Source organism: Platichthys flesus, chromosome 21 (assembly GCF_949316205.1).
Source record: "Platichthys flesus chromosome 21, fPlaFle2.1, whole genome shotgun sequence".
In the NCBI taxonomy this organism is placed as follows: Eukaryota; Metazoa; Chordata; class Actinopteri; order Pleuronectiformes; family Pleuronectidae; genus Platichthys; species Platichthys flesus.
In genome coordinates, this window is record NC_084965.1 from 11,731,254 (window position 1) to 11,875,432 (window position 144,179).

At 42.5% G+C, this 144,179-nt stretch overlaps 6 protein-coding genes across 8 annotated transcripts in view; 2 read left to right on the top strand and 4 right to left on the bottom strand.

Annotated features, from left to right (window-relative positions):
• Positions 1-8,033: 8,033 nt before the first annotated feature.
• On the bottom strand, positions 8,034-15,225 carry LOC133932824 (suppressor of cytokine signaling 6). The gene is made up of 3 exons (XM_062379685.1): positions 15,058-15,225; positions 14,372-14,441; positions 8,034-13,089 (listed from the first exon to the last, which is right to left on the bottom strand). The coding sequence occupies exon 3, from the start codon at positions 12,961-12,963 to the stop codon at positions 11,353-11,355; it is 1,611 nt and encodes a 536-aa protein (XP_062235669.1). The 5' UTR covers positions 12,964-13,089; positions 14,372-14,441; positions 15,058-15,225; the 3' UTR covers positions 8,034-11,352.
• Positions 15,226-21,419: 6,194 nt separating this feature from the next.
• On the top strand, positions 21,420-53,308 carry rttn (rotatin). Its single transcript, XM_062379779.1, has 49 exons — positions 21,420-21,536; positions 21,829-22,016; positions 22,848-23,037; positions 23,214-23,309; positions 23,439-23,529; positions 23,612-23,726; positions 26,339-26,489; positions 26,869-27,037; positions 27,621-27,811; positions 28,034-28,149; positions 29,078-29,245; positions 29,330-29,542; positions 29,630-29,742; positions 29,828-29,954; positions 30,269-30,394; positions 30,647-30,763; positions 31,313-31,452; positions 31,973-32,144; positions 32,225-32,324; positions 32,730-32,815; positions 33,449-33,566; positions 34,480-34,576; positions 34,685-34,750; positions 34,864-35,055; positions 36,161-36,403; positions 37,213-37,369; positions 39,464-39,630; positions 40,137-40,356; positions 41,227-41,355; positions 41,496-41,606; positions 41,827-41,985; positions 42,306-42,383; positions 42,733-42,919; positions 43,133-43,230; positions 43,328-43,415; positions 43,666-43,867; positions 44,197-44,287; positions 44,980-45,130; positions 45,399-45,536; positions 46,782-46,984; positions 47,108-47,213; positions 47,505-47,602; positions 47,832-47,909; positions 48,380-48,506; positions 50,833-51,017; positions 51,149-51,395; positions 52,450-52,553; positions 52,951-53,020; positions 53,138-53,308. The coding sequence occupies exons 1-49, from the start codon at positions 21,506-21,508 to the stop codon at positions 53,215-53,217; spliced, it is 6,690 nt and encodes a 2,229-aa protein (XP_062235763.1). The 5' UTR covers positions 21,420-21,505; the 3' UTR covers positions 53,218-53,308.
• Positions 53,309-54,242: 934 nt separating this feature from the next.
• On the top strand, positions 54,243-60,144 carry cd226 (CD226 molecule). 2 transcript variants are annotated; one of them, XM_062379782.1, is made up of 6 exons: positions 54,243-54,508; positions 55,136-55,459; positions 55,824-56,240; positions 56,605-56,707; positions 58,132-58,186; positions 58,873-60,144. In XM_062379782.1, the coding sequence occupies exons 1-6, from the start codon at positions 54,445-54,447 to the stop codon at positions 59,011-59,013; spliced, it is 1,104 nt and encodes a 367-aa protein (XP_062235766.1). In that variant the 5' UTR covers positions 54,243-54,444; the 3' UTR covers positions 59,014-60,144. The 2 variants fall into 2 exon arrangements, with proteins under 2 accessions (XP_062235766.1, XP_062235767.1); XM_062379783.1 differs by having other exon boundaries at positions 54,248-54,508; positions 59,878-60,144.
• A 986-nt stretch (positions 60,145-61,130) lies between these two features.
• dok6 (docking protein 6) lies at positions 61,131-105,168 on the bottom strand. 2 transcript variants are annotated; one of them, XM_062379784.1, is made up of 9 exons: positions 104,910-105,168; positions 85,221-85,328; positions 81,435-81,549; positions 77,400-77,519; positions 75,478-75,667; positions 75,180-75,206; positions 74,936-75,074; positions 72,635-72,740; positions 61,131-64,121 (listed from the first exon to the last, which is right to left on the bottom strand). In XM_062379784.1, the coding sequence occupies exons 1-9, from the start codon at positions 104,973-104,975 to the stop codon at positions 63,967-63,969; spliced, it is 1,026 nt and encodes a 341-aa protein (XP_062235768.1). In that variant the 5' UTR covers positions 104,976-105,168; the 3' UTR covers positions 61,131-63,966. The 2 variants fall into 2 exon arrangements, with proteins under 2 accessions (XP_062235768.1, XP_062235769.1); XM_062379785.1 differs by lacking the exon at positions 75,180-75,206.
• Positions 105,169-116,469: 11,301 nt separating this feature from the next.
• On the bottom strand, positions 116,470-131,572 carry crispld1a (cysteine-rich secretory protein LCCL domain containing 1a). Its single transcript, XM_062379021.1, has 15 exons — positions 131,330-131,572; positions 130,538-130,867; positions 124,387-124,505; positions 122,559-122,691; positions 122,369-122,484; positions 122,089-122,189; positions 121,808-121,999; positions 121,077-121,137; positions 120,913-120,979; positions 120,599-120,729; positions 120,431-120,474; positions 120,238-120,310; positions 120,065-120,140; positions 119,840-119,973; positions 116,470-117,460 (listed from the first exon to the last, which is right to left on the bottom strand). Exons 2-15 carry the CDS (start codon positions 130,796-130,798, stop codon positions 117,409-117,411), a joined length of 1,560 nt encoding a protein of 519 aa, XP_062235005.1. The 5' UTR covers positions 130,799-130,867; positions 131,330-131,572; the 3' UTR covers positions 116,470-117,408.
• An 8,973-nt stretch (positions 131,573-140,545) lies between these two features.
• The window catches only part of pi15a (peptidase inhibitor 15a), a 5,461-nt gene continuing 1,827 nt past the window's right edge, over positions 140,546-144,179 (bottom strand). The window contains exons 4-6 of the mRNA XM_062379645.1: positions 143,296-143,428; positions 143,091-143,206; positions 140,546-142,071 (exon numbers count right to left, since the gene is read on the bottom strand). Coding sequence (XP_062235629.1) covers positions 141,936-142,071; positions 143,091-143,206; positions 143,296-143,428 — 385 coding nt within the window. The 3' untranslated portion in view covers positions 140,546-141,935. The remainder of the gene's footprint in view (positions 142,072-143,090; positions 143,207-143,295; positions 143,429-144,179) is intronic.

Below are 144,179 nucleotides of genomic sequence, written 5' to 3' on the forward strand. Positions count from 1 at the left end.
GTTTTACATCACGCGGCACAAAGACCACTTCACGTCTCTCGAGGCTCTCACTCAAACAGGAAAAGCTGAGTCGCCCTTTTCAACACTCATTTTCCTCATCATGCTCAATCAGTAAAAAAAAACCTTTTGTGGGATCGGAGTTAGATTCGAGAGGCTGCCTTGACCTTTGAGACCCGTGCAAGAGCGAGACGAAGGGTTTCTAAAGATAACAAAGTTAAATCTTGTGTAAAAGACAATCTGCTGGTGGTTAAAATGTCATTATTTCTAAGTGCTGAGTCATAGCTGTCAAAAATAAAATAAAAAAGGCACTTTTTTTTCATTCCATTTTTGCACAGTTATTTACTTACACACAACTAAAGAGCTCTGCCAGGAGCAAACTGTGTTTCCTATCAGACCCTCACTCAAAAGCATTTTCTCCTCATTTGTGCGCTGACGTTAAACAAACTCCGAAGTCTTTAGAGCACTTGACAGTTTGTGAGATGAATAAATAAAGCAACACGTTCTATTATCCGAGCACATCGCCGTAGATCTGTCTAATGACAGCTGCGGATATTTAACCGTCCTCCTCAAACAGAATTATTTCGGTTCTGCTTGAGCCCGCTCCCAGTCTTCATTACTATTGCATGGCCCGTAGCCACTTTTATTCATCAAGACTGCATTACATTATTTACAAACTGGAAACAATTGAGGGAGCAGTGTATTACAGGACTGGGAGTCAACCATTAAAAAACCTAAAGCTGAATTATGAATGAGTATTTCATTTATTATGTCATGTTCCATTAGGCACCTCTTTGCGGCGGAGGTATATTTAAGGGACTTGGCCTTCTCTCGGGCGACTGTTCGCTTTTTTTCTGAGAAAGAGAAGAGGACAGATTCAGGACAATAATTCTATATTTGACTTGTTCTGGGCAGACATTGAGCAACGAAATACTTACAAAGCCTAATGGGATTGAAGGATTTCAAGCAGAGCCCTGCACGGCTGCGGGGGAGTTTCCAGGAGAGGGGACAAGCTAACAGACAGACAGGCTCAATAAATGGCAGAGTGAAGACAATGTGAGTATAGCTGATATAACCAGTGAGGACATTGATTTAACCCAACTCAAATTACCTGAGCCGTGGTCAACAACTCGTCCAAACCGGGCCGCGACCACATGGCAGGAGGTCTTTTCGTCCCTATGCCTCCTATACGACCAATCAAAACCAGAGAGAGATCACACTGACTAATAAGCTGACGTGAGGTGGATTTAACAAGAAGTCAGCTACATTTCATCTACAACTTGTTGCCAGTCTTCCTCACAACTCCTTCAGTTTGCTTCTAAATTTAAAAGACTTCCCTCCAGGCCCACTTTCAAGCCAGCGACGCATCGGTGCTGGTGCAGATTTACATCAACACTGGAGTCCACTCCTCTGATCTCCCCCATCACAGGGGAGGAGCTGTGTGTACAGATGATAAACACGCTACAGTATTTTAAATAAGCGCACCTCCATTATTCAAAATAGCATATTTTCTCCGACCCTTCGTGATGTCATTGGCGAGTACAATAAAAATCCATGAAAAATACATAGGCTCCAGATTCACCGTTGTAGAGCCTTCCTGTTGAATTAAGTTTTGAGGATTATGTGTTCCTCAGTTATATTCCATAGCAGCAGTGACGCTCTAACTGAAAACACATGGTTCCCTTTATTAACAGGCTGTGGCAACAGGATGTAGGGTATATGGTAAATGGCCTGTATTTATATAGAGCTTTTCTAGTCCTAGTGACCACTCAAAGTGCTAAACAATACCCTTTTCACCACACACATTCATACAGTACATGTATTCATTTATTATTCGCAGCACTTTATCTATTGCCAATCACTCACACACGGTCGGCACAGCCATCAAGGGCAATTTGGGGTTCAAGGACACTTCAGCATGCAGAAGGGGGGATCTAACCACTAGTCTTCTGGATAGAGAAGGGCCCGCTTTTCCACCTGAACCACAGGGTGCTAGCTTAAGAAGGAAGGCAGTGACGAGACTCACAGTTACAGAGTGAGTAAGTACAAGCAAGATAAGGAATGTAATGATTCAGGTTTCTTGTTTCGCTCATTTGTTCTTTAAAGCTTGCATTGAGGCACTTTTTCCAATGAATGCATGTATTAAAGGAGTCTCTATTCTTGTGATCTAAGCCCATCGCCCATATGGTGCAAACCCCACGTGCATTTAGGTTTTGTCCAAATCAACTTTTGCTTGTTTAATGGTTGGGGGCGGTGAAAGGTTTTCCGTGCCAGACATGCTTCAAAAGAGTCTTGAAATAAAATAATAATTTGTTGAATAATCATTGTTTTTGGCATAACATGCAATATACGGACAAAACGTTTGAAATTATATTCGTTTGCGGGTCGGGTTCGTTCAAGATGGCTGGGCTACACTGCACCTCACATTCCCCCTTTTTTTAAAGTCAGCTGCACATGGACCCTGGCAGATTAAATTACATTCGCGGCTTTTCCCGGTAGTGACAAGGAACCATCCTCTGCAGAGGAAATAGATTCACTTATACCACGACACTGACTCCACAATAAGTGTTTTTTTGTCAAAATCCTTTTCAACCACCTCGAAAAGGCAAAGCACATAGCGATGAACCAGACCAGACATTTGAAACCAACACGTAATTTTTCCCTCCTTTTCCCCCCTTCCTCCCCCTGTGTGTCATCCTGCCTCCCCCCCCGTCTGTGAGGGCGTAGCTGGCTGGTCCTGCTCCATCCCGTCTCCTCACCTGATCCCACCTGTTGCCCATCATCATGCGATCTCGCCCCACCTGCTGCCACCATATTTAATCTCTGCACCTGGTGGTTCGAATCCTCCCTCTTCTTCAGCCGCTCCCTGTTTGTTCGGTTTTTATCGTGTCCATCGCCTTCCGGTCCGTTCTTAGCTCCAATCTACAAACTGTTTGATAATTTGGACTCTTCTTTTGCACGTTTTTATATTCATTAAGTCTCTGGTAAATGTTCACTCTGCCTCAGTGTATGACTTTAGCGTTTGCATTTGCTATCTAGACAAAGCCACCACTGGACAGAGAAATAACAACCAACAAAAACACTTTCTGTTCAAGTTATGGCCATTAAACTTTTCCTTTAAGAGTTTTACTTAAATGTCCACTGCCATCATCAACAGCATTTGGAAAATTGTTGAAATCTTTTTCTGTTTATTTTAATAGATGATAAAAGTCAGAAGGGAGACCAGGCGGCCACACCAAATCCACCCCTCTGATATTTCAGTGATTTACTATTTCCCAAGGAGAGGCTTTTAATGGAGCCTAATGTTGCTATGCAAGTCAACAGAGATAATGTAATCGAGGTTTAAAGTGAGGGAACGTCAATATCGTCAGGAGAGGTCTGTGTAAATGATAATAAATAAGGATATTAGGATAAAGCCATACTTTAACATGCTGGATATACAATGGATATAGATGTTTACGTACATTATCAACAGTGTAGGTCATCACAAAATCAACGGAGAGGGTTTTAATGAATAGGTAATAACAGTGTTTTAGGCTCACCGGAAAGTTGCAAAGGTTTTTAAGAATATATTTTTCTTTTGATGAATATCAGCCGATGCTGTAAAGCAGCACAATTAGCATAGTGATTAGCTGGAATGCAGCTGCCTCGGAGCTGTGACGAGGGAGCTGAAATCCATGCGCCTCACTGTCTCGTTCCATAATAATGATGGATTCCCATTTTAATGGAGAAAATATCATATTTGGGAAGAGAAATTACGACTCGTGTGTGGTTGTCCGGTACGTGTGATCAAATAAAGAACGGATGGCAGCATGTCGGAGAATCAGGACGCCTCTGTTCCCGCTGCAATCAGTTCTAAAGTCACGAGGCACGTCATCGTGATAAGCTGTGCGGCAGGCAGGTGCCATGTTCCAGAGGTGTGGCTGACTGCGAGAGCGAGGCTCGTCGTTACACCAGGGGTTCAAAGAGCCTTGGGCTTGTGTAGCCAGCACATCAGGGCTGTGAGAGGAGAGGTGTGGGGGGAATATTAGCAGGATGTGGCTGTGCAGGGGGGGAGGGCGGGGCCGTGCCGAGTAACGCTCGCTCGGATTTGGGGGAGCTGTTAATTGTCATGCAACAGCTCGTTTGAGGGAGCACTTGTGGGACAGTGGCGGTTCAGAGAGTGGGAAGTGCGACTGCAGTTCAATCATGGTACAAAACGACGGCAGCCTGGCCCTTGACCAAAAACAGATTGGAGTCGGGTATGTCATTAAATGCACATTGTTTATTTTTTTCTGGCCCTTTTCTTTGTCTGAGGTAAATCAATAACTCGAACCAGAATTGTAGTGGATGACGTGTTGAGCTTTTCGGATTCATGCACGACCCCCCGTGGTGACCGGTAGGTCGGGGATCCTGCCGCGACGGCATTCTCCGTACTGCTTCGCCAGATCTGCGGGGGGAACTCCATTCCTCGCTAAACGACAAACCACCACCTGTTCTCATTTCATCTCTCCCGTCCTCGCTGTGCCTCTTGGACCACTCGTGAAGGGCAGACACCCAGGAAGGGAGGCAAGTCTCCCGTTCAAAACATTCCCCATCCATTTCCTGATGGCCGCCACCTGTTCCCCCCCTCCTCCCACCGCCGGCCCGCCACACCCTTACGCTCCTCGCTCCCGTGTGAGCGATGGGCAGATTGTTGGGGGATGAGGGGTGGATTGTCACTGTCGCAGGGAGCAAAGGAGGGAAGGAGGTGGGTACTCCGTGTTACTCGATGGCCCCCAAGTTCCAGATGTCACTCTTTTTAATGACATAATTATGACTCCCCTTGGCCTTGAGTCCCGACTGGAAGCTATGCCCACGGTCGAGCACATGCATACATACATAAATAAACACATGCTTCCTGTATATTATTATCATCCAGAACTTATGTTTGCCTCTGTCATGTGCAATTATATTAGCAAGCTCAGGTGGCTAATTGAAACGTCCTCCTGCTGTCAAATTAAAAACACAAAGAACAGTGTTACAGTCAAAATAAAATCATATATTAATCACTGCACAAGGAAAAATTATCTTGACACATCGTTAATCAAATATCAAACTGGCCAGATTCTTCTTTGCTGACGTCCTGGAGCTGGGGCCATCTGGATCTGCCATTTTCTGGTCATTAGCGCCGCTCACCTCCGAAGAATCTTCTCCTCAGGAAGAGGAACTGAAGTTGGTGCGTCTGCGTTCACAGTCAGAAGCACTTTGTTCGCTGGATTCCATTGTTGCTTGGTGTGGGGGAGATGTTGCTTTTTCGAAGAGGACCGTGCTGAACGGCGTTTTTGATGAGGAGGCGTTCTCCATGAGAGTGTGAGGCACACAATGTTGAATCCACCAGGCTGAATAATCGTGTTCTCCAAGAAAACATCGGGAAACTGTGAAGAATGCTCACAATGAATAGTGCGATGAGCTGTTGTTTCGGTGGAGACCTGGTAACGATGAAGGCAGTCCCTTCTCTAACAGGCCTAATTGGGGTTTAGAGGCATCTAATGTGTGATGGATGGAGAAGAAGAGGGTCTCAGTGGTGTTTGGCACTGCTGGCATGAGATCACAAGCATTAATAGAGCTGAACCTTTCACTCTGGGCTGCAAGACATCTGTTGCCAGCAGGTGACCCCGGCTTTATCATTACCAGCAAGACCCACCGGTGTTTCCCAGGCATGACGATTTAAAGCGACATATACGTTTGCTGGCTAATTCAAGCTGTCAACATCGTCCCTGTTTGTAGGTGAAAAATGGGAGCACCACGCGGCGCACCAGATGGCGGGAATGGATCGTCAATCTGAGACAGCGGACACGTGAAGGATGGATTCTCCAGAGTAAACAGTTTCAAACTACGAGCCACGCTGAGGAGAAATTTGCTCACAAACGAGCCCTTTTGTTTCGACACTCGGCGTTATGAGACTCAAGCATGTTCGCTGTCTTCTTCTTGTTGACTGGAAATTCACAGGCACATGCTCATGTCGCAAACTGGCATCAAGTGTTATATCACCACCCAAAATTCAAAAATGGAACCTGCTATCATTCCCCCAAAGAATGACAAAAGGCAACAAGCAGGCCAGATGCTGCCTGTAAAGGAGGCTTTACAGGATCTGTACAGAGCGTTTTCAGCTTAGCTTTTGTTTTCAGTTCTGATTCAACACTCTTAATGCTCCAGCTTTAAAAACCTACTGGTTTTCCTGAATGTTTTTAAAAAAAGGGAGAAAACCCGGACATCTAGAAACTCCTGTTAAAGGATTTATTTGCCGTGGTGACCTTTTAAATCATTAATAGTTAGAATATTAACTATTAATGAGATTATGTGATGTATTGATAACCTAGGTTGGTGGTTTATGTGAACATTTTCGTATATATTTATTGTGTTGTATGTACATATTTTGTCATGCTAATAATTTGCAATAATGATGTGAGTTGCTCAAAATGGATTGTGGCTTCTCGATCAGAGCAGAAGCTGCAGTTGGTTTCTACTGAGCTTCAGGATCTGTGTTCGCCTCCAGTCTGACCTGCTCTTGCTTTTTGTTTTAATATTTTGCCAACTAAAATATATATTTTTAAGCTACTAGGCTGCAGCTATATGTTTTTATTATTTAAAAATAGGGTACTTCTTATTTCATACATTTTCCACAAATATGGGGAGGACTCAAATAGCCATACACAGTTCTGTGTTTAATTTGTTTCAAAGTAGGCCGACACTTGCCTGTGTATTTTGTTTGTTTGTTTTGTTGTTGCTTGTCTGTTTGAGAGGCCTGACTGCTATGTTCACAGCAAACTTGAAGAAAAGAAAATAAAGTATTTTTTACTTTTTTCAAATGCTTGCCCAAAGGAAACAAAATCCAGATACCCGCCCCTCTATAGCTCGCCAAGTAACACAACCTCAGTATTTTAAGGAGGAGGAGGAGACTCACTGTGATTTCATCCATTGGTTTGTTAACTATAAAAAATGGCAAATCTCAATCTACTGCTATGGAAACAAACTTCTATTTCCAACCACAGTGGAGTTGCCCTCTGCTGGTCATTTGAGAAACATATAGGTTTCAGGCACCTCTGCATTGGCTTCACTTTGCGGAGCAGGAGTCTACGGCCATTTTTATATTTTCTGCGGTTCTGGAGCGTTTCTCAGACAGTACTAAACTGATAACCTGGAACCTTGAGCTCCAGCGTCACTTTAAAACCAAAAACACACTCACATAAAGCACCCTGAGTGAGTATCGGCAACACCCTGGCCACGAGCTGGAAAGCGAGCACAGCGAATATCTCCTCTGCAGAGAAATCCTCAACAGCCACAACGGCGTGTCACGTCACAAGTCGCTCTCCTCCAAGCAAAGTAACACCTCTCCCGTTAAACTCTGAATATAAATAGTTTGCAAATAAATAAAAATAACAGAGGAAGGCAAAGATGAGCGCTTTTATGATGGAGGCATCTCTATATGACATGCGACCACCAACGTGTGCTATGAATAAATCATGGTGAATCGGGCAGAGAGAGTAAACAGTTGTGTCTTCTCACCTCAGATGCCTAGAGAGGCCTGTCAGACACAGCAGTTAACAAAGCCTACCTCCTCATCATCATGCAGGCCATGTTTCAGCAGATCCAAGTCCAAACCCCGACACCATTACCCCACCCCCCGCGTCGTCTCCTCCTCCTATACAACACAAGAACTCGCTCAGTGTTTCTCCACAGTCGACTTAAAGTGAAGTTAAAGCAAGGTTGGTAGCGCCGCTGCTAATCTGTCCCCAGAGTCTCTGCCTCGCTGAGTGGTGTTAAAAGACCTCCCCCAGACTGTCTCCGTAAAATTAGGCAACCAGAGCCCTGGGATTAGCTGCCAATTTGTACTCACTGCGGAGTAAGAATTTTCTTAAGACCCCCCCATCATCTGATCTATTAACAGAGATGCAAGCATGATCAGGCTATTGTTAAGTGCATTAACCAGGCAATGGTCTGAATCGACCTCCGTGTGCAGCGATGAGCCTGACGTGAGCGATGTGAGAGTGTAAAGAGTTTGAAACAAACACAAGTAGAATATAGTTTTTTTTATTTATAATTTATAATTGGCAGATACAAAAAACTCTTGAACTGTATCCAAAATGTGCAATAAATCACTGTTGATTTTTTTTCCGAAAGAAAAATACAAAAAGACCATCTACTTTGGAAAGTTGACAGTTGACAACCAATGTAAACTGGAGTGAACTGGTGATTCTACAGAGGGTTTTTCTAATCGCTACTAATGCTCTTTTAACTGACTACAGTTGTTAACAAATTGCAAATCTGCTTTGCTCTCCCAAGATGATAACCAGAGTCATTACGTGTACATACATCTACACCGGTGACATTCTGTTTCCCCAACTGTTAAATACAAGAAAGGCAATCATATCCATCAGCAGCACAAATGTGTCTAACACATTTAAATGAAAGAAAAAGTTGTCAAAGTGTACCAAGCTGTTCATGTGAGAAAAGGTTAAAAATACAAAACAAAACTAAAAAAAGAAAAGGGGGCATTTCCAAACAACGTTGTAAACAATTACCTTCATGCACAACAGAAAACGTGGAGCTTGTTAAGTGCTAGACAGCTGTTATCAACAAGCATAGACCTCTGGAATCAAACATTGAAGGCAATAATGCTTAATAATAAACTAGTATTAAAAAGAAAATCACAGCAGCAACGCCATAAGAAACTGGTTCCTGCTTGTCAAACTCCGGTGACCAATTGCAAATTAAAACGGAAATACAATTTAAACAACATTGTATTAAAAAAAAAAAAAAAAACTAAACGATTTTACTTTCACATTTCAAATCAAACACATACACACGCATCCAAAAGAAGTTGTCAAATGAAGTTTACGTCCACATTCTTGCCGTGATCCCATTCGCTGACAGCCCATGAGAATAAGCAGAGGCTTAGATATGATGCTGGTGCCTTAACCCTTTATATCCCACAGATATGACAGAAACAAATCAATCTTGACTTCATCTAAACATTTAAATGAACACATGAGGACAAATGTGTGACTTTGTTTCTTCTCAAGATGCCATCTGAAGGACAACTCCTGGCAGGAGAGGATCCAAGGGTGTCGTGGGGGATTTTCAAGTGCAAAAAATGTGTCAATGTAGTTTTTTTTTCAGGATTTTCATGCTTTCTGAAACTGGCTTTCAGGCAGATCAAATGGATACCTCAAACAAAGCGTACATTCCTTTTGTACAGCCCCCATCCCCCAGATGGCAAATGTCAAAAAAAATAACTCACTGAAAAAGAAAACTGCATTTCTTGTACACAGAATGTCCAGCCAATGTTTGTGACAGAGAAAAACAACAAAAAACATCCTTTAACACAGCCAAACACACATCCTAGATCCTTCATTCCTATACAACTCGAAGCGTTAAAATGCTAAGTCTTTAAACATGCAACACCCTTCAAAGTTCCTATCGTAATTTCTGCTGTGCTAGAATCATGATGACCTCCTCGGACTAACTAAAACTAGAACTAAGCGCTAACAACCTACTTATGTTGTCCGAGTGACCATTTTCCAAATACTTGGAAGGACACTGATGTCAAAAAAGATGCTCATTCATATTGTGAAAAAACAATTCCCTGTCAAAGTATCCATATAAAGCACTTGCGTAGCATCCTGTGTGCTCTTCCCTTTACTCTGGCACAGTAACAGCCTAGAAGCGAGACAATCTGTGGGGTAATGCAGCTCGGTGACGACAGTGGACGACGTGAACAAGGTATGGCAAAAACTGCTTTTTATCCCAATGTCCTTGAAACCCATATGACACTAATGACGCCATGCAGCTGTGATGGAACTAACGCTACTCACAGTCTGCGAGGAGGACCGAACCCTTACTTTCCAAAATATACGTTTTGCACCGTTTTGGGAAATTTCTGTGATCTGGGTTACGCTCCTGGCTGCCATTAAGAGACCAAGACACAGTCATCCCAACAAGCAGATTCAGCTCCACTAGCTGCACATCTGTTTTCAGTTGTGGCGTAATCTAGGGCAATTTTCTTTACATATAAACCGTCTTAGGTTAATGCAATTGTGCATTGAACAGCCTGTTACGAGGTGTAGCACTAAAACAACACGGCCGATATGTTCCGCCCTCTTACTGTGACATCTCTACTCATTGAGAGTAACTCGGCTGTGCCCTTGATTGAGTCTTAAAGCCTTGACTACATGCAGATACGAGCATTACACACAGTGACCAAGTTGTTGAGCCTGAGCTGCTGTGCGGTTTTTGTAACATTCCTAATGCAGAAAGATTGAACTTTTTAACATGAACATACTTTGAAAACGTCTATACATCGAATCGATGCCGTTTCTACAAACAGCACAACATGAAAATCCAGCATCATTAGTACCTTTAGGCTTGCACATTATATAATGGCTACATGCAGCCATACAATTCAACGCTACTCTGACAAACTAACATAACTTGGACATGTTTTACATCAAAATGTTAATGTTGTGGACCCAGTGAACTAATGTGACTCTGACAGGGATTTTACACTCTCCAAATTGATGTATTTATAATATGTCTGGTGTAACTTGCCATGACAGAGACTTTTAATACTTCAAGAAGAAAATGCATCCACTGGAAAAGTGGTTGGCTTAAATTGATTAAAGTCTGACAATGTGATGATTGAAATTTTGAGCAAAATAAAGATTTTTGTTCAAGTAGGCCATTATTATTTCTTGCAATTTGAACTTTTAACTGCATATTTTTTTGAATGCAGGGTGGTGGTCAGGTCATGCTGACAAACATGGTAATGTTGTATTAGCTTATAAACAATAAGATGCAAAAGACGAACAACCTCAGTCAGCCTGCAGAGAGCCTAACATTTGATTAAAACTTTTCACTGTAGCAGTACTATTCCACCTTAAAACCATCTCTGAAATGTATCATGTAGTGGACGAAATTCAATGATTTTTTCAAATTGATGGTGGAGTCTTATTTCCCCTCACTGGCCAAACGTATATGCAGATGGAAAACTTCTGAAAATCCACTCTACCCACCCAGCTGGATGTTACACTTAACAGTACATCACAATGCATGCCTAATGTCTACATTTAATGTATGCAACTATGGTGACCTGGCTGTAAACCTCTAGTATGTTTTTGCGATAGATTATGTGCTGGCCTATGTTTCTGGAAGTAGCCTCCTACAACCAGGGAAGAAACCCCAGAACAGTGGAATGGAGGACTAAACAGTCAGCTGGACACAAATCAAGAGCCACCGCAACCAATCTTCTCCAAACTGTGGTTGTCTGTAAACCTTGTTTAAATCTCTTAACTGAACACAAAAGTGCAAATTGCTACCACTGTCCTGTGTGTGTCCTCAGTAGTGCTTCTCCTGCAGATAATCTTTCATCTTGTTGGGTAAGGGCAGTTTCTGGATTAGGTCTATTCTTGTGTATTGTCTAATGACAAAGCGACAAAGGTACTGCAGGGAGCGCACTTGCATAAACCGAGACACTGGGTTGGTTAGTCTGACTGGGTAGGTTGCAGACCCTGGTAATCGAGACCTGGAATAGCAAAAGGCTCCATTCTCTGAGTCTCTGATAGAGTGTTCGATTAGGTCGACAATGGACGTGTGTCCCTCGACGTCGGGCTGCTCGTAGAAGCTGAAGCGCCCGTTGGAGTGTTCGATGCGGGTGTGGAGGGTTTTGCCCTGTGACCTGAAACTTAGGCTGAGCAGGTACCTGTCATCTGAGCTGTCTCGGACCAGGAATGAGCCATCAGCCAAGTTGACTAGCTTTTCCTCTGCCTCCCAGCGTGTGATGGGGCCCCAGTACCAGCCCTGCCTTGCCAGCTTCTTCAGCTCCTCCGTCAGGCTGGTTACGACCATTGGCCCGCTCCTCTGGACTGACTCATACACCCGACTGACCCCAGGAGCTGAATTTGGGTCAAAGTTGAGGTGATGTCTTACTCGCTCAGCTACCTGGCTGTCTGAAGAACTGAACCCAGAAAAAGTCCTTGGGAAATGTCCATTACTTATCATGGGTGGCAGGAGTGGAGAGAGGGGAGGCGGGACCTCTACTCTGGAACTTTGGAGCATTACACCAGCGGAACCGATGAGAAGACTATTAACTGAGGTTTCCATGAAGAGATCCGCAGGCATTTCACACACCAGTTCATGTTCCTCTTGTCCCTGGTCTGTGTGGAGGGACCCATTGTCTGCTTCAGCCACCACCTCCATAGGAGATGAGCTGTCCAGGCAGAAAGAGTGGGATCCTTCCGGGTACATTCCCTCATCTAAAGGCATTGTGTACTGGATGTAGTCCTGGGGAGTCAACCCCAGCACCACAGGCACATCATTTTCATCAATGTTTAGATGCAGCTCACCGTTTTGAGGCTGCTGTAGATGTTTTAAGGATTCTGCTTGATCCTGAAAGAGCCCTTCCATCTGGAAATCATGAAATTCTTTCCGGACACCATTTAAGCTGGGACTGGGGCTGGGTGAGTGAACCATGGCTTTAACTTTTACCTCCATCTTAATACAGGAATCATCAGAGTTGACTGATCGCAGAGGCCACGGTGAGGGGCTATAATGGTGACTTCGTAAGGATGCAGATCTAAGGGGTCTCTGGGCTTTCCCCTCAGTGAAGCTGATCGGCACAGAGGAGGATGAGAAGGTGTCATCATCATCCACTGAGCCTATAGCAGAAGAGCCACCTTTCACTTTCGCCTTCTGCTTGGCAGACAGCCTCCTCTTCAGTGATCCCATCAGGCTCTCACTCTTTGAGCGGCCCTTATTCTGACCCCCCTTGTCCTCTTCTAAACCAAGGTCACAGCCAGCGGGGTCTTTGGTGTAGCAGCCCCCGAAAAGTGACTCTTCCTTCGAAAACTCTGGAGTCACCGAGGGCTGCTGGAGCATGACAAAGTCACCCTCCTCTTTGCCCTTAATGCTGAGGGACTTGCGGATGGTCTTAAGGCTTATCTTCTTCATTCTGACAGGCCCTCCAACGTGGCGGCATGGGATGGCTCTGTTGGTATCCCGATGAAAGTACTATCCACAGTGTCCTCCCATCAGGCCACACAAAACAAGTCATGCATACAATGGAACCATGGAGCCCTGCAGAATAAAGAACAACAAACACACAAGATTAGATTTTAAGTTCAGTCATAAAACGCTCACTTCAGGGATAAAGCTGGATTGTACAGACTCAAATTCAAAATCAGAGGACACAGAAAAGATTTATCAGAGCATGTTAAACAAAATTAAAGCAGTCTCTGGGTATTTCAACAGCAACTAGTTTTGTTGTTTTATCTCAGCCCTGGTGGTAACTGCTGATTACTTTCATTTTTCAATAATAATGAAAATTGTTTTGTAATAACACAATTACTCAGTTGGTCTGTAAAATGTACGACAAGCAGAAAATGAAAACATGTGTATTATTACTAGAATAATTCCCCTAAAGTCTAACATATTGTTATAAAATGTCGTCTTCTCAAATCAAATCAGTTTATTGTCACATGCACCAATGACAGCGTCATTGGAGCAGTGAAGTTCTTGTGACATGGCCCTGTCAGTTCTCTGACAAACAGTGCAAAAGCCTTCCGACACGCCATTGACCATCACCTTATCAATACACCTAAGTTTAAAAAAAATCAAATCTTCACACCTGAGAACACTAGATATGACCATTTTAGCCTGGAAAATTCACTAAAACAATTAATAGTTTAATAAAATTGCTGTATATTATTTTGGTGATCAACTTATCATTTCAGAAAAGATTTTCAATGAAAACATTCAGGTTTTAATCTAACCGTCTTTACATCAATGTAATCCAAGCGATCTGGGCCACTAGGCGGACCAAATAAAGGGCCCAACTTACATAAACAGGACTAAAGTCTTTTTTTATTATCTGGTTGCACATCCTTAGTACCCATGGACTTGTTGTGTCCTAGACATCAACAACTGCTTGGCTATTCCCTGGGGATGCTCCATGCTTCTGTCACTACTCAGCCCTTAGAGCTACTTGATCATTACAGATGGGTGTTCAGGATCACTTCCATGCCTCATTGTTTACAACTCCTCTCGAATATAAAAGGCTATAGCTCCTACACAGCTCTGTCAATGGAAATACAACCACTTATAAGAAGCCGATCAGCTGAAAGCAAGCACATGCGCATCACTGTGATTATTTCAGTAAATAAGCTATTTCCTAGGCTGCTGTCCAAAGACCCCCTGACCAAACTGAATTGAACTCATGGTTGGATTTAAATAAATGTCAGTCACTGCATTAACATCTGTCAAATAGACTCAGCTCCTGGGAGACAAGACTCAAACAGTCTGTGGAGACACTGGAATAAAGCTGCTTGATAATCAAGACAGCTGCAATGTGATTACTCACCATTATGTGCAGGAAAATGGTGACTCAGTTGGATGGGTCAAGTTCCACTTCCACCACCTCTCATCTGATGCTGTGGAGGAAACAGACAGCTCGTTTGAAAACGTCCAACGCGTATGATTAACGTGAGATTTAATACACGAGAGGAAAAACGCGTTGCAAGCATCTGTATCACCACTTCAACACAACCGGGGTCGACACAATTACACCGACGTTAGCCAGGGTTGTCCTGACCTGACGAGGCCCACTGACACAACAGCATGCCTCTAGCCTGGCTGCTGCCTGCTAGCGTGCGCCTTTAAAAACAACACAAAACAACTACAAGCTCCGACCACTTCTTCATTTAATAAAAACCAGCTGTTACAACAAGGAACCCCTAAACAAGCGTGTCTACTTTAGCTAGCCCATTTAACAGTCGTGGGCTTGCTTATATGCTAACACGAAGCGGCTAACAGCCATTGAGATTGTTAGCATATCCCCTTACATGGTGCTTTTAAAAACCTACAGACAGTGGATATGGAATGGTCGTTGTATTGAAGAGTTTGAGGAAAATAAACCCGGGGTGTTGGCATCCGTCCTGGGCAGCACGTTCACTAAAAGCGTCGCTACTTGACGAGGGTTGGCTAATGTTAGCTTACCACCTCAGTCCAGCTTTGTTAGCGTTGTGCTACCGAAAACATTGGCGTTACCTTTGCTCTACTCAGCTCCTGCGCTCGAAGGGAAGCATCCAGCTGCTCGTCTGTCCGGATCCAGAGGTTTTCCTGAACGCGTCGAGCACAAGGTCACGATGAGGTGTCATCTCGGAAGCCTGGGCTCGGCTAACACCTGGTAGCTCGGTGGCCTCTTCCTTTCTTCCTTTGTTGCCTGTTGAATTGTGGGAGCAGATTCAGAGGCAGCGAATCAGCCTCAGAGCAGCCACAGCAACTCTCACATCCACACACAGGAGAAAGCATGTATATCATAACAATACAAATCATAATGATAAGAAGAAGAAGAAGATGAAGAAGAAGAAGAATAACGATAACAATAACAATAACAATAAGAAGTTGAGCATGTTAAAGCCCTCAAAAAGCCAATTAATTTGCCTGAAAAAATAATAATCCTTACAATTTCAATAGGGCCTCACTGTCTATCAGTAGCTGTCAGTGCTCGGGCCCTAATAATAACAACAACAATTAAAAGAAATAAGAATAACTCAATATACTTCACCTAATCTGTAAATTATTTCCAAAATAAAATGTTCATATAGCAAATAGTCTATTCTACAAATAAGACAATATGAGTGCTATTGATAAGTAGAAATATTATCAATTATGACCATTATCAAGATAAATGTCACATTGTTATTGACTTTGAGTTTGTTGACCTTTGCTCCTAATTGAAGGTTTTGGTTTTAAACTCATCTTTATGAGCAGAGAAGGACAAACACTTAATGAGTCTGAGGTGTTTAAATTATATGTTATACCGGTGTGCTTGCACAATACAGAAGCAATATATCAATATATATACATAGTGTACATATTGTGATCTTTTTCTTTTTTTTTAATTTATTTTTTTATTTTTTTATCGTGCTTCGGCACTGTTACTCTAATTCTGGTTTTCTATCATTGCTGTAACATGTGAATTTCCCCATTGTGTGGATAAATAAAGAAATCTAATCTAATCTAATCTATATTAATTAGGCTTTGTTAGTATTGCTATTGATGCAATTTATATTATGATAATTACTAATATTGTTAGCCGCCGTTAGAAAAACACATTTCTCCTCTCAATCTCAGCAAAAAGGACAGCAGCACTAACACCTTCATAAATAGCCACCATTCATTTACTGTGTACATACTGTATATATATTCTGAGCTATATAACTGCTCCAACGGGTTTGCTCACTCAAATACTCAAGTAGAAGGATGTGGTCATGCTGGGCAGCTCTGAGTCCCGCCCATTGAGCAATGTGTTGCAAAAAGCAAACATGCTCTGTGAAACCTAATGAAATAAACAAGACATATGACAATGACCAGCACAAAGACTGTATCGATCTTTCTAATCTACTGATAGCTGCATACAAATACATGTCGCTGTATACATACAGACATGTCCTAAATACAGCCATATACATGCTTTATTTTGTTTTGATAAACAAAAATGTAAATATGTATCTTTGGCAACCTATATAACTATATAACATGCTCTAAATGAACTGTACGTATAGAGCTACATTACACATGGTGCCACAACTTTGAACAATATCCCATAAACATTCTTAGAAGTGTTGTGTTAGAAGTGGGAATGAATATGTAGCAGGACATTACTGGGAAAGAAAATTGACTGGATATTATCAACTGCACAACTGGGAATATGACAAAGTCTATTCAGCTCACTCACAACAGCGGATAACCCTAATGACTGAGTATTATTAAACATACTTCTGCAATCCCTCAGAGGGCATTTACAAGTTCACAATCCAAATAATCAGACCTTTTCATAAGGAGGCTGTGTGGGAAGATTTAGTGTGACACAGTTGGCATGTCTGTCTTAATTATCCTAAACCACAAATATGCCGTCCAGTCTTTGACCCAATCTGTTGTGACTCAATCTTTTCTCTTAGTGCAACGTGACCAAATGGCTTGAAACTTATAATATAGATCAAATATTATGTTTGTTTCATTCAACCTGCTACATTGTAGTTGATTTAGAGGACAAGCCTTGTATGCAATATGTAAAGCAGAAATGAAAAAAAACACCCCTGCAGGTTTATAGGTAATAACAAAAATGTAAAAACAAGTAGTTTATTTTACGCTTGTTTTCTTGCTGTAGTAAGTCATATAACCACACCTAACCTTTGAAATATCAAGTACTACACTTTATTTAGCCTTTAATGCTGGTTCCTTAGCCTTTATGCAGGAATAGGCTCTTTCTCATTTGTATTCCAGAAACATCCAGTTAGCTCTCCAAGTATTTTCAAGTATTTGATGCAGCAACTAAAACTTGAACTCTGAAATGATACATTGCTTGGCTAATTAGTGTCAGTATTGTTTTAAAGAAGAGTGTGTTTACCACAGCCGGGCTAATTTGGCCCGTACACCGAACATTACATTGTTTTTTCCACACTGTCAAGTGTATGGCAGTCCTTTCCCAACCTGCTTAGGGCGGCTGCGTGCAGACAGGCTCTATGCAAAGACTCTAATTACCAGGCCCTATTAGGGTTGATCAGGCTGCTTTCACTTGATGTGTTGGCACAGGAGGGAAGGGCTACATGGTGGAGGAAAGAAAAAGAAGCAGGAGGGGGCTGGGTGGCAGCACTTAGATACAGCGGCGAGGACATCGGAGAGCAGTGGATGTAATTTCTCTACCATCTAAATTAGACCCGACAAACAAACTTTGGTCTGACATTTGTGGCCGCACAGTGAGAACAAGTAAACATTCAGCTGAGGTCACAACCCAGTCTCTTTTATTATGACAGGATAAACAGATCAAATCGTTTTTAATAGGAGGACATAACTGAAATCTTCCTCTAATAAGTCTGACAGGAATTGAGGATCCGCGTGACCACAGAGCACAACCTCTAAACGCCTCTGGAGCATCTCTCTCTCTCAAAAAGTCAACACCGTGATATAATTTGAGTTTATGTAAACACACAACTCAAAATACTGAATCTCAAGTAAAGGGGGAGTTTGCAGCCACGGATCGGGCCCCCCTGTTTAATGAGATACCTCTACATCAGGGGAGGCTCACCGCGTTTCATCATAATTTCAAATGAATGCTGCATCAGCCATAAATTATTTGCACAATATGTCCGCGCTCGCCTCAGCTCGACTCAGTCTTCTGACTCCAATCTGTTGCCAATGTTTGTCTGTGGGGGGGGTGGAAGACGGGTACAGCCGGCGTGTCAAACATTGACGGGGCCACTGGGACCACTTGGGCCCTTGTTTCGGCAGTGACTCTGGAATGACAATTAAGGGTTCGCCTTAAAAATGCGGTCTGAGCGTTCTGCGGGCAGGGACGCCGTCCGCACCTGTGCCTCCTTCTTTTCTTCCTCTCAGTTTCAGCAGATTTCCTTTTTTGCAATTTGTTTGAAAATGAAGTGACCAATGGCTAAATCAGCCCTTGGTGTCATTTCCCCCCCCCCCCTCCTGCTTAGCTAAGAGGTCTTTAAAGATGCATTCGCTACACCAGCTGTGTACACATACAATGTAATGACTCAGCGATACAGTCTTGAACTCAGTCCAAATTGCTGTCTGGTTCAAATAATGAATAACTTGTCTGTGCTTGCTCCAGTTCTTGGAGTTTGACATAACGTCACCCTTGATTTCACGTTATTAATTCAGCTCGTATCTCCTTGCACTTTGTTGCCATATGAGGTCTTGAGTTTTGGGCAATAACACTAGTGACAAGATTAATTCGCTGATTTGACCTTGCTTTATGCATCATTAGTCATAAGGGCAACAACCGGTGTTTTTGCAGCAGCTCCTGTTAAACATTTGGTGAGACATGGATTATTTCTAGTTACATCCACTTTTGAAATCCCTTGAAAGAGCTTGAAAATATTAGAGGAAGCGGTTAGAAAAGGGGAAGGGGAAGTTCCACCAACTCAGTACATGTTTTGAAATAAACCCTATGTGTTACAAAGAAAAGGTTAATAGTCTTTGAAATGTGAAATATGAGATTTGATGGCCCTCCCCACCTAAGTGATTTTGTAACAGTCTTTGTGATTTTGCTCCATGTTTTCAACTCATGTGTAAAAACCTCTGGCTCCCTTCAAATTTCTCCAAAAATGAAATGTACATAAGTAGTATAGTGCTCCATGACCCCGGCCCACCTTATGGGACAAAGACTCAACATGTAACTGTGAGTCCAGAGACTGTGAAGCTTCAAGGTTGAATCTGGATTTACATTGTTTAAATTGGAATGATTTACATTCATGAACAGCCTCAGGTGGTTTCTGACGTATGAGTTATTCAGACTGCTAAATTACTGATTGACTCATGTGATTTACATTGTTGAACATCCTGAAGCAGTATTAACAGATGCAAGTTCAAAACCCTTCTGAGCTCAATGTGCATTTATATAAAGTAGCTCAGAGTTACAATGTAATGAATGAAGGGAGGGGTAAATTGTATATATTTATACAGCACTTTTCTAGTCTTGATGACCACTCAAAGTGTCATTCAACCATTCCCCCACATTCAAAAAGTCTATTTCGCATCATTCAAGTGGATGACCCGCTCTACCTCCTCAGCCTCAGCGACAAACACATCTGACAGTTATGGGGAAAGCATTTGCCTAATTTAGAAATGTACAGGGTTAAATGACATACACCTTACCCTTCATTTTCATTTATTTAAAATGACATTTAGTTTCTTGTCTGAATCTGATTGTAACAGATGAATGCCCCCAATAAATAATTTTAAGACTCAACAGGTATAGAGAACTCCTAGTCTGAATTACTGTTTCTGTTTGTGTTTTTGCTTCAGGTAGAAATGAACTCCTCGGTTGTTTGGACGTCTGAGCTCTCACTCTGTGCTCTTGTACATTTGTAGAATGTCAAAAAACATTCATATAAACTCGGTCCTATATACTCTATGAGAGGCCGGGGGGAGAGGGAAACATTTTGTTAACCTCCACAGGTCAATGGAGCCTCTGGCAGGTCCATCAATATGACTTGTGTTGTGCAGAAAACCTTTGTTCCAACCCACAAAACCTTATTTAAAATTCTGGTCGAGATGCAAAGGTTTTTAAACACTGCATATCACACAAAGCTGAAGGTGTGTGTGTGTGTGTGTGTAACGATTTTCTATTTAGTGTAATGGTAAAGCTGGAGAAAAACATGGGGATATGTGGCTTGCTTTGCATTAAATGAGATATATGAAGCTCTACAACAAAGTGATGTATAAGTGATGCTGCAAAGGCTGTGAGTAAAAAGTTGTATCTACATTTGAAGTCACTTAAAGAGAAACTGATGGAATATGTTGGTACAAACTGTCCCTAAAACAGTCAGGCATGAATTATTGTTTCCCTTTTACTTCTTAAAGAACCGAGGTGATAAAGAACATACCGTCCACGGCCAAATTAATTATAGGCTGAAATCCCCCCAGAATTCTCCAAACCCGTGTGATCATATAATTGTCGTATCAAATTATCATTTGCTAAGTTAGTTAATTATCACCCTGTCGGCTGATCATATCCACATCACATCTCGAGTGTGAGATCGCGTGGAGTTAGATTAATTTACACACAGAGTATGAAAATAATTTATGCCTGCACTTGTTAAGGGGCAATGCACATCAAATCCGATTTTGTTGAGAATATCAATTTTTAATAAGATTACTTTAATGACAGGATAATGTGGCTCGCAGTCAAAACTTCACTCAGCGTATCAGCATCGCAAAAGCCGTCATTGATTTTGAAACACGCTTTGAAACACGGATGATCCCGGCCAGAGAAATCGCTCTAGCGTGTTTGCACAGTGTTCAGAAGATCAGATGAAAGTTGTGTTTCGCTCTCATGTGGCACACTTTTATGAGTCGTGCTGACATTTTTGAGGATACAATTGGATCAATCGTGATTTAGGGCTATCAATCACTTTTATTATATAAAGTTTCTAAATGTACATAGATCAAAAATATATTCTATGTTCAATTATTTACATGATTTTATTGAAAAAGTGAGGCAGCATAAAAACCACCATAGCTACAAGACAATGACAAAAAAGATGCAAAAGTCACAATAAGAAACAAATGAATTAGAAAATAAAATGTTAACAAATTAAAATAGTTTAATATAGGATTGCTCTGTTTAGAAATCCAATAACAACATATGCACATACAAAGTTCTGCACTGTTTATAAATATAATGATTACAAAATTATAATCAGTGCAGATATTTATTAAAGGTTTTGCCAAGTTTATAAATATAATAATTGTAGATATCCACAAATACAATCCAGTTGAAGAGTCGCGTTCTCTGCAGCACAGACGCGGCTCTTGAACGCAGCCCGCTCGCGAACAGGAAGTGTAGTGACGTTGGCGCGGTCGTTGAAAACAACCCCGGGCACAGACGGTGTTGACATGACACCTGAGAAACCTCGAGAGTAGCTGGAGCTTTGTTTTAACCACAAGGGAAACTAAACACACACTGGACATGGAGCTGTCTCCCCTCATTAAGAAAATAGGTAGGCTAACTTTGCTGCTAAGTTCATTAGCTGTGGACCAGGGTGCTAACTTCACCCGAACTTATCAACAAAGGTGTTGCGTGTTAGCTCACAGCAGATACCGTCATATTGTTTTAATGTGAGCTGTTAGCTAGCTCTCTTTGTTTTGTGTGTAAAGACAGGCGACGCTAACGTTAGCTAACTTCCTTGCACTTTCACCTAAATGCTAACCGGCTAACTAACAACAAAAGTTTGCTGAAGCTGCCTCAGTGTGTGTCCGACCATCCTAACGGTGTGTTTCTACAACCCGCAGCTCACTCGCTGGTGGAGATCCGCGTTCGGGCGCTGAAGAGCATCTTGTCCAAGCTGGACCACTCCCTGATTTCCGTCTGTGACATCGTCCAGGAGAAGATGCTGTTCGTCTATCTGCTGGAGTGGTTTAATTTCCCTGAGGTGCCGATGCAAGAGCAGGTCCTGGAGCTGCTCACCACCCTGTCAAAGGTGTACAACTATGTGATATGACCAAAATACATAAATATTAGTTTATATAATATCCATAACTATAATAATTAATGTGGCATTATTATTTAATATAAATTTGTATCTTAATTGGAGATAATTCTGACAGGAAAGTGTCCAGCATATTCAACAGCTGATGCTATAAATTTGTAGCCCAGGAAATTATAATAATAATAATAGGCATTGTATTTGACTTTGCCTTTGTAAACACCCAAGGACACCTTGCAATATCATGAATAAACACCTTCACAATCTAGGAAAAACAACACATTAAAAATAGATTTATAAGAGATAAAAAAATGCCTTTCAATACAACGTACTGTATATAACACAAGATTAATTAAAAATAATATTTACAGTACAGAAAGACATGAACACAAGAGTGACTAAAAGTAAAGCATAAGGTTAAAATCGGATAAGTGAAGAATAGATATGTTTTATCTAGGGCAGGCTGATCGAAGCAGATGTGTTTGGAGTTGTGATTTGAACAGTCCAGTAGAGTCTGGTGCATGTGAGGTGGCAGAGTGCTCCAGGTGTAGGCTCTGGTAACCCAAAGTGCTGAGTTTACATTCGAGACAGAGAGAAGAGGAAGAGCGCAGGGCACGGGAAGGGGTGTAGGGATGGAGAAGGTCCAACTGGTATGGGTGGTCTTTGTCAGACAAATGATCAGGGCCCTGAATGCAACAAGGTCTGCCCAGTGTCATTTAGGTCCAAGTACACATCCTAATGGCTGTGAAGGTGCTTCACTTTACATTACTGTGAACAATATATTTTCCATTTCATGACTATTTACTCTTTCATTTGGCTCCCCAGCATCCGAGTGCAGCCCAGATGCTGAGAGACGTCGGGGCGGTGGACTTCCTCACTCAGCTGTCTCCTAACGTGGAGCCCAGACTGCGAGCTGTCATCAGTGGAGCCCTGGACCAGCTGTTCCAGCTGCCTGAGCTTCTCCCAAGCAAAACAATGGTCTACTCGCATGGACCACGTGATGCAGCTCTGACAGGTGTTACAAGTTGAGCCAAATATTTGTTTGTGGGTTGAGTGTGACTCCTAGATATTACTAAATGATCATAATCCTATGTTTGAGAAAGGTGGGATGCAGATGATACCTTTACTTATTCATCAAATGTTAGCAAGTTATGAAAGTCTTTTTAATCAAATCGGATGTGTCCTCTTTAGCTCCGACTGTTGTTTCACCTGAAGATTTTCCTAAAATGGGCTATTTCCACAAGAGTATGCCAGCTCTTACAGAAGTTCCACCTCACAAGATCCCAGGTGCCAGTATTTTTTTGAAAATATCTCAAGATTTTTAATGTGTTTGGTTTAATCTTCAAGTTTACTTCTCATTTTCCCCAAAGGCAAAGTATCATATTTCCCCCTTAAAATCTTTATTTTGGTTTACAGTGCACGAGTCTGTGAGATGTCTGAAGTTTTCTGTGTTTCCATGGCTGACATTGACCAACACAGACAGGCACATACTTACATCCAATGAGAGGTGAGAGACACTACATGTCAATATCAAAAAAATTCTAATATATGCCTAATTATGATTACCTGTTTTTATTTTATTCAAACAGTTCCCTAAGGAGCAACAACCCAAACTTGGTGCGAACCACATGCGATCTTCTGTGCGATGTCATTATGCAGGACTTTCCTCCAGAGATCTTCCTGCAGAGGCCAAGTATTGTAAAGGTACCGTCACGCTGCCATGTCCTCGGTGAAAAGAACATGGCCTAAAACTGTAGCAGACAGAGTTCTAGGTTTTTTGGAATGTTCAGGTAGGAGCGGTCGTTTAGTGATCAGAAGGTTCCTGGTTAAATCCCTGGCACCCCCAGAGTGTGTCCAAATGTCTCTGAAAAAGACACTGAACTCTTGATACTGTGTCATTAAGGTATGAATGTGTATGAATGTATGGGTGAATAAGACCCACGGGCTTTGAGTTCAGTAGGCAAGAAAAAGCTAAATTGGTGAAGTTGGCCCATTAACATTGTGCTATAATGGCTGCAGTTCCTTTTATGAGCTTTCACAGGTTTCATGTCACGCTATAACAGGTCATGTCAAAATGACAGCCATTTTTATCATGTTCAGGAACACTGCACTTACTAGAGACGCCTCTGCACCTGCATATTCATGTAATTATCAAATAGCAGCATTGAACAAGATCGAGCAGACACAGGTTAGGAGCTTCAGTTAATATTGGGTGATGGGCAGAGCGTGATTAACGGTACCTGACAGGCTGGTTTGAGTTTTTCTAAAACTGTTGACCCCTCCTAAATTTCCCACATTACAGTCGCAGGAGTTTATTCATAATAGGGCGATAATCAAAAAACAACCTGATCTGAAGGCGGAGACACCTTGTTGATGAGGGACATCAATAAAGAATGGTCACGCTGGTTGGTGCTGACAGAAAGGCTGTGGTAACTCAGATAACCTCTCTGTAATACTGGTCAGCAGAACAGCATCTCAGAAGGAACCCGTCAAAACTTGAGGCGGACGTTCTTCTGCAGCTGATCACGTCAGGCTCCACAACTGTCAGCCATTAACAGAGATCTGAGGTGGCAGTGGACAAAACTGGACAGATGAGGACTGGAAACTGGTTTGATGAGTCTGGATTTCTGTCGAGAGGGCAGATGGTGAAGAGTGAGCAGCAGGAATCCACGTAACCAACCTGCCTTGTGTCCAGGCTGCTGGTGGTGTAATGGTGTAGGGATTTTTCCCTGACACTCTTTGGGCTCCTTAGTACCAATCAATCATTATTTGACTGCCACAGCATGTCTAGGTGTTGTTGCTGATCATGTGTATCCCTTTATCGAAATTATTTGCCGTCTTTTAATGGATGAATTATTGGTGTGAAGCCTACGTAGTCCAATCATGTCAACATGGACCAGAGTCTCAAAGGATTTCATCTATTCTCTTGTGGAATCCATGAAACAAAGAAATATTTCTGTTTTTAAAGCAAGGAAGTCGATGCTGATTATAACCATCAGCGCCGGTCGTATATTTCTACGTCGAAATTCTGACAGTGTTCAAAACAAATCCCTTTTACTTAATGGAAAATTGGAACTGTCTTTACTTAAAAATACAGCTTGTTGCGGACCCCAAAACAACCCACCTGTTTAACGTGGGTTTCCACAGAGACAAAATAAAAGACGTCATTGAATATTTCTAGGATTTGTCTGTTGTTCCCCTGATTTTCAACAGTTTCAACTGTTATTCCCAATCCTTCACATCAATTAGATGTAGTGTATTGTTTTGAGGGGCTAGCGTGACCACCTCATAATGGATTTATGGGATGGTCACTCTGGCCATTGTCAACATAATAACCTGTCAAATAGCGCCCTTGAACAAAACACCAATTTATAATTCAGTGTCCCTGATCCTGCAGGAGGTTGAGGAGGCCTCTGGAGGTTTGGTTTGCTTGAGCAGGCACAAGATTGCTGTGAGGATAAGAGTTTGGTCCTGGTGTACCTCATGCATGGTGTGAAAGTCCTTGGTGGAAGGTTTTGCTTCTGTCCTTTTTAGTAATCAGAGATTCTATAGAAATGGAGGCGTTCTAAATGTTATTTTGACTTGGGAGAAATTTAGAGAAGCTCTGTCTTGTAGATTAGAAGGTCAGTGTGCTTGTTTGCAGTTAGTGTAACTGAACTCATCTAATACACAGGCCTATTCAACAGATCTGCTCTCTCCCCTTCTTTATAAAAAGTGGTTTCACATTTATTTACAATTTTTGTGTCAGCAACATCTAAGTCTTTATTTCATTGCAATAGACAGAGAGTCATAGGCGATATCATGTTGCCCGGATGAACCGCTGTCAACATTATTATTGTGTTAATTGAGCATTGCATTATATTACATTGGTCTCGGGCCAGTATTAGCATACTCTCACCCAGCAGTAAAAAAAACAAATCATAAGGAGAAAGTATTTTTTCTCCCATGGCTTTACTTGCCCCTACTTTGAGTTACTAGAGCCATTAAGTTAAATTAAAAGACTTGTATTTAGAGACGTGACATCATTAGCAACAGAGGGCAGGAAATCTGAACTTGAAACAAATTGCTGTTTCAATAATTCAATTCCTCCTGCCCTTTTTATTGAGTGAACTTTATTACGACTTTTCCATCACTGTCCGAGTTAAGTTCCTGTTTATACCCAGTTGTTTTACATTGATTGTCTCAGCTGAGGCTCTGATTTTCTTTTTCTAAATGAGAAAGAATATTTACCCAATTCCAACAATATCCTAAGTGGACATTACTGCTTGTATTCCTGACTCACATGGTATATCACCTCTTATATCCTGTGTTTCCAGAACCTTCTTTCCCTGTTGAGGGGGGGTGCTGGTAAAGGTGAGCCGAGCTACCTCCACTTGCAGGCTCTCTCCTGCCTACGGCAGCTTTGTGCAGGGCTAAGGAGGAGACTGCGCTTTCATCAAGATCCAAGCTTCTACTCTACAAAGCAAGGTAGCATGCAGTAGGAGTTATATGTCAGATTTGCAGGTATTTTTTTATGCTGATAGCAGAGGATTCAGTATTAATAAATACTTTTGCATGCTTATTATATCCGTGGACATACATATGAAGCCACAATCTCCCAGTTGCACTTAAGACCAATGTTGAAATAATTTTCAATCCAGTTCAGTTGTTTTTATATCTTTCAGGTATAAACATGTTCAGAGTCTAAATATTGAATTCATCAGCTACATTTTCCTAATAAAGATGTCAGAAATTAAAATTGATTTGAATTGAATTTGATCCACATGTTAACATCATCATCATTTTATTTTCCTTGCTAAATTAATCGTTCAATTGTGTCCCTTTTGCTCTGCTGTGTGGCTGTTAGATCCAGTGTCCCAGAATTCCTCCTTCTCCTACTCCCAGGAGGTGCGGGGGACCCAGCGTTCCAATGCCTCCTCCCCGGGGGGAGAGTGCTCCCCCCGACCCTCTGTGGTGGGACGCACAGGCCAAAGAGCCAGGGGAGATGGCCAAGATGGGGATGTAGCTTCCAACAGGTGTGTGTGTGTGTATGTATCTGTAAAAAATGGAATGATGAGAATAAACTGCAGCTGTCTCTGTAAGAAATTAGTAATATTGTTGAGTGAGGACTCAGTTTGGCTTCTGAGGTGTTAGTGATATTATTTTAGATCTGTATATCTCCTTCTTTTCGCAGGAAAAAGGGTTTTTCGTATGCTTCATTATTGTATTCAATGCTGTTCATAAGACCTTACATATCACAAGAGAGCCTTATACTTTTTGAAAACTTGTGTGCAGTAGGGTTTTTTGTGTGGCTTTGATATTGACAACATTGCGAGTGACACCAGCAACCCGCACATGAAGATAAAACAATGTGAGGAGGGCTGTGGAGGATTTAATTCGTCTTCATGAATATGAATAACAGCAGGAGCCCTCTAGCGGCTGATCTGCAGTGTTGAAGAATCGCTTCTGATTCCTGTGATGGCATATTCGTTTTTTTTTTTTTCAATTTTAAATCCATCCTTATACAGCTGATACGTCATTCCCTGTATTTGAGCGGTCCAATGCAGATCAGGAATTTACAGTTGTCTCCTTCTTCTCTCCTGTCTGTGATTCACCCAGTGGCAGCTCGACCAGGGCCGGAGCTGCAACCCAGGCCCCCAGGCAGACGGCCCAGTCACCTGCAGACACGGCCCATCTGGAGCTTCCTGACCTGGGGGCGGAAGATGTCCTTGAGGTGCAGTTACAGCAGCTCACTCTGGCCCAGTTTACGGTTTCCATCATGGAGCATGCTATACCACTTCTTAAGACAGGTTGGAGTCTTTGTAGTTGTTTAAATAACAGGGGAAGGGAGCAGATTTTTCTAAAATATACAAATCAATGATCACTGTCTGTAACTCCACCTTTTTTTTGTAGATATTGCAAATTCCACTCATCCGTTTCCCTTTATTGATGCTACCCTATCAGAAATTATTTGATCTTGTCAAACCCACCCACCCCCCTCTCTCACACTCCCTTTCTCTCTTCTTTCTCAGAGGGTTCGCATTTGTTCCATCGTGTTCTGGGGCTGCTCTGTGACGCCATCCTCCTGCTCGGGGACAGCGTTTGTGAGCTGGTCTGGGACGATCGCAGCCTGGTGGGGATGGAGCTGGCAAGTCAAAACACGGCTCATGACAGCCTCTTATGTAGATGAATGGATACACTTCACTGAAAAGGGGAACTGGGTTGGCCGCCAGACAATTTGCCTGATACACAGGCATACGGTACTCAACTGTCAAGGAGAACTGTAGGCAATTGATTGAGCTGAATGAATTATATAAGGTTACAAAGGCTTTCTGCTGCTTACAAAGAGCCCCTCACACGTACATGCACACCTCTTGGCTGTACCCCAGGGTTTATCTGAGCAGAATTGTTGGCTTAGTAAATGTCTCTATTTATTCTGTGTAGAAAGTCCACACAATGAATTGTATCAAGTTGTTGTGTGTTTTTTTCCCCTTTACCATGCAGAATCGTTTGTTATCCTGCCTGACTGTTTAAAGAGTATGTTCCTCTGCAAGGGGACTTATACACTTGTCAAGCCCAGGCCCCTCTTGGCCCTCTGCTGTTTAATACATGGCCAGAGACCTGCAGCCTGAGAACTGTTTTGTCATCTTTATGTGGAGAGCAGCTTTTCTGTGCCAGACCTCTAGGTTTTTTGCTTTGGGAATGGGCCGAACTGTTTACGCCATTCACAGGAAAGCACAGGACATATACTGCCCCCTGCTGGTGCTTACCTCCCATTGTTCATTCTCTGCTCACAGAATAAAGTGGCTGAGAATAGATTGTCCCAATTTATTCATACTGAGATAGGGTGGATCTGTATCTCGTCCCAAAATAACTCTGAAATCTGATTACATTCAATTCCTAACCTCTGGAACGAACAATTTTTCTCCTTGGCTCTCAGCCAGTAGCTGTGCGTCAGTGTGTGTCTGTGAATATGAACACGCACGTGATGTGAGTACATGTGCACGTGTCTGTGTGTTTGTTTGTGTGGTGCGTGTGTGTTCTTTTAACTACATTTCTGTCTCTTTGTATTTCAGAAGGAGAAGCTGCAAGCCTTTATGGAGTTATTGGGCGATATCCTGAGCTACCATCAGAGCAACCCAGCAGACATTCCTCACAGCGCTCAGATTCACCACAGAATGGCCTACACAGGCACGGCCATATTCACCATTAAACTCCTACAGACCATCCTCCCTCCTGAGAAGGTGCGTATGTGCCTCTTTGACCAAATCTGTTGTAACTTACTTGACTTCATAAAGATTAGAAATTAAAGTTCTTTCCTTGCGCAGGCTTGTGACAATCTCCCCGAAAGCACTGCGACAGCTGTATTCCATCTATGCTTGGACACATCTTTGGGTAGTTTATTCCCCAGCGTGCAAGAGACAGCAGTAGCTTACTTGGAGCAGGTTAACTCTGACCACCATGACCTTTACTCGAGGGTGACCCGTGCTGCCCTCTGGATGGAGTCCACTTGCAGCTTTCTCAAGGAAGCACAAGCTGAGGTATAGATAGAAACGTACATTTCTTGAGGAAACCCTGCATGGAATTTGACCGGTCATATTAATTAATTTATTTATTTCTTCACCAAGGGAGAAAAAAACTGGTTGGAGTTGCTGGAGCTGGCAGACCAGGCCATCGACGGCCTCTCGTTTCACCAGCACTTACCCATCGTCAAAGAATGTGTTCACATCTGCTCTTACCTGTAAGATGCTGTTTTTTTGTATTGTAAAGTCAGTCATTTCTTTTCCTGTGTATAAATATTGCATCTGGTGGTCGTCCATCACTAGGTGGAAGTTTGATCAGCCTAGTCCGCTTCTCCAGACAGAGAGCCAGAAACTTCTCCTCAAGTTGCTGTCTCATCCTTTACCTTCCGTCAAGACGGAGACGTACACATGCACACTCAACCTGCTCAAGGTCAGAGCAAGCCATTTTATTTACAGTCCGTGTTTAAATAAGTGCACAGGTTTCGTGGCTAACGTGTACCAGAGCAATAATGTGTTTAATTAGATAAGTAGAATGAAGATGGATGAATCAAGCATCTTTGACTGCTGTGCCTGCTGTGAAAAAAACCCTCTTGACATTTGAAATCAGTCTTCCTGTTCTTTCTACCGAGCACTGTCTAGAGTGCATGGTTCCATTTAAAGTGAATCGGAGCTCTCTGTGCATGCACAAGTGAGAGGATAGCGACACTTCATGGTGTGCATTTGTGTGATTACATACACCCATAGGACTGCGTTGGCATCCAGAATGTGTCACGACAACAAAAAGGAGCCTGTGATGAAATCAACTTCCTGCTCCACCACAGAGTGCTCTATGAATTAAGTGCGTTTGGACTCCAGGACTCTGCAGAAAAAGTAGGTTATTGTTGGTACTTATTAGAACCTTCATTCTGGCAAGTTCTATAATATGCTGGTATATTTAAGGCTTTTAATGTATAAATACTTTACAATGCAGAATAAAGGTACTGGGATTGTGCTTAAATGTTAGGGTTCACCGGTGTCATGTCATCCAGATGTTTGAAAGTCTATCACTTACTGTACCGGTTGGCAAATGTCTTCTCAGCAGCAGTGCCTTTGTGAATTCAGCACTTTACCTGTGATCTATAGGTGAACGTGGCTGCCAAGGATATCCTGCTATTCCTGCTTAAGGGACGATTGATGATGACAGCATCAACCTGGGACAGATTCAACGAGGCACTTTACCCAGTCATGCCCGTATTGCAGGTGTTGTGCTCTCGTGGAGGCTCTGTTTCATTTGTACCGGCAACTGCAGAGCTCATAAAGCAGCATCACATTTGGAAGTTATTACATTATATTAACGGAGCGGGGAGGGGTATGTTCTCCGCAATCAAAACAACTGTGATCAAAAGTGCAATTTAAGCGCTCTTGGGCCACAAAGACTGCATATTGAGCTGCCAGTGAGAAAAATTCAGTTATTCTCTCATTTGCATATTCTGTGTTAGATTGTTTCCTTTTTGGGTGGAAAAAAACAAGCTTTTATTAATTGTTCAGTTTCAGGCAACAGAAAGCCTGGAAATTCTTCATGAATATACATGAGATTTTGACTAGGCTGTCAAGTGTGATTTAATTCAAGGAGGCCATTCAGAGATGGGCCCGCCATGTCAACAAGAGACGAAATGAAACCACCCGTAATCAAAGCGATGCATATTTTATTTACTGTTGCGCTGCTTAGCTGGAATTCCCCTTTGTTTGCTCCATTGTCTGATCACGCAGTGTGTGAACTGTGTGTGTCTGTCTGTGTGTGTGTGGCAGGGTTATACCGGCACCGAAGAGTCCCTGGGTAACTGCGTCCTACTGATAAGTGACACGTCCGACGTGACAAGAGACAACGTGTTTCCCAGCTCAGCCAAACTAAAAGCAGCACTCCGTCTCCTTTTCACTAAACAGCCTGCGTGAGTTTAGGTCTTCTTCTTTTTTTTCCCCCCGTGTTAGTATTTGTGCGTCGCTTTGTTTGTTTGTGGGTTTTGTGCCTGCCAAGATGTGTGTGAGTGTGCTTAACAGGGATGTGTGTGTAAGCTCGAGTTTTTTTTGTTACTCAAACAAACTCTGGAGAATGAACATTTTGTCTTACAACACTTGTGATGGACATGTTACCAATGTCTTTTGCTTGTCAGGTAGGTGCACATCAAGTCATCTAAATGCTCAGTGAGGACTGTGTTGAACAGCCAGTCTGTCCCAGGCCATGAATATTGATAGAGATTGAAATTAACAGTAGACACTGGGCAGCAGACAAGCTCTCGAACATTTTGGTTACAGACAGATTTGTCTAATAATAGATGTCTGTCATTTTTATGCCGTATTTAAAAAGTCAGGATAGGCTGACATAGCTTAGACATAGATTCAAAAGCTGGTTTATCAAGTAAATGTTGTTTTTGAGTCAGTATGATTTTCAGTGAAATGTTCTCCATACAGTGTGAGAATAGCAGCAGCGCAACAAGTCATTCCTCACCTAACCAATGCTGATGAGGCTGAAACAGTCAAACAAGTCCTGGATCAACCAGTGATCTCCACGCTGCCCAATCTTTACTGTGTCAGAAATCCTTTTGACATCTCACTGGACACAAACAGCAAGTCTGTCCTCAAGGTATGAATCTACAAACATCGATAGAAGGACACTCTTCGAACAGAAATACGTGCTAACTTAACGTGTTGAACTGTGGCTAGGTGGAGTCCGTGGAGAAGCTGTTTTGTATCCTGTCCTCAGACACTGTCGACATCTCTCTGAAAAAATCGGCAGCCGAGCAGCTGTCTGTGGTGCTGCAAGGTGAGTTAATCGTAAAGATAAATTTATAAAGAAAAAAAAAAATCTTATTTAATATTAAACACAGGGATTAGACTTTCGAACAGCTGTATTGTTGGTCATACAAACGTTATTTGTGTCTCATCCCAATATCTTGATATAACATTATGTAGTTTAGTGTCTAAATTGTCAACGGCATGAAAAGAGATTAAAATGCCTGATCGTTGAATACATTTTATCTACTTGATGAGATAAAGAAAACATTAAACATTTTTGTGATATACAAGTGAAAGATCTTTGCAGCAGCGTGGCGCAGAGCTTGTGGCATCATACCACCATATGTTTTAGACAAGCACGGGAAGCAAATATTTGAAGATTATGCAAATGTCTACCATCGGTGTTGTGAATTGCTCTCTTACTTTCCCGCAGACACGAGAATGCACCCAGTGCTGAAGAATCTAGGAATAACAGACAAAGTCCTTTCTTTCATTATGGGAAGTGTCAACGGCAAAAAGGTATAAACAAGCTTCGGTGAAGTGATAAATGGATGTGTGCCGAGTGATCGCAGTTGACGCCAAATTGAAAAAAACTGGTATCTTATAAATGCTCTAACAAGTGCTTCCACTTGTGCTCATGTCCTCTCTTATATGTGCTCATCTGAGCACATGTGCAGTCAGGAGATGTAGTGGAAACCCACTGAGGCGTGCATGATTGAAGGATGAAATGGCCTGTGTTAATAGTGTCAGACAGGCCCTGGTCAGCAGTGATTTTTCCCCTCTGGTTACTCCAGTCTGCTGATCATTCCCAGGAATCGGCACGTTGCGCCGCTAACAGGGGTAATCATGTATGTGTGGCTCCATGTTGGTGGAAGAACAGGGGCCAAAGAGAATGACTCGTCTCAGCTAACAAGTGTGTAAAAGAGCGAAGCCTGCAGGTTGTATTTGTTCCAACCCTCCACTGCCGGCAACCTGCTCAGTCATTAAATTTGGATTTAGCTTATGTGAAGTGACAGTAAAGAGCTCCTGTGCATTTGTATGTGTGAGACGGAGCAGGGGGAGACGGAAAGAGAATGTGTGTGTGTCTGTGTGTGTTTATTTGTGTTTTCCCTGCAATTAAACACCAAGTGTGTATGTTGTTGTTCTCCCCAGAGCTTGGATTGTCTGCTGGAGCCTTGTATATGTATCCTGAGGAAGCTGGTGTATGCTGATCCATCTCTGAGGCACAGCCTGGCACAGCGCAACCTCCTGCTTCTCACACTGCTTAGGGGTACATTCGCAAGACAGCTCATTAAGTAACAGCTATACACGTTGTGTTGTGTAGCTCGAGGGCACATACTCAAAAAAAGATGACAAGGCATCCATTGATGCATAGCTTTTAACCATGTTGTCACACTGTAGCAAGTGGCATATTAGTATGATGCCACTGGTTGCTATGGAGCTCATCTTAGCACCAGTGTATCGCCTAGAGATTAATTTGCACTGCTGTAGCTTTGTTGTCAGCACCTCATTTACAACATCTTGATTAGGACTACCTGCACAGTTTTTAGAGCATTATCGACCAAAATTATATAGATTACAAATTGTAAGGTTTTCACAGCTCATTTTTAAACAGTCAGTTGTTACATTAAAGCAAGGGTTGGTAATCCTGGAATAAACTAGCGAGTGCAGGCTACACTTTGAAAAGTGTGACAGATACATCCCACTCCCTCCCATCGGACCTCTCGTCAAAGCTACCCCCACAAAACATATGCACTTGCACTGACTGACAACTGCTAGAAGTCGACTTTACTGTGACTCCCTCGCTAACTTGTTTCTACTTCAGACGAGTATGTCTCCCTGGCTGAAGACTCTAGTCACGCGCAGTGACAGCACGGTGCACACAGGCAGTCAGGACAGTTAGTGACAGAAGGATAAGGCAGCCAAACATGTCACAACTACAACAAACAAGATAAAAAATGTTTTAGAAACATATCACCAACTCTACATTTATTTTCAGATTCATGATAATATCATAATGGAAGCAATACTAGAAGTGGTTTGGCAGTCTCATTGAGGATTTTCAAGTGTTTCTCTCTGGTCTCTCTATGTCTAATGAAATTTCAAATATAAAACTCTTATATTTGTGTTCAAGTGGAGAGAAATGCTTTTATATATTGTGTATGTTTATGTCTCCGTTTTAGCATCCCTGATATTGAAGGAGAACAAAAGCAGTGGCAATGAGATTGCTATCTTAATGAGTTTACTGCTGTTTGATGAGATTGCTGGCATCGAAATATGGTGAGTTTTTTTTTGTCTTACCACTCTTTGTGCTAAACTATACTTCCAATAACAATGTGTACGATCATGCAGAAATCTGATTTACTGGATCCTTTCCTGTCATATCAGGTCGGACAAATGCAGCACAGATGTGACTCTCGCACCGTTCTCCCTCCCTCTGACAGTGATACGCAGGTAACATCATCCATGAAGTTTTGAAGGGCTTCTTTTCAATTCACATCAGGGCTGCTTTCCACTCATCAAGCAATATTAACCACATTTGACTCTTCTCCTAACTTTTCTCCCAGGTACAACCTCCCATTTCAGGCAGCGAGTCATCACGCCGTCAGCCCGTACTGCTGCGTCCTGCCTTCTTCCACTGGCCTCCTGACCCTGGCCCCCGCTCGCCAAGCCCTGCAGGTGGCCTGGAACACTGCATGGCATTCTGGGATAGACAACCTCCTTGAGGAGCTGCATGGCAACTCAACCAGGGACCCTGAGTAAGAACCTCAATTTGTCTTTCTTTAAGTTGTGTTGTTATGTAAACCCTATGATGGATGCCTGGAGAGCAAGGTCACTGTCGCTGTCACAAGAAATGTAATTGTCGTTAGTTGTCTCTTATTTGGTTTTCATTTACAGTTTATTCATTTATATATCGAATTTGATATTGTTTTTTTTTGCTGTGTTTTGAAATGAATGGGAAATATTTTATTGTTTGTGGCACAAAATATTGAGTTTTAGTTTCTTTATGGAGAATTGTAGGAAAAAACTAGTTTCAGAGGCACTGGATCTTAGGTTTAATCTGTCTCCATTTACTTCTTATTTGACCTAATTCAAACAGATGGAACGTCTCTCCTACAGTTTCATCAAGCTTGATTACAGCAAAGACATTTAAAACACGCAATACATGGATCAATCTGTCTGAAACTAAATGATCATCTGGAGCAGAGTATTTGTTTAAGATGAGGTTGTCGTTGAAATCGAGATGTGCCTTCCTTTGACTTATTACTTTGTCTTAAACTGAAAGGTTTTATATATCACAATTCTTCATTTAAATATCTAAAATCAAATCAAATAAATAAATCTTTGTATAAATTACCTCATCTGTCAACATGATTTGTGCCTGAGTGTTGATCGTAGATTTTATTGCCATTGTTGGAGAAGACAACAACTCCCATGATCCCACGCTACTTTGCTACTTCACAAAGACTAGTTCTTATGTTATTGTTTTAATTGAGAGACCCCTAGTGGTCAAAGTTACATATTATACGGTTAAAGTCTTAAACCTTTCATGATATTGTTGTTTCTTACTACTATCTTTTCCATATTCATAGTCATAGTTTCGACTTGAGTACAGCTTATTTACTGGAGCTGGTTTGATCCTTGCAGCCTCTGCTTGTTTCTGTCATAACTAATTGTCAGATAACATCTCTCGCAGGATGAATGATAAATGTGTCATCCCTCTAGATTGGGGATCAAATGTCTTTGTTAATGGATTCATTATTATGCTGCTGCTTATGAGACATGCTCGCCAGCACATCATTAGTCATTTAATCAGATTTTAGCTATCTATTTTTTTAACCATTAGTAATTTGTTCTTCCCAGATTTCATCCCGACTTAAAGCTGTCAGACGAACAGGTTCTGTGGCTGCGGGCGGTGCACCTCCCCGCCGCACTGCAGGACTGCATCCAGGCCATTGGCAGGGCAGCAGGACACAGGTCTGTGACCTCTGCCATCTCCAGGCTCAGCCTCTACCTGCTGATTGACAGACTGGCCCTCCCGCATGTCCCCCGCCTACGCTGCAGAGACACTCTCCACTCGCTCAGTTGGCACTCAGCAATGACCAGGTAAATCGCACAGGCATTTAATTACTGCAGTTTCATGTGGTAATAACCAAAGTCAGTAAATATGTCTTGTTAAGGTTTATGAATTAGGAAAATAATGGGAGGGTTTTTATGGCTGCCATTATCATTATTACTGCAGTTGTAGAACGAAACAGGACTTGCTGTGAACAAAAGGTTTTATTGTGCTCAGCGAGCACAGTGTGGCTTTGTCTTTTATGTCATTAAGGAATTTGATGAGTATTAACCCTAACCCATTAAATATCTTTTCTGTTTTTAAATATATTCATTAAAGTTTCTAGTTTTTCTGCTTTGCATTGTCCAGACTTCCAGATTTTCTTTTAAGCCAACAAACTAAATAATGTTTATCTTTATTCTTTATTGTAATCTTTGTTTTTACAATTAAATGTCTTTCTCAATTAGTTATAATCCTGAAGCTTTACCCCAAAACCTAAAAAGTTTTAATGGAATGTATTGCTTTAGTAATAATGAAAATACATTTAATCCATGAAAGTGCATTTAAGCCATTTAAGTACTTTTAAGTATTTTAGTGGATTCCATCAGCTTACCACCACCCACTGCCAAATTCTAGGTTTTTCCTCTCTTGAGGCATATTACCGTAAACTAATATTTCCTCTGTGCAATGATTCTTTACAACAGAGCAACACAAAGAGGAAAAATTGGGAAAACAATAGTGTATAGAACCTCATTTTCTCTCTCAATGTACTTCAGGATATGTTGTTATTGAGTATTCTTCCTTTAAGCCACTTTCTATCCCTCCTGTTGACATTTTCTTTGTCTCTCCATCCCTGCAGGTTTCTCCAGGTGCGCCCAGCCTGTGTTGAGGATGAGAGGTTGCTGGTGGGCATTGTTGCATTTTTGAATGCCTACTTCAGACAGATGCACACTGAGTCTGCGTCTGACCCAGAGGACGAGGACCTGCGTTGGATACTAGAGCTGCTTCTCAGCCAGGTACAGATAATTTACACTTTTCAGACAAGCCTGTCAGAAAAACACCACAGTAACAGAAGAATATTTGTTCTTAAGGTTTGGGATTCAAGGCATTATTTGAGAGTTGTGTGACACAAAGTGGTTTAATTATTAATTATTATATATTATATTAGGCTGTGATGCACTGGTATTGCATTAGTCTATGGATCATGTGGCTGGAAATTTCCCAGTAATTACAACAGTGATGTTATCAAAGTAAGCTTGTTCTCCATACTGAGCACAATTTGTCAGAAACTGAAAAGAAACAACGACTCTTCTTAAAATCTGTGTTCCACTTTATCTTCTTAAATGTTTCTTCAAATCTTTGCTGAAGCTTTCGTTGCATTTATATGAAACATTAAGAACCTTAGAGGCCATATAGAACTATTACTTAGACTGAAAATCCAGGAAGGCTTAGCTTTTCCAAATCTGGGCTACTGTTATCGGAAATGTCCCAACAAATATTTACTGGCTTCAAATTCCTGATGCCGACTGGTGCCACTGTGAAGTCACATCTTGCATTTTAAAATCTGTCACAGCTCAAGTTCACTTCTGTCACTGCCATGACCTAAATTTTGCAAACATATCTTCATTTTTAAGTTTAGATGATGTGGATGAGGTCACTTTTAATTGCAAAAGGGCTCATTTCAGGGATCAGGGATTGTATTATTAGTAACACCGATAAAAAATATCCTACATTTGAACATGAAAACACAATTGATTTTAACATACTGCTCAGAGGCAATAGAGTAATATTTCATCGAGAAAGAACAAATTGACCCACAGTTTCTTTGTGCTAGAGTTACCTGATACACTTTATATAGCTAGAGGAGATTAAACATTTGCTCAGAGGGTCCGAAGACAAATTTCTCCCCTTCTGGGATCCAGTATTCACAGTTTACTGATATCCCTTAGCGGTCTTTTTCAATCGAGGATATTTATTCATGCGGACCACAGTAAAATATAGTGTAATAATTTTGAATGTCTTCGACATATTTATTTATTCTTCTAATATTTGTATCTGTGTTGTCTTTTCTCAACCAGTTAATTAATTATTTCCATGATAAATAAGAATTTGTTTGATGCTTTTCTCCCACCATGTTCTTTTATAAATGGTAATAATATTTTGGTCTATATGCCTTTTATTTATATTGCTTTTACCCTGGGGATTGATGCAGGCATGTATGCAAACACAGATTTGTAAATGTATATAATTAACAAGTATGACCTTGTTCATTCCAGATGTTTGGACAGGTTTGGTGTTGGATGGGTAGAGAGTTTGTTTGTCGTAAAAATGTAATCCAAGTAGAAATATTCGTCGAATGATATGTTTCTACATGTTCTGCTTGTTAACATTTCTAAAATAAGGAAACCCTCCAAAGACTCTCCTCCCCAACACAGAGGGTTTACACACCTGTAATCAATGCTTCAGTAAATCACGAGCCGTCACACGAGCCAAACGCATTACGCTCTCATAAAAACAGAAAAGCAGTATCACCGCAAACCACCTCCGACCTGCAGCACAGATTATTTCCTTAGCTCATTTAAAACAGGGTTGGATTCATACTCTTGCCGGAGGAGAAGAATCACTGCACTGTTTTAGTTGGGAGAGCCGCTTTTAGGATTTAATCAGTCTCACCTTGGCTTTCTCATTAATGTGTGTGTAAACAATAAGCCTTCCCCTGGCAGCCAAAGCAGACTCAGATTGAATGCCTGGTAGGGGTGAGCGGCTCCGCTCTGCTCCAACTTTTTGTAATTACTGAGCTGTTTCACGAACATCTGTCGCTTCCTACACTTGCGTTAACTATCTAATCGGTGTGCACTGCTCTCGGTGAGAAATTCTGCATCTGAGTTTTTTAGGGAGAGAAGGTGCTCTGACAAATACACTTTATTGTTTGAGTTTAAACGTGGGAAGATAAATCCCTGAACTTTTGTTTTACCATTTACCTTAAGTACAAAAATCCATAAAAAGGAAACAAAACTCACAAATACATTCATAAGGTACTAAATGAAACATGCAAGTATTGTCTTACTGAAAATTATAAAAAATTGTTGGTTCATCCATTAATCATCCAGGAGTCAGTGTCCCTCCTGAATTTGCTGCTTGCTGTGGAGACTCAGACCTCAACTCAGAACACAGGGGAACCAGAGGAACTGAAGAACCACGTCGGCCAGAGACTGCAGAGAGAACTCACCGGCTTCTTCAATACCTTACTCCTCCGACTATCATGCACGACTGACAGGTGGGAAAATTTCACACCAAAACATGCAACTCTTCACTCATCACTAGTCCCTTCATTTTGTGTTTTATTTCAATAATACGATTAGTTGAAAAAGTTCTTACAATTAGATTTTATTTGCCTTTAAGGTATAAGTTACAGATATCTACATATATGCTAAAATACTTCTAGTACTGTTATATTGTCATGTGCATAATCTCCTTTATATTACATATATATCTTTGTATTACTCTTTTAGACTTTTGGAAAGATGTGTACTCTAATGCTACTAAACCTTCCTTTGGGGTGAGAAAATTGATTAATATCGAGAGCGAAAATTGTCCCTAGAGTTCTCCCACTGGAGGGAAAGCGTTTATATTTAGCTAATTTGTGATGGAAATGCTGCTCGCTCAGTCATTTAGAACATGGACGCCCAACACATAAAAAGCTTCCTCTTATATTCAGCCTCTTGTCTCATTTCCTGTCTGATTTGCATCATATTTTACTCTTTCTCCCTCCTGTATGTCCAGGCTATGTTTGGCATTAGCAGGCCCCTTCAAGAGCCAGCTGGCAGTGTGTCTGCTTCGGAGCCTGCGGGTGTCCGATGCCCCGCGATTCTATGGCCTTCCCAGCCTGGAGAGGACGCTGCAGGGCATGGTCAGCCTGACTGCCCAGCCTGGCTGGAGCTCTCACTGCCCTGACCTGGAGCCTTTCTCCCTCTGCTCAAAGTATCTCAGTGGGCTGCTGGAGGTGTGTGTCTAGTGCCCTCTCATCACAGATGAGACTGTCTACAAAAAAAACACAAAACAAAAAGCACATAACTTTCAGAGGAATTAATTAAAATTAAGCAAAATATGGTTATGGGACATGAATCGCAAATCCTAAAAAAATGCCATTGATCAGACATGCCGCTCTGTGATGCTGATGAGATTAATCAGCCTTGCCTATTCCATCTGTTCAGCTGTTCAACAGTCCGTAACATAATAGTGTAACAATGTCGACCAGCTTGAGTAGCAGTGTTCAGCATAAAAGTGTCCACAGTTTAATCTGTGTTTTGGAATGAAGCCCCCTGTGGAATAGACTATTCTGTTTCCACAATGGGCAGCTTCCATGAATTAAGATTATATGAGGACTGGAGCTTAATACATGATTAATTCAACTCCTCGGGTACTTCTTACCAACTCTCAACTCTCTCCAACAATCAGATGCCCACCCTGTGACCCACCTCTCACCCTGTGCTCGTGGCACTGAAGTGCCCTAAAACCCAGCAGCCCCTCGGTCTTCATCTGCCCTTCAGTGCAGTCCCTCATCCTGATGGCGCATCAAAGCAAAATAATTAGTCTCTGCTGTATTTATCTTTCTATCTGTTGCAGTGAGTTGCATGACAAGTATCTGGTAATCACCATCTCAGAAACGCTTTGTTCACTGACTCTATCTTTGGTGTTCAAATGGAAAAAACTGAAACTGTGATAACAACCACTTACCAAATCCAATCAACATGCTGTTTGTCAGCTATGTTTTTTTCAGGTTGAGAAACTCTGGAAGGGAAAGCAATGAAATAAACCATTGCACTGCACTGACTGCTATTATTCCCAGTATAATCTTCTGTCCTTTTCACAGGTGATCTCCTCTTTTTATGTTGAGTGGGGAGGAAACTCCATGTCGTTCATGGGCAAAGGTGTGACGAAGAATGCCGTCATCTCTCTGCTTCACCTGTCGCATGAGATGCTGACTGACAACAAGGACAAGGCAAGTGTCAGCAATGGACAAACTGACCACAGCCATAAAAGCTGTTACAGAGTGGACTATTTGGACTGACAGTCAACACAGTAAAGCAACACAATTTATTTTATTCAAACAAAACTCTTGTTTCTAATTTCTGCATGAAGGACTTCCTTTCCCAGTGGTCTTTGGGGAATGAGGCAGCTGCTGAGGAGGCGAGTAACTCTCAGCTGGGTTTGGCCTGGCTCATCCCACTATGGGTCGATCGAGACCCAGAGGTAAGGAACATTTTTTACCTTCTAATCACACTTTAACGTATGTGTATATTATGGGGGCATAAACGTATGTTTCTATAATCTTAGCTTTTTTGAAAGAAGTTAAACCACTTATGATGTATGATGTATATACATGCATGTTATTGTCCTGTATCGTTCTCTTGCCGTTTTGCTCTCTGTCCTCAAATGTCCACCGAAATTTGCGTCTCCCCTCCCGTGTCAGGTGAGGTTCGCCAGCTTGGCTCTGGGTGGAGCTCTGTCGTCGGTGCCCATCGGGTGCCACACTCTGTGTGGGAGCTGTCAGAACATCAGTGGAGGTCTGTGGGGCACTTTGCTCAACATCCTCCTGGATCAGCAGGAGAGCAGCATGATCCGCAGGGAGGTACAGTGTTGGAACTGCAATTGTTTGTTGTTTGTGTATTTGATTGGGAAAAAAAGCTAATCTGACTCTATTGCAAATTGTCAAATCGCAGCACCAACTGTTGTTGCTGTGTCCCAAAATGACTTTTTTTAACTTTGGTACAAACAACTGTTTAACATTGTTGAAAAAGGCATTCCTCAGTTTCACTCTGTCAGTGGTCATAAACTGTTTGGTCGCTCTTGTATTACCAGTCAAATACAGGCAGATGGCACTGTTGTAGATGCAGTCTAACTGGCCCCAACGTGTGCATGTGTGTCTCTTTTTTTTTTTTGTGTGTCCAGGCTGCTTTTATCCTGCAGAACTTGCTGGTGATGCCGATGCCTGCCAACGCAGAGGAGGCCACGGACTCGGACTGGCAGGTCAGCAGCTCTGCCAACCCGTTAAAATGCTTTCATAAACCATGAACTGGTTTCTCGCTGTCTCTCTTTCTCTTTTCTGACCTCTCCCTATCAGAAAAAAGGAGAAAAATTAAGCTTTTGCATTTGATGGTTTTCATAAGGGGGTTTAAAAAGAACAGACAATAAAAGCTACAACTGGACAATAATACATTTCTGTTAAGTATTTTATGTTGAAAATATAGATCTATTGATTTTACCTCCAACCTTTCTGAGTTTAATCATTTCTCTGAGCTCTGTGGAAAGTTTGTGGAGGTGATGCGCTGGTTTCCTATTTGCTCACCTTTCCGACATTGATCATCCCCTCTCCCAGCACCCATGTGTCCATGATGAGGCTTCTGGCCTCTCTTTGGTGGGTCTCCCGGCGCTCAAGGCTCTGCTCTACCACTGTCAGTTCTTCCAGCATGTTGCTCTCTCTGCCTCCATTTGTTACCGAGGCAGGTACACATTCTACCTAAAGCCTGCTGGCAGTGGCAGTTCTCAGGAGAGTGAGTCACTGGGTAAGCGTTGTGTTTTGTATTTGTGGGAAATCATCTGCCTCATGATGGAGGAGAAAAAACAAAACCAGTTTTAAGTGGTATAATATGGGTCTGAAAATATGTAACCAGCAGTTGTATTGTTAAAATGTTTCTTCAATTTTGTGTTGTTTTTCCTTTGACCCATAATTAGTGTTTTTGTTTATCAAATTGATTTTTGTTTATCTGTTTGTCTAGATTCTGAGAGTTCTCTGTGGTTCTGGAGATGTGACCCTCCAACACCAGCTCCTAACTCGCGGAGACCCTCCAGCTCCCTCTCTACGTCCAGCACCGTGGTCAGCAAAGCTCATGTTCCTTCGGATACACAAACCAACAAATAAACTGCTGAGTTAAATATAACTGATGCTCACATCTTCATGTCATCCATTTCAGATTAGAGGCTCGGAGCCACACATCCCTAAGGCTTTCTCCTCACTGAGCATCTCAGAAGATACTCCTGCCAGCAGGCTGACAGCTCAAGGTACTAGAGCGAGAGAGAGAGAGAGAGAGAGCGTGCCTCTGCCCCCTAGTGTTCAATGCATGCAATGTGTTTCTTTACAGATGGATAGACGGTTTTGTGGAATATGCACCATGAGCGATTAAAAAGTCGAACATAGCTTTTTGATATTCTTTAGATGATTTTGATTATTTTATCAGAGACGTGACTCTGGGACAGTGTGCATTCTTCTGGGGAAGCTTCTCTATTAGCTGTCTATTGATGTATCTCACAGGCCAGAGTGACACGGACACCAGCGACTCTGTTACCTTCCAAGATTCCAGACAGTGCGAGCCACTGGTAACGGAACCCGTCGTCATGGTAACTCCCGACCTCCTGACGGCCCACTGCAGCCTGCTGACTTGTCTGCTGTCCATCCTGCCTGAGTTCACCCTCACTGCCATCGGACACAACCAGCTCCTCCAGGCCCTGTCCAGGTCAGAGGCCCAGTGAACACCTTTGCCCCAGCAATGTGTTAATCATTAATAGAACTCCAAATATTTAATATATACATAGAGTATAGCTGGTTTAAGAGTTACCTGGTATATTAATTGTTACATCTAATTCATTGGTTTAGTTTTTAGTTTCATTCTCTGGGGGTTTGGCAGTGTAAAAGCTTTTTTTTTTATAATATTGAAAGATATAAAAAATATACATGTGTATTTTTTATTCTGCAGAGAATTCATGCTAATTGTAGCCTTATTCCCCTCTAGCAACTCTTTTGCAAACACACAACGTTTCCCATCATGCTTCTCTTCTCCCTCAGACTAGTGGAAATCAGGCCCATCGAGAAATGTCTGAATGAGCTGTATTCACCCAACTTGCTGCCAGGAGAGAGAGAAGACATCAAGAGTCAGGTAAGGAATCTTGTGATCGACGGTTCAGAAGACTTCTTCAACTTTTATTTTCCTTTGTATTATTTTAACTCACCGCGGAAAACTTGGGCTGGTATATTTCAGAGCCGGTGTCAGTACAGCAGTGCTCTGCGGTTTGAGGGCACCTCCATGTCTCAGTGTGGGTGGAATACTCAAGCTCATACTCGAAGCAAGACAATTAGCTTGAAGGAGGAATTACTATTTTTGCTTTACTATACACACTTCTTCTCTAACTCAAAGGGCGCTCAGAGATTACATATCTCCACCAGGGACCAAAAGTTTCCTTATGAACCCACATTTCTATTCATTAGTTTCAGATTTTTATTTGAATCTACATGTTATTGCACACACTCATCAATATTAGTCCCCTAAACATGTCTCATCAAGATCCATGATTTACTCTTTGAAAAATCTATGAAAATTTTGCAATGTTTAAGAAAATCAAAATATATTGATCCACCTCCTGATCCAGATGCATTGTTTGGATTCTCTCCTCACACATAACGCAGCTTTCAGTGGTGTCATGAGAATCTGCCAAAATAGTGCTAACTATCAAACAAACAAACAAACACAGACAAAAACATGACCTCCTTGGTGGAGGTAATAACATTGTGCATGTGTATTTGCATGTTTGGTCAATCTGTGCCAATCTCTTTGTGTTTGTGTTTTTCTAGTTTGTCACGTTACTCCAGTTCCTGTCCAGCTTCTCGAAGCTGCTGCAGTCGTGTATCACAGTGAACCAGGAACTGATTCCTGAGCTGGACTTCACGAAACAGCTGCTGACGACTCTGGTTGCAGTTCTCATGCTGGACACCAAAGGATTAGGTCAGAATATTGTGTGCAATTCAAAGTGAAAGATGATCTCTGAGAAATAAAGTTGGTAATAATAATCCAAAAGCATTTAAGAATATTTTCCTTAGCCTAAAAACTGTATGTACTACCATCACAGCTACCTTCATCAATGCTTCAAATGAACGTCCTCTGGAGACATGTGTCCCACATGGTGTGCAGAGTGCTCCACAGTGTGATCTGTGTGTGGCTTTGTGGCTGTCTCGTGTCGTTAAATTTGTGACTCACTCTTTCCCCTCTTCAGATGCAGGTACTCGGGACACAGTTTGTCTGTGCTGGGCAGACGTGTTTATGCTCCTGGCTACTCTGGTGAGGAGGGACAGCTCAGCGGCGTACCCATCTGTCTCCGCTGCGCTTGGGAAACGCTGGCGGACATTTGCAGGTACATAGATACTATGTGCTCTGTTCACGTGTGTGTGTGTATATGTGGTAATGTGAGTGAGTAAAAGTGACAACATTTATTATTCTGGTTCAGGCTACAGGATCAGTTTTATAATCATATGTTTTGTTATATTTCTTAAAATGTTGAAATAATAGTTTAATGAATGGTGGCCCCAAAAGCTCAATTCACTGCAGTCTTAAAAACAAATGCAAAAACCCAAGCAAATTAAGAAAACATATTCATCAATTGGATAACACATGCTGAAAATATACAATACCACAACCAAATACAGAAACACAGTGCACATACACACAACCAAATACAGAAACACAGTGCACATACACACAACCACAACCAGATACAGAAGCACACTGCACATACACACAACCACAACCAGATACAGAAACAAACTACACACAACAACAACCAAATACAGAAACACATACACACAACACAACAGAATAAACAAAAATTGTTTTGGAAAATGTATGTAGCCCATCCAGATTTGCAGCACGTATGTCATCAATTTGATGTAGATGTTTTCTCAATGTTTTTGTGTTTTGCCCATTTGTAGGTTTGTGTGTGTGTGTGTTAGGCGTCTCAAATAATTCCAATTAGCCACTGCTCTTTAAAAGTCAAGATTTTAGTAGATCAAAACATACGACTGGAAGATAATGTTTTCCTTCTAATCATAAATTCTAATAATCAGGATAACAGTAATTATTCTAAATGTGGCAACTCACTTAATAATCAGGATTAACATTTTAGGTTCTCCTCAGCCTGGATTCATCTTTTTATTGTCCATCTTATTGACACATGAGTTGCATCATTGCTGTGTGTATTAACTTTCCCGAACAGATGCCAGGAGAAGATAATTGCATCCTCTTCTTAAACAACCTCTACTCCTCCTACTCATCGTTCCTCATGATTAATGGCGCAGCAGGAAAATCTGATGAGTCCACCAAAAGATGAATGCTGAGCCTTTGTGTGTGTGTGTATTTATGTCTGTGTACATGTTTATGATATCTGGCTGTCTGCTCGTGCATTCAAATAATAAGTGTCTCCTCCACCAGTGCATGCCGCCTCAGTCATGGACACATATCTTGCTGTCGAGGGATTTAAACAAAGGATTTGTCATTTTGTCTTTGCTGAGATTTTCAGTTTGTGTTGCAGCGTCACTCAGAAAAAGGAAAGTATTGTTTTCTCCCACAACCTCACTTCTTTTTTCTTTGTGTGTGTTTGCAGGAACATTATCAGTTTGTGTGACTGAGAAGTTTGCAGACCCTCAGCTTCACACAGTCGCTCTGCAGTTCCTCTGTGCAATTTTCACAGAGGAGACTAAGAGTCGAGGTGACGAGGTCACAACCCCCAACTCCAAGTGTGCAACTTCTTTGACAGACATTGTGAACTCTCCCTCGGCCGGCCAGCTCTGTGAACTGTTACTCCAGGTACGTGTAGGGTAGGGCATTGTTCATGGCAAATTTACAATAACACAAAAGCTTTGATGTTTTTTTTTGCATGTGTGGATATGTATGTTGTTCATTGTGTCCCTCTCTGTCTGTTGATGCTAGAGTTTTGATAAGAAGACCCTGCAGGACCCTTTAAAGAAGCTGACAGCGAGAGCTCTGTCGACGCTGTTGGCATGCAGCCCCACAGCTCAAAGCCATGCGGCCAATGGTAATTCCAATGTAAAATTATTTAGTCACCACCTTGTTGTCTTATGTTCCCCAATCGGAGACATGCAAGCTTTTGTTAGACATGAACTCCAGAGAATGTCCATACAACTGGGTCCAGACTTTCGCCAGATTTGACCTTTCATGTCTGAAAGCGGCTGTAGTGTTCGTCATGCTATCATGGATTGGAAAAATTGTAGATTATAGTGTAAAACCTGTTGTCAGATTTGCAATAACTTGAAGTTAACTAAAATGAAATCTGTGTCATCTTACCCTTCTTTCTTGTGTGTTCCAGCTGGTTTAATCGACAGCTGTGTGGAGCAAATGAAGCAGACTCATTCCCAGCTCCACCTGGAGTCAGTCCGACCCAGCAAGGCTTCTCTCCGCAAAAAGGTGAACAGAGACTGGCTGGAAATTGCCAGTCTCAGCGTTTCTGTGCTGCCTTAGTTTTTTCTTTTTCCCTTTGGGTGGAATAACAATCTGAATTCAACCTGAATGAGTTTTTAGAAAAATATCACGCTCATCAAATTGCTGCTTTGAGCATTAAATGTTCATTAAACTGTATTTTCAACTTGGGGCAATCAAAAATATTGATCTTGGTTTTGTCTTTTCATATCATCAGGAAGAGGCCCATTTAAAGGAAGTCAGGCTGAGTGTGGAGATCCTGCAGAGCGCTCTTTACCGCAACGATGAATGCAAAGTGAGCCTCTGTGTCTGCCTTTTAATTCCCCACTGCTAATTGTTTTTTAATGGAACCTCGGCGCACAAATGCCTGTAAATAAGATTCGCCTAAACGTGCATGGCCCTGCTAACGTCTCAGCAAGTTCTTAAACACTTTATGGGCATTACCTACAATTACTTACAGAGCATATTAGCTGGTCTTCATTCTCTAAGTGCTTCTCAGGCACTGGTGGTTACCTTCGACTAAAGAGCCAGGGAGGCTTGACGGAAGCGCTCACCCTGCAATTATTCTCCTCCCTGCGTGTTTCTCCTGCACAGTTACCAAAATATTGAGTGTTTATATGTTGCTGTCTCTTTGTTTGTGCTTTTAAATTCTCTAATATGTGTTATTACTTTAAGCAGTTGTGCATCTGTAGTCATGTACATGCCTGCATTCCTTGTATGTGTGTGGGTTTAATGTTCTGTGTCCATGTATATGTGTGTCTGTAGGTGGTGGCTTCAGATGCTCGCCTCACACTGACCCTCTATGCTCTTTGGCCTTGGCTCCTATTGGACGACCCCAACATGGAGGCTGTGCTGGAGCTACTGTGTGTCTATACAGCCAACTGCACCACAGGTCTTTAAATGCGTGTGTGTGTGTCTGTGTGTGTCTGTGTGTTTATGCAGGCACTGTGCCTGGCCCGTGCCTGCCCATCGCCTCCGTCTGCATTTAGCAATCTGAGTCTGAGTCACGCACACGTCGCACTAAGAGCCCGTTGTCCTCTCCAGTGACCACTGAACAACATTGTGTCTCACTGTATAAGACCAGCGCCTGCTCGCCTGCCAGTCACAATGGGCCCAGTGTCAGGACTTGGGGACCAAGCTGCATGGCTGCTTGTATGGCGACGGGTTTTCAGACCAGTGAGAGATGATGTGGGGAATGACAGAGTGCATCTGATTGGCATGAGATAAAGATATTTTTTGTCATGCAAACGTAGGAGCTTCTGAAACCATAGAGAAAGATGTAAGGTCGAGAAGGTTAGAATCATGGATTTGATAAACAGCTTGTGGTCACTTTGATATATTTGTGTTGTGTATATATGTGTAATTAGTTTAGTTGTGCTATGAAAATAAGCTTAATCAGTGAAGGAGAGGAAGTTTCTACACTTCTGAACGCTTCTCACTCTGTCCGTGTGTGTGTGTAACTCTGTTTGATTGGCACCGGTTCCTCGGTGGGTGTGTGTGCTCTGATCTAAACCCGCTCACTTTAGACCCCCTGTAAGCTCAACCTGTGAAGCACCAGAAACCAGTGAAGTCGGCACAGCATTTCCCTAAAGGTTAACCGAACAGCAGGTTGCGTTCAGCCTGCATGCAGCCAGGCTTAGTATTACACCATCCACCCTCAGGCTACTACTTCGTCTCCGGAGACTGCTACATTTCTACCCAACGTTTCATCTCCAGTCTGCCTCCTTCAGCCGAGCCTTTGTTTGTGCTTGAAGTCAGATTGTTGTTTTCATCTGTGCAGCACATATTTTTGTGGATATTTTTGTAGCAGCCTCCAAACTTGTTCCCACAGACGCACACAGGATAAAAAAAGGAGACATCTGTGTTTATCTGCACTTCAATACAATGATCGGCTCTATATGTTACCTGCTTGGGAAAATGAATCAGATCAGAGGTGGGAGTGCGAGCGGCTTTGACTCAAACCAGTGAAGCAGATCCACTGTAAAGCAGACCTCCCTTGTCAATTTCACGATACGTCAGCCGTCTTGACAGGTATTGAGATAACCTCGGGCTAACATCAGCATACGCCTGTTGCTGCATCTTACCATTTTAGGATTAGCATAACCAACTAGCTGTCATGTTCGCCAATGTTCAACATCAATCAGCGTCAGACGTCGTATTTTCCTGGAATTTGCATGTAATCCTCTGCCGCAGCAATTAGTCATGTCAGTTATATACCAGTGTAAATATGAAGATGAGAGAGACAGACTGTTATTTCTGAGTTATTTAGTTTTATTTACATTGTAAATGGCCTTGTCGTAGAATAAATTGAAGCTGCCACCTACGGCTAAATAATTGCTGTTAGGGCTGTGTTAATGAGGTGATACAATAAGACGTGATAATGGAAATAATAGAGCATGTGTCACTTGTTTGTCAACGTGTGGAGATAATAACAATGACCATAATCGGTTTTGCACCGCTCAAAATGTTTTTCCTAAATCAGCAACAGTAAAACAGTTACTGAAGACTCCTTCAAAGATGTACAATGGGATTTCTAATAAAAAACAATAATGATACATTTAATTTCATATATAAGAGCAAGCTCAATGTGCTTTACAAAAAAGAGGAAACACTAAAAACTGCCAAGTTGTTATATAAATAAACAAGACACAATATTTTAAATAATAAAACACAAAAGGCCACGATAAAACAAACCAGAAACAATAAAATGTTACAACCCCAAAAAACAGGATAAAACCAGATCATTAATCAGATGCTGATTCTGTATTTGGTGGGAACATTTCTGGAAGGATTAACAGTAGTTTTTTCTTCTGATTTCTTCAGTTTCCATCAGGTTAAACTGTTTTGGCCACAAAGTTCGAGTCCTTGGCATTATTATATCATTTGTCATTTGTGTTAGCCAGATGTTGCAACAAAGATAAGCCGTGCATGCAGCTGTGCACAGATGTTTTGGTATCGTGAGCAGAAAGCCATGCAGGTCAGTGGCGCTGGAAGCCCAGTGAAGTAGCTTTAAGGTAAATGGAAAAAAACAACCAGCTCCAAGAATAAGAGGAAAAGTGTTTCACTGTTTATTTTGGATTAGCAGTTAGCATAGCTGCTTACATTAGACAGTGCAGTAGTTGCAGACGGGCATGTCGCTCCTTTGGATGGTTACAGCTACATACAACTATAATATTTCTAAAATGTTTCATCAGTGTTTTGCTTCTCCTTTCTCCCAGCATGCAGTTCTCTCTGTGGGAGTATACCACCAGGATCGAAAGGCTCCTCCAGTAGCTCACTGATGCACGCTGTCATGAAGCTGGCCTCAGGGGTCGCCCCGGACAACAGCCCGGTCCAGAAGCTGGCCTTCTCTCTCCTCACAAACCTCGCCATGTCCCGCGACTGCAGGGGCCTCCTGCAAAAGGTTCAAGTCGTCCCATCAAATGCGTTTGTCCATTTGGGTGGAGTCACGTGACAGAACTCAAAAGTTCTATGTTATGAATGTTTCTTTCTCTACACATGACACTGAAACTCTTTTTTTTCTGTTGCTCTCAGAATAACTTCCTCCAAGCCTTCGTTTCGGTTCCAGTGCCCAAGGCGGGTGGTGGTGGCGGCGTACTGGGCCTGTGGTTGAAGCTGCTGGTCACCCTCTCGTTCGCGGAAGACATCCAGCAGAGTCTCCTGAGGGTGACCGGTGTCCTGGAGCTGCTGGCGGACTTGGCAGCTCACCGGAGGAATGCGCTGCTCACCCTTCACAACCTCTGCTTCTGGCCCGCCAACAAGCCTCACGTCATTGCCAGTGGTATGACAGGAAATCAGGGGCTACAGATACTGATCTCAGGCAATGCACGTACAAAAGGGAAATACAGAAACACAGATGTATTTCATGAAACACATATCTCAGAGATTCATCATCTGATAAAAACAGAATTTTATATAAGCAGTGATTTGCAATTATACGCATTGAAAGCAGAAGAATGAATATAGTATATTATGATTTAACAAATAATTTTAATCTTCCTCAATCTAGTTAGATGAGAAGATTGATACCACCCTGGTGTGTGCAGTAATTAGGCAACCTGTTTTCCCCTGCTTATAGTGTTTATGCTAAGCTAACCACGTTCTGACCCCAGCTCCCTGCTCGAGGCAACAGATATCGATTTGCTCATCTCCTGAAAATCTCTGTCGGAGAAAGCAAGATTCATAAATCAACATTATGAAACTCTCAACTGCTTTTTGGCACTTTTACCTTTCGTAACACAAGAGCACATAGTGTATTGACAGTGTGCATTGTGTTATTGACAGTTTGTTTTAGCGTCTGTTCCTTCCTGCTTTACTGAACACAGATTTTAAAAATATAAGACAGCGCTAGTTTTTTTGTCTCTTGTGCATATCAATTATAAAAGATACTGGAAACAGAAGTGTTTGTATGTTAGAGAGTGTCATATTTAAATGAAGGGTTGAGAGAAGGCAGCAGGTGCACAGTGTATGAAGATGAATGATTCTAAGACACGTAGATGGAAACAAAACGAGAGGAAGAGGAAGTTACAGTGATGATAAGATCGTGTGTTTACCCTGTACATTGCAAGCAGCAGGTGGGAGTTGTGGGTCCAGGTGGTCGGAATTTGTTGCGACATGTAGCTTTGTGGTTGTTTCACCCAATTTCCTTTGTGTGCGAGACAATCATCTTATCAGAAGGGTTGACACGGTGCATTACCGACGTGTACATGGAAAAAGTAATGTGGGTTTGAGGTGCTAGATCCATATTTAATCTTTATTTTAACTCCAATGTGCCTAAGTGAAAGACTTTATTCCATGTGATGAGGGCTCTGATTAGCTGCTCATCTTTCCTCCAGACAAAGCCATGAAGACGCTCCTCTGCTGCCTGGAAGGCAAAGAGATGGAGACTCGCTGTATGGGAGCATCTGCACTTTGGGCATTGCTTCATAACAATCAGAGGGTACTTGCACACCCATATAAACACACACACACACACGTCCATGAGCACTTAAAGTTTATTTTAGTGCATTTATTGGCTAGAATTGGAGTTTACTGACGATATATGTCAAGTCAAGTCCTGGCGTGTCTTCATGCTCTCTGGTTCTTTGCCCGTTAGACATTGATCTAGTGCACTTTGTCTCATTGAACAGATTTAGCACCGTGTCCTTACTTCAAGGTCCCATTGTACCAAAGCTTTAATGTCGTTGCTTTGGATACAAGTGCAAATACATTGGTCAAAGAATAAATCTGCCTGAAATCTTGGTTTTATTCTTACATGGCGGCTCAGCCTCATTGATCTCCTAGTTGTCGTCTTATAAACACAACCGTTAATCGTCCCTCCTCATTTCCTGTCAAAGGCCAAGACGACGATGAAGTGTCCCTCAATACGACGGAGGATTGACGAGGCACACACCACCTTTAAGAAAGGTCAGCATTTATTTACTTGGCAGGAGTATCAGCCTCTGATCTCACACTTTAGTCTGACAATTTAACTTTTACGTCTCATTGTTTGAAATAATGTTTTTCTTTTTCTCTAACCTGCAGCTGCAGAGAACAATCCGGATCCGATGGGTCCCTACCTGTTGAAGTGCTTTGAAAACCTTTCTCAGCTGCTAAATAACTGATTGTATTTATACTTTTGTTTCTTTGTATCATATTTTATACTTATATAAATATTAAAGTGGCAACATTTAGGTGCCGTCTTGTACAAAACTTCACACGCGATGCTTTGATTTCCGTGAGCAGTTTCACTTTTGAACACCAGTTGTGGTCTCAAATACAGGAACTTGGGCTCAAACGTCGACAGAAGTGAACTTTGTACACAATTCTGCTTTGCCCAGTGAGCTGTGGCCTTCAGTCCTTGCATTGCACCACATCCTCAGTAATGAGAAGGCATGGGCCAGACTTTGCCTTCCTGTTCAAACGTCATAATGCCAGGCTGCATAGAAGGACAGCTGTGCTTGGACGTAATTGCTTGAATCAGCACGCTAACAAGCTTCAGCAGTTTTCGTTAATAGTATTTGATAATTAGAACTGAACACAAGCTCCGGCAGAGATTGATGTGAATGTCATGAGTTTTTTCTTTTTTTTTGGGGGGGGGGGGGGGGTGTTCAGGTAGATGAATGGGTGTGTCATGTCGGGACCATGACGTTTCGTGGTGATGCATTGTTGCATAAGAGAGATTTCAGTAGAAAACACAACCTACTGCTGCTCCTCTTGTGTTGGTGCTCCCCCTTCAACAATTTATTTATTTTCTGAATATTTTGTCTTTTTTATAAGGGGATTTTAACTCACAGATTGTTGTTTCAGTTGCTGCATTTTAACCCTGACCTAACCCCAAGCCCTCAACTGGAACTATCCCTAATGTCCATCACCCTTATGGTTTGAGAGGAAAAAGTTTACTGAAGTTATTAGACCTCTTTCTTTTAATCATTCAAATAGATATTTGCTACAAATTTGAAGTACCCAAGGCAGTAGGATTGATCTAATTCTTACACATATTTTAAAATGCCACAGAAAATACTCAAAAAATAAAGATAACTAGTTGTCCACAACTAAAAAATAATTTATACTTTGCAGGATTTCAGGCAGATGATAGCCACAGTAATAACAATATAGAAACCTTCAGTATAATCCCACCATGCAGTATTATGCCGTGAGCTTCCCTCCCATTCTTAGCTCTGGTGATAAAGTGTGTCTCTGTGTGGACGGAGCTAACAGTGGGCTAACATGAAGTGAGTCCCAGCAGCTCGAGTGTGTGTCTTCAGCCTCTGAGCTCGCAGGAAGTGCAGCTCGGGTGCCTCTCCACTCGTCTCATCAATGCAGCTTTCATTCTCCCGTGGTGGGGCAAGATGGAAGCTGTACAAAAGGACCACTGGTACTTTGTGGTACTTATCTTTCTCCCTTTTCTCAGAGGTATTTATACAATCTATTTTATATATTCTAACTTGATTATTGGATGATTCACATGATAAAACCTTTGGTAACTTTGTTGAAAGTGATGTTTACTGTTGTTTTGAAGATAATCTGGAAGCTGAGCCTCACTGTACATGAACACATGCATTTCATTTCTTAAAATGTAATATTTAATTTCATAATAGTTCCATAATCAGTAATTAAACTCTTTTTGAATTAGACTTGAGTGGAAAAGCCTCTAACTGTTACATTTTTGAATCAATCTGTGAGACATTATTATTCTAAACGTGCTTGAATTCATTCCCAGTGTCACAGGACTTGAAATCAGCTGTCGATCGTTCAGCTCAGTAAAAAGAGGCTTTGAAGACTTGAACACTTGATCAATGACAATTGTCAGTGGTGCTTGTGTGTGGCGACTCAAATGAGCCTAATAACCATAACCCACGGGATGGCCTCAAATCTGTGAGTGACTGTGGTGTCCTTCAACCGGAGGACTTCAGGGAGGACGCATGAACTTGCATAGACAATCTTAATTACTCACAAGATGAGGGTCTCCGAAGTTGCCATGTTAAAATATGATCAAATGATTGACTGTTTAATTACTTTACCAAAACTCTCTCTGCTCAGTTGCTGTCCAGCAGAAAGAGGCCGTCACAGTCCGACTGGAGGAAGGGATGATCCTCGGCTGTCTGTGCCCCTGGAGCGGCAACCTCAGCATGGTGTCCTGGACCAAAATTCCCGACAAGGTTCCCATAGCCGTGTTCCATCCAGAGTACGGCTCGTCCTTCTCTCGCCAACACATGGAGAGGATAGAGTTCCTGAGGACCGCGCCCATGGACGGAAGCATTTCCATGAAGAACGTCACCCATCAGGACATCGGGATTTACCACTGCTCAGTTCAGACCTTCCCTGGAGGACCCTGGATCACGAGCGTACAGGTGGAGGATTTAGGTAAAGCAGCTCAATAACACTGCTCATTTATTTCCCAGACATTTATTGGATAGCTGTGGTATGGATCAGGGAAGAACCCTTAAAATGTTGGTGCAGACCCGGGATTGCTTTTCTTTGGAAGGTAATTTTTTGACATTTACCCTGACTTCTCAGAGAATAATTGGATGGATATTGATGAAAGAAACAGATTTAGTGATGGTAAACATGGTTTCATAAGGAGACGGTTGGGTCTTGGCCTTTAATTTATCAATTGTTAACCAGTAAAAATCAGATTTCTTAATCCCCCTTTACGTCGTGGAGCTAACCTGCTAGTTCTTTGACAAGATGTTGCCAAAATGTGTCCCTCACCTCCCCGTGTTTGCAGATGAGCCACCTGAAGAAGGAGAAGATGAGGATGCTGATGAAGAAGGAGGAGAAGACGACATCGCAGGGCACCCCACCCCAGAGGGGATTGTGGCGGACGTACATTTGGTGGCGGAGCTGGACAGCAACCTGACCATCAGCTGCGACCACAAGCACGACGGCACCGTCTACCAGGCCCTGCTGGAGAGGATGCCGTCCGGCCAGCCCTGGGGCATCATCGGCGTGTGCAAGCAGGTGGACGGGGGCCTGGTGGGCGAGGACTACAGCGACAGGGGGCAGGTCAGCTGTGCCGACAGCCTGGATGTCAATCTGCACCTGACGGGTGTGGTGCCGGACGATAGGGGTTTCTACCGCTGCACCTTCAACACAGATGCGGGGGTGCGGATCACCACCGTGCTGCTCACGGTCGTCACTCCAGGTACAAAGACAGATGTGCTGTAGTTAACATACACACACAGACAGCTAGATGACTGGATGATGAATTGCTGCTCACACTGAGGATGATTTATGGATTCAAATGTCCCTCGAAGATTACAGTGATTGATGAAACATAATGAAAACAATAAAACAGAGCTTGTGATGCTGATCTCAGACACTCTGCACTGTTGGCTCTGCTAAAACCTCCAACTTCCTGTGACCCTGCTTAAAGTGTGTGTGTGTGTTTGTCTGTGTGCTGCATGTTGTTCCTGTTCCACTTCTGGAGGCTCACATGCAACACACAAATGAAAAATCATGGCTTTCAGGCTGTTCTGCATTATTATTTTCTCTCATTTCCTCACCAGGTGGATTCAGCCTGTCTCTGTACATGATGTATATTTACATCGGGGCGGGGTGTGCAGGGCTTCTTCTCGTCACAGTCGTCATCATACTAGCTTTAAGGCAAAGGTGAGATCTCATTGTGTTTTCATGCGTCTGTTCTTGATAAACAAGGCCCTGTCTGTTTTCTGGCATCAAGTATTCTCGGATCTTTTTAAACACGGGACTGAATGAGATCATCCCCTGCACCAAGGTGCTAATGTTTTCATCATCTTCTGTGTGTATATTTGTGAGCAGGGTTTCACAAAGACCTGAACTGACTGATTAAAGGGGTGGAGCCAGGGGTATTTCTCTTTCCTTCACATTGCAAGTTCTGATTTATTTTATTGTATTTTTTCAATTGCTCAGGAAATGGACCTTAGTTTAGTGTTAATGACCAGACTACTTGGTTTGGTCTTGGTGTACTACTCGGTACTGGGTGCCATTTTCATTACATAGAATATAACTTGATGAGTGTTTTTATACACTCTGGTATATACTTTTTACACATTTATTTATTGATATATGCTTTAGAATCTCATATCAAAGCAGAGCTGCTACAGTGGCTGTCCAAATGCTAACATGCTGGTTTTAAGCGGGTGTAATGGTTTACCGCCATGTTCTCCATTTTAGTAATGCATGTTAGCATGCTAATATTAGCTAACAGAGTAAATCACAAAGGGAAGTGAAGGCTAATGCTGGTGAAGCTGAGTTTGCAGATATTTTGAGATTTGAAAATTTGATTATTTTTACAATTCTCTGTGAAAAACGTGAATGGGCCTCATGCTGGAACCAGTCGCACGAACAGATTTGTTCTTAAGTATAACATGTGCTGCCACAGTTTTCACACAGGGAATAAGGGGATTCATCTGAGTGAATTTGTATATGAATATGATACAGAAATAGATTTGATGAAATATCTATAATGGATTTAATGCAGAATTAATATCCTCACCAAGGCATCGTTGTATCTCACTGACAGCTGTAGGGTCTCAATGCAGGTCTCTGATGTCACTAACAGATGTGCTATTAACATATTCTAATTGTTTTGGGTCGTATAAAAGCCCCCCCCCCCCCCCCCCCCCCCGCCTCTGTTCAATGTGTGTGTTTTTTTCCTTTGCAGACAGCAGGACCTAAAGCTTGTGAAAGCACCATGAAATTCTCTTTACGCGTTAATGGCATCTTTTGTTCTCACGAACACGTTCCTCCTCAAGAACAGGTCGTCTTCCTCAGTCGGAAAGAAGCGATTCATGGAGTGCACGTGCAGCCGCAAATCTGTGTTAATGCACGAAGGCCAATATCTTTATTTTATTACTATATTGCTGAAGAGAAATTTAATCCTCAGCCACATATTGATTGCTCAAGAGAGTTTTCCTTCTCCACTAGTGTTGGAAAAAAGTGTTTGGTTTATTTCAGAAATCTTTTTTACAACGTAAGGTTGGTAAAGTGTGTTGATTGGTGTGATTTTGCTCACCGGATATGAAATGAATCTGTCACTTTTATTGAATAATCAGGAAGAAGAGCAGGAGAGAGGAGTACCGGGTCAAACTGCACCCGTCTCAGAGACAGGCAAGTGTTGAGTTATTCATTATATCAACTCTTGTCTTTGCACTTGACGCCTTTCAGACTCTCCCCAACCTTCTCATCAGACACGCTCTTCATTATAAAGCCATTACACTCGACTCTTAATCTTATTACATACACCACAGCCCATCTACATGTAACCTGATGCATTGCAGACTTAACTAATTCTTAACAATAACTGACAGTGTGAATGAATTTGTTTTACTTAATGTGATGCAGTAAATGTGATAAATGCAGCAAAATGTCGAGAGAATTAGTTGAAAATGTAGTTTCATCTCGTAAATTGCTTGGAAATGTAACAGGAAGTGTAACAGTTAAGACTAAGTACTATATTATAAGGAACAATTTATACCTGGTAAAGTAATAATATGAAAACATGTAGGATTAATATTACTGATGGTTGAAATAACTTTCTATTGTGCTTATATCACATTTCTTTATTCAATTAAAAGAAAATATGAGTAATTGTGAATCTATTCCTGTATTTTAGTATTCATCATATGAAGAAAGAGATTTCAAATCAGACAGCTTTGTAACCACGTGATGCTATGAAAGTTTTTTTGGTCTGTTTATCACCTTCTTACACCACTGCGCTAACAGTCTAATCACCTGACTTGTGTGTATTTGTCTAACACCTTAAAATGCTGATCAAGTTTAACGCACATCCGCAGCCAAACATCTACGAGAACCAGAACGTGTTTGTGTGTGCGGGGAACACAAAGAGGTCCCGGCAGAAGGGAAGCTGCCCGGTGTACGCCAACCTGCCGACCCCACGATCCCACAGAACCGGACGTCCGCCTCGTGATAAATGAGCAGACGTGAATATGATGCACCGTCAAACTGTGAATGTGTAGTTTTGAATCTGGCTCAGATGCCAGTGTGCTCTCAGGTCTTCCCAAACAAATCATTGACTGTGTATCTAAACAAAACAAAAAGATAAAGGCATATTGACAAGCTCCGAGCACTTCTTCTGATGAGATGCAGGCGTCACACTGACAGTGATTAATATTCATATTGTGGCTTGACATGCTTTAACAAGCTGGTGCTCGTGTTTGTCTCAGGGAGCTGACACGTTCGGTTGGGTCCAGCCCTTAATTAAATGTAGTATGTGCCGCGTAATCACCGCCGAGAAAATATCTGTTTTGGGCAAAACAATATTTGACAGCAGCCGTCGCGCGGGAAGCGGCAGACAAAAGCCTGTGTAATCGTTCTGTTCACTTCCATAACCCCTCAGTAACACGATTGACAAAAGCCTGTGTAATTGCTCTCCATTTACTTTCATCCCTCCTGCTTTCCATTCAAAGCCTGACAATGGCGTCTAATCATCTAACAGGATAGAGAAAGGCAGTCACTCAGCACCATGTACCATCACTTGAGACCGCTGCGTTTTCCCAGAGGGCTCTCTGCCGAGGATGACTGCTTTCTAGTTACAACACGCTCTCATTATGAAAGCTAAACTCTAATTAGCTAATCCTGTGCTTCTGCCTCCTTCTACTTTTCTGATTTATGAAATGTAATTCAACTATTTTCTTATGATAAGCTGTCACAAGTTTTCAAAGCTGTATTTGTTATTATATTTTATCCTGCCTATATATGCTCTTGTGAATCAGTATTTAATGTTCATGGTAGTTCTGTGAAACTATGTGTTGTTTAATGTGATTCGTTTATGTCCATAGAAATGGAGGCAGTGGCAGTAATGGATATGCGGACTATTCCGCTAGGAAACCAAATGTGGACAAGTTAGACATGTCAACATAAAGGGACAATATGGTGTTGGAATCACATGGTTTTTTTTTCTTTTCTTGCTGTTCCTGATTTAAAAAATGTCAATTTCAGTGTTATACATGTGACACATCGTGTGCGTGACCAGCATTACTGAAGCCGATGTGTGTAACTGCTAATGACTTCCTGTGATATAAAATAAAAGGTGTCATAGCCACAGACACGCTTACTTCCTGTGATGTGGGTGTGACAAGGGGAAACTCAAGAACTAGAAACTTGAGACTCGAGATCTAAAACCAAAGTGTTAAATGGAATTTCCCACACCTGAGTTGCCACTTGAATTATTTATATAAAACGAAATGTAACAGGAGTCTATCCACATATGTAGATCTTCAGTTAACATATTATATTATGTTTGTTAAATCCAAACAAAAACTGAAGTGTAAAAATTATAATTTGAGTTTTCTGCCAGAATCTATTTCCCAAACCATCAAGGTCACTCCTATCACTGGGTTTCTGCTTATAAAGTCCAAAATAGTATCAAATGAATTGAAGGAATTCTTTTTGGCATTATGTTCTCGGCCCATCCCTATGAGTAAAAAATATTAGTTATTTTATTATCTTTATTCTTCATTAGTTATTGTTATCAGTTGTTGTGATGGATGTATATCTTATTATTGAATGCTTCTTTTTTGTTTATTACGAGGAGCTCTGTTACTTTTGACGCAATTCAGATTCCTTATGCAGGCCGTTTTTTTTCCTGCCATGTCAAATTTTCCTGAAAACCTGAAAATTTAAATACAATAAACAGAATTGATGAAAAGTTTTAAATGTTAAAATATTACAAACATTGATTTAGTGCTTCAGTCAAGAATCAACATATTTTTTCAAGAGACACGATTCGGTGGCATGCAGATTATAATGTCTGGTGTTGTAGTTTTTTCTCAATGATATAAAGATAAGTACACAGTAAGAAAACTGCAAACAAGACCAATCTAGAAGTGATAACTGATGAGTCTACAAACACATGGTCCGCAGTGCATAATGTATCGCAGTGTACGGTACTCAGCTTGACCTCAGAGAGTGGTAATTATTAAGTAATTCTATGTTAATTGATTTTGTTGAAACCTGCAGAAACCCTTCCTTAACTAAACTTACCTTGCGTTCAATATCCCTTTCGACTTGTAGAAAACCGATGATGCATGATATAACATTCAATTTATTACATTTGTGTTTTTTTTTATCATCAAAAACATAACATATGTACATTTAGTGAAAACACTCAATGTATTCAAAGTGCCTTTCATATACAATCTGACGGTAACAGAACACATAAGGTAGTGGCGGTGGACACGAACACAAGTGTCTAACAGATATTACGAAAGACACATCGTACCTACGATAAACTAACAGAATATTCAAATGGCGTAAATAAAAACTAACTTCCTCCAGTTATTTCAGTCAGTGCAGCTCTGATGTCATGGAACTATCACACACAAACACACACATTTATTTACCACACTTTAGATCCAGGAAGCCTCAAGACAACTATGTAGACACATATGTCAACTGTCTCTCTACACGCTCCTGTCACAGGCTCTGGGTTGCAGACGGACGCCTTTATTTTTCAGATGGACACTTTAGTCTGAGGCTCAATTTCAAATAAAGGTTGTCTTAAATAAAATACACAAAATAAAGTGACGGCAAAACGAAAACTTTAACACAAATGAAGTGCATTTACATCCAGTTCTTCAGGAATCTATAATCTACTCCCCTTCTGTACATATAAGCCATAGATTGTAAAGATGGACGACATGAGTGCTCCCTAGAATTGTCTAAAGCGCCCCCTGGTGGCTGGCTGCTGTACAGTTCATAAAGCCCATCTCCTCCATGTTAGTGGGTGAGACATGAACCAAATCTTATTTAAATATTATATAAAAGGGGCAAATTTTCTATCAGGCGTATTTTGGGCTCATTTCTGGGTAGTGGGAGGGAGTGGAGACATGGCGTCCATCTTTATTAACCATGGTATTAACCCAAGAGAAGACACAATGATTAAAAAAAAAAAGAAAAAAGGTGATGAGATTGTAAAGGGCTGGTTTGCTGCCTCATTGATTTTATTTCACTGCTGTTGCCACAATTTATGGATTTGAAAAGAGTGCACGTTTCTCTGAGATGCCACAAGAATCCTACAACACCTGACGCACAGATATTTGAAGAGATGACCGAGAGTCTTCTGAAGTGTTGGAGAAACGCCGTCTGCTTAGGTTCCACACCGGGGCCAACCGGACAACTCTGTTCAGAAGGTAAAGAACACATTACTCTGTTCTGGTCTGTCAGAAGGCACTTCTTACTGGAGGAGAACATGGGGACCAGCTTTTTAGTCCTTATATCAATTTCCAAAGGAATATGTTGGACCATTTAGGGGGATGGACGTTTGTTACATGAGAAGATTGACACCACTCTCCATGAAGCTATAAGCTAGCACCTAATTTAGCATAGCCTAGTTTGTCTTTAACAACATGAGAGGTTGAACACCACTCACTATAAAGCTACAGCTAGCAGCTAAGTTAGCTTGTCTTTAACAACATAAGAGGTTGAACACCACTCACTATAAAGCTACAGCTAGCAGCTAAGTTAGCTTGGCTGGTATTTAACAACATAAGAGGTTGAAAACCACTCACTATAAAGCTACAGCTAGCAGCTAAGTTAGCTCAGCATGTCTTTAACAACGTAAGAGGTTGAACACCACTCACTATAAAGCTACAGCTAGCAGCTAAGTTAGCTTAGCATGTCTTTAACAACATAAGAGGTTGAACACCACTCACTATAAAGCTACAGCTAGCAGCTAAGTTAGCTTAGCTTGTCTTTAACGAGACATATTAACACCACTCACAAAACTCGAGCTAGCATCTAATTTTTAGCGTGTCATTAACAAACTAAGCTTAGTTTAGCTTAAACAAAAAACCTCTTAACCTCTTAAATTCTCTCAGCCAATCAGATATACCTTATTTCTTTAATCTGTATAAAAATGAAATTGTAATAATGAAAAGTTGTAGTTTTATAGGTGCTTTGGACAGAGTCAAGCTAGTTGCTATCTGCTCGGCCTACTAGGTGTAGCTCCATTCAGCACAGTGACAAGAAGGTGGCGTCAATCTGTTAATCAGTGAAACATGATTTCATTTTCCAAATGAAATCACGTATGAATTCAGGTCACAGGCATCAACCTCTAATAAACCATGATGCTGTTAGAGAGGAGCAGGGAAGCTGTGAAACTCTGACTGCACTGTGTTTTTGTGAGGTTGGCAGTTTAAAGTAGAGTCGTCCGTGGGAAGGTTGCATTCTATCATCTGTGACACGTCCGTCCACTCCCGACGTCCTTGAAGCCCATTTCTGAACGACCTCTCCTTTCTGCTTCTTGTAACCGATTAAAGGCTTTAGCTGATTCATCACTGCTATCAAAGTCCAGCGTTTTTTTTTTTATTCTGTGGAAGGAATTTATCAATTCCACATAGTTGAGAAAAGCAGGGTTACATTCAGCATGGAACGGATTACGTGTCAAAAATTGTTTCTTTGTTTTTTTTCTGAAAATACTTGCTGAGGCTGCAAATGGTCGGAATGAACCTGGTGGGATTTTGTCGTTTTCAGAACAGAAGCCTTTTCCCTTTAAAAAAAAAGCTTGTTTTACAGCAGACCTTGGTGTGTTAGTACCTTCACCCTCTTGTAGGATGTAGTGCAGGGATATAAAAAGAAAAAAGGGGGTCGTACGTGCTGGTGTTAACAGCACAATGACAACGTAACACACTTTAAAGCTACACTTAAAGGATTTTTGGTGCAATATTTGAAGCTACAGTCAAACAACACACAACAACAAAAAACGCCCTTTCTAGTAAAAAGTCCTCGGGTTCCACTCGCTCTGCAGTTGACACTAAAGAATCACCAGGAATTGATATATTACACATGTCACTATACATATTTCTACATCGTCTCTACAGCAGTGGGGAAACAGCCCCGGTTTGGTCGAGCAGAGCAGCAGCTCTCTGTCATTGAAGGGGTCTCAGGCTGCAACTGGATTCACAGCCACTAGAGGGTGATGGTGCCTCTTCCTGGTGCTGGCTTTCCTCCTGCTCTGGCTGGTCAGACAGGAAGCTGGGAAACGTCTGTGCTCGGGGGATAAAAGTCATTGCCAGGCCGGTTCCTGTGGTGGGAGAAGGGGGAAAGAAGATTCAATGGGGCTCTTGCATTTGGTTTATCATGTTTGATCGAACAAGGTAGAAACAATACGTCCTGTTTTCCTTAACAGATAACTCATGGTGTAACTGTTGCTTAGCTACTGCCCATACTGATATCTTTATAAATAAGATTAGAAGATCAACCATGTAGATACAATTATCTCTTGATGTGGGCTTACATTAAAGAAAAATCGATTTTTAAAAGTTGTATAGGGGTAAAAGAGGTCATGGTAAATCAACCTTATCACCTCTAACACAAAGCTTCATTCCACGTCCCTCATCGTCTCCTCGCGTCTGGCGTCTCCTCGCTCCCTGCTCTCTCTCTCTCCACCTTAATTTAAATTAATTGGACCAATTTGTTCTGCAGTGCATATTGGTTAACTGCGCTGAGAGGGAGTAATGGATACTTGTGGGCGGAGGGGCCGATCCGTGCAACTGCGAGACTATTAATAATATATTAGAATGCTGTTTGGAGACGTGTGCGCGGAGGTGGGGTGAGGATAGAGTGGCTGGCAGGCTGCTGATCATGCACGGAACTGGGAGGAAGTGGCCGCCGATCAATATTTCAGGAGTTGAAAAAACAAAACAATCCTGAAATCAATTCTAACCTATAGCAGATCTGGTACCTTCTGATGCGGCACGCAGCGAGAAGTTGCTGCACGTCGATACACTTCATGCATTTGGAATAGCTTCATAAACAGAGGTTAATTGAAATTTGATTAACAAATTAAAATTTGACTTTGTTTTCTTCCAGGGGCCATACGGACATAATCGACAAAGAGATAATTCTCCCCTGCACTGTTGTTGCTGAAATGCTTATAAGGAAAATATGATTGTAAGTTGTGCAAATGATTCATAGTGTCACAGACACTCACACGTCTCTGCTGTGTGTGTGTAGCCTGTAGCACCAACGGAATCAGGCTCAGGCTGCCGCAAGACGCACTGCCGTGCCGACTCACCACGAAGTGGAACATAAAACGTGGCCCGGGCAGCCGAGCAATCATTGTCAAGTGGCGAAGAAGATGCAAAGAGAGTTGATGCACAAGTAGAGAAAAGATGATGAGTGAGGGAGAAACACAGAGAGGGCATTGTCCTGCATGAACAGCTTGCAGGAGGAAGCACAGAGGGGTCAGCGTGGGTGTGAGGATGAGACCAGAACAGCACCAGTCATAACAGGTGAGTCATACACACACACACATATATTCAGTTCGCACACACCTTTATCCACTCGTCTTTCCTTTCCACCTCTTCCTGAAATAAAGCAAAATGAGGCGAGACTCCAGCTTTACATTTTAAACGGAGCTCTGGAAAAAATGCTGCAGGTTAAAACCAAAAAAGCTGGGGGGGGGGGCATTTCTCTCCTTTAGCCGCTGTACTTAATAGACTGCTGAAACGACAGGTGGGAAACCAGGCATATCCTTTTCACATCTTTGCCAGGACAATCCCTCTCCCCCAACCAAGGCCAATTTGGGCTGGGAGAAAACAAAAAGAGGCAGGGAGGCGACTGTAGACAGAGAGGGCCGAGCAGATCTCATCACGTCCTCGCTCACAAGCAGCAGTGTTTGTTGTGCGATACCAGGTCCCTGACGAGAGCCACGCTTGTTGGACAGGAGACACGGATGTAGACACACTCACAGAAAAAAAATACGTAATACCAAAAAGAGAGAAGATATTGCCAGCGTCCCTCCTCTTCTTGTCTCCCTATGAGGAGGAGACAGTGATTTATCAGTGCCTTTTCATTACCAGGGGAAGGTCATGTCATCCTATCTGGCCTGGGGTGGCAGCTGCTGGTCCGGGCGCGCGCGCGCACACACACACACACACACACACACACAGACACACACACACACACACACACACACACACACACACACACACACACACACACACACACACACACACACAAACACCCTGATATAATGGTCGGCCCAGACACACAAGCAGCTATTCATGCATGCATGTTGACAGACACACACACCTGTCTGCACCTTCCTTTCTAACAGTGCGATAACCCAGATGGCATCCTAGTAACAGCTGTAACCAGAGAAAGAGACGGTGCCTGTGCCACAGACTCTGGACCATGCTAGACTGCGGACACACAGCCTAATGTGTGTTCCTTGTGTGTGTATGTAGAAAGCCAGCTGCAGGAGCGACAATGCACTGGATCGAACACAAAGATCAATCCTATAGATCCATAGATTGGATCAAATCATTTACACTAGGATTCAAATAACACAACTAAATAGGCCTGAGCAATAAACCGATACCAATAATTATCACAATAGGGGATAAATATATAATCAAAACATTGCTTCTGCATTATAAAAGCACAGTGAGGAGTCATAACACATTATTGATCTCCCTCAACTTTGTAAAATGTTTAGTTTTTTACCAAGTGTATGAAGAAGGGTTTAAAACTAAAGTATATTACGATATTTATCGATATCAAGCAATTGTATCTTGAGACCATTTTTAGCCTTTTAACTCAGATAGAAATAAAAATAAAACTTTCCATCCCTCCAGCAGAAAGAGATGCAAACAGTTGAAATCCATTTTACCTGGCTGTTATGCATTTTTCATGGGATTCAATTTTTTGCATCTACTATATTCCATGTCGCCTGTTGCAGATAAGATAGCGTTATCATCCTGTTTCCCGATCATCTTGTCCCCGTCCCTTTGATACTTACTCCCTCTCTGTAAAATCCTCTCGTATCACTCCCGGCCTATCACGCTAAGAAGAACAGCGCTCTGTGCCATTAGAATTGCTAATGCTACGGCACTAAACTGTGAAGCACAATTAAACGGAGACAGAGAGATAAAGAAAGTGTGCGTGTGTGTGTGCGTGTGTGTGTGTGTGTTTGGGTGTGCGTGTGAGAAATGTAACAAAAATACATAAAAACGGCTCCAAGAAAAAAAATACCAGCGTTCTTGTCCATTTTCCATTCCAATATTAAAGTTGGTAATTGAACCACTTTTGACAGGCCTTGCTTTTTCCACTTGAAAACTTTAAAGTGCACTTATTTCTATGCATCAGCAAACTCAATGAACACAGCAGTCTCACTGAAATGCGAAAGAGTGAATAATATTAAGAAAGTAGAGTTGGAAGGCAGCGGGGATATAGACACATTGTCCTGGTGTATAGTTTCTGGTTTTATTAAAAAGCAGAATTGTTTTTGGGCTTAATTTAGTTTCCCACAGCTTGATACAAGGATGTTTTTCTGCATCACGCTTCTCTTTTTCTTCTTTTGAACAAACCACATTTGACAATTACTGCTTTCACTTTTAGCAAGCAAGGCCACTGGGATGTCATTTAGAGACATTAATAAAAAAAGCAGATGTGAGACATATTCAAATGAAAGAGTTACAGCTCCTCATTTGCCAGGTCCTCCTTTATCCGAGCCAGAGAAATCAACAAATAGGTGAATGAACCTCAATGGGACACGAAACCATGTTCCTTAATTATTCCTCCGCACCCGCAGGGTATTTGAAAGCAACCCGAGCATGACTCAGCAAATTGACTGTGCTGATTGGATATTCATCATGCACGCAGCAATACAGCCAAGCAAACGCAGCCAGCCACCCTGGTCCAAGCTCCCGATTTCTTACCTCTATTGGCTCCACATCAGTATTTCAGGAATTAATAATATCATTATTACTGGAAAATTGTTTTTTTTAACCATAATCTATGATAAGACTGTGATTCCCAAAGGGGGTACATTTCTTCAGTTGCCAGTGGTCACTTGATATGCTATTATACTGTAGTGTACTTAAACTACAATTTTTATATTTACTACAATTAATCTAAATGAGCTCATTAGTAACTATATATGTACAAACTGAGTCACCTAAACACCTGAACACTGCACATGCACGAGAACTAGATCCTCTTCATGTGTATTATCAACATTTAATGCAGAAATGTATCACTTTAAAAAATATATGGTGCAAAATCATGAGCTACAATTAATTGATAAGGGTTCAAATGAACTGCTAGAAGTAACAATTAAAGGTAAAGGCCAAATGTAGTGAATGCATGATAGTTCAAGTAGATAATGGAACAGGAAAACATCAGTCGGCTAAATCTATCCACTGATTCCAGAAATCGCTCTCTGTCTGTATGTGGCTCACATATCTCGAGAACCGTTCACCCTAACAGCTTCTCACTTGACATGTATATCGTTAGGAATATACAGCGGATGTTGCAGTGATGCATATGACACATTACATCATAATATCTGAATAAGTAGGTGACCAGTGCTCTTCAGCAGCCGTTGGGGCTCATCGACATTAGTGATGTTGTCGATCAAGACAACAGTGCAACAGCAACATCTGATTCTCGGTTCTGAGTACTGAGTTCAACTTCAGCGAACTCTGAATAAACAGGCGAAGCTTCAGGGTTCTTTGGACTGAGTCCTGCAGCCAGTCTTCACTTGCCTTAGCTCAATTACCGCGTTACAGCAGGTCACTTTCACAGATTCAGAAAGAAAAGCTGCAACCAGCTTCACCACAGGCCCAACAAACATGGCATGTTTAGAACAGGCTCTGCGCCAGTGTAATGAATACATAAAAAGGTAAGATAAAAAAATAAATGGCAAAAAGTAACAGCAATGGAAAAATAATGTAATAGCTGAAAGTGAGGGATAAATGGTGAAAATACGGCTTCTGCTATTCCAAGTGGCACAAGTATAAATATAAACTTGACCTGACGTGTTTATCAATTGCTAAATTAAATTAAAATGAACATTTAATACATGATGGGTGCCGTCACTGAAGAGTTACTTTAGTTCATCTGTCAGGGCTGCACTGTGGGGCGGTGCTAAGAGTCTTTCTCATGTGCAGGTCATGAGTTGTAGAAGAGGTGGAGACCTTCCACCAATGAGGAATCAACGCAGCTACTGTATATGACTCTCCTCATCTAAAAATGTCTTGCATGTCTGAAAGGCCACACTAGTGTCTGAGGTCTGTGAGGTCCTCCTGACACGTCTTTCACAGTCCAAACATCCCGTGTCACAACAGGAGTTCGACTCCCGTCACTCCCTAGAATCACCTTGTCGTCCTTCTTGTCTGGCGAGACCTTTCGCTGCGTCCTCAAACACACTGATGCAGTCAATTTATTCATGGGAGAGGAGGGGAGATAATGGTAGTGCTGAATGTGTATGAGCATGAGAAGGTTGGAGGGTTGTTACGAATTGGACAGACACACGGGGGGGGGGGGAAGTGTGGGAGGACCGCTGGAGATGGCAGGGTGATGGATGAGAGAGGAGCTCCTCTGCTCACCAGAGTTTGGAGAGGAAGAGTTTTAAAAAGGAGACTTTACAGAGGATGGGCCTATAAATAATGACCCTGAGGTAGACGCTTCTCTGTTTAGTGAATAAGAGTAAAAACATGTTGAAGATTGAAACAGAAGACTCGCATTTCGCTTTAAGGCTTATCAGGCCACAATTAAATGATAATGAAGAAAAAAAATCCAGCCTCGACTTTTCAAAAGAAAATTACGATGTCGGAGCGACTTTCACCTTTGCCCCGCTCTCTGTTTTTTTCTCCATCAGTAAACGCCAAAATACCTAATAAAGACTCTGATAAGTCGACTAATCAATTAATACCATGGACACAGCCTAATCCCATCAGCTCTTTAAGCACCTTTCTGCCTCTGGTCTACACACACACACACTTTCCTACGTGTGTGTGTGTGTAGATTTAAGACATACTGTGCTCAGCCTGGATGCAATAAAGCACCTACTGTGATATTAATGGATTTGAAGTCACATTTATTTCTCCTCCAATTACACAGACCTGTACATTTATTTTAAGAACACACATCTTGTTTGTCTCTCGTGATCTAATTTAGATGAGATAATGAAATCCAAACTAATCACAATTTAGATTCAAGATTCTGTTAGTTTCTTGCTTTAACTTTGACTCAGTGGAGAAGTTCCTCATCAGTAGGTGGTTCTATCACCATAGCAACCAGATGCTGAGATTTGAAATAGAAGATTATTTTGATTGACAGGGACCCTCTCTCAAAATTAGAAAAGTCATATCTCACTCGCTCTCAGTATTTACCCAGCATGCTAACCAATACAATTCAGGCTGATAATTTAAGTTAGAAATGAAACTACTGTATATTATGAAGTTCCTGCTGTTACATGTTGATAATGTGCTGTTTTCTGTTGCTTTTATGGCCAAGTGGGAATATTGTAGCTGGCTTGTTTTGTGTTTTGTGCTGCTAATCTTAATATGTGATACGTGATATCGTGATGCTAAGTACCGTTAGGTCGCCGAGGCCAGGCAGAGCGAGGCATTGTGGAAAAAACTAACTATATTTTCACAATTCACATCTTATTCTTGGTGTTTAACTTTTATTATTTAAGACAAAGTAAAAAAAGCAACAACTGCCATCACTGCCAATCCAATTCAGATTCAAATTCAAATCAAAGCATCCGGTTGCCATGGTGAGTGATTTTTTGGTTAATGTGGAGTTTGAATGTGTTTAAGTTGACGGTAACTTTAGCTAATGCTAGGAGCACATTACATGAGGTGTGTAGCTCCTTTCAGGAAAAAAACAATCCCTCTCCATTGGGTCTAATGTTATTTCAGAGGAAACTTTTCTGGAAGGCGCATCAACTTGCATAACTTGCTCACACGGAACCATTTTTTTACTCTTTTTCACAGATAGGACTTATAGTTTCTGAATTATAGTTGTTTGAGTGGTGCAGTCAGAGTTTAGAATTATCTTCTCTCTCTCTCTCTCTCTCTCTCTCTCTCTCTCTCTCTCTCTGTTTTATATTGAATGTTTGATTGATCAAATTCACCTGAATCTATTTCATCCTGTCACCTGCAGACAAAAGCTATTTGACTTCAAGATCCAGACAAGAACGGAAACTTCTTCTGAAAATAGTGCATCAATTGTTCCAACAGCTTCATCAACAAATAGATCTACTCTCTGTTGTAAACCATGCAGAAACCAGATATTGTGATGAGCCTCATGATCGAACTTCTCCGAGCCAACAAGAAGATCATGGCTCTTAAATATGGAACCGTGTCTCTGAAGAAGAAGGTGGAGCATCTGGAAAACCAGCTTAAAGACAGAGATGATGTCATAAAGAAGGAGAAGGCGAAGGAGAAGGAGAAGGAGATCCAGGCTCTGAAGGAGAAGGTAGAGCAGCTGGAAAACCAGCTGAAAGACAAAGATGACGTCCTAACGAAGGAGGTCAAGAAATGGCGCGCTCGCCTCAGGGCCTATCTTGACTGTCTGGCTGAGCTCACTGACTATCAGGCCAAGGCAAAGATTATGGAAGCTAGTCGGCACCAGGAGCCACCTCAACCTGATACAAGAAGGAGCAGTGAGGTGGAGGTCAACGAGGAGAAGGAGAAGGTGCACGCTTCAGGGCCGAAAGGAGACAAAACTGCAGCAGGAGACAAGTCCAAATATGGGACTGAGCTGCAGAAAGGAGGAGGCCGAGAGAGAAAAGAGGTGAAGAAGCACTTACCTCACCCATTCCTTCCCTCCTTGCCCCCGCTGTCCTCAACCTTTTTCCCACTACTCAAAACAAACCCTTCCCCTGTCCCCCTTTGTACATATTTGAAATAATTTAATGATGTGAATGCTGTAAATATGTTTTTGGAATAAATATAACTAGTACAGTAACATCTACCTCTGTCTTTCTGAATATAGATTCAGGATTCATTGATCAATTAACACAGTGTTTGAGTGCTCTTATTTTAGTGAAAATAAGTTTCAAAAGCAAACTATATCTCTGTAAACACCTTAATACAACTGGAAACACATTAAAACAATCGCTAAAAACATAAACCTTTTCTTTTGAGAAGTTTCCGTAGTCACAGGAAGTTTGTGACTCTACTGGAACCATTTCAAAATAAAAGCATGTAACATTTCACAATAAATGGCAAAAAGACACTTCTGGCGATATAAACAATTACATATGTTGGGTTAGTTCCAATCCAATCAAATTATGAGTGTTTTTTATCAAATGACAATAACAAATAAATATATATAATATAAATAATAACAATAACAACTAAAATTTCTAGGACTGCAAGGCAGCACTGGGCGGGCCAGAGCACATGTATTTTGAAGCATTGCATGCGTTTTGCCTGAAAAAAATAAATATTGACACATAGAGCTGTTCAGGCTTGGACTCTGATCATGTGCTCGGGCCCTAATTAATGGAGATGTTTCATTGATCGTATGTATATAAAAATGGAAGGAGAAATAAAACTAGATAATTCCATAATTCCTGTCACTGCTTGGAAGCATACATACAGTATATGTAAAGAAGTGTGTAGTGTCAACGTACTAGTGTGAAATTCTTCAATTGAACGTATGTTAATTTCTCTCTGTGTCTTCCTGTTTCTCCACCTCGTCCTGTCGTGCTCCACAAATTACCCCTGACACACAAGCAGGTAAAGAAATAGCAACACTGTGCGTGTGTGATAATTAGCAATTTCATGTCTGTACCTTGGTAACTGTAGAGATCTCCCAGGCTGTTCTGACGCGTGATGTGCTGCCAGTAGGCGCTGCGGGGCAGGGAGATGGACTTGGTTATTGTCTCTCTGGAGTGGATCTGAAACAGACAGAGGACGGCTCTTTCTGTCAATGTCAATCATTCAGCCGCAACAGGGGCAATTCAATCGAGACAGTGTACATCAGCTGAGGCCACTTTGCACAGTGTGAGGTCAAGGCTTTACAATATTACAATATAATAGAATTACCAGCCTGTGCTCGTGTGCCTCCGCCAACCAGTGCAATTTCATTCAACAAACCTTTTTATTTCCAGACTCATTTGACGTCACTGTGACCTTTTGACCTTTGACGACTGAAAACAAATCAATTCACCTTTGAGTTCAAGTGACAAGTGGTGAAAAATTGAACAAATTAACTAAAGGCAGAACTGATATCATGCTAAGGAGACAAAAACATGTTTTGTGAGGCCACTGTGACCTTTGACCTCCCAAACATCATCAGTTCATCTCTGAATCCAACTGAAGGTTTGTACCAAATCTGAAGGAATCCCCTCAAGGTGTTTCCTGAGACGTTGCATTCACAAAACAAAAAGCTTGTTTTGTTTGGGTCTCAGTTAACTTTGACCTTCAATAATAACTTCAGCCACTGGCAGTCGGCGTTGCGGTGGCTTAAAAAACAAACTTTCCTACAATGAGCTCCTTGAAAGTGAAGAGGAGAGCTCTCTTTCTGTTTGCATGTCAGTAACCAAAAAGCCTGCGTAGCACCGTATATTTCTGGTTGAATGGCCACTCTAAATGGCTGTTTGTTGAGCCACTGGAGGATGTATTCAAGATTTTTATTCGCAATATTTTACTGAAAAGCTAATCTGCAATTACTCAGAAGCTAACATGGCATTTCAGTGGTGAGTTTTGTTTAGCTCCCTGTGTGATTTATAGAGCTGAGGGTAAATGCTGCATTTGGAAATGTTCCCAAATGGTGGGGTCCGAGAGCAAGGCCATATGGTCAAGGCTCATCAAACACTAGGCAGGCCTACATAAATAAAGAATAAAGATGATGGCGGGGAGCAGGGCAGGGAGGGAGAAAGGAAGGAGGCGGGGGACAGGGATGGACGGGTGTTGTGATGGAAGGAGGGAGCGGATGCAGGGACCGTGGGGGGGCAGAGGGCGTGCGGACTAAGGCGAAACATTGGGGGTAGAAACCAGACGCAATACCTGCAGAGGATGGTTTGTTCTTTTGTGTGTGTTACTGGTGACGCGGGGACATAAATCCGATTTTACAGTCAGGTAATGGGTTCATGTCGTCCCAAACGTAAATATTTAACATTTACGGTGAAGGCATGTTTTATTGTTGGGGAAGGTTAGGTTTTATAGTTAAGAAGTTCGTTGTTACAGTTATGTCTCCGGGAAATGAGTCATGGAGACACAACCAGCGTGCGAACGAGAAGATCTTGTGTGAAAATCTTGGTTTCAAAAAAAAATGCAAAGTCTCAATGACGTGTTCGTTTGATCCGCTTAAAACAAACAGAGAGAAGAAACCATTAAACTGCTAAAGAAGGTTGTGGTTCAAACGTTTTGTGTGTGTGAATGTGTGACTGTGTTTGTGTGCGTGTGTGTACTTGCAATTTCCTTTGTGAGGGCCATTTTGAGCATAGACCTTAAAGAGGACATGTTGGCTGGTCATCGGTGTGTAATATGGAAGACCTGCTTTTTGAGATTTTGGGTTGAGCTTGGGTTAGAATTAGGCATTAAGTTGTCTCACACAAGCGAATTCAAGCACAACACGAAAACAAAAGCCACAAGACAACTACGGAAGCCACACAACTATCTGCGACAGAAGAGCACCACAACGGATGAGTTGTCAATCCAGCCACCGCATAGATGTGTTGTGTATTTGATGTGCGTTTTTTTGGCTATTCCAAGCACCTGCACCAAAACACCTCACATGAAGGGCATCACATTTTTTATGGCGGCTGGGTTGACCAGGTTTTTGCAGACAACAGCTCACTTGACCATGTTAAGTAACTCTTGATGTCACTTCTGCATTCATGGTTTTCGTTGATACGCTTGTGTGAGAAATCTCGGCCCCCGTAGGAGATACAAAGAGCGTCCTCACTACTTCTCTGTGTTTCTTGGTGTGACAGAATGTTTCAGCGACTGTATCAAAGTGATGAATTAAATAGTTCTTCCGATGTCGTGACTCTTGCACACATAGTTAACACACATTGTCAGCTGTTAGTTCGCAGTGCAAACAATGCTGCAGGGAGTATTTGATAAACAACCAAAAATGTAATTGTACCTGGGAGCTCTTCTCTATCTCCTCCATCATCCTCTCATGCTGCTGGGCAATGGCCAGCGTGGCCGAGTGGACCCGCTGGTAGATCATCTCCCCCTCCCGCGTCTGGAACGTGAACAAACCCTCTCCCGTGTCACACATCCTGCGCCAGGAACACACACAGAGACAGAGAGAAGTACACACACTTTGATCGCGCTCACTCTAGGATTGCTCATTTACAAATATGCATGGTCGAATGTGCACTTACTGAGAGACACATTGATACGATGGCCCGCTGAAGTCAAACACACACACACACACACATACACACACGAGTGAGAAGATACAGTATATAAACAATAGACGCACACACAGAGGCACCTGTCACATCATCGCCTGAAGGGCTCAGTGGCAAATGCTGATATCCCGGGATGATCTGGATGATCCAAAGTTGCTTTGTGAAAGTTTTTATGACAATTCCAAAACTAAGTTGTATCCCCCCCCCCCCCACTGACAACATTTCAATCACTCAGACGACACAAACACAAATCTGCATGCACACCCACCTTCCAGACTCAAAGGTGAACCAGGTGGAGTCTCGGCCGTATCTGCGCAGGGAGCTGAGAGGCCACATGACGAGTTTGAGGCGAGCGTTGTGGATGTCCCACAGGTAGATGTTCTCATGGGTGATCTGCATGGTGCACTCCCCGTAGATGTCCAGGTTCGGGGTGGGCATTATGTACACATTGAAACGTTCTGCAAAGATTACACACTTGTTAAAAGACGGGGTTTATATGATGCAACGACAAAAAGAAAACACTCTGCATAGACTTCATTTTTGCTCCAGTGTCAAATGGTTGGTGTTTGAATTATGACGATAATTAGAGATAATTCATAGTTACTTCTAGAGCTTTCTAGACAGTTCTGATTTATCTGTATCTCTTCCTCTCTCCTTGTCCTTATATAATGGGGGGTGATGGATTTTTGTTTGTGGAGCTCACAGATTCAAAAATTCACCACATTTGTCGAAAACCACATATTTGAAGAGAATGAAGGAAATTTACTATGGAAAATAAAATGCTAAAATGTTTGCATGGCATAATACTAAAAGGTGCTTGATAATATTTAAAAAAAATATTCATACATATAGACCAGACATTATGGCCAAAAAAAGATGAATATCAACTGCTTTTTTTAATTATCTGCACCCACCATGAATACCTATTGTTTGATTTTTAATCAGATGTGGCAGTTATAGAGTAAAACAAACCTTAAACTATTTTAAACATTACTTTCGCTTAATCCACAGCGGGTCGTACTAGCCAGTAGCCATCCAGTGAGCTGGACTGGAATCATTCACCGTGATCTAACTCTCTGAGGCAGACAGGGAGAGAGGAAGACAGATAAAGAGGAAGAGGGTTCTCCACGATCTAAATGAGTCCTCCCTAATTACGCTTAATGATTCGAAATAAGCCATGTGTCTGCAGCGGATAGAAAATGGCAATGTCATAGTGTGGCGTATTTTTAGGTACAGTGAAAATGAACTCTGATATAATTATCTGCCCCTTGCTGTTTGGGGAGGGCGACTAATTGAAACGTGGTTGCAGGCTCGACCCTCGTTTTTCATCCGTTCAGGGAGGCAGCAGAGAGCCGCTCACTTCTCTTGAAACTTCTCCGGGAGCACTGAGCACCAGGGATCAGCCGAAAGCGGAGACAGAGGAATTGTGTTGTTGCTGTGCAACTGGTTCAACGCAGCTCAGTCAAAAACGTGAGAAAGAATGAGGCCAAGTTATTCTGAAAATCCCAATTTCACTTTACCGCTGCAGTGAAATGAAATTGGTCGAAATGACGGCAGATTATTTTCAATTACTCGCCCTTTTACAACTTTAAACCGCTCTTCTTTGCCTGTTGCCTTTTTCGATTTCCGCCGCGAGTTCGCAAATTACGGCGAATGAGCTTCGCTGTGATAGCTGCGCCCCGTTGTCTCTTCTCCTTTTCCATTTCCATTTCCTGTGTCTGGAATATGCGGGGAAGCACAGTTATTTCACATGGCTTTAAGAGCCATAATCTCTTCCATCTCTGTGACAAGCTTCATTATGAGGGAAGCCAGTGATGCACAGCACCTCTCATTAGGCCGGGAACAGAACCCCGACCACAGCCTGTGACCTGTGCTCTGACTCACACACACACAGGTTTCCTCCAACACACACACATCCAAATGTGGTTCTGAAACTGAACAAACATGCGCTAATGTTGCCGAGGACTGTTACAGGGGGGGACGTCGGATCAGATATTGACAAAAAACATTCCCTATTAACCAGGCCTAATTGGACAGTGACTGTTTCGCTTCCCTTACCCTCCGAGGGCTCAGTTGCATTAACACGTACGTGCCCGGACTGCAACCACATAACCACTTGATGGCAGGCTGAGTGAGAGAGATTGACCCCGAATGGCTGTCTGTGTTAGCAGGGACTAATTGGGCACTCACCGTTCTGCTCCCGCTGCACCCCCGCTGCTAACAGGTCCGGCTCTCCCAGGCTGATGTCGTTGAGACGGCTGCCCAGGCACTCCATGCACAGCAGCTTACACCACTCCTCTGCATCCAGCTCTGCACACAGCCACACAGCAGCACAGCGTTAAGGCATGTCTGACACACACGCACACACACTTCCTCAATATCCACTATTGCAGTAATATTAAAAACATTCTGTCTAAATGATATTGCCACAGCTGCTATGCCTGTACCATCTTTACACACGTGCAATCACATACATCACTTGTGAAATGCTACATGTACAGGACATGAGTACAGCTAACAGTAACCAGGGGGAAGAAAAATCCATCTTATCGATTGGCTGCAGATTAAAAGAGGCAGTGGGTTCAGCAGCAGCCAATGACAGATGAGTGTTAGCTTTCTCCTGCCTCCTTTAGATCCTCGGTTCCCAGGCTGCACCACACACATGTAAGTGGCTCTGCTGGAACAATATGGCCACAGTCGCAAACTGAGTGTGCTGATCATCTGTTCAGTCAATAAGCTATTTTCCAAATGGAAGGAGGGCTTTAGCCTGTCAATGGGAGAGGAAATGTTAGAGGGCTGAAACAAGCGGTTAAAGGATTAAGTACGCTCATGTGCTTACTAGTCAAACTTTAAATGGGGAATTGAGGAAAACACATAAATTCTGGCTTTTACAGTGGCAACAAATATGTTTACTATCACCAGCACAGTATAGCCGACATGTTGTTTCCTTTTTCATTTATTTAGAGTATTACACCTTAGGCACAGAACATTGGTGTTTCCAACTGCTTAAGCTTAGCTTGCGGTTGTCAGTAGCTAAACATTTAGGGAACAGACATGAGAGAGGTATCGATGTTCAAACTCTTGACAGGAAAATAGTGATGCCTGGAGGGAAAATACTCATAGGCTGCACATAAAGCTGAAAGTCATGACCCCCTAAAATGGAGGAAAACGTTTGTGGACCTCACTACCCCGGATCCATCCTCAATCTCTACTGTGCAGACTTTGGCTCCAAATCTGCGACGTTCACATCCAGGATATTTAGCCTTCCTTTCTGGATGGTCGCTAAGCAAATCCACAATGTCAGCATTAAAAAGCATTAGCAGCTTTAAAAATGTTTATTTTTAAAGCTGCTAAGATATTGTTTATGCAGATAACTGATAACCAGGGCATATGGGAGCTGCACCCTCCAGTGCATTTTATGTGTGAGAAAGAACGAGGCAGAGGGAGGTAGAGATAGAGACAGAGATAAGGAGACTCACAGTTAAGTACTGCATGGAATCATGTGTGCTGATCCTATTCCACACAATGTTGCTGCGGGTTATTGAAAACATTGTCTGTTTGCCGCTTTATCACTTTTTCTTTTTTCTGCAAACCATAATATTTTCTAAGATGTTAATCTGAGGGTGACACGAAGGTTATGGGTCAACTCACACGTCACTACAAGAAACCAAATAAGGATAATTTCCTTCAACATCTCATTCCAGTGTTCATGAGAATCTTAATGTTGTGAAATTGGGACAGAATTAAGACTAATACTCTTTTCACAGTCAGAGAAAGTTGCATCTACTGCACGTGCCAGCTGGCACTAAGAGGAGGGAGGGCATCCACTGAAAGACTGCTATCAAAATGAAATCTGGAGGTCTGCGTGGCAGTCTGTTGTTTGTGAATACCAATTTCCCTTCCTGTTAAGTCAGAAAAAATAGTGTTTACAATGGCGAAAGATTTCCAATTGTCTTATGTGAGCTTTTGGTGAGAGTCACTGAGGTATGAAATGAGGCAAATGCTGGAGTTGTTTATCTTTGTGAAGCTTCGTAACTCCGGGCCCAGTGGAATTCTGGGTTCTGTGTCTATAGCCAGCGATGTGTGCAGAGGCACGTGAGAGTGTGGGAACGCGCGGCAGCAGGAAGTGTGGGAATATTTCTGTGTCTGTTAATCAAAATCATCATATGCTTGCGTAATATGTGTGTGTGGAGTGGTGTTCGCCCTTCATTCACTTCAACCCAGCTTGTGTAATCGCTGGAATAGTGAGAAGGGCTGTTTGTCAGATCAACTCTGGTGTCCAATGGGAGAGATACACACAACTTTAGAGGGTGAAGGAAAGGTCTGCTGCCGCCTGGAGCAATTCATTCACACACAACAGAAAGGCAACAAAAACACACACACACACACACACACACACACACACACACACACACACACACACACAAACAAACACAAACACACAGGCAGCTACAGCAGCTCTGTACTTGAGCTCCCCGCTCATGCCTCCCCGGATTCAGCTCTTCTCATTCAGTGACTATGGCCTTAAAGTGCCTCTAAACTCCCACACTTTTAAGGCGACTGAGTTGAAAATAGGCTAAACAAACTCTTCATCGGCCTCACTGGTCTGTGTGCCAAGCATGGAGGAATACAGTGGGAGGATGTCTCTCTTTCTGTGTGGAGGCGTGGGTGGGTGATGGAGGAGGACAAATAAGCATTTCATGTTTGCCAAGAGTGTGTGAAAAAAAGGAAAGAACAGAGAAGGTTGGAGGATGATTAGAATATGTCAGGATCAAATGATGTGACAGTCAGGAAACAGGATACAGACTCTGGTTTGTATACATATATGTATCTATACAGTTGTATTAATAGATTTCCATGCCTGACTCATCTTGGGAATTTAAGGGGATGACATATTCTGTGCTATTCATATCTCATCTCTATCAGATCTGCAGGTCACTCTCGTATTGCTTTGACAGATGAATCCAAAGCACACAACTGTCAAAAACATGTCAGATCTGCTCCCGTCTTTTGTTCACTTCCTTGTTTCATTGACAGTGCACTTCACATAGCAGTGCTTGGGCGGAGGCACCAAAAAGATGATTTTACACATGACTATCAATAGACGTCCATGAGGCCTATTTGAGACCTTTTTTCTTTTAACAGTCAACACTTCTTCCTTTTGGGATATTTATTTAAAGGTCGCCAGACAATCTTCCAGTTTGCTTTTTAAATGCCAGCTTTAGTTTTCAGATCCAAATTCCCGTGACAATGTGCTGCACTATAAAGTCACATCTCATGTAACCTGACCCAGCTGTGTATAGCTCCACAAGCTATTTACACATGCTTTTGACTATAAGAACAACAAAAGACCTATTTTCACATTTTATATATAATACTCTCCTAATTGTTAAGCACGAATCGCTAGTGCTACACGTCACCGTTGTAATGTATTTTTCTAATAAAACACACATTCCTATCTTGGTTAGTGGAACATCATTGTTGTGAAATAATTAAATTGACAGTATGTTAAACTCTGTTTAAAAATGTGTAAATTATCGGTAAAATTTGGTTTATAAAGAAACAACTTGTAATGCTCAAAATTCAAACATATGATTTATGAAGCTTGATGATAAGCCTGTCAATGCTAAACACACGATGTTGTTGGATTTATTAATTAATGAGGTTAATGAGAGAACAGAGTAATTAACCATTCTGCAGGTTTTGCGCAGATTGTTTTGCAGATAGTTGGAGATACTGGATTGAAAAGATCTCAAAAAGCACTACTTAAGTAATGAATCATCACACACACATTCATAAGACTGGAGGGAAGATTGAGGTGTTTACCATCTGTTTAGTAGAAGCACATTAAAACAAATCCAACTTAACCTCTTCAAATCCAAACGCGTCAGCATCGATCTCTATCGTAACAGTCTATAATTAGGTTGCCAAATATCATTTTTCAGATCTGCAGTATGAAAATCAATATTCAGAACAGATCCTCCCACTTCTTGATGTGGCGTCAAATGAGCATGAGTTTGCCAAACTTCAACTCTCAGCTTGTTTCAACCTCTTTGTTTCTGTTTCTGCCTTTCACTCCTCTTGCCAGTCCTGATCCAACAAGTAATGGTAAACATACATGTCTCAGAAATTCAAAATTCAAAACAATCTTCAAAGTGAACATATTTTTGTCCTTGGCTAAAAACGACAAAATATTAATTTCTGAATGGAGGAAAAGAAACATACCTGAATCACAGGCGAACGTCTTGGACGTGTCGTCAAAGAAGATAATCGCCACAGCATGTTTTTTAGTCTCCCGCGGCATCCGGGTAATGTTCTTGATGTTATGGAGCTCAGTGATCTGAGGAGGAAGGGGAGAGCAGCAGCAGCACATTACATGAATGAACACCGTCAGCAGCAAGGGCAGCAGCAGGGCCCAGTGCCATCTTGCACCGCTTTGCTGAAAGTGCAATAGTAGTTCAGGGCGTAGCATTTAAAGGATGGCATATTAAAATAGAAATGTGGGAGATCTCATGGGATAAATAAATAACAGTAGTTATTCTACCGATTACAGAGCCCTCTTTTCAAAAAGTAAGACATCATAAATGGTGCCAGCTCGCTTCTGCTTGATTCCGTGTAGTGAGTTATATATTGATATTTATTCCAAAAGCACAGTATGCACAAATGTGCCCTGACACTGAAACTATATACACAGCTCATCCACTGTTTAAGTGCCTCTCCTTGAAGCTGCTTTTTCAGTCAATAGGGAGACGTGCAATCAAAAGCATCTAAATCACTTTACCAGGAGATTGATCGTGAGCGGGGGGGGGGAAGAGAAGATCACATTTAATTGACTATCACCCGCATTTACAGGCCATTTTGTTCAACAGTCTTCTCTGTGTTCGCTCTGCCTGGGAGATAAGGCCCATTACATTATTGTAGTCCATTGTGTGGTAACTGTGGGCTCTCTGCCAGGCTGTTGGGAATGAATTAGCTGGGCTCTCTGCCCGTATAATAAAGCTTGACTGCTAAAGGTTAAAAGACTAAACCTAATAACACACGCAACATATGTGGACAACAGATTTCTTAGCTTGATAACATCATGTGCAGTAAATTTTCCCGTCTACTGACGGATATCCTCTGCTCAGCATTTGAGTACGACACAGACATCTTCACCAACCAAGGAGGGCAAGGCAAAGTTGAGAAAGAGGAGAGGAGGGTGTAGATGGTGCAAGATTTAAGATATTTATCATTTGTTGTTCCTTATCCACCTCCAACTAAGAATTTAAATATTAATATGAGATGAGGTATGTTTTATCCCTGTGAAGATACAGTATTTATTTGTCCCTCAGGCGAGCTATTCATACATATAACTGACACAAAGTAAGCCGCAACTGTGGGAGTTTCGGAGCCTTGAATTCCACCGGCTTCTCATCTCTATTTGTGTTTAGTGTGTAACTGTGCATGTTTGAGCCTTTCCCTTTATGTGTGTGTGTGTGTGTGTGTGTGTGTGTGTCTGTGTGTGAAATTGTGCATGTGAAGCTGTGTATATAAGGGAGAGAATTGGGTGCATTTCAAGCCTACGGCGCTAGAGACTGAGCAAAGTGAATCTCCTTTCTTCTCCTCCTCTCATATTAAAAAGAGCGGCAGTCGACAGACACAGGCCGGGGACTTTGTGAGGCTGCACTTACGCTGTGTTCACGTTGTTTCATTGAAACCTTAATTACAAGCAGCTGTGGGCTAAGAGACCATTCACGTCACCCATTGACTAGTAATTCTGAATCAGAGATATTGGAAATTTCTGACAGTGATGGTGAAAAAGATCCACAGGCAAGTCAACAAACTGTGGCTGCAAATGCACCATGGCCATTATTAACTACTGCCCTGCGGTTGAAAGACTCCACCCGCCAGTGTTGTTTCGGTCTACATAAAATGATTTAACACCATTGACCTTGAACCAAATCTAAACAGTTAAAGATTCAGTCCAAGCTTGTTAAACTGTGAATAAATTCCCTCAAGGCAGACTTGTGATATCTTCAACAGACCACAAACATGTTTTGTGAGGCCGCAGTGACCTTGACCTTTGACCACCAAATTCTAATCAGTTTATCTAAGAGTCCAAGTAAAGTGTTGTACCCAAAGTTGAAATGATTCCCTGGATGTGTTCCTGACAGAGCATGTTCACAAGGTAAATTTGTGGATCTGAGGTCACAGTGACCTTGACCTATTACCACCAAGATCTTAATTTCGAACTGAACGTTTTAACAGAATTTGAAGAAATCCTCTAAAAGCATTCTTGAGATATTGTGTTCATAGAAATTTGACGGACTGAAAACCAGAAAGCATAATGCCACTGGTTGTCGTAACTGCAGAGACATATGAAGTAGAGAGATAAAGGGTGATGACAATAGAATGACAGTTGTTTTGCAGGTATTTAGTCATTAAAGTACAGATACGATTTTTTCTATTTAATATGTAAACTTTTGGAGGAAATCCATCCAATTGTCGAAATAAGCCGGTAGAAACCAGATATACCAACTTCATTATGAAAGTTGGCTTCAACACATGGTTGAATTTCTGCACAAAATCCCCAGGCAATCTATTTAGTAGTTGTTGAGAGGGAAAACAAAGTGTGAAGAAAAAGCCAATCCCCTTTGTGTTGCTTCTGTAAAATCAGCCACCAGTGCAGCCTATTTCCTCCCAAAGCACTGCAGCGTTGAATGAAGCCCTCAGACGGGACCTTTCTTGATCTCTGTGGCGATGCATTACCAGATGCACTGATGCATGGGTGCACTCATCGCTCACTCCAGCGCTGGTGTATGAGATGCCGCTGGGTCTGGGACAGGGGTTTCAGCCACACAGGATGCCCCGCGTGACAGCATGATGTAGTAGCCAGGGAGATACTTCATTCACAACACATGACTAATACCGAAGCAGCGAGAGATGCAAAGAAAGTGGATAAAAACCCCTATACACCCTAAAATCTCTCAGATGAGCATGAGTTCCCCTGCATTTGGGTAAAATGAGGGATTCAAGAAAAATGCTGCATTTATAATCTTATGGTGGAGGAAAGACTAGTACAGAATACTAAATCATCTATCAAACATTATAAACCTGGAGTCCACGTCCCATATCATCAGCCGTTATGTCCTCTCTGTCGAAGGTCCCACTCCTTTAACTTCATCTCCATTCACCAGGATAATGAGCCATAATTGGGGTATGTCAAAGGGTTTAAGAGGTGGGGACAGAGGCATTATTCTGGATTAGTACTTTAAAAGAAAGAAGAAAGGCCCCTGAGGACTAGATAGAGGTGATGAATGCATCTCAATGGGTCCTTAACACCAGCAATGGATTTACCGGGTGTGTGTAACGTAGAGCTCAATGATGGGCTCTTATATGATACCTAGTCTCATAATAAATTCGTTTATCACTTATATCAATTCAAATAACCACTCGGTCAAATTAATACAGTAGTTATTGATATCCACAGGAGAGTTAATGGCATATATGAGACTTTAGGATTTGTTTTCTAGATGAACGGTTCTCTAATGGTCGTTTTAGAGGAAAAGGGTTGAAGCGTTACCAAATCATTCAGAATCAAACTCTGGAGATTATCAATATTGATTTGTAATTTCATGGCGATCTGGACAATGCATGTTGCGTCATCTTAATCGACTAAAGGATTGACTGCTCGGGTTCCTTAGGCCTCACTGCTCACAAGAAATTATTTCAAACCCCTTTCACATCAATACAAATACAAACACATGCACAAAGCTTCCAGTACCAATTCTTTCTAGGACTCTTTCTTTATGGCATTTCCTTTTATTTTGAAGCACCGTCTATACTTTGTTTTGCTTTCCTGTTAAATACATTTTTTGGGCTGAAACCATCTATTTTATTGCTAGATTCTTGATTCATTTGGTTAATTGTTTGTGTGTGTGTGTGTGTGTGTGTGTGTGTGTGTGTGTGTGTGTGTGTGTGTGTGTGTGTGTGTGTGTGTGTGTGTGTGTGTGTGTGTGTGTGTGTCTTTACCTTGTGGAAGCTTCTGAAGTAGGCTGCCTTCTCGTCTGGGTACTTTTCTAACCGACGGGGGCCTTTACTGGAAGCTTTCTTGAACACCAGCCAACACCTCCGAAAGATCTGACAACAGAGAGCGATATTAGCCCCGTTACACAAACACAACTCCCCTGAAGCAAAGGAAACAGACATTGGGAACTGGAGAAACAAACTACAACAAATCACCAACTCACTATCCAGAGAGGTCTAACCACAAAATTAAAACCATGCCCAAGAGAACTGAGGATGAAGTCAAAAAATCTACAAAGCAGAGAAATTAAAGGACCATCTAAAATTCAAGCTTACTATTAATGACCAAAATCCACTACTAACAAAATGTCAGAATATCAAAGCAAATGATGACATTAAAGGATCTGTGCATGCTTTAAAAAATTTGGACTGCCTTCGGGTACATTTCTGTGGCATTATTGCAAGGCACTGACATATTGTAGATACCACAAATTTACTTTGATTCTGGTCTTTATTAATATGACTCCAAGATAATTATATTTTCTGTGACTAAAAGCCCCTAAAAAGAAGAAATGGAAAAGTAAATTCATCTTTCATCTCATGGAGTAAATACATCTGCTTACATAATTCTTGGCATATATTAATCGTTATTTTTAATCTCAGTATTTGTGCATTAGATGTGTTGGAGTATCCCCATAACAAAGGTTTCCTGAAATTTGAAAAGTCTACTGCCAAATTGCAAACGTTGATGTACAACAGATATTCAAATTGTAAATGTTTGTTAGAAAATATAAAATTTCATTTATTAAATAATGTTTATAGTTATTAATTAATATACCAAATTCAAAATAATTAATTACTGTGATTCATTCTTTTCTCAGTTGTACAAAGCATTGACTAGATAATCCGTTTATTAATAATATAGTATATACAGTAAGACCTCATTGGCATTAGACAGCATTTCAGAATGTGTGCATATCTAGTTATGCTCCAGGATTGAAATAAAAGCAAAATATCAAATGACTTGTGTTCCTGAACAAAGTGCACACTGCAGTACGAGCTTAACAACTGTATAACTGAGATTCAACCTTGACTAAATGCTTCCATATATTAAGGGCTTTGCCACACAGACGCTTTGCTTTCTCTTTCTCTTGCCACACAATGTGCAGACACACAGACACCCACTCACACACACACTCGCTCTCTCTGGTGCAGTAAATAACTGTACATTGTATTGATTACTGGACCACAGTCTGGCCCATCCACAAGATGAAAATGACACAAATACAGGGTGTTGTATATCTGACTACCTCAAGGTCAAATCATGAGGACCGGACAAGTGCACACTGACAGTTTCTCATACAGTCTATTATTATCTTATTACATGTTTATTGCTTCACTGACTTGTTTAGTTGGACAATCCACTGGCTATTAGGGGACGGGAGGGACGGGGTCCTTCACACCTTTAACAGCCGGTATGAAGGTGTGAAAACCCAGTGCAGACTGAGCAGAGCAGCTGAACGTCAGAATTAGTGTGATGGCCAATAGCTTATGAGTCCTTTGTGGTTGCCTATCTTTAATACTGGGACCGCTCTATTTCCTGATGGAGACAGCTGCTATCATTCTGCCTGATGTATGATCGCCTTGGGCTTCATGGTTGTGTTGGGGAACCATGGATGTACGATTAATTTGTTTACTCAGCTGGCGTACTTCATAAAAGGCCCACCGAGTTGAACTTGGCACTCTGCAGTAATTGACTAGAGTGGATCCCTAGGTCCTTATCGGCCTGCCTTGATGGGCCTCCATTCGAGTTAAGTGTTGCCCAGGCACATTTTAAACAGCAAACAACACAGAAAAGTGCTCTGCACATTCTCTAATGCATCGTGTGGACCGTCGTCTACACCGTCCATAAAATACGAGGAGACATAACGGGCGAAGGTGACAACGTCTTGCTCCAAATTGAACAAACCTATGTGACACAAGAGTGCATATGAATCAAATTTGGCAATGGCCATTACCACATTTGTGTCTTCAAAACAGTCAAATTAAAGATGGCCTCAATTCCCCTTTGGGAGCTTGAGTCAATGCATTGCTTCCCACATGCCGCAGACAATGTAATTCACACTAGGAGTGCTCAGATTAAGTAATTATACCAGCACAAAAGCAACCTCAGGGAGATAGCTCGTGCATAGGGGGTATGAATGGAGAGGGCTTAATTTTCCCTGTTCCACAGTTGTCAATGTTTTGTCAAGACAGACCTATTCTGGGGCTGGTGGTGGCTCTTATTCAGAGACACTCTTATGCTGAATGTCATTACACAGATATGAATGAGTCTCTCTGCTGGTTTGGTGTGACTCATTTAATGGCAGAACAGTGCAGAACACACACCATTTGAAAACCACTTTGCCAGCTCCAGCAAATAAAGAAACAAAGAATAGATGAAATGAAATGGTCCCATGTTTCGGCTTTTTGAGCTTTTATCTGATAACGTCACTGTGAAAGCAGTTTTACCTGTAACCACCCACCTGTTGCTATCCCTGTGGGCAATTACACAAACAATCACAGCAAAGCTACCATTACAGAGGATTGGACAAAAAATTAATAATATCATATGCATAAAAAATACTAAGAAGAAAATTGAATCGTGCTTGTTTACATGGGGAAAAGTGGCAGGCTTGTGACCAGAAAGCAGCAATGTCCCTTGCTTTGATTGCTGCCGTGAGTTTAGCTGATCAGGCAACTTAGTTTTCGACAGGCTGTATAATTCAGATTGACCCGCATCTCATCAACAATGTCTTGTGTTTTTCTGATGCAAGGTCCCTTCAGCCTTGAGTCGGGATTTACTTCCTTCTTCCTAATCTTGTTTGTTTAAGTTTGTTCCTTGTTTTTACCAGTCCTGTCCTCTCCAACTGTGTTTTTGAGTATGTGTGGTTGGGTGTGTGAGGGTGTATTTGTGTGTGTGTTAGTGCCTCTTTATAAATTAAACAAGTAAAAACAGATCAAAAGCAGATGGAAATGTGAAGAAAGCAAATTATCATTTTGGTTAAAATTGCCTGTATGTTTGTGTCAATATGTGTTTGTATGTGTATGAATGCAGAAACACAAACAGGATGTATCACCTTATTCCAATTGTTCTCTTAGCTCATATGCTGCAAGCTACATGATATCTCACCAAACGGAGGTATCAGAGAATATAGATTTGACCCATTTAGCTGCGATAAGTGAAATACAACTGTACGAAAAATTATAAGTGGAGTCCTATCATACAGACAGTTAATGACTAAAAACATTCAAAGTCTTTTACTATGATGACTCCACGAAATCACCACTGAAATGCCTGTGATGTGACCAAAGATAAGCCACAATTTGAGAAAGATTTAAAAGAGCAGCCTACTACTCATTAAATTTGTCTGACCTTGATCAAATGGGCAAATTACAATGGGGGGAAATATCCCAAACTCCCAAAAGCATTTGGTTTTTGCGCATGTACCATTACCACAAAATGTAAGAAATCCACTTTGTATTCAACTTACAACCTGACAAAAGGTGAAACATTGCATTGGTTATGACTGAGATCCTCTTCCTTCAGTTCTGAAGTGCATCTTATATGAGTCTATGCTATCAAAAAAAAAGGAACAACCACAAATAGCACAGCAGGGAGAAAAAAATAGGCAGCAGCAAAAGCAACCAAGTGGAGAGAACATTTCAAGGGCGATCCCTTCACTTTTAGGAAGGTCTGTCTGTGGTGAGGAAAACACTTCAGGAGGCACTTGGCAAGGTTCAGCTAGTTCATCAACACCAGCTCTACTAGAACAACCACCATGAGACAGTTGGACGAGAGGACCGGAAGAGGGATTAGAGCCAGAGTATGAGCACAGACAGACAGAGGGAGGCCAAAAGTTTGACGATGCGCTCATTGAAGGTGCAAAATGGAACTGAACACGTCTCTTTACATATAAAACAAGCCTGATGAGTTCTTTTGAGTCCAACTTGGATTCCGGATGCGTAGTTTTGTCATATAAAATAACGTGAGAGGTCTGCTGAAGACTCCCAGTGAACAGACACCTCATGGACCCCCACCTCTGAAGTCACAGACATTTTCGGCAGCTGACCTCCAACACAAAGTTGATTCACTTCACGGAGCATTATCAAACTTTGGCCGTTATTGAGGAACTGTCTCGCCTCTCAAAAAATATGGGACCTATTCCCCCACAGGCAAAATCGCTTGTCATTCGGATGAACCAGGAAACTTTCTAAAGATATGAAAATGATTTCCAATGACAGCCCCTGCTTCAGGTAAATGACTAATCACACGGCAGAGTAAAAATAGCCGTCTGATAGATTCTCAGGAGTGCGAGGGAGTATTGCAAGAGGACTGTAATACCTCAGAGATGCGAATGCACTCATAATTCCTCTGATATTTAATGAAAAACATGAAACAATTGTAGGAAGGGTCGGGTCCCTACAAAAACTCTGATTTGAAGACAACTGCTGCTGAACTTACTTGGCCATAGAAGCTATGAGAGCACTCCAATCAAGACAGTACTTCAACACTCCAGATTTAGCTGCTGTGTTGGATGCAGAAAAGTGAAACTCAGATCAGAGACTTGCTTCCAGAACACAATTTAACTATTGAATAGACTGCCACACATTCAGCGTCCCTAGATGTTGAATACTGGCTTTTGTGATCCCCTGGCTTTCCTGTAGCTCCACCATGACAGTCGTAGCTCAGAGTGTAACATCTTTTTAACAGTTAACAGCCAAGAAATCATATCTTTTCTTCTTGTAAAAACTGCAGGTCAATGTTATGAAATTAGCGAAACAACAACTACTTTACGAATTAGGGCAGTTTAGTCAAACCACTTTAGTCTGTTTTAAAACAATTAACATTTATTTGAAACACTTCAAACCAATACTCACAAACATTGAAAAACTGGCAAAGCAATCAAACATGTTGTTTTTATTGTCTCTCAGCAATGGAGCTCATCAAGTCTTCGTGCTCATTCAGCTCTGCGTACGGTTTAGTGTTCCCCTGGTGATAATGATGCCTGATGGACTATGACAGACCAGGCCCGACCTTATCCGCTCCTGGAGCTGGCAATCAATTTCAGACAGTGGCAGGGTCTGTGCTGCGGTGTCCATCTTTATAATTTGATTTGTTATCCCGTCGGACAGTTGTTACAGCAATCACTGCGCAGCGATCACTCCGTCAACCACAACCCCAGAATCCTCCCAGGGCTGTTCCACCATTCAAACAACTCTCCGCCAAATGTGACGGCTACAAAAGTTTGTATTAATTGCACCCCTGCTCCCGCTGTCACTCTCCTGCCTTGCCGCTAGCTGTCACCTTTGACTTCATGCATAACTCTCCTGCCAACCATCATCATCTCCCCCCCCCACTTGCTGAGCTATATTTTCTTCCGCATTTAAAATGTTTGGACATCCCATAATTTTGTAATTCGCCCCCAACTACAGCTGTTGGCAGGGTGGTGAGCCAGCCGCGCCCCAGTTAATCATAGATTACTTTATCTGGGCCATTCCAAATCCTCATGTGTAATGCAGTGCTACCTCAGCAGCAAGTAATCAACCCCCCACCCCACCCACTCCATCCCAAACACACACAAACACATACACGCACACACAAACATTTCCCCTCCTCACTTTCTCTCCAGGCCTGATTTGTCTCTGTCTGCCCTTCTCTTTCTTCTTAATTTCTCTTCTCCCATTCCTCATCTCTTTTCTTGTGTCTATGCATGATTGGACATTCTCATCAAACATTCATGAGCCAAACTGGTCCCGAAATGTAATATCATAGTATTAGTTACCCTTATTTCATTTTTTTTAAGGCCCTGGCTCTGACTGGGTGGCATTACACACACACACACACACAGGGCATTCATTGCTGAAAACTGGATCCTGGTCACAATGTGGCATGAAATATTACTGAAGACAGGTTCCAGCTGATTCCTCGCCAAGAGCGGAGCGTTCGTGTACCCAGTGTGACAGGGACCGCACGTGCAAGTGGGATTAAAGTGAGCACGTAACAGACAGAAATAAAAGCGGGGGAGATTGAGAGAAAGCATAGGGAGAGAAAAAAATATTTTAAAAGGGGATGAAAGAGAGAAAATTGCAAACAGCAAAGGGGAAAGACATTTGACTTGAGAGAAAGCTTCCCTCCATCAATCCGTTCATCATCATCCTTCAAGGGGGGCTGAAGCTAATCCCAGCTGTCATTGGGCGAGAGGTGGGGTACGCCCTGGACAGGTCACCAGTGAATCACAGGGCCAACACATAAACAAACAGCCGTTTGCACTCAAATTCACACCTACAGTCCAATTCAGCTAAGCCCAGTCTGCACGTCTTTGTACCCGGGAGAACATGCAAATGACACAGAAAGACTGAACTGGCATCCAAACCAGGAACTTTCTTGCTGTTAGGCGACACTGCTACCCACTGAACCACCGTGCCGCCTAGAGAAAAATGATTAGGAGGTGGTGAGAGCAACTGTTGAAAAAGTAGTTTCTGAAGAGACCAGGGCCACGGCCGGCTGCAGGCCTCCATTAGGATTCATGATAAATTACACTTTTAAATAAGACTCGGTGAGAGCACTTGGGAAACCTCTTGATGACAGTGATTGCTGTATATTTTACAGAAATCCCTCTTCTTCTTACCCCATATTTCAGTCGTAACATCAAGTGAACCACAAGCTGAGATTTTCTCAGGCAACCTCACAAAAACTCCTTTCATTTCTCATGCAAATTATCAGCGAGCGCGGGGAAAGTATTTCTACAGTTGTTACCGTGAGGGAGACAAGGGAGGTGTCTGATCCACGCTGGGCAACGGCAGCCTTGAGCAGGAAAACATTAGTTAAAATGTCGCACACTGTGCGGATCCAGGCATCTCAGTTTCTGTAGCAGAGCATTTTTTTAAAGCGCAGCACAAAAATAGCGTTCCAAATTTTTCTGAGGGAGATGTAGGTCAATATTGAAGTTCCTCTCTCAGGTGCAAGGGAGTAAGGGGAGGTAGTGGAGGGAGGGTTTATGGCGTAAAGAGCGTGGCACATTGCCCGTGTCTGCTCGAACACATGCACCCTTCCAGAGTGTAGGGCAGGAGCAGAATGGAGCTGACAAGGACTCAGAGAGGAACTGCTTTTTGTTTACAGGAAAAGAGAGGACAAAGGATTACACTGCAATCATAATCCCATAATCTAACAACACCGTTTTAGAATGTCGCTTAGTCCAATGTGGTGAAGTTATTCCATTGTATATTTCAGCCACTATTGATTCCAGTGACACTGAGGTTGGCAGGCACTGTTTGCTACAGTATATGAGGCTGTGCTCGACCCGAATGCATTAGTGAAGCATTTTCACGGTGGGACAATTTTGCTGTAAGTCATCATTATGACAATTGCCTGCTCTTTAAACCATCCCTCATCCAAACCTCTTTATGCATTACAGCTTTAGTCAGCAATCCTCTGCACACACACACATCCACACACGTAGAGCAATTTCCATTTAATCCATGTACAAGGCTGGAGCGTTCACAGACAATAACGTGCAGACAAAGAAGGATTTGACTATGGCAGAATACCCTCGCCGACGAGAACACCACAGACAGAGAGCAGCAATACAGAGCTGTGTTTTCTTTATAAGTTTGGAATCAGTTGTTCACCAGTGTGTACCCTCTAGTCAGGCTGAATGTTAAACTGCGCTAAATCCATAAATGAGGGAGAATACGGTCTGCATGCACGAAGCCTCATCTGGGTCTTGTATTTCTTGACGTCAGTATGTTGGTTCTCCTGTCGTGAGGAAAATGTGCATCTAGGCCAACAGGTGAGGGGCTCCTACATAGAAAACCAAACACGGAGATTCAGAACCTGCGTGGGCGGTGAATTTAGAGTGAGAGGATGAAAAGAGCTCTTGCCCACGGCCATGACGTCATGCTACCAACTGTCTAGCTTGATTACCATTAGCTGACCGCTTGATTATCATATCAATAAAGACCGGGAAATTGAATAGAGCAAAGAAAAATGTGAGGTGCACACATTTAGCAGAATGTTACGAAACACAGAGTGTTTTCCAGGACACTCTGTGCGAGCGTTTGTTATTCGAATTTCTTCAGAAGCCCTAAAAGCAGTAATCCTCATGCATTGGTGCAGTCCCCCCCCCCCCCCCCTCCCCGGAGGATTAATTCTAAAGAGGTACTCGCTCACTGATGTTCGGGCTTCTTCTGTGATACGGTTAGCTGGGAAAGCAGCAGGCTCTGTGTCTGCAACAGCTAGTCCCTCACAACCAGAGAGCCGAGAGATTTGTGCTCGCCGGAACTAACTTGACTCAGCCACATTTGGTCCGCGAATCAAAAGAGGACACCGAGGGAGTGTGCACGCAATGTGTGCAAGGGAGGGAAATGTGGAAGTGCACTTTTATGTCAAAGAAGAGGGTCCGATGGAGTTTGTCATATTGTTTTTGTCTCATTTCCCTCCAAAGAACACACTCCCTCGGATTAAGTGGGCTGTGATTCAGTGTCACTCTGTGTCTCAGCATGAAATCATTGAGGAATGCAATTATCACTTCGTCCAACAGACGTTTCTCTGAAATTAGAGCGAACAACTGAGAGCGTAAGAGGGGGATGAGAGGGAGGGAGGTGTGTGCGTGGATGGGGAGGGAGTGGGGTAACACCATGCTGACCCCAATGTCTGCTCTCACTTCAAACTTCCTTTTTCAAGTTAAATCTTTATCTACTGGTATATTATACCCCATTACAACTCATGATGGGTCAAGTTTGCCTTATTAACTCCATTTTCTTATATCTCCTAGATTTCACTCCAAAACTTTATCCAGTAACCTTATGTTTTCAATTGTTTTACGGCTGTAAAGGGCCATTACTTTCCCCATTATGACCTTTAAACGATCCGCTCAAAGTGCCACTGCCAAGGCTGCCATATTGTGTGCTCCATTTCCCTTGGCAGTCCTTATCCCAAAAATTCATTCCCCGAACAATAATTGTTGAGGAAATATTAAAAAGCTGTTTAATAGAAAGGGGATCACATGGCCTTGGCCTGTACTCAAGGTCAACTCGGCTCATCACAATGGGAGCACAAATCCAAGAAAGCCGGCAGCTTTTGCATGCAGCGTACAGAGTGAGTTAGCTGGAGCGGTTTAATGCCGCACTGGGCAGGTACCAAACTGTCACCCCGGTGCTCGGCAAGAAGCAAACTGTCACCTCCTTACTATTAAAAGAACTCCCCTGAGAAGGAATAGAGAGAGAGAAGGAGAGTGGAGTACAAACTCAACTCCGAGCAAAACCGAAACAAACAATGCTCCTACACTGGTTGACATGCACACACTTTATTTTCTCTGCTCACACAAGACTGTAAAGGTCAGGATTTTTTTCAACATCACGTTAATGATACAGCACTTCACAATTAGTGACACATGAAAACGTGTTGTTTTCTCAACAGCCTGGGAAGATTCAACAAGCCTTTATTTGCTTGTATTTTCAAGCAGATCAGGTGTGTTATTTTAATTATTTCTCCTCCAGCAAGACAGTAATAATGTTTACATATGCACGGCACTGGGTAAATTAAGAACACAGGCACGAAGACAAGCTCTTAACAAACAGACACACAGCTGAGGCTATCTTTGGCTTCGCACTGTACTGAAAACGCTTGGCAAGCAGGCCGATGAAAGGTAACAGCAGGACAAGAACTCATTATAGATCCTGATTCAGTTTTAAACAAAGGTAGCTGGAACTTTTTTGTTCTGAGAATAACTTCATCTGGTCCACTTTTGAAGCGCCGCACACAACTGTCAGCTTTGACAGCTCATCCCGGAAAACCCGATGTGATACAATACTATCAGATCACATACAGACTAAATTGACTTCAGAGGCAGCTTGAGGGGGATGACTGACACAACAAAAACATCATTTGAGGAAATCTAATGGATCTTTCTTAGGTTTTTAATTCAATATTTTATAGCAAGGACACAAAGGTAAAGAAAATCCTTCTGGAAACTGAACAACGTCACAAAATTGCACACACACAAAAGATACATGGAAGTATACATGTACACATATGCAAATACACATAAACACAGTGTCCACATACTATATGCACACACATAAGCACTCGAACTGAAAGTGAGATTATAGCTGCAGAAGAGATCCCCGAGGGCTGGTCTGCTGATTAATGAGGGGAGGAAGGCAAGGAGAGGAGGATGAAGCAGAAGTGTTAATGGAGCTGTGATAGATTCCTCTAGGCCTGGTGTTTTATAGGTGGGTCTCCAGTGTATCTGCACAATGTAGCAACACACTACCACAGAGACCTGTGAAGCCCGAGCACTGAGTGGGCGGTGTAATATGTGGATCAGATAGACCTGAGTATGGAGCCAAAATACATTCACCTTTTTAAAATCACGCAGCTAACATCACTAAGGGAATTTATATCACCGTGACTGGACATTAATGTATAAAAAGAATATAACAATATAAATTAGTCAGTAACTCTATTGAAACTAGAAAAAAGAACAAAAGATATTCAGGTAAAATGCGGCTAATTGATAATTCCTTGGCGAGACAACTTTCTGACACAGGGAAGGCCTTGTGATTTATCAGGATCAGCCAATGACTTTTGGCACATTGCTGAAATCTAACTTCTCTATTGGCTATTTAACTGCTTCAGCTTACAAAAACAGTTTTGAATTGTGGTATAAAACAACTTGGGTTAGTTAATACAATCGAGGGCTTTGATTCCATTTACTCTCGATTAATTATAGCGATATTATGTCAAGAGACTATTATTCACACTAGCATCTCTGTAAGGCTGTGCCAACACCTTGGGCGCAGCAGTGCTCTGAGCTAAATGCGAACAGCAGCATCGTGCTCATACGGCATGACAACTTATGCTAATGTTTAGCAGGTACAATGTTTACCATGGTCCGAAATGTAAAATCACCATTCACAACTTATACTGAGGCAGAAATGAATTTCTAACTAATTAAATTCCCAACCCATCCAATAACTGAGACGTTCACTAAAAATGACAAAACATTATGGTGGCAATATCAGAGGATAATCAGCCTGCAGGTGTCCATCAGAATTTAAGGACTATCCATCAAGTAGTTGCTCATCATAATCCAACCGTGACCAAAGTTGTGAACTGACAAACAATAGTGACTTTATCATCCATCACTGATAAGATGGCAAAAACAATAAAGTGACTGACATAAACATGAAATGGAAGAAAAATCGAATTAGGCTTGGAAAATGCAGTTGTTGTGTCAATTTTGACTTAAGATGAATCAAGTATCTTGTGTGTTGTCAGTGTGAATGGTCTTCTGGGATTAGAGACCTCTTCTATTGGGCTGTGACATTCTCCTCCGATGGGATTAGAGAACTTTGCAGTTTGGAATGCAGCTCATCAGGAAACATTGGCAACACAAAGCTGATATGGACAGTGCCGGCGTGTTTGTGAATAGATTTCAAAGCGGGGGGGGGGGGGGGGGGGGGCAGAAAGCAACTCTGAGACCAGAACAAGAGAAAAGGTTGCAGGGGCAGAAATTTAAGTTCTGTTTGGTATTTAAAAGCCTGACTTTGAGTGAGGACAAGAAAGAGAGTGTTGATACACTTGTCTCTTTATGGTGCATTACTTAATCAATTGGGGTTTAGACATTTTTAACTAATAACATTTGGCCCTGTTCAAGACAAAAAAAAGAAGCTTTCTTGATAACTAGGGACAACAGGAATCAATGTTGTGAAATGTTAAAGTGAGGTCAGAGATTTATTTATGAAAGAGACTTTATAATAGAGGCCCATTTTTCAAATTGAATAACGAGCGTTGGGCTGTTGTTCCCATATCTTGCGAGAGATGCAATTCATCAGGACCAATAAAAGCTGGTAATTTGTCTTCGAGTCATTGTCTGATGGAGGAAGCTGATGGAAACCAGAGGAAATGACCACGCAGTGTATAGCCCGGCATTTCTGTGAATTAATGCATCCATTCCAAACACATCTATCACGAGAGGGAGACCAAAGAAAGTGGCTTACATCTCCCCCCCACAAGACACAAATAAAATCAGAAGCAAAGCAAGGCCCATTAAAAATCCTCTCTCTCTGCTACAGTTTCAGTTCCTGTTTGGCAAAGCAGAGAACAAGGCTAGATGTGGCCTCCAAATTTTAAGAAATCTAATGATCCACTTATCTGCTGATTCTTTTTCCCCGAGTCACATTTATCCATGTCTAACACAGCTGACTATGTTTTTGTCTACGCTCCACTGACAAGTACAGTTCCTGGGGTGAAGAAATTCTCCCGACATTCACCATTCTAGACGGCCTGTCATTGTTAATAGCGAGCGCATGAAAGTGGCAAGATCCTATCTTAAATGGCTGTGCCATCTAGGACAATAGACACATTGTTCTCCCCTCCTCTTGCCTCAGCCCTGGTTGGTGCTTGTGCTCCAACAAGGGGGAACATACCCACACACCAACACAATGCACACTGTCTACATAAAGGCTGCTTGTTGCGGGATAGAAATACCCACTTGTAAGTCAAAAAGAGCTGAGGGAGACAAAAGAGAAATAATTGATAATGCAGTGAGTTATTGTATACAGAGATGAGAGGAAAGCACCAGTGGGTAGAGGAAAGTATGTTAAGAGTAATAACTGTTGATTTTGTTCTCATATCTAACAACCACAGTAACAAAAAGTGCCTTGTGTGCACTGTTAATGTCTCTGTCAGTGTTCACCGTGATGCATCTCTCTCTACAGGCCTAACAGCGGATCTTAACAGTCTCCAAAACCAAATATTAAAAAGCTTGTTTTTCCTTCTCAGTTAGATGTTTGAAGCAGGATATAAGAAACCTTCTTCCTTGTTGTCACTTAATGGCAGCAATCGTATGAATGGAGAGTACCTGTTAAATTTAGGTGCAAATCCAGTCAGACGGACAGATCCAGGAATTTATTATCACTTTGATTAATTTCTCAGGAAATAGTGAATGACCCCTAATGTAATAAGACATATTTATTAGGGGTTTAACAATTTACTCCGAATCCAATATTTAGCGAATACCTCAGGTTGTTTTTTTTTGGTCTTGTGGTTGTTGCAGCGGAACCTAAATGTTATACGCCTTGAGGGTTGGATCTCTCAGGGTGATTATTGATTGTGCTCTAATTACACCAGCCTAATTTTTACTGCGACTCTGATCGATTAATCCTGATTCGACCAAAATAATGCTGAGATCAATGAGTTTTTACTATTTGGCATAAATTATCAGACAGCTTTCTTTTTCCTTCTGTTTTTCTATTGCGAGATCAAGACAGATAGACTAAGGGTTGTTTGCCTTTGGATTGAGGGCAGTTCTAGTTTTTGAATGATTTAAACTCAATATCTTTCATCCCAGAGTGGATTGTTTTTCGACTGTAGCATTGACAAACTCTAATCCTTCAGTGCAAAGATGGGTAGACACATGGATTTTCCAATCATCTCATCAGTAAAGATTAATAATCAGTTTCTAACCCTGAATAAGTACAACTAGTAGGAGTATTACTCATGTAATAACAAATTGCCAGTATTTCATCCAGTCAATTTCTCTTGCAAGGAGCCACATTAAACCTTCTGTCACACATTAAACTTCCCTGAAACCTTCCAACACGACCAAAGGTGGAAAGAATCTAATAAGCCCTGGCTGCAGTTGTTGTCACACACAGTCTTTAAATTACACACATTAATTTCCCTAAAAACAAACTGTGCGAATGCCCAAGATCGCAGAATGGTTTACTCATAAAAAAGTAATTTTAAGGCCCCAAATCCCTTCAATAAATCGATAAGCAGGACTGTAAACCCTGTTTTTGCAAATGATATCCGTGTGTTAGTGTGATGAATAACCTAAACTCTCAGTCTGCATTATTTGTTTACATCCACACTTTTGGCTGATTGTATTTTCACTCCTCCTCATTCTGGGCCAGACATAATGCATTTTTAATGTGTTTTCTGCTTTGACATTTCATGTTGTTGTTTGACCAAAGCACCCACATAACTGCACTTAGACAACAGCACAGAACAACTTTGTGCCTTTCCATTTTATTCCTGCTATTACAGTTTACATTAACAGCATTTTATATGAGGCATACATGTACATTTTTAAGATATTTGTTGAGATTGTTGGTTTTAATTTTGTTTGGGTTGGAATGAAAAGGAGGTCAGACAACTCTGCAGTCCAACACACACCACACATCATTTGAATGTAAAATGATGCACATTTGGCTGTATATAAGAATAGGTATACATCAGTGTATATGTGTATGTATACATATATCATTACTAAAGGTAATTGACTCCGTTCCCATCTTGCACGATACAAAAAAATCACGGTTAGAAAAAAGCATACAAACATTCACGGCCAATTACGCACCATGTCACGTCATAACATTGTGTTGGAAAAGAAGCTGCATCTTGGCTGCAAAAATAGAGAAGATAAATTATTGCGTTCACCCGAAGTATGATGTTTCCATCACTGTCAATCAGAGCCAGAGCCAATCAAAACCTCTGTTTAACTTCATTTGACCGGAGCGTTAATGGCAATGGCAGATAAAAGCCAGATGCTAGAAGGTGAACGTGGGTTTTTTGCAGTGGAAAAGGGGCTAAAGATACAATCTCTGATTTTTAGATGCCCAATGGCCCCTTAGAATCTCACTGTTCATGCTTTTAAAAATCAACACAGTTCACAGTTCAGGTTTCTAAATAATTATTAGTAGGTGATGTTACGGCCGGTTAATCAATAAACGCAACATCCTCTATGTAATGTGCCTTCATTTGGTCCATGTACAAATAACAGTAATTTCAGTTGTCTAAATCTGAAATAAAGACAATCTCCTTGTTGTGCTGCACATTTACTTTTATATAACAGAAGTCAGTGTTGAGTTTGTTGTGTTGACTGGTGAAAATACTGTGGTGTGAAATAACATTTCAACAAGAACCTATCTGTGTGATGTCACATGCGTGCACATGAAGTGCTCTGTGTTCTCTTAAAAATATGACATATGTGCCCCTGAGCCAGTATCGGATTTACAGCCGCTTTGAAGTGTCAAAACATGTTTGTGAATGGAGAGAGTGAATAGCGGACAGACTCCCCTGCGGCAAACTTGAAATGGCCATCTTTTGTTAGGGTTCCAAGAAAAGTTGGGACGGAATTATTAATCAGCTGACCTTTTCAATTTACCACCGTGATCCAAAACCTGGGGAAACATGTACCTGGGCTGTGACCGGCACACAAATTACTCAAAGGTCATGTAATTCAGCTTTTCAAGAGAAGTCCACCACACTGATAGCATCAGCCGCTTTCCACCGAAATGGATACAAAGAGAGAACCCACATGTGTGAAGGCAATATCACTACTGCTGCTTCCCAGACTCTGCCAGATTTAATGTTTTCCTCTTTGTGGAGACACTTCACTTGTATTTGGCTCCTGTGAGCATTTGGGTTTGTCTTCATGTAGTATAAAAAAAAATACTGTACCGCACAAAGCCGCATGATTAAAATTAATTGAGAATCCACACACTGTTCTCTGGCAGCAGATTGTTTACTTGTTTGTCGAGTGCATGTGTGTGCCAATTCTTCATTGCCGAAGCAAGCCAATTTGTGTGTGTGTGTGTGTGTGTGTATATGGGCCTTTGCACAGTGTCAGGGGGAATAGCCTGTTGGGGTTACGGAGGGTGCAGTGTCGGGTGATGAATGGGCTGCTTTTGTGCTCAGTCTTTCAACTGTCTGCAAACCGATGAAGGAGAGAAAGGTGAGAGAGAAAAGGGGGGGACGAGGTGAGGGGAGATCGCCGGATAAAGCCGGGGGAAGAACAGACGAGGGGAGATAAAGTAGGGGAGAGGAGGATGAGCAAGACACTGTGAAGTGTGGGGAGTACAGGTGAGACGCTGGGGGACAAGAGGTGAGAGAATGGGTGGTAAGGTGAGGAAGTGAAGAAAAGAAATGAGAGACAGGCTACTTGTGAATTCAAGAACACGGCATCGTTGTCTCCTCTGACAACAAAGAGACAAAGAAGTTGACTAATGTCGGAAATCATTGCTCTTCATGTCGGTGAGAAAAAAAGAAAACAACTGTCCCAGGAGGAAGAGAGAGAGAAAGAGAAAGAGACGTAAAAAAGAGGGAGAGAGGGGAGAGAAAGTGGTTGGTAATCTTGATCACTCTGCAGAACGAAGGCCTGACCTCGTGGCCTCAACCTTCACACATGACGAGGTTTGGAAATGAGCCAATCACATTGACGGATGCTGATTCATTCCGCCAAAGCTGCCGGTGTTGGTGTGGCCACTTTAGTTCATATCTCATAAAGGGAACCATTCAGCTGTACCACTTTCCAATAAAAAATACTGTATAATACATTTGAACTGACACAGCATTAGAGTAAAGAGCCAGGTGGGAGAGCTAGAAGGTCAAATGTGATGCCAAGTCTTGATGTTTGATATTTGAGAGACCTTTAAACACTTAAAAAGAAAGTATTTAATAAGCATCAAATGAAGAGGAAAACACCTCCCTGACCTAAAACTCCATCTGAGAAGATATCTGCATATAAAAGATTGATGAATATATGAACAAGAGATGTGTCTGTAGCACTGATCATCCAAAACTAACAACAACTGAGAGCTGGCATCTAGAGATGAAACAATTAATCAATTATTCAAAGACTTTAACACGTCTACTTTACTAATGCATTCATCTTTTTATGATTCCAGCCTTGAGAATTTGTCCGTCAGATAAAGGCACAACGCCTAAAATATATTTTTGTTGCTGAACTTGCTGCTTTTCATTATCTCACGTAATAGTAAACGGAACATTTCTGGAGAGTTTGGGACCATTTATTGGGACAAAAACAAACAAACTGAAGTCCTCGGGCTATGAGAAATTCCAAAGGGAGATTTAATTTCATTAACCAACCGTAAATCCATTTACAGAGAATAATTGGCAGATCAATCCACAATACAAAACAACATTTAGTTCTGACCCTATTTGCACTATTATGTAAGATGAAAAAATGGACTTTGATACAGAATATTGTCTGCATCAAAGTATCAGAGATTGGTGTAAGTATTCAAATATAAGTAATTTGGATGTAGAAGCAAAGAGGACAGTGCCTCTTCTTTTCCTCCGTATCCCTCTGCTAAGACGCTTAACAGCCAGTCAGAACAATGATGCCTAAAACCACAAACACCATTGAGCTGTTTATAATAGCAAAAATAAAACACACCAAATATTTTGTTTGGGCACACGTGTTCCACAAAACAACGATTTTCTCCAACTCTGGATATAATTCTCTTCGACCCAGATGTTTATCTTTCCAGTCAGCCCACGCACGTGTGAGTCAGACACACATTAGGATTTTCATCTCTCTCAAAACACAACACAAAACAAACACTTATATGACAACAAAAATATGCCATTTAGCACCAACAAGCTATTTCCACACAGGGGAAATAATCACAGGGATGTATCAGTGCCTGTTGATTGAGGTATCCAGATCCCTATCCCTTCTCCTTTTTGTCATTCTGTTCTATCTGATTCAGAATGAGAATAACTAACCCTAGCGTGGACGTTTAATTCTTTTCATTCTGTCAGCCACCAGCGGGGTCCTCGGAGGCCGTCGCAGCATGGCGTTTCTCTGATGAAACAGCAGCAAGAGGGCAGTGGGCTGAGGGAGTGGGCGACCAGGACACAAACTCTTTTTTCTCCGCAAACAGCAGGATGAGATGTGGACCTGGGAGAGATACAGCATCCATACCTCCAAGCACAGCAGACACAGCGTGCGTTCTCGTCGGCTTCACAAAGTCATAGGCTCTTCCCCGCATTGCCTATTTTCCATAAATGCACGCCGCTAATAGCCTGAGCAAGATGTCAACAAATGGGGTCGGGCTGTAGCTGTAAAGGAGATAATTTGCGCGCAAACAAAATGTGTCGTGCTTGCGTTGTGTCGGGATTAGGTTGTGCGAGTCTTTTAGGGGCAGCGAAGATCGGTCTTGCTCGACAGTGATCACTCTCAAAGAGTCGTCAGAGGAAAAGCAGCAAACAATGGAGAAATAGTGTTGATGAAGCCAGGTGATGATGTGAGGAGGCAGACATCATTAGCCCCCATCATCACACTTCATCAGAGGGAGAGGGAGTGTGCCTGTTCTGTGAGCGTAATGAGCTGGAAGTACGAACAAAAAGCAGATGGCTTTATGAGTCAGACAATCAGCCACTCATAATTGAATATACATATCATTCATTTCAATATAAGCAGTTAAGCCATCCCCCCCCCCCCCCCCCCCCCCCTCCCCGCTGTATCTCAATGGAAATCCATTATCGTGACACTGAGGAGCCGCAATCACTCAGAATCAGCCGGAGTTCAATGAGACTTTTCATTACTGGGAATAATTCGCTGGGGCAGAAGGAGAATTAAAAGTACAGCAAGAATTGTGCTGACGGATAACAGCGGCGTGATGAACGATGTTCCCCAGTATTATGTTGTCCATCTTGGAATTCATATGACAAAGTGTTAATTAGAGCCTGTTTGAATAATCCGTTGGCTAATAAAATCAGCCGATATAACCCTTTCACAGATGTATCGGTGTCAGCGTTTGCCAAAAGGAAACTTGGTAGTGATTTGTTTACATTTCAGTTAAAAATCGGTGTTATTACCTGGGACAGGGAGGTTATGTGTCAGTGCTGTCATTTTGTTTGTAAGCAAGATTGTGCAAAAGCATCAGGACGGATTACTGTGACACTGGATTGGAAGGATGCAGCATTGGGTGAAAGAACAACTCGTAAAATGTTCTCGTTGATCTCGATAAGATGGCGGTTCATGTAACACTTATTTAACACTGCGAGAGAGAATAATCCACGGATGTATGGATGCTGATGAAAAATATCAGGCACATTAAGGGAACTGATATCTACGAGCATGTGAAACGTGGTACAGACCCAAATCAAAATCCAGATCTAGTGAGATTTAATGTGGCTTCATAAGGGGACTGCTAGGCCTTGGCGGAGGTATACGCTTTCATGCTCTATACATTTGCTTGCATTTATGTTTTCTTTGTATTGATGGGCAATTAACGGTTCAACACATATCAAGCCATGTTTACATTTCTTTGTCGACATCTTAAGTGTCAATGCCATTATAGTATAGTATAAAGTATATACAGTATATTATCTCAGAAAATCATGAAATCAATAATAGTAATTTCCCTAATGACACGATTACAAAGGGATGTATTTAAAAGACTTTTAAAATTGCATGATGTGGCTGCTGTCTATCATAATCCTTTCGAAGATTTAAGATTATTAGCCTTTTGTTTATACAGCATTTTATCTCTGTGTGTTTAGTTTGCTATTATAAAAGGGGTTGAGAAAGTGAGTCTCTGCAGCCCAACACAATCTGATCACCGGTCAGGCTCGATCCAAACTTTCCTCGAAAAGAAGTAAAAGTGATGCAGAAAGCAGGAAGCAGGATGTGCAGCCACCTGCACCTGGCACTGAGCCGTCGAGTGTTTCAGGTCTGAGAGAAACTGCTCTAATCTGTTTCTGCTCTGCCTGCGGTGCAATTAAAGCCTCTGTCTTAATCCCTGATGCTTTCTTCATCCTCCAAAAAAACTCCTCTTCCTCCTCCTCCTCCTCCTCCTCCTTCTCCTCGAGGCAGCAAGTGCAACAGTACTCACCCCCAGCTTCTTACTCCGTATCCGCACGTATCCCTGTTTCACTATGTCGTTGAAGTTGGAAGCCATGGTGAGGAGGGGACAGGGGACGGGGACGGGGGGGGAGACGCTTCCTCCCCGGAGCCGGAAAAAAACAAATTCAATATAAAGTAGACGCCTCTATTTTAAACCTGGCGGAAGGTTTTGTTCGCTGCGACATCCAGCCGGTGAGCAACCTGCCCCTGCGTCCGCGCTCAGGCTCAGGCTGCCCGGTCTCAGCGGCGCGATCCACCCGGGAGAGCAGGGAGGAGGAGGAGGAGGAGGAGGAGGAGGAAGCGGAGGAGGAGGGAGATACCATTCTGCAGCTGATTCACTTCGGCAGGAGGAGAGAGGAGAGGAGAGAGGCGCGCTTGCTGGACCACACCATCCCTGAGACAGTGAGGGGGGGTCCGGGGGGGTGGATGTCTGGCGAGGGCAGGTGGTGTTTAAAGGTCCAGTGTGTGAGATTCAGCTGAAAGGGAAACTGAATGGGAAATAATCCCAGTGATGTTTTTACTTGTTTGTGATCATCTAAATTGTTTTCTTTACCCTAGAATAAACCATTTATATATAAATACGTTATATTTAGATCAGGGGTGGGTCATTTCTACGGAGGCTGCCATGTTCTCTTTACCGTAGCCCAGACTGGACAAACTAAAAACATTTTGAGTTTTTATGACAACTGGAGGCTTCCAAAGGTTCTCTCTCATGTTAGGAAGAGTGAGGGGTTTTCAGCTGCAATGTTCAACTTCACCACTAGATGTCACTGAATCTTACACACTGAACCTTTCAGCTGAAAGGGATTGACTGGCAGAAATTAAATGTGAAATAATCCTAGCTATGATTGCACTTGAATGTCATCATCCAGATAGTTTTATTTAGCCTAGACTGAACCCCCTTTTCATTTGAATATTTTATATTTACATCTGCTCCTCTCTGTTGGGGCCGCCATGTTTTATTATGAAAACTGAAGGCTACCACAGGTTCCCTCTCATGCTTGGAAGGGTAGGGTGATATGATGGGTATTCAACTGCAACATGCAGATGCTTCTTCTTCTTTGTCTGGTTTATTGGCGGTTGACAACCACCGTCAAGGTGCATTACTGCAACTTCACCACTAGACAACACCAAATTCTAAACACTGAAACTTTAAATCAAAGGAGGTGGCAACCTCTCGAGTGTCCTTACCTTCTATAAGTTATCGTTCTTAAGGGCTACTGCAGGACTTGTGTAACGGTCAATAAGTCATTTCTCAGGAGGCTCAATTGAAAATTAATTAATCAGTGTTGCCTTGTGGCATAGTTGAGTGATGTTTGTCCTTGGTCAGTCATTTCTGTGAAAAATGGGCTCAGTCATAATATTACGCTCACATCTCTGGAATGAAATAATGGCCTATTAAAAAGTGCCTTGATCATTAAAGTGACACTCTGTAACCTTTGAATGGAAAAACAGCACTTTCTGCCTCTTGCAAATTGAAAGTTAATTTCCCAAGCGGAGCAATTCTAACTCATGTTCATTTAAACCTCGGAGCTAGGAATTTCCAAACCGAGAGTCAGAAGTTGCAACTGGAACGCCCCCGAATTTTCGAGTTGGAAAGTCGGACTTACCTCACCAACCCCCACTTTTCGAAATCCAAGATTGCCCCTCTTTGTATCAACAGTCCTGAAAGCTGTAGTTTTTATTTTCATATATATTCATTAATTCATTAAATGTGTATAAAGTAAATGTTTTACTACAGCGTTAGTATGCGTGAAATTCAGAGTACTGCTATTACTATTACTACTATTATGATCTGTTTTAGCTAACAATGACTAGCTGGCTAACATAAATATTGTTCCTCTGCAGCTGGAACAGTCTTATATCCGGTTATTCTGGTGTGACGTCATTCCGGATTAGGGTTAAAATTCCCACGAGTGACAATATTGCAGATTTAATACAGAAAAATATAAAATCATAGTTTTGTTTAGAGATATTTATTATATTTATATATGTTTTTAAGGATTTGGTTGTATTTTCAGTAATAAAAAGGTAGAATTATATTACTCAATATAACTCAAGAAATATACTATACTGGTTTGGGTTTCATTCATACTTGATCAGTGAAATCATGTATAAGCAAGTAAACAAGATCGAGGTCCTCACTTTAAAACTCATCATGTTCCAGTTAGATAATGTGTTAATGAATTTTGATGTAAAGAAATAAGGAGATATTGCAAAATACAACAGAGACGGATTATAATAAGGATATACAACTGGAGATTACAAGTGTGTGAGAGATGTGTTTTCTCATTATTAGGTTGCCTTAAATTTATGTTATTTGATTTGCGGAATAATATAACCAGACACCCCAGTGCCCCATCAAAGGATCAAATTAATTCGAAGTGAACCCGACTGTACAAAGCTCGCAACCACTGCCTGCAGCTTGTGTATTATAAATACAATGCTGCCAGATTGGCAGTCAAAAAGCTTTGGAGACCAAAGAACAAAAACAAATTTTGTGCTGTGCCAAAGCCATAATCCTGATCGGGATGTAGTGAGAGGCGTAGCTCAGGTTGTGCAATCGCACTCAGTGAAATCCTTGGTATTAGACAGCAGATGGCTCAGGTATATTGTGCTGAGGGGCTGCCATTACTTATGTTGATTAAAATGTGGAGAAGAGAGATGGCTTATCTCACGGAGTTACATAAACAACTTTGTGATTAAGTAGCTATCAGTCTTTTTACTTCCAGAATACGGCTTCACAGATTCCATTATTTTACATTTTTCCATGTTATAATGAGAAATAACCACAGAATTAGAAAAGCAGCTTTCTGAAAAGCAGCATGTTCCTGCGCAGCCTGTCTTTTGTAACTCTGCACAATCCTCCCTTGCTCACACTCATTTATTTATTTGTTGTGTTTCACTGAAAGAAAATATCCTCCGCTGAGAAGGAGGTAGGTCTTTTGTTCGGTGTGGCATTGATGGCTGCCACTTTGAGAGGAGCTTTTCAGTCAAGTGTCAGTCTTGAGTCCAGAGGTAGAAACTCAATGTCTGTATTTTCATTGCATTCACCGGGGCGCACAAAAACAGCGAGCTGCCATCCCTCCGACACACAGCTTGACATTTATAGTTCTCATATCTCCCTGGAAGTCTCCTCAAATTTCAGACTTGTCAAAATTGTTTTGTCTTCGTAATCCTCTTTGTACAACATGGCCCCAATCCATTCCCACTGCCTTGTCATCCTGTCGCTAAACACTGCTGACAGCCACAATGTGTTTTCATTGCACTAAATATTGCGCTCTGGTGACTGTCATCACCAAGAACTGTCCTAGTTTTGGGGGGAGGTAATTGCCTGCTGCTAATGGCGGCCGACAACCAGTCTGGCCGTGGTTGGTCTCAGGTAGCGAGGCTGCACGGGCAGCATGGGGGATGCTACACAACACGACATATGGCCCTGACATACATGAACGGCTGCCAGCAGGGTCAGATGTGGTGAGAGCCGCTCAAGAGCAGGGAGACCTTCACCAAGGTCACGAGCGGAGCGGGCTATATCTGCTGAGCTGTAGAAAACAGCTCTTGTCCAATAAAGCAGTTTATCAGGTATTGACCCTCATAATCATTACCATTTCTCATAGTCGTTTCCTCACTTCATATCCAAGTCCCTTCATGATGATTAATATTGGGAAGACTTAACTGCGCAGAGAAAAAACGTGTTGTCCATTAGAGCACTAAGCATCCCTAAAAAACCACACTCACAGCCAAGGCATAAGCGAACTTTAAATCCTTTTGATGGTCTGGTGAAATATTAAAATTGCCTTTGCATTGGGTGCGTAGCTTGTCTTAGTGCTATTTGGCACGCATTCACAAGCGCCAACAGCTGAATAATTAACACGTTCTAAAAAAGATAAGCGGAGGGAGCAGGGGGGGAAGAGTGAGAGGAAATGTCGCTCCATGCTTAGCTGTTTGCCAGGTAAGCATTTTTTCGCATGTGGGCGGAGAAGAGAAAATAGGCAGGAGTTATGGTAATGTTCTGCTCCGGGTTCCTGTACTCTACTGCTTTTTACAGCAACGCGTTTCAGCCTGATATATTAATAGGGACAATGGGATTTGGGTTTGATTAAATGTCAATGCCTGGAGGAAAGAAGAGAGTGTGGAAAGATAAAAAAGGCCCATTTCTCAGTGAAAGAGATGTGGGCTGATTTGGGCTCAGTGGGTCCTTGGCCACGCAACGGAGGACGTTAGTTAGTCACATGGTGCAGGACAGCTAAGGTTGTGTGTAGTCCCAGAGGATGGGGCCATGACATGTTTGTGATTTACTCCATAATAGTTAGAAGTAGAAGTGGTTAGAGGGTCTCTCTGTCCTTCTGTGGAAGGTGAGTCGTGAGAGCAGGCGATTTCGAGAGGGTCCTTCACCTCAAATCGCAGATGAGTTTAGGAGGAGCTCGCGTGCGCCTAGTACAAGGGTTCCTCAGATCACCAAATTAACCAAAAGAGATTAATTAGCAGGGCAGAGGATAAGTCATTTAATTTTCACCGTAGCGTGTCTGCGCCTGCAAGCTGCAAAGGTAATACAGCACATACACCTCTCTATGATTTGTCCGTTTTAAATTCTCCCCTTCAAAAGTGAGGCGACGCGTACATTTGCATTCGGAGGAGATTTATAATTGTAAATGAGCACATGAGTCAGGAAAAGAACATTAGAGGTAAACTATATCAGAGAGCGATCATTATACTAACAGAGGAGGATGAAAGGAAAGTGAGTGAGGGGGGGTGGTAGATGGGAGGAAAACTGGAGAGCGATGGGAGGGTGACGCAGATGAGGCTGACGCAGAGGGAAAAAATAAAAGAGCGTGGACACACTGAAGAAGAAAAGGAAAGGAAAGCTCTCGGGGAAAGGCTACACCTCCAGGCTGTTTTGACCCAGTCTTTGTGTCCTAAATTGGGGTCCATCTTGTGTCACGGGCAGGAAGAACCCTCGGCCGGATCTCGGGAGACTTCGCTGTTCTGCTGCCGCGGCATTTCTCATTGAGAGACGACCACAGTTCACCACATTCTGTAGAAAATAGAGGAGCCTCACTCCCACGAGAGTGATGAGAGGCCTGTTTTGTCTTCTTTTCTTGTTTTCATTTAATGGCAGCCAATTTGGAAACTAGACACTGACTTCATCGACTTTCGAAGCGAAGCGATGTCTGGTCCTGGATCACTGACCAGGTCCTTCATGCGACCATCTCAATCACTTTAATTGTCTTTCATATGCAGAGATAATTGATAAATTAGTGCCCCTGCCCTAGGAGTTATTATTCTGATAAGCCCTTTCCATCATTTTTCAAATTCAATTTTCACATTATTGAAGAAACATTATTAGTATTGTCGTCACGTCAACGATAAATCGTTTGTAGAGGTTCTTTTGAATAAAACTATTTCAGATTTGTTATTTCCTCTCAAAATTGTTATCTCTCATTCTCTTGCCACCTCCAGGTCATCTGCAAAGCACTGCATGTTAAACTGAGTGGGGATAGAAACCGAAGGACAACCCAGCACAGCAGATTCTGGACCCTGATCCTTCATCCCTCTCTTATACATTCATCAACTTATGTGCTGCTGTGTCTCTTTCACTCATCACTGCCTCACCTCCTCCTTCTCCTCCATCTCCTCATCCTGCTCCCAAAAAAAGAGTTGCGACAGACAAGCGTGACTAATATGTCCGCCCTGTAGAGGGCAATATTGTCTGCAGCGTCAGGAGGAGTATTTGGAAAGGGGGGTGTTTAAATGTCTTCATGTTGCTACTGTATGATAATGAGATTCTTGTATGAATATATCATGAAGTGAAGGACGAGGAGCGTATAGGCTGTGTATCAGAAGGTTTATGTTGCTGCATAAAAACATAAATTAGTCCCAGAGCAAGTGATTTGTCATATTAATGTTAAATCTATGCACAAAAGAGGAAAAGAGGTCAAAAGAAAACAAGATTCCTTGTAGTTTTTCTAGGTCCTGAATTACTGAGTGAGGGCTCTTTGTCATTGTAGGAGTAATTGGACATGACAATGCATCAAATGGTCAGGGGCGGATTCATGACATTATCTGCAAAGTGTGTCTGTCCTCACTCGGTTTGAGAAGAACAGTTTAACAAGCATGATCAGAGCAGCCGAGGGTCAGATTTGGTTAAAAATGCACCTTGTGAGCTGCAGGTTATTGGCTTCCTTATTTAATCTGACTGATTTAATATAAAACAGGTGATGCCTGTGCTTTCCTCAATGGTCACGGCTTGTGGGTCCTTCGTCGGGGATTGGCAGAGGCACATGACTCCGGCGCGCACCGTCCAGGTCGGGACAAAGCTACTCTTTTACCTCCCGAGCCGTCTTCACAACGGCTCGTGTGTGAGCATGGAAAAAGAGTGGAAATCAAACCTCCTCTGTAAACACACGAAAGGTCAGCGGTGACGTCAGAGTGCAGAGACAGCCTCCCCCATGATTGCGCGGCCCATCGTCAGCGCCTGATTTGTTGTACCTCTTTGTGTAATGCACCCTGTGCACCCTGAGCATGATCCCAAACAAACACACACATACACGGTACTACACTTCCGTCGTGGACTTGTGTTTTGGTTCATCACCCGCTGCTCATGAGTGTGCCTACTGTAGCATGCGCTGCAGGCAGCTAACTTGACTTGCACAAAGAGACATGAAAACAAATACGTTTTTGGATTCCATTTGAGGTTGTGTACTGTGAGCTGTAGTTTTTTATGACTTTTTTCATTTTTCATCTCCCATGCTGTGCCCTTCCACTCCCCTTGAGCCCTCCAGGCCTCGGCACAAAACTCTCCCACTTCCTCTGTCTTGTATTATGACTGATTGCAAAGAAGTGTGTGTGTGTGTGTGTGTGTCTGTCTGCCAGTCACGGCCTGATTGTTTTGTTCATGACCCTCATCTGTACTGTGTGTGTAGCTTTTTCAGACAGTTCATTGTTGTCTTGCCAGGCACCTTGTACTCTGTTCCAGCTCTGCCTCAGCGTTTATTTTCCTTTCCTTTGAAAACAAGTGTTTGTTTTACACGCTGGTTGGCCGATTGTGCCTCGGATAGGCGAGCACATTCTACTTCCTCTATTATGGATGGTTTCGTGTGTGAAGACTGATGCCACATTCCGGAGCAACAATTTAGTTATTACTGTTATCATGAATGTAATCTAAGCTGACCCACATCAGGAGGATAAACAGGAAACCTTTGTTCCATTAGACAGAAATTTCCCTCTGTAAAAGTGAGTCTGCTGTGAAACATTGATCCTCTGAATATCTGGGTACAACTGGAGGCTTAAAAATGTGGCCCTAAACTCGTCCTGAGGAAAAGATCTGAATTTGTATCTTTACTTTTTTCATTCTGAGGAGCAGATCTAAGAGCAGAGCAGTCTGGGAGGCAGCCAGTCCCTCCTGGAGAGGTAAAGCATAAGCACAGATTTTGCTATTCCCCAGTGCTTGTTTTAGGAAAGGCTTTTACATGTGGCCCACATCTGCATCCAGAACTGCTCCACTGACACCTATTTACACGGGAACAAATGTCAGAGGGAGTGTGCTAATTGTTGATTATAAATTGTGTGCGCGTGGTAATAAAGCATTTAAAATCCCGACAATAGAAGCTCAACACTGCTCACACAAAATCGTAGCAAAATATGTCGAAACACAATGCTGTGTTTAGCATAATATGTCAGGAGACCCGTTGCCAGATGTTCTTAATTGGGTTTTCTCACCTGAGTATACGTGTTGCAGCAGAAAAAGCTCACGTGTCTTACTTTTCCTGTCAAACAAAGGGCCCTTTTCTCTTGGAAAGCCTCATGTGTTTGTATTGGGAGTGCAGAACAGAGGGACTGTTTGATCCTCCTGCCCGTTGCAATTAACCTGGTGCAACACATTGGCCGCGTTTGAGCTGCTGACATTGTGCATAGCTGCTGTGACTCCAGAGCGCTGCAGAACGGCACTAGTTTGTTCTAGGAGTCGGTGAGAACCACTAATATGCTCACATTACAGAATATGCCAACGTGCTGTAGCCATTCACAGGAGAGTTTCACATTGGTTTGACAGTATTAGGTCACACTGTTCTCACCTCAGTAAAATAGTCCAATAAGGAAAACCTGTCACATTTCTCACTGCCAGAAATACTGAAGTTTGAAGATAATCTTTTATCCAATTAGCTTTTTTGGTCTTAAGGTGGAATAATCATCCCCTCAAGGAAGAAAAATGAAGCCCAGTGAGGAACAAAAAGCATTAAACCGATCTTCAACCATCCCTCTGATTCCCCCCCGCATCGACTCCTTTTAAGTATCACTTTGAAAATTCGATAAATGGATGGACTTGCACAGTTATTTGAGATTTTTTCACTCCAGGGAAGTTGTGTGGGTTAGTCAAAGGCAAGCCAGTTGTAAATGAATGCTTATTATAAATCAAATGTCTAACATTTGTCAGAGGTTTGTTTTAAAAGTGCAGAGGCCTAAAATAACTCAATAATTATATGAGTCACCTTGCCACTCAGGAAAAACTCATTTTTTTCCTCCACCAAAGTGCGCACTCCATCTTTGCGAAAACAAATTCACAGTGTGGCTATGTACATGTTATATTTTTGGATCACGAGGGGGGGAAAAAGAGCACCCCCCTCCACCCCTGTCAAATTTTATGTTTTGTTCATCTGCCAAAGTAAAGGTTTGACGAGAAGGAACACAGTCATTACCACTGGCAGCCATCACTTTTCACCTCGGTGCTGGCGGCTTCCCTGAATGCTTCGCTGCTATCTGATTCCCATCCAGCCCCGGTGAGACAGGCGGCACGTAAACAAACAGGTGAGTAAGTGAGAAAAAAAAATACAATTAAACCCAAATATACAGCACATGCACTCAAACATATGCAGCACAGACGGATTCAGAAGCGCACACACAAACTCTGTCTACCTCCGCTCTGTCTTTCCCTCTCCTCAGGTATATATGCTTGCTTTGACACAGTCTGCCAGTCTGCTGCCATGCCGCGCCACATTTAGCTCAGCGAGAAGCGCCAGACTGCAGCAGACCAGAGCACAGTGAGGAGGTTATTAATGGCCTTCCTTATTTTAAACGACAGTGTGAAAACACTGGTGGCACCATGCAGGCCCTGCTAGCTGCAAGCTTGTCTTTCATCCCATCTGTCTTCATGGTGCTCAGTCTCCTTGCTCCTAATGGGCCCGTCGCTGTCGTTCTGTCACTTTATGCCTAATGCACCTTCGTGTCTGTCTGCTGGGTCACATACAACCGGGAACACGATAATCGGTCACTGATATTTTTGTATTGTTTTCATAGACTTTAAGGATGGAAATGCACTCGTCTTAAACTACACGCACATATCATGGCCTGGCGTATATCTGCATACCTTCGATACATCAGTTGTGCACATCTCCAGAAATGAATTCGACGTGTTCACGAGATGCAGTATGCACAGGAACAGTAGGGGGCGATGTAGAGGCTGCACAAGCTCCCAAGTGTCGCCAAGTTTTTTTATTTTTTCCAAAAATACACATTTGCTAGCAGAAGGTCTGTGTTCTGTGGTGTGACCCCTAGTGGAAAAATCTAGTCGTTTTGTATGCGAACATGCAGCTCAACGTCAACTTCCAACAACACTGCATAATAGTTAGGGATGGATGAGGAACGCTGTGTCATGTTCCTGATGGTGTCAAAAAAAGTCTAAACTTCAAAACGCTTCTATTTCTTACCCCCCGAGCCTTCAGGTTATCTCTCTGCCCTTTACTCTGGCCTGCACCTCTCCCTTTTGCTCTCCCTCTCTTCCTCTTTCCTTTCATTCTTCATCATCGCAACCTCCGGTGAATTTTGACACCTGTCTGATGTATGCCTCTCTATTCTCTCGCAGGAACCTGGGTGCGCATGGACGGCCCATCAATCACTCCCCAGCCCCTTTCGTCAGCCAATTGCAAGTGAGTGGTTTTAATAGAAACGTGATGGTGTCAGAGCATAAATGAGCGAGTGTGCGTGACTGTACCAGCAAGTACGAATATGATATTGTTTTTCATGCAAAGTGTGTGATATGTTATAGAAGTATTAGAGGATGTCAACCTTCTATACACAAGCACACAATACCACCTTTCTCTCATAGTCGATGATCCAGTTGTTACTCCTATGTGAGTTTCATCATGATTGTAGCGTGTACTTTTACTACAATGGGTGCGATGACGTGTACTGATGCAAATAGATGTGTAATCACCATTCCCGCAACTATAAAACACAGCAAATGAAGATGGAGATTACATTTGTGTTGTGTCACATCAGTGCCACCCCGTCAGCAGCTGTGTGTATATGTATATAAGCCATCATGATTTAGTAGGACTTGTCTGGGCAGTAACAAAGACTGGCAGCTTGAGTCACAACCTATTGCAGCCCACCAGACATCATAACACTGTCGGACCACAATATGGTGGGAGCCATTATGGATTGGTCATTTCACTCCGCTGCCGCTCGGAAGCAAATGAGGAGTGACAACTCCGCTCCCCGGTGACGGACCTCGAGAGGAAGGCTGGGACATTTCAAATCAAATGCTTCCACCCTCTGAGTTTTGAAAGAATAGCCGGTGTGGATGTGTGTGGGTGTGTCACATCCTCTGAGACTTTGACATCAGTAGGGCAGGCTTCTCCCTCAAACGCAGCTACGGCCCTGGAAGTCTGGGGGATTGGGTTCAGTCTTTTTTTCGACCCTCAAAAAAACGAACCATTTCTGCCAATCCCCTGAGGTACTTTGATCCTCTCTGTTTTGGCTCCGCATGCTTATCCACTGGGCCAGAGCAAATGTGAAATGACTCATTGCCATTGAGGTTTTAGCACAGATTGTCAGTTTTAATATGAGGCTATTGTGACCCAGATTGACCCATATCACATGAAGTGCTCCGGGGACTCTGACAGCCGAGTGTGGAGTGCAAATACTCCAAGGTTTATGTTGTGTGTTGCCTTTTCACTTGTGGACAATTAAGAGATTTCCTGTCGAAGTCTGCAGCTACAAAATGTTATTTGCATGTTCGTTATCAAGAGATCGCGCTTCGTGCAGGATTGACCTGTGACTATGCTTAGAAATGAATCTGATTTCGCGGTGCGGTGTGAGGCTGGGATAAATCCGTACGAGTAAACATGAGTCTGAGTTATGTTCATATTACTTAGAGAAAAAAAATTCAAGAATAGGTGAAAAAAAAAACATGCAGCGCCACCCCGTTCTCCACAGCAGCCACAGATTTAGAGCAGGAAATCCAATACTAACATTAGCCTGAAAGGGACATTTGTCAATTTCGAAAAATACATTTTTACATTTCATGGAATTAAATGTTTTTTGGGGCAATGGCAGGTACTAAAAGCAGATGGTATTTATTGTAAATGGATGGTTTGTGTTTACAAGCACTGAAGGATACTGATTCTAATCATAAAACCAAATAAAAGTTAAATAAGTAATATAAAGGATATAAATGTATAATGCAAAATGCCTTTAAGCAGGTTATCGGAGAAAAATCGAATTAAATTAAATCAAAATAAACAAGTATGTGAGAAAGTTGTGGAGGCTGTAATATTTTATTGCAAAATGGACTTTTCCTAACAACCTGAGGTAGGAAAATATATATACATATATATATAATGCACAGACAAACAGCGACAACAATACAATGAATTGCCCCTAATAAAGACTGCAGGATGAAAAACAAAATGGTAAAATAAAAAAATATGAGCAGATATATTTGTTGTCACTCCCCAGAACACTGCATGAAATGAAGCTGCTGCATGATATTGTTTCTGTAGTCAGGTGCATAGGTTTTGTTAAGAGAATGAGGACTCTGAGGGATGAGAGTTCTTCCTGACCTGCAGGGAGTTTTAACTAAACCACATCACACTAGCAAATTCCGACCACAATACAAAAAGAGAACATATAGCAGCATCCTTTATGAATCATGTCACTGTAAAGCATAATCATATAAAAATAAAGTATAACAATCTGTTCTTCCATCATTGAAAAAAGTACAAAATATGACAAGACACCCCTCCAGAGCACCAGTAAAAATGTGCCAGACAATAATCATGATATTCATCGTTAAGTGCCATTACGTTGTTATATCATAGTGTTTCTATAATCAGTATTTGTAAAGAGCTACTTGATTGAAAAGGCAAGACAAAGGCACAAAGACAAAACATTTTATATTAACAGATATGTACAACAACCTGGAGCAAACCATTCAGGGATATTTACAGTTCATAGAGACAGAATTCAGACTCCATGCAAGGGAGGAGAAACAGGTTCTTATTGTGTGTGTGTGTGTGTGTGTGTGTGTGTGTGTGTGTGTGCGTCAAGTGTTTGTTGCTGGGTTTACACTGTCATGGAGACGACCCCTAACCCCTGCGGTGTAGCAAAGCCAGAAACATTTCACTCATTGAGTTTGACAACAGGGCTTGATTACCGCCTATTCAACCGCCCAAGTGCACTTTCTGTTTGGTGAAGCCGCCCTCGGGGGGCACTCAAATCACGGCGAACACCCGGAACGCCTTTCCTCCGGGGGGGTTCTGAAGGCTGCAGGGGGAAGAGAGGAACAAGAGGGAGAGTCAGCCCGGGGGGTGCGGCATGTGTCAGACACAGAACATGTCCCGGCCTCTTGCAGAGGGGGAGACGTATAGATGACGGACCGCACAAACAGATACACTTCAGCTTTTTTACGGAGAAAGGTGCGCGTCGGTGTGTTGCCTGACACTCTGATGACAGATTAGACACAAACAGCGGCTCCCTGGGAAAACAGATAAAACCAGCCATTTTTACACAAACACAGGGGACTGACTGTGTGTTAATCCAACAAAGACAGACACGTTGTGGCGCTAAAGGAGACAGATAAATGATGGACAGATAATAACGGACGTCAGGCGTGTCTCCAGAGTGACAAAGATAAATGTGGTGGGGAGAGGGAGAGGAGAGAGGGAGTGAGGGAAGGCCACAGAAAATGAGGGACTGTGAGTGTCCTCCACACTCTGTGTCCTCCACACAGGTCATGTTAACAACAGTCATTATGTAGACCAGTGACCCACCCAAAGTTAAAGGAGTTTAATATCTTTCAATTAAGTGGAACACAGTAAATAGTATGTGGGTCACTTTTAGCTTTAAGAGCCTGGTACAGACCTGTTACCTTAATGCTGCTATAACCTGGTACAGAACCGATTCAACCCACATTGAATCCAAACTAACCAAACATTTGATGAATTATATATTATAAATTCATCTCCTGACTCAAATTGTCATAGCTAAACACTCTTCTGGATGCGGAGGACCGAAAAATAGAGCATACTTATATCCTATATAGATTTGCATTGCCCGGGTTAAGCTTCTTACCATTCCAATTGCTACCTTACATAGCAATGTTGTCTCTTGTTTCTGTTTCTGTGTGTAGAATTGAAAAAATGGTGAGGTAAAATAAGCAAAAAATAAACCTCTACGCCAACGATGCAGTGGTGTGTTTTCACTGTGTCATTCTCAGGCCCTTCCTCTTTTCCAAATTATGATTTAATAATTCATCTTTCTTCAAAGCTCACAGGGTTTGGTGAGACAAGAAGTCTTGTTGCTATCAAAAAGAAGCAGATGAGTCAGGTGTATATTTAATAGGTTGAATTAAATTTCAAGTTGCTAATTTTCTACTCAACATAACCTGACTTTCACTTCAATATCTTTTCCAGTGTGTTTTCTGAGGCAGTATTTTGAGGATTTGATATATATGTTTTAAGATAAAATGGATAAGATAAGACTTTATTAATGCCAAAGGATATTATTGCGCCAGCTTGCTCCAAGATAACAGCACAGAACAATATAAGTAGAGTGGAATACTGTAAAAAAAAATTAAGTAATAGTCCAAGTTTATTGTGAAGAGAGAAAGTAATACTTAACTTAAGTGGCAGTAAGTCAATATGAAATGATAAAGTAGGAAATGTGGTCTATTGCACATGATACTTAAGTTGAAATATTGCACACAATACTGAAATCATTTGAATGATATTGGAAATGATATTGGAAATATTGCACATGATATTAAATTGTGTGATGGTGAACAAATTTGCATGTGAATAATGTTATTGCACATGAGAGGTAATGCACACGAAAAAGAATAAAGCCGCAGAATATTGCACTATGCACTATTGTAAGTGTTGTTGGAATTAAGTGTCTGATTATAGTCCATGGTCCTCCTGGCATTAGGAGGAGGAGTTGCACAATTTGATGACCACAGGCAGAAAAGACTTCCTGTGGTGCTCAGTGGTGCTTCCACAACAAGAATAGAGAGCAGCCATTAAACAGAATCCATTCCCTCTTTGTACACATCCCATATTTACAAGACAAAGCAAAACCTGATATAAAATCCTATATTCTCAGTGCTTATGTTTTTCCTTTTTTGCATTGCAGAAGCAAAATTTTCCCTTACTAGCAAAAAATAAACTCATATCCAAACAGCATGGGAATGCACTGATCTTCTCTACTCTAATTGCCAAGCAATTAATTATTTTAGCAGGCTAATCACCTGTCCATGTGCACGACATTAGAGATGTAATGGACTACCTGTACCGTGAAAAGATAAGGTCCACACAGGAGGTCAGAGGAGATGAATTTCTCTCTGTTCTCCGAGCCATTGATTTCTCATTCCTCCTCTCTGAACCTCAGCAAATTACCCGCCTGACTTCCTCCAAAGATCCAAGAAAGAGGTGCTGAAATAAGACTCGTAATATCCTTAAATAATAATTGTATATCAGACTCTCACTGATGTTGAATGTTTTTAACACCATATTGATTTTATGTGCAGAAATATTTCTGGTTATCCCAACAGTGCAGAAAACACTAGAACTCAGCATGTGCTACATCCTGGCCCGACAGATAACCAATAACAATTGTAGAGCAGCCACGAGAGCAGCCTTCACATACCTCTCTGAGGAAATGCCATTTTGGTGCGAAGCAATGTAATGTTTTCGTTTGTCCACTGGCATCACATCAAGGTAACCGCCCGCCTCGTTCCTGATGACTCCAGCGTGGACCGCTGCCCGACATATACTGGACTTCTACAAAAGGAAAGGAACCAAGAGACATGTTTATTCATTGCTGTTTAAAAAACAAACAAACATGAATTCAGCTCCAAAATGTGGGACGTACATCAGAGTATATTCTGGTTCCAATGACTCTGGATATGTGTGGGTTCCCTTCTGAACAGCTTCTCGGGCAGTATAACCTACAAGAGAACAAGTGGATACGATGTTAACGACTATAATTTACAGAAAGGTGATGAACTTGTGAAAGCAAAGGCAGATGCGCAGTCGGATTCGTACCTTGGACAGTGTTTTGCCGGTTTTTGATAAGGACACAACTGTGCGACTGTGGCCTCACATGTGATGGCTTTGACTGTAGAAAAACACACACAGTGCCAATAAATACAACAATGCAGCACAGCTTTTATTCAGCCGGTTAATTTGAAGTGTAACATATCTATAAAAACGGTATCACATTAGGATTCAGACTAACCTGTAACTCTGGAAACTATGAAGGAATTAGCACTTTGGTATTTTCTGTCGACAGGAAACACACAAGACATACATGAGACTACATTATTTGTCTATTATGTTAAGATCAATTTTGAGAACAAATATCATCAGTAAATTCTAGAATCAAAGTGTAATATAATTGTCTCACCCTGTAGACTGTACTCCGTTCTTGTTGGATTTTATGAAAAAATCTTTTCGGCCTTGTCTTGTTACATCCATCCATCCTCCATCATTATCGATGACACCAGCATGTAGACCGGCTCTACACACACTGGATTGCTGCAAAAAAAAAAAAGGAACATTTATTACATTTGGATTGCAGCTCATTTGCTGACAGGCCAGTAAACCAGTGGCTCTTTGACGTCTTTTGGCAGAACATGCAGCTGTGAATACTGTGAGACGAAGGTGAATCCACCCAATCAGATAACACTATGTTGGATTGGTATCAACTTGTCTACTCACCATTTCGTAGTAAACTGTCCCAACTACTTTTCCTATAGCGTCCAGGCACCCGGCAGGACACTCATATCTGCAGATTAATAAGATGATGTGAAACGTTTTTGCATTACATAACTTGATTATTAAATCGTTGTTGTCGATTTCATTCAAGTTCATGTTAATCGTACCTGTTGCACGCCGTTCCTTTGCACTGATCTCGAAGCTTGGTGTCACAGGTCACGAGCTGACCTGAAACACACAGACATGAAGACGTTTCAGCGCTCGTACAGGACACAACACGTAAGCCTGAGTTGTCTGAGACTCTGCGAGGACTTTTCATGTTGTGATGCTTCGGGAATCAAAGAGGAGAATTCCTGCAGCGTGGTTTCGGGGTGGTCAGCAGTACTGGAGGAAGTGTCTCAGCTTACAGGCACAGGCGGAGAGGAAGCCATTTAAAAACCACAGCGAGCCCCCCGCTCACCCCTCAGCCCCTCTCAGCCATCCAAAAGCAAACACACACTCAGGGGGATCATGCCAAAATAGACCTCCCCTCCCTGCTCCGGAGAGTGACTTGCAATATTTAGTCCACTTGAGAAACTGTCAAGGTTAATCAGGGAGAAGACGGTTAAAGAGAACAGAAAATCAAGGCAATTTAAGATAAATTGCAGAGAAAATGTTTCCGGTCAAGACCTGTTTTTCTTGCTCTTGTTATCCCTTCTTGCTTGTCGAACACTGAGCAGGCAGCTACTTCGCCAATTCTTTGGTTTTAACCCAATTTTGAAAAGCAGTTTTTCTTACAGCAGATATTGTGCTATAATTCTAGCCGCCCTGTGCCCCTCCCGTTGCTAAAACCAGATCCTGCACCCCCCCATTTTCAGATGTAACAAGATACAGAATAAACAGTGAAATGGCAGCTTACACATCTGCTGTGTGTTGACCACTTCATTCTTCTGCAGGTCCTCTGTGGGGGGCTTGGTGGGAGCCGGGGCTGGGAGACTCGGAGGCTCGGGTTTGGAGGCCCGCGGCCGGGGCTTCTGCGGCGCGCGAGGGGCCTCCTGCTCGATGAAGTTGTTCTCCTCCGTTTCCTCTTGTGGAGGATAGGAACTGTCATCTTCGAGCAAAGTCACAAAAACAAGGGTAGTAAGCGTTTCTTTTTTTCGTCCTCCTTTATCTTTCTCGATTTCTCCCCCACACACATACCTTTGTAGCAGAGGTTGTCCTTGCAGCTACCTCCATAGCTGGGGGGGCAGGCGGAGCAAGAGGTGCCATGTTTGTAAGGCGCATAGCCCCACCAGTTTCCCCTGTGAGAGTAAAATAAAAAGCAAAAAGATGAATATGCTGCTTTCCAACCACCCCATTTTGTCCTGTGAGTGAAACTGTCACATCTTAATGCAACAAGGACGCCGTAAGATTGCTGTTTTCGTGCAGCCTGTATCTCAGTCATGTATCTGTGGAGGTACATCACAACAAATGCGCTCACTTCGGTGAGTAGTTGCAGACGAGATAGACGGCTTTGGCCCAAATCTGTCCCCACACGTTCATGTTGTAGCACATGTTGACTGCACAGCCGATCCGACTGCTGGTGGCCCACACCAGCTGCAAGAGAATGAAGGAGACAGTGAAACACAGACAACAGACAGCACAGCGCGATCCAGACGAACAGTAGCTACCTGCGTGTAATGAGTGCAAACTGGGCCGGAGCATCTGAAGGGGCAGTAGGGGTTACACTCCTGCGGGTAAGGGAAGGAGTAGTCTTTCACTTCATCGTACCAGGCCTGCACGTGGAAAGTGGGTGGACGATACCTGGAGACAGGAGACACCAGCGCTCACATCATTTCTCTTGCCTCGGTCCTCTGTTGGGCGAGGGAGTTTGTTTTTATGCATCGAGGCTTCTCCCTGCTCACTGCAGGTCCTTTTACAACACCCATATTTTAGGTGACCTTTATGTGTTGCCTGATATTTGAATAATTGCTGGTGCAAAACAAAAACCTTCGTACATACAAATGGCAAATGGAAATTCATACATATCCTTTCAGAAACTATTAAGTCTGTAAAAGCACTGTTCAGAATACATTTAGACATTTGCATAAGTAGCAGCTGCAGAGGAGTTCAACTCCCAAACTCTCAAATATGGCCTGATAGGGTGAAATGAGACCTTTACAGTACAAGGCCACTGAACCAAGGATTGATACAGAGTCTGAATGAAAAGATCAAATTAATAACACTCAGTCACGCCTCCAACATAAGTCGCCAAGTTACCAGCTGCACTCAGTATCCATTGGTAACAAAGCAACTTAAAACGCGACCGTTGAGAGTCAGGCGTTTGTGCTCTGTAAATAAATGTCAGCCCCTGAGCACCGACACTGATTCGGCGCCAGGTGCAGCCAGATAATCTTATTAGAATCAAGTGGACATCTCAACGGCGGCCGAGTGATATGATTAGAAGTGGAACAAGAGTCTCTTGTGTGAGGCAGTGCTGCGTTCAGGTGCACTACAGGAGGCTGAGTGAACCGATGGAACAAATTTAGTTTGTGATTCCACGAACCATTTAAAGCGTTGTTGGCTCTTGATTGGGTAACTTTGCCAGGACCACGAGAGACATACAGTGTTGTTGTTTTTTTTAGCTTATATCCATATTAATATGTGGGTGTTTTGACTTGTGCAAATACAACAAATAATGGGTGGTTTTAATGCATTTCCCATGTATACTGTTTTGCATTTTTTTAGGAAGATGTTTTTATATTTGCATATTTTCTTTTGTATTACATGGCTATAGCATGGGAGATGTACCTGTGTGTGCAGGGTCTGGGCCAACTGTATAAGTAATATACACATTTTCTGATCCAACCACTTAAAATAGAGATCGACAACGCGTCTCCACTTCCTCCCAGAACAGAAATAAACGTCAAAATTGTCGGTGCCAAAACGATTGCTGCCATCTGGCACATTTATGGTCTTAGTCTGCTCAGTAGCAATCGGGGGATGGAGCGGCGGTAGTGAGGTGCCATTGATGCATGCAATCCAATCATTCTCAGCTTTTTATCATGGCGTTTCACCACGTTTTAAAGCCAAACTCATTTGAAAAATTAACACTCTGTCATACATCAGTGTGATAAGAACTATCTAACATGACTGAAACCACCTGGGGTGCTTTGAAATATTCTTTAACTTTTTAGTTTGGTCTATGTCCCATTCGCAAACATAGAGGAGGAGGTGGAGTTTATGACCTATACTGCAGCCAGCCACCAAGTGGCGATCAAAACTCTATGCAGTCAATTTTGGTGGAGCTTTATATAAAGTATATGGTTCTGTTAGTCAATCCTTCACCAGTTATTCATGAAGGAACACACACACATACACACACACACACACACACACACACACACACACACACACACACACACTCACACACTGACCTTACATTGTCTTCTAACCTCAACCTTTGATTGTGTTAAAGCGTAAACATGCAGAAACTTTGAAGTCTGAGTTATCCTTTACCTGCCCCAGTGAGCCCCCAGGTTCTGCCCGATCTGTGGCAGTAATCCTGCCGGGCCGTGCTCCCACAGACAGGTCTCAGCCCACTCCTCCGCTGTGCGCTCCAACTCTGTGTCCCAAACCTGCACGGAAGACGAGACAGTGAAACAAAGCCACAATGCGGAGACGTGAGTTCAGTGTGTGTTGAGGAATCTCCTTATCATATGTTATAAGCTAAGACAAGCTGCTGTTTCTGTACATACTGGTTTCTAAATGCAGATCTGCAACGTGTTGCCATTTTGCTGCTGCTGTATAAAAAGCTCTCCGACTTTCTTGGTTCTCCACATGGGTTTTCCCGTAAAGTTTGGATGTTATTAAAAAAAAAAGTTAAGTAATACCTTCCATATGTCTGTGGTGAGATTTCTGGGTTACAACCTTTTGTTTCGCTTTACCTCCCTCTCAATTGCCCTCTCAGTCAAGTTTGGCTCTGGTTGCATTCTGAGGGATCATGTTCCCATTTGGGGTATTTTCTGGGAATGCAAAGAGTGTCCTTCCTCCCCGCTGACCTACATTCTCCCATCAGAAATGTTAGAATAACACCAGCTGTGACTCCTCCTCTGCAGGACCCTGTATGTTCCTTTAATTGCACACCTTCACTTTCACCTTTCGGAGGGGGGTTTTCCAATGCGACATGTTTCTGTGACAGAGTTTATTAGTTGTGCATGTGCGTGTCGAAATGTGCGAGCGCGTGCAACGGCGTCACAATGCAGGTGTCACAGGCTTTTTACATTTCACACGTTGGGCCCTGGAAGTCATAGCTTACCCTCTCTGAAATCTAATCCAATAACAGAATCTTAAACGACTCCCTCGCTACCACCAGCGCCACCACCGCCACCTCCGCCTCCTCCCTCCATCGTACATCACCCACTTTCAGTCCACGTCAGAAACAACTGCTGTTTTCTGCATTACACCCGAAATACACACACACACACACACACATACACCTGCCTAACAACAGGATGTCTGGCGGTGCTGCAAATTAACTCTTGCCACTGAGCAGTTTCTTTTCACTCCTTGTGTTGATTGTTGTGTGGATGTATTTATGTATTTATAACTGGCATACAGAGCAAATTAACAGTTGGAGACGTGGAGTATATAGGCTTAAAGCAACCCCATATGTAGCTGCCTGAAGTCTGTCTTGCACAGTAATGATAAATGATGAGTGACAGAGTCTGGGCTAAAAGAGGAATGAAAATTTGTTTCCCCGAAACACCATCTGTGCTCGGAAATGACCTCTCTCGACAGTGTGTTGCAAATCAGTGTCTGTGTGTCAGTATTGTCATATCTATTTCCTAATCCTTGGTTATCACCCTTTTCTTCTGCAATGATGCTCAAACAGAAACACTGGAGCGATCTAAGCCTCCTCTGAGAGAATCTGATTTCTATTCACGTCATCCTGCCCTTCGATTTTTTCCTCGACGAGTGACATCCTGGTTCTAAAAAACAATCAATGTTTGTGATAAGCAGACAGAAACACGTTGAGGCATCGAGCTGCGGTAACTGCCAAACGATCTGCAAACCACAGCACATGGGACGTCCTGGGCTTGAGCGGACTCAGCACAATGTTTTTCACCATTAATGGACGGTTACGGGTCTGAAAACATTTATCCGTCACCACAACTACGGCGGATCTCCACCAAAGTGTCTGGCTGCAGCGTCGAGTTGGGGAATGTTCCTGGAGACGTGATTGCTGAGGAATGTCTCGAGTGATAAAAAACACAAATACCATCGATCCGGTGAACAAAGCCATTCCATCATCGTCAGGCCCCCAGAAAGTGGCATTGTCTCAGCTGTTGAACCTGGATAGCCGCCGGCTTGTCAAACCGCTGTTGTTTGTACAGTTAGCCCGACAACCAGTACACCCCCCCCCCCCCCAACCACACTTCTGCTGGGGCCCGTAAAGAAAAACACCTCCCTTGCTAAAGTCTTTCAGCACTACACACACTGCATTGTTTATTTCACTTAACACTTCATTTGTGGCCATTTCTTTTTCTTCTTCTTTTTTGTTTTTTTTTAACTTGGTCAAATGGTTGCATTCCAGAGGCTACCAAGGGGTACTTCCTCTGCACGTTGGGCTTTCCTGTTCATAATCAATGGTGCATGCAGAGAAGTAATGAAAAGAAGGAGAAAGATGTGAGAGAGAGAAGCCAATAAAGCTGACAGAAAAGAGGAGAGGAGGGGATGGAACGGCATTAAAGAGAAGACAAGGAGACAAAGGGGTGATTTAAAAAGGAGTTTAAAGAAAAACTAATAGTTCTAAATATTGAGCATATTTCCTTTGCCTGCCCAAATTACTTCTGTCCTTTCAACGAGTGGTATAAAAGGTATCGTGCTGCACTTTTTTTCATGGAGAACATTCCAGCTCTAATCAGAGAACAGCATAAACAAGGATTGTCGGCTCAACATGAGCAGGAAGCTGTTTCACTTAGTGGCACCAGACGCACAGTTAGGCTGATATTAAATGTTTGTCTGATATAGTTTTTTGTTGTATCTCAGGAGTAATAACGGTATCATCAAATAGAGGGTCACTCAGTAGAGCATATATCTCCACCAAGGCCCCATAATCCTCGTAATTTCATTCAGGCTGCATCGGATTGCTGTTCCCTCAACATGCTAGATTTTTTTTTTTATCATCAAGATCTGTGAAAATGAAACAGAAAACCCCCTATCTCACAATCTTTCTAAGAGAGCAGAAACTTTAATGGGTTCTTCCCTGACTCCATCCTTTTCTTTGTGGAAATCCATGCAGTAGTTTTTAGTCTAATCTTGCTTACAAATAAGAAAAGTATCAACCTATCAGCTCTAGAAATGTATCTACCTCCAGAGGACAGCTGCACAAAACAGCTGCGTCAATAACAGTGGTGGTTGCTTTTTATTGCAGAAATCCATAAACCTGGCGCTTCACCACAGCAGAAGGAAGCTGAGAAAGATGGACTCGGCCTTTCCCAGCCTTGTTGACACAAGCAGCTCCAGAACCACAGCTCCCACGGAGAGTTTAGAGGAAGTTGGTGAGTGCAGGAATGGTCTCACCAGCTTTGAGCAGCTCCCTTAACCCAAAAGACATTCCCATCTGGACAGGATGCAGAACTGTGAGATTCTGGTTTGATGTATGGCCAAGGGACCAGAAGGTGTTCTGCAGGAGTGAAGGCCAAGGACGAGGAAAGGAGAGTAGAGACTGAACCTGAGGGGATGTGGGTTTTTTATCTGTCTGGGCCATGAAGCCACCTGAGGGATCACTGCTGCAAACCTTTATGACCATGTTGCCTGAACCAGTCAGGGAAGGTCCTGTCGTGAGCCATTCATTGTAGCAGCATTTGGCACGAGTGCTGTTTACATTCTTGGCATTACATTAAGCAGGTTCCACATGGACTGGGATTTGCCTCTATCTGTTTTGTCTCCTGTCTGGGCCACAAGGACCTTTGAGACTAAATCAAACTTACTCTCATTCTCTTACCCTTGACTTTCTATATTAATGCATATTTCCCTATGCAAAATGGGATATGCCTCTATCTGATTTGTCTACTGTCTGTGATATTTCACGTTAGGCCTGGAGACTGTCCTGTTTGGGGACATTAAGGATGAATGTTAATCTCTTGCTGTCGGGGGTTTCACTGGAGCCTTGGATGTGGAGTGGATCGCTCTTAAGAGCTACAGGGACCATGGTGTTCAGCTGCAGCTCTTTACATGTAGAGAAACCAGTGGAAGTGTTTCGAACACTTCTGCAGATCTCCCCGGGCAGCTTTTCTGGATTTCTGGAAATTACCAGATGATGGTTGGACAGACCCCCGTCCCTCTGGAAAGAATTCATCACTAAGCACTAAGGGATGCTGCAAGAGACGCGGAGAAAAGCTGCTGCTGGAACAAAAGATAATTCTTCACCGCTGGAGGCTGATAATTACTATTCATGGAAACCATTTTACCCCCAAACAGATGCTGCCTAAATACGTCTCAGATATATGTCTTAGATTAAGATAATTAAGGGGCAAATTCATTTTCTAGACCTTAATGATTGTCTCACCAGGGATTCACAGGTGGTGAAGCACAGGAGTGCGACAACAAATTAAAGTGATAAACCGAAGTCATCCTAAGCAAAATGTCATTACCAGCTTCATCCCGAATCACAAACATCTCTTCCACCTGAGTGCAGCCCGGCGACGCCAAGTTAAATATAAAGGAAGGTGTGGACCTTTCTCCCAAGATGCATTCTGTTTGTCTTACATAACTTCAAATGCTGACACGTCTGTGTTAATACCTGTGGGTCAACATTTGAGGGCCGAGCCACCGTCCCGAGCACTGCAGCTCTGTGGATCGCTACGGAGTGTGAATGCTGATCCGGGGGAAAGTTTTTGGGTCTCTGTGTTGGATAATGACAGAATGGGAACGGTGCCACAGGGATAAGAGGGAGGGAGGGAGGCAGAGAGAGAGAGAGAGGGAGAGAGAGAGAGAGAGAGAGAGAGAGAGAGAGAGAGAGAGAGAGAGAGAGAGAGAGAGAGAGAGAGAGAGAGAGAGAGAGAAGGATGGCAAGAAAATGAAACAGATGAAGAGGGAGGGAAGTGAGGGATTTGAATTGATGTTATCTCTGCGATGACGGAGGGTCACTCAGGTTTCATACAATGGTTTCATAAAATAACAGAGCTGATGGGCAAATGGCGATGTATGTGCAACAGGATTTGTGCGAGTGTGTATACGTGTGTGTGTGTGTGCGTGTGTGTGTGTGTGTGTGTGTGTGTCTGTGCATGCATGAGTGTGTTGAGGAGCAGGGGAGCATGTCTAGGAAGTCTTCCAGTACAGTGAAGCTGTGAGGTTTCTGAGAGGTGACAGCAGTTCAGCACAGACAGAATCTGGAGCCCCTTTCAAAATAAAATGCAGAAAAACTAAAAAAAAACTCGACATGTGCCGTGAAGCGTTTTCTGCCTGAAAGATGTTGACACAACTGAATTGCAAATAAGATTTTGGCGTTTATCCCCAACAGGCGTTGTCTCCTCTTGTTTTGCGCCTCTTCGAAATGTCTCTTTCTTTTCTCATTTCCTCTTCATCTTCTTTTCAATTATTTCGACACCTGTTTTGCTGTCCTCTCTCCCTCCATCTGCGTTTCATTGCCTCCCCCTGTCTTCTTGCAAATCTCCATTATCTTCACCCCTGTATTGCCTCTTAACTTTTCTCTCTCTGTCTCTCACCTCAGGTCCTCTTGTTGCACGCCTCTCCATATTTCACCCCTGGGTGCCCCTGCAGCTAAAAAAAAACAGCCCACTGTAACAGGAGACAGAAGAAAGGAGCTGCACACTGCTGGCTCAGCGTTTCTCAACTGGTGTTCCTCAACCCGAGCTTCACACACACACATATACACACAAGGGGTCCTGAAGTCCAACCTCTCAATTATACAATTACACAGTCCAGCAACTGCCCCCAGCACGAACTGTTTATTTGCCTTCGCCGTAGAATAATACTGCCTTTTGTTCTGCAGCTCTTTAAGCGGAGATGAAACGATGATAAAAGCTCATTATCCTCGGCACGCCGTGGTGATATTTAACCTCTAAGTGCTGCTGGTGGCCATGCACTGTGGCGGTCAAGCAGTGCCTACACATGTAGTGTACTTGGAAAACCTCCAGATCTGCGGCACACTAACTTTTAGAAGGTGTGTCGTGCCTGTATGTGTATGTGTGTGTGTGTGTTTAGTGGGGGGTGAGACAGCTGGTAAAACAAGCCCTGGTGCCCAGCTCTGATTCTAATTGCACTGTGAAAAGTGATCTGGCGCTGTACACACACGTGATGGCCAGGGGATAAAGTCAAACAAATCTGTTAGCATGAGTACAAAAAAAAAGAAAAGAGAAAAACCTAGTAGTAATGTGATCATTGGCAACTCGGTGGAATTCTTCTCCAACCAAAAGTCACATGAGTATAAACCTGTGTGTGTGTGTTTGTCTGTGTGTGCGAAGGTGCCTACATGTTGGCGTGCTGCTGGTGGGTGAGTCAAGTGGAACAAGTGCCAGAGTGGTCAGGTGACTGGGTCAGTCCCAAGCTCTATTGACCACAACCGTGCAAAACTCTCCGGGAGTTCAGAATGGGGTCAAAGAGTTTTAACACACATATAAATTCCATCAAACCATCCACCTACCATGTGCTCCATGTTGGACGCGGAGGGGTACACCTGGCCTCTGAGCTTGTTGTGGATGTCCAGGATGAGCTGAGCGTCGCTGTCCGTGATGGCCCTCTTGCCCCTCTGCTTGGCCTCCCACCAGTCCCCGTCCTCGTCCAGATACTTGTCCAGGATCTGCTGCCAGCCCGTGGCGTCGAGGAGCATCACCATGGAGGTGGCGGCCTGGAGCAGCAAGAGCAGGGACGGGCCCCTCAGCCAGTGGAGGGATACACCACTCATCCTCTGTAGAAACAGTGGTGATGCTCTCAGATTGAAGGTGGGCTGGATGAAGCTGTCTCCGGCTTAGAGCTGGAAAAGGAGCCGAGAGGAGAGAGAGCGAAACTGAAATAACTGTTCTGCATCCAATTGATGAATAACTTGGGTCAATACTGAGCTCGGTGTGGACAGAACATTGGCCTGCAGACATTGCAGTTCACTGAGGGTGAGCTGGCAGGCGGTGGGTAAGAGAAATATCTGCAAGTGTTGAACTTTTTCTGAATATTTCACATCTTTTTTCCTAAATCAAGAACCCAGTGAGGAGAGAAACGCTTCAGATCACATAAAGAAGACGCGGCTAAGTGCACAGAATGATTCATAATGCAGCTAATGTGTTCACACTGCTGTATGTGTGTATACTTTGAGCTGAACTCCTTCGGTATGCGTGCTGCAGTGCTGATAGAACGAGCCAATACCTAATGGAACACTGTAGAAGTGTAATGCACATGGAAACGGAAAATTGAGTGGTGTGATTTAACTCTGGAGATAATTTACCTTTTTAATGAATTGGAACCGAGCCCTCTGCTCCAGATGCTGACAGAGATCTGGCTGCGAGAAGACGTCTGCAGCAGGAAGAGATTATGAAGAATAAAAAACTTTTTTAAAGATCCGTCTCTTCAGGGTGGAGTTGCGCGGCTCAGGTGGAGCAGTGAGCAGTCGCTTGGCTGAAGATCTGGTGCGTAAATCACAGCGCTCCGTTTCCATCCGCCTGCTGACAGAGGAAGTTCAAGTCTCTCTTCTATCGGGATTCTCGCTCCGGAGCTGCGGGAGCATCACTTATCCACATTTTTATCCTCAGCTTGGCTGCGGTGCGAGGGAGCCGCCCCCTGGCCCGACCACGCCCCTCCACACATGGAACCGGCCCACATTCGCTTGTGCCAAGGACCTCTGCGCGCGTCCTGGAGTCGTGCGCGGCGGAGCCCGAAGCCTGTTCTGTATAATCCGAGCAGAAACTTAATATATCTACTTCAGTGTTTTGGTCAGCAAGTTCAACGTGAGACCTTGAGAAACACACATGCACAGACACTCTCTACTAAACAGCAAAAACACAAAACCCAGTAAAGTTGTATTGTCTACTGTCCCCATTATAGTAAGTTTATATTAACTGTTACTTTTTAAATAACCTTATGATGTTACATCTGCCTTGACTGGCTATAAAACAATAATATACAGACATCCAAGGACGCTGGGAGTGGGGGGTCTGAGGGGGCTGCCGCACGCTATAACTTCAAGGCAAAAAGATAAATATGTGGGAATATGACCTACACACTAAAAGATGAGCATGAGATGTGCACATTCACAGTTATCCCGGGAGTGAGCAGAGTTTTGGTGTGAACAGAAACTATACAGCTCAGGGTGGTGAGAGTTCACCTTGACATGACTTCATTAATGAACGTAAATCTACCTTCTCTTACAGGCCCATCATTGAAGGAACAAACTCTTTAAATCAGTGTTACCTTTACTGGGGGGCCTAATGGGAGCGGCCCAGTCCTCTGTTCTGGAGCCCAAACTGTCTAAAGAAATAGTGTACGATAGAAAAAACTGCATATAGTTGAGCTGTAGTTTAATGTGACTCACAGTGTAAAACACTTTGAGTGGTTAATAAAAATCACTTAATTAACAGACCTCAGTCCCTTTAACATTATTCCTTTCATGCTCAGAGAGGAAACAAGCTCTACTGTACCAGCTTGTTGTTCCACTGTTCCTCTTGGTAACAGACCTCGGTCAATAACATATTAACTTAAACCAGAACTTCCTCCTCTGTGGGGCCACACGGCAAAAAGTGGCCCCATTCTCTCCTGCCGGAGTCTAACTGTTCACAGGTGACTCCGTTGGGGGATTAAAACACAAACCACCTCTCTGTTACATCCAAACCCCCCCAACTTGTCGTCACCGTTTCCTTTCCCGGCAGCGAATTCCATAATGGAAACGGGGCAAGTTCTTTACCTTTTGTCATCTGGTCATTTTCAGTGGGAGCTGTGGCACAAGTGGAAAACAGTAGCTAATCACCACCAGGCCCTGTCCCTACCCCTGCCCCCCCCCCCACCCCCACCCCTCCCTGAATACAGACAAGACAGACTTTCCACAGGGGGAGAAACACACACAGTCTTCTTGTAATTTACCAAACACCGGCCCAGCCAGCATCGATGTCTGTGTTTTCAGTAAATCCCCTTGTTGTCATGACTCTGGTGGGTTTTCTTTTGGCTTTCTGGCCTCAGGTGAGTCTGAGCCTGAAGAGACATATCTCTCGCTCAGTCATGGTATTGCAGTTAACACTACAATATATCCTATAGCTATCCTCCCTGCAGATGTACTGAGAAATACAAATACCACGATGTGAAACTACTCCACTAAACGTAAAAGCATTTACTACGTCCAAAGTACTTGTTCTAAACAAAAAATGTCATATGTGACTGATGTATTATTATAAAATATGATGTTATTTATTGGATTGTTAATGCTGAGGCCTAAGTGACATCGTTTTACTGCTACAACTACTTTATGTTTAATTATTGTTTTTAAATAGGACCTGCACCCTGATCTGTGGAGTTAAACATGGGAATGAAAAAAAAAAGCTGAATCTGAATCTATGGCTTGAGATAATGAACTGATTGACATCCGCCCACTGCTCCTTGTTGAGGTGCAGCAGGTCATGGACACCATGGCCATGTGCAATATCCTCTCTCTCTCTCTGCTGTTTAACCTACTTCTGTAAATGTGATACAAGGGCCCCTCACATCAGGGGACCCACCGCATTCTGAACTTCCACAAACCCAGGGTTTACTGTCTGCTCTCTGGGTCAGTAGCAGGGGCCTCGGCCTGCAGCCCCAGCAGCAGCATCGGGCCCTCTCCCTGCGGTCGGACCCCCCCCCCCTCTCTCTCTCTCCCACTGCAGCTGAAATAGCAACGGTCTCCCTTCGCTCCCAAACTCCCGGGAGGGACGCTCAGCTGAAAACATTCATTCATCTGCTATAGAATTAATGCTGCTCTACATTGAGAAGTGGCGAGAGAGAGGGTGTGTGTGCACGTGTGTGTTTGTGTGTTTGTGTTTGAGTTTGACAGTAACAGAGTAAGAGGTGAGGCAGCAAAAGATTGACAGGGTCCATATGCATGTTCTTGACAGGACTAGTGAGTACTGACAGTCGGTGTGTGTGTGTGTGTGTGTGTGTCTGTGCTTTCACAACATAAACAGGTGAGTCAATCCATAAAACATGTAATTATTAAAAACACTCAAACGTACTTTTATGGACCCGAGATATGAACTGACATCTTATTACATTAAGGTAGCGACTGAACTAAACTGACTCTGTGTCTGACCCTGATAGGGGGAAATGAAATTATGTGGATAAAATAAATATTTACAAACTGCACAGGGACTCCAGTGATTTACAGTGTGGTTATTTAGGTCAGGCCATCTGTAACACACGACACAATCTCTGATTAATGTTTATTACAGTGCCTGGCACAGAATTTACACTATTTTGCGCCCGCGGAGGAGCAATATAAATGATTTCATGCTTTGGCTTCTGTTGTCATCCATTCTTTTTTATTGAATCTATTGTTTTCTACTACTTCCTGCTGTGCCGTCCGCCTTAATATTTCATATTTATCCTTTCTGTTATTACCACTTCCTACCTGTGTGTGTTTCTGTCTCTGCACACACACACTCTTCCCCCTTTCTCTTGTTGTCTCTCTCTCTCTCTTACACGTACACAAACCACACACATCACTTTGCATTCCTCCGCTTGCCCTCCCCTCTCGCTGTTGTCTCCCCCTTGTTCTCTCTATCTCACCCACACACACAGTCAGTGTTGAGCCACGGGTCCAGACGCGGCCTCCTCCATTCCGCATGTGGTCTTGCGAGGAACCCCGTGAACCCTGCCGAATGCACGAGCGCTGCCAGACCCGATGCATCCACACACAACAGTAGCCTCTGGACACAACAGCGAGCCACACAAACACACAACCGCAGAACACTTTTGGTTGGCCCGTGTTGTCTGGCACGCTGCTCCCTCATGGTTCTGGATGAGCTGCGTTGAGGCGTTGGAATGGCGTTGGGGTGAGAACGGGGAGTAAGGAGCATCAAGGTCATTTGGCAGACGTCGTGCATCAGTGCTTAGTGACATTATCAGCAGTGTTCAGCAGAAGGCCTGCCTCACACACACACACACACAAACACACACACACACACACACACACACACACACACACACACACACCTCAGGTCAGTCTGGGCTTGGTTTGTCTGCCTCCACCCCCTTGTGGTGATCAGATGTCAGTGCACCGGTGAGGAATAGCTTTTATATTGTAAGTTCTGTTATTAACACACTGCTAATTAAGAAAACACATGCAAACAGAAAAAACACGTGTAAATTAACATAATCAAACACCAAGAGCAGTTCTGAAAATGTGGTTACATTTGAGTACACTTTTGCACAGGGACACTAGAGTCCCTGTGCAGTTTGCAGTTTGTCCATTTATGTGTTTTTTTCTATTTGCGATTTCTATTTTTAATATTACTGTATGTCAGGCTTTTTGTCAGGAAAGTTGGCTAATTCTTCACATAACCACCAGGTGTCAGTGTCCTTTAACTAACATATAGCATGCTGTGGCTTCAGACAAAGCGCATCTCTTAGTGCAGGAGTTCAGGTTGAAGAAAAGCTCAATATTACTTCATGTTGACAAACCGAAATGATTCTAATCAACCACGAAGGAGGAATCTGACCGAGACACATTAGTTCTCTCCCGGTGTCTTACAGTAAGATGTCGACTAAACAGAAAATGCTAAAGTTCCTGTAAATGGATCCTATTGAGGCAAGGGGGGAGTTGAGGGAATTGTGGGTACCCAGAATCCCCCCCCCCCCCCCTTTGTTGTATGTCAGATTGAGTTTTCCCATTTGTGTTGAGGGTTCCAGAGAAATGCTGCTTGTGGTTGTGCAAAACCACGACATTTCACAACAAAGCCAAAATGCAGCCACGGTTAATGTCACCTGATATCATCCCCTGGGAGGGATGCAACAATCTTGCATTTTGTTGGATCTGATGTGTGGTTTGGTTCACTGACATTCAAAAGGCTTGTTTTAAGCAACTGAGATAATAATAGAGCACGTGAACTTCTGGTGTTTGCACATGATGTCCCATTACAAGGAATTATATAATACTACGATACATCATAAGAGCAAAGAGGTTAAAGCCAGCTCCAGCATCGGAGCCTCGGTGAGGTTGCTGATAAAGAGCGTTGGGAGTGAAGGAGGGAAGCCCATCTGATTACGCAGCACTTTCCCAGCACTCTGCCTCGGAGAGGACATTGACTTTGGCCCAAGTCTCGCTGCTGCAGAATGTCGCTCGCCTGAAGTTCCTGCGAGGCCCCGCGTGGAGGCTGGTGTGGCCCCGTCCAAGACAAAGACCGCAGTAGGGTACGAGGGACAGACGGGCGACACCTTGCATTAGTTTGTTCTTAGAGAGGGTGAAGTCCTGTCTCTCCCAGGGTCAGACATTTTGGTTTGACAACATGTGACACCGTTTTAATGTCACACGAGAGTTGAATACAGACTACACAGTTTCGTCACAGACGACACCAGCCTATGTCATGTGTCATAAAATGGAATATATATATATATATATACTGAGGTGTGCCAGATATGCTTTATTTATATTTAACTGGACCGTGTGAGGAGCTTACTTCGCCAAGGAAAAGTCACTAGACGAGAAAAGTGTGCATAACATAAGCCATTCAGCTCAAAGTGAAACGGCGTCTCGTTTCATTCCGGCTGATCGCATGAAACATCAGTACTTGTTTACGTGTGGCGAGCATAGGGAGGACATGTCGATTCGACCATGAAAACCAGGGAGGATTGAAACATTTCCCCACAGTGTCACGTCAGGGTGACACTGTCCTAAACAAACAGCGTCAGAGACCAAAATAGCTACCTGAGACACCGCAGAGTGATTTGTGTGCCCGAGCAGCTCGTTTTTTTTTACTCCTTGTTTGAAGTAAGGGTAACTCCAACAAGACAGTGCAAAAAAAAACGTGCCCCGTAGTTAACTCTGCTGCCCTGAGAGATTGATGGTAGGGTTACAAACAGCATGCTAAAGAGTTGTAACATGTACATGCCAGCGTTAGAGGAGATCCCAAAACATGCAACAGGGCGCTGACATCAGGGAAACACATATGTCAACATGGTCCCACCTGACAGTCCGACAGTTTCCTCCGGACTGAACATAATATCACGGTTCAGGATTATGGTGCAGATAGTCATAGACAGAGAGTTGTTTTCAGACAAGAAATCTAGAAACATTTCATGAAAAATGGGACATTTTCTGGAGTTTACCTTTCACCTCTGAAGAAGAGTCCGGGTCAGACATGTTCACAACAACAGGAGAATGTCAGTGTTGAGCACACAGGAGGTGGGACATGGCTGGTTAGCGACCAACTCGCTTGTTTAAATCTGTCTGAAACTCCTGACTTTTCAGTTTAGTCCGTACCAAAACAAGAAAGGTGTGAACGGTGCCTCGGGCCACAGTCCAGATCAACAGACAAAACTTTAGTCCGACTAAAAGAGGTGTTCTCGATCCGACTCAATCAGAACCATGGTTTAGACCATTTGCAGTGTGAACATTTGTTTGGGATGGTTTGCACACTCCGACCGGTTGCAGGAAGTTGAGACAGCCTTGCAAAATAGAACAAGATCATTTTGCTGGAAGTAAAATCATAATTATACCCCGGTTAATCAACAACGTGCTACAATTTCTCCATTCAAACAATGAGATCCCTTTTTTCATGGCACTTTATTCAAAAAGGATAACAGACACAATATCAGAATTGTCTGAGGGCAGAGCGAGGCTTGGATCGGCCACAGGCTGCAGATCCAAAGGAAGAGCTACAAGAGGAGCAAAGTAAACATGAGCTGTTTGCGGGGGTCAAAAGAAAAAGAAAAAAAAGGACAGTGAATAAAGAAGAAGCCTCCTCGGGGCCCAGAGGATCCGAGATTTCAACCCAAGTCAGAGAGGGCACGGAGGTTACAGAGTACAGAGCGAAGAGGAGAAGAAAGATTTTCTGTAGCTGCACAACAAACCTCCAGACAAAAACCAAACTCCCTCCACTGAAGACTGATCTGCTTTCCTCAGTATTGTACCCACTCAAAATCAAACTCCTTTACTTTACACCATTATTGTAGTTGGAAAGCACTTTGGGAACCGACTCCCCCAAACTCACCCACATCCTGCCGGTGATCTATCACCCCAGCATGGTCCCTGTGAAGCCTCCGTATTCTGTCCAAAGGAAACCACCTTCACACCTCAGGGATGGAGATGAAACTGTTGTAGCAATAACAGTTCATCTGACGGGTCAGTAACTCACATGTGTTATTAGGAAAAGCAGCGCACCTTCCGAGATGCGTCACCGAGGCCTCGGTAGGCGTTGGCACACACGAGGAGCAAGAGCAGATTATAAAAGCTTCAGTGTTTTGTGGTCGATACCTAAAAGTGCTGAAGTGTCTTGAAAGTTCTGACGAGCAAATGTCAGTTCAAGACTTGTCAACAGGGAAAGCAGTTGATTTAGAGAATAATGGTGAAGCAGTTTAAAAAGTATCTGACATATAACAACTGAAATAATCTTTATCCTTATAATTAAAAGAGTTAAAGGTTAATCAGCAATGTATGTAGTTGAAGTAATGGATCCGAGGAAGTTTCGTGTGTGAGATTGGCTGTATACGTTTTTCTGGTATTGTTGTTTAAAGATGAAAACCTGAGACCAGAAAGGAATTGATATTGGTCAATATTTAATTTTAAGGCGAGACTTCAGTGTCAACTTCTGTCAGTTGACAACAGTTTTAAGCTGCTATGTTCCACTGGGGTCAACCGGGTTTTACCAGAGCTCAGCAAAACACAATCACTGTAGTTACACACGTAAAATGGAAGAATGTGGACAACATACATTGGCACACGTTTACAAGGCTGTGGCACGAGTAAAAGGTGAACGGTTACACAGCCTGTGTGGACAGCTGGACAAATTAAAACAGGTACACAAGTGTTCCGTCAGATGCACATGACAACTGAAAAACAAGGCTGAAACACTTCCTGTGTGTAGACATATGTCTATATGTCCGAGGAATGAATGCTGTTAAGAATTTGTTGAAGACAGCTCAAGTTATTCATGGGAAGTGGAGGTTGTGGGAGGGATTTGTGTGCATGGAAATTGTTGAAACGGGTAAAAGTAGTTGAAGTGCCTTTTGTAAAAGCTCTGAAAATGTACATAACATGTAATGTGGAATTATATCGAACAACTATTAAAGGTATGAAAGAGCTCAACTAATATGATGAAGTCCAAAAAGTGTTTGTTAGTTTAAATTCTGACGTTGATGGGACATGAAGTGGATGGAAAAAAAGGCTGAAAAAGTGCTGAATATTTCAAAATGTATGGATAATATACACATAAGAAACAAACTCAGGTATAAAGAGCATGAGTGTGTATTGCTCACGGTTTAACGTGTAACTTTATTCCGTTTCACTTACACTCCATTTGCAGGTGGTTTTGTGTCCTTGTCCACGTGAGACATGCTTTCATCTAAACCCAAATCCATATCGTTAACCTCTGCTCCGCCTCCACCACCGATGGATACGCCAGATAGATGTCGACAGCGGCTTATCTAACTCCTCGTGGCGTCCTGCTTCTCATCCCGCTGATGAGCCTTTTAAACGTGCACCAGTCATCTGCTTGGCTCAGAGTCCCGCTCCTGCTCAGACAGCAGGATCTTTCCCATGCATACTAATGTGTTCCTCGAAAACTCTCTGCCTGTCGGTTCCAGGGATTGTGCTGCAGCTCGGGCTGGCTGCGTAAGCGAAGCTGCTTAATAACGTGCAGGACGTGGATTTTAACATGAAAATGGGAGCTGTTGAACTCCAGTCTGCCAAAGTGCACTGCTGTGCAGCGGGCGTTTCAGTCTGGAAAGATGTTTCCTATAGTCCGGTTTGCATTTGCACAAACACAGATGATTGTCTAACAAATAAAACATGTTGCAGACGCTTTGCTAATCTCTTCGCCTCATAGTCTGATCTCATTCACCGAACTCTGATGCCGGTGGGCCCACGCCCATATTCTGCAAACCCTGCAAAGGAAAAAGGGCAGCATCTGCTCTGCACATCACAACGTCTATGGCTCTGTATCCAAAGTTCACCTGTTTGTTTCTACCTCTTGTTAAAATCATCATCCAAATACAAAGTGCTCAAATTTTACAGTAAAATATTGTGTTTTTTTGGATTGTCTGTCTTTGATTTGACTTTAGTCTGGAAGTGACACACACTCTTACTCTTAGTGCATTCCACTCTTCCCCTTGTCTGTCCCTCTCGGTGAGGTCAATCAGTTTCATTGGACAAACTCACACAAGAGTGTACCCTGAAGCCGTATAAGTCGTCCCTTCATTTGTGTAGACATGAGTGGACGGGGCCAAAGTCAACCCTCACATATCAGGATTCAGTTGTAGCCCTGCCATGTTTTCTCTCCCCCCCCCCCCCCCCCCCCCAGCCTTTTGATGAAAACATCTAATCGATATCAGACAGGAGGAAGAGGTCCGGTCCTTCTCAGACGACACGTGGACAATGGTGCTGTTTGGACAGGAGGCAAACATGCGTCGACACAAAAAGAGAACACAAGTCAAAATAGAAAATTTTATTACAAATACAAAACACAGCAAGAAAAATGCAGTTTGCTGCATAAATAGCTTGTTGTCGACGATGATTTAAATACAGTCAGTGCGGAAAATGGTAATTTCCTGTTTTTTGTAATGCATTCGAGCAAGTTTCCTTTAAATCAACATCTTTGTGTCTTCTTGAACATGTTCTCATCACACTGCAGGCGTGTGCTTAAATCCCACTCAGATTACTGAGAAACGGTCCTGATTTGAAAAGTAATTCTGAAAAGTAATTATTTTTCTGATTCGGAGAGTTGGGAATGGTCCATGAAAACCACCTGTGGATATTACGCTAGTGCTTCGTTCATATATATCTACCGCAGCTCATTCACACCATTATAATAGTTGAATGAACTGTATTCAGTAAATTGTATACATATATGTACAACAATACATTACACAAAAATACATTCCCATATAAAAATGAATAACTTATAGAGTACTTGAAGTTTAAGGAGGTGTATTGATTATCAACATGTACACAACAAACGATCATTTCCCAGTACTTTGGAAATCTGCAAACAATTAAGGTGCACTTGAGTGCCTAACTACAAAAATAGCCATCGCTACAACATCAGTGAAAAGATCATTACAACATACAAACACTGCATTTGTCCACTATAAGACATTCATGTATATATACAGTTTACCAATATAGTCTGTAACAAATACGATCATAGACAAGATATGTGGGTCCGATTTATTGTATGTGCTCTCTGTCGTGTATTATTTGAAATATATGTGTGAAAAAGGATTAAATGTGATGAAACTCAACTGAATCAGTGCAGATTAAAGCTGCAAATCACTGTCAAGATTGAAAAACTAAATATTTCTAAATGCGGTGACGTGTATTCCTTTTTTCCGTTTAGGTTACAGTGTAAGTGCACTTCTGTCAATGAAAGAACTTTCGCCGATTGGTTCCCCATCTCGTGAAAATGGAGACTGCGCTGAACTCGAGAATGAAGTTCGCAACCTACTGCAGGGTCGACGGCAGCGACCGAGCCGACGCCACCAGAGTCGGTCTTTCCCTCTGAGGTCAGAGGCTTTGATGTGTGTGTGTGTCACAGCATTCCTGTGAAGGCAGAGCACACAGCGGGAAGGTGTGATGCCCGTAGCACCAGAGTGAGCAGGTTTGAGCAGCTATGATGGTGTCATGTCCTCAATTACCACATTGTCAAACAACAAAAGTGTGTACTGTGAACATATAAATTATATTTCATCAAATCGCAACAAATTAATTTACACCTTATTTACAAGTCACCAACGCTTAATTTTCTGCTGCCTTCAAAAGAAATGCCCATATATACAAGATAGTGTGGTCCACGACTGTTGTGCAAATCCTTACGGGATTGAAAACAATGTCTTTGTGGTACTGTGGGTTGTCAGCTCGTTTTCCAAAAGGAGACCTGTGCTTATTTGAACCAGTGCAGGTAGTTTGTCTTGAGGGCAGGGAAGCACATGTTGTTGCTGCAGGAGCCCCCGTAGCTGGGGGGGCAGGCGGAGCAGGGCACGCCCACTTTGTAGGGGGCCTCTCCGATCCAGTTCCCCCTGAAAGACAGAGAGTCACCATGTCAGTGAACCTGTCAGTGACCACAGACTTGGTTTTTAAAGTGGAACCTGAACTTGAATCGGTGTCGGAGCAAAAATCCCCCATTACGACTGATGGTAAAATATTGGGAGAGGCTTAATGATCGGTACATGGAAAGAACAAAATTATTTTCAAGGAAAAATATTGAATTTTAAACTTCATTCTTCCTCTTGCTTGGGATCAGGAGTTGACGTATCAGTTTCATCTCAGAGTCCATTTAGTAGCTGTTCTGGGGCTTTCAGTCATATTACATGATCATCAGCATAGAGAGTTTGTCATGTTTGCCAAAGTGTCCTGAAATTGCTCAGAGAATATTTAAACGCACAATATGAAACTTTGACAACTACGATCAAAACAATAACAAAAGACTTCGTTGGATGAGGTCGTGAAGCAGCGTTGCATCATGGGTGTTGTTGTTTTCACTACCATTGATGATAATGATAACCAATTGTTCTATATTATATCTTTACATTTGAACTACACACATTGTTTGACGACTTAACTACAGATAAATAAGTATAAAGTTATACAATTATATATCATTGCCTTCTGACAACAGTGATCAGAAAGCAGAACTTTGTCCGAACCAACAACTTTGGGTCTCTTAAGAATCGGGGGCTCATTTACGCTTTGCTAAAATAGGTCCTCGGTGTCCTGAGCCTGTGACTCTCACACACATCTCGAACTGGCGGGATTAGAGAACCTAGGTCACAAGTCGGTCACATGTCCGAACGGCCTTTGATTCTTGGAATTTGTTCTTCTGCTACGTGGGTCTGCGGAGCTGTGGCAATGCGGTACCGGATCACAGGCTTGTATCTGAACCTCAGAGCAGCCTGGGTGGCATTTCACAACTCAGCCCAGAACAGAGCGAACTGTGTTGGGATTAAACCCGTCGTCATCAGGTTAACAGGTTCAGCAGCATTGACACGCCCTCACCACACAACACTACATCTGATCGATGGAAGTAGACTGTACTTACTTGGGTGAATAGTTGCAGACTAAATACGTTGCCCGCTTCCACACTGAGCCCCAAACATTCATATTGTGGCACGTGTGGACAGCACAGCCAACTTTATTGGAGGTTGCCCACACCATCTGCAAAACAGAAACACCAGCGGTTAATATCCCTGTTGCACAAATTCAACAGTATTAACAGCATTGAATACTGACTGTTGTCTGCGTACCTGTGTGTAATGGGTACACATGGGTCCATAGCATCTGAGAGGGCAGCGGGGGTTGCAGTCACGGGGATACGGAAATGAGTAATCTTTCACCTCATCGTACCACGGCTTCACCAGCTGGAGAATGGATCGATAGCTGGGAACAAAAGACGTGTTAAGTCAGAAACAGTGTAAATGTATCACAGCTAATAGTGAGCAACGTCTTATTACCTCTGTATTTGTTTGGCTATTAAAACAGATTACCAGGAAATTTGGTGGAAGGCTGTGGTATTGCGAGAAAGGGTGATTTTAAAGTTTTCATTGATTTTACAGAGAATAATTCATTGATCTTGATGAAATTAAATCTGTCACGTTGTAATTGGGCTTATATTCATGAGTGTGGGCAATTTGATGGAGATCAATATAGAAATCCAGATCTTGCGATTTTGAAATTGGGCTCATTAGGGAACTGTGTGCTCTGTGAGTGCCGTTCCAGTTTAAATTGTTGCTAATGCGCATTGATTTGTGTGTCTTTGCTGCATTGCAGAAAAGATCTGCTGAAACACGTGCCACAAATGTGTGCACATGTTTTCTATGGTGAGTTTTTGCTCTTAACACCAGCAAATTAAACCTCTTGTTAAACTAGATAAACATTGTCGTAGTTCAATAAGTCTGGTTTTGCAGTGTTTGTTTTTTAGGGAAATAACTTCTGTGTAGAAATCTCCCAGCAGGTCGCAAGGAACCGTCAAAACAAGGGCTGCTCATGTGGTTCCTCAATCTTCTGCAGGAAGACGCCGAGGTGATGTGTTTCCAAATGGAAAGTCAAGACCCACAAAAGGGATGCGCCTTTGTCCTCATGGGTCATGGCTGAAAACACAGCGTTTGTTTATTTGAGGTGTCACAGGGGC

Coding starts and splice junctions, on each gene's coding strand:
- cd226 (XM_062379782.1), top strand. CDS start 54,445: ATGGAAGCTGTACAAAAGGACCACTGGTACTTTGTGGTACTTATCTTT. Junction 55,460..55,823: donor CGTACAGGTGGAGGATTTAG/GTAAAGCAGCTC, acceptor CCGTGTTTGCAG/ATGAGCCACCTGAAGAAGGA. Junction 56,241..56,604: donor GCTCACGGTCGTCACTCCAG/GTACAAAGACAG, acceptor TTTCCTCACCAG/GTGGATTCAGCCTGTCTCTG.
- dok6 (XM_062379784.1), bottom strand. CDS start 104,975: ATGGCTTCCAACTTCAACGACATAGTGAAACAGGGATACGTGCGGATA. Junction 75,668..77,399: donor GGTGCAGCGGGAGCAGAACG/GTGAGTGCCCAA, acceptor TAATCTTTGCAG/AACGTTTCAATGTGTACATA. Junction 75,207..75,477: donor TTCACCTTTGAGTCTGGAAG/GTGGGTGTGCAT, acceptor GTTTGACTTCAG/CGGGCCATCGTATCAATGTG.
- rttn (XM_062379779.1), top strand. CDS start 21,506: ATGGAGCTGTCTCCCCTCATTAAGAAAATAG. Junction 29,743..29,827: donor GTTCACATCTGCTCTTACCT/GTAAGATGCTGT, acceptor GTCCATCACTAG/GTGGAAGTTTGATCAGCCTA. Junction 41,607..41,826: donor GGGTCGATCGAGACCCAGAG/GTAAGGAACATT, acceptor CTCCCGTGTCAG/GTGAGGTTCGCCAGCTTGGC.
- LOC133932824 (XM_062379685.1), bottom strand. CDS start 12,963: ATGAAGAAGATAAGCCTTAAGACCATCCGCAAGTCCCTCAGCATTAAG.
- crispld1a (XM_062379021.1), bottom strand. CDS start 130,798: ATGAGTGGTGTATCCCTCCACTGGCTGAGGGGCCCGTCCCTGCTCTTG. Junction 122,190..122,368: donor GTCTGCAACTACTCACCGAA/GTGAGCGCATTT, acceptor TTACTCTCACAG/GGGAAACTGGTGGGGCTATG. Junction 119,974..120,064: donor GAACCAGAATATACTCTGAT/GTACGTCCCACA, acceptor TTCCTTTTGTAG/AAGTCCAGTATATGTCGGGC.